Source organism: Schistocerca piceifrons, chromosome 6 (genome assembly GCF_021461385.2).
Source record: "Schistocerca piceifrons isolate TAMUIC-IGC-003096 chromosome 6, iqSchPice1.1, whole genome shotgun sequence".
In the NCBI taxonomy this organism is placed as follows: Eukaryota; Metazoa; Arthropoda; class Insecta; order Orthoptera; family Acrididae; genus Schistocerca; species Schistocerca piceifrons.
In genome coordinates this window covers 482205746-482349924 of record NC_060143.1, presented here as the reverse complement: position 1 = coordinate 482349924, position 144179 = coordinate 482205746, and positions in this window count along the sequence as shown.

Below are 144179 nucleotides of genomic sequence, written 5' to 3'. Positions count from 1 at the left end.
AATTTCTTGTAATAATTCTTGACAGTACGGCTCTCAAGCTCTTTGACAGTTACTAATAAGGCAACGCGGTTAGTGCAGTAAGCATTCCATATTCGTACTTGCGGTTGGCAAACTACAGGTGAGTCAGTACGGGAGACATTTGAGACGGAACTGTGAGAGTGTGATGGCCGTTCTTAGGAGCAGGTATCGATTACTACCAGTGTGTTACATGTACTGAAAGCGACAAGACGATCGGCAGTGTGGACATAAACCACTCACAGTAAGACGGCATCACTCAAAAGGAATGGTAGAGAAACTAACGAGGTACAAATAACGCCAAAATTCGTTCTTTCTGCAGTCATACTCCATCTTACGCAGACCAGTAGGGAAAACGCATGTACCGGGAGCTAACGGCTGTTTGCAGCGAATGATGCGGTCTCAAAGCTTTGAAAATTTCATTTTTTAGATAAGACGACAATGTGGGCCATAATATGACTTCTCTTTCTCTTCACTGAATCAGAGGGTATACTGTGGAAAGTGAGAAGGAGAACAGATAGTGTAAGAGAAGTAACAGACAATGATAATAGTTTTCCTTACCACGATGCCACCATAAAATGTAGCAATAATGTTTAAAGTCTTATAAGACACGCGAAACATTGACATTAATGTGTTGATTACGTTGCTTGGCCTACACTCGAACAAAGACAAGTACTATCTTAGGATAGCTTGCAGACAAATTTTGAGTACCCAATTTACAGTTAATATTGGAAAATACTCAGAAGCCATATAGCTGCCACACTGATAGGGCAAGTCAGCACATACATTTTAGTAACCAATCCAGCGTCGAACAGGGAGGCTACCACCACTTTTGTCATCCTGTTGTTGTTGTTGTTGTTGTTGTGGTCTTCAGTCCTGAGACTGGTTTGATGCAGCTCTCCATGCTACTCTATCCTGTGCAAGCTTCTTCATCTCTCAGTACCTACTGCAACCTACATCCTTCTGAATCTGCTTAGTGCATTCATCTCTTGATCTCCCTCTACGGTTTTTACCCTCCACGCTGCCCTCCAACACTAAATTGGTGATCCCTTGATGCCTCAAAACATGTCCTACCAACCGTTCCCTTCTTCTAGTCAAGTTGTGCCACAAACTCCTCTTCTCTCCAATTCTGTTCAATACCTCCTCATTAGTTATGTGATCTACCCATCTGATCTTCAGCATTCTTATGTAGCACCACATTTCGAAAGCTTCCATTCTCTTCTTGTCCAAACTATTTATCATCCATGTTTCACTTCCATACATCGCTACACTCCATACAAATACTTTCAGAAACGACTTCCTGACACTTAAATCTATACTCGATGTTAACAAATTTCTCTTCTTCAGAAACGCTTTCCTTGCAATTGTCAGTCTACATTTTATATTCTCTCTACTTCGACCATCATCAGTTATTTTGCTCTCCAAATAGCAAACCTTCTTTACTACTTTAAGTGTCTCATCTCCCAATCTAATTCCCTCAGCACCACCCGACTTAGTTCGACTACATTCCATTATCCTCGTTTTGCTTTTGTTGATGTTCATCTTATATCCTCCTTTCAAGACACTGTCCATTCCGTTCAACTGCGCTTCCAAGTCCTTTGCTGTCTCTGACAGAATTACAATGTCATCGGCGAACCTCAGAGTTTTTATTTCTTCTCCGTGGATTTGAATACCTACCCCATTTTTTTATTTTGTTTCCTTTGCTGCTTGCTCAATATACAGATTGAATAACATCGGGGAGAGGCTACAACCCTGCCTAACTCCCTTCCCAACCACTGCTTCCCTTTCACGTCCCTCGACTCATAACTGTCATCTGGTTTCTGTACAAATTGTAAATAGTATTTCACTCCCTGCATTTGACCCGTGCCACCTTTGGAATTTGAAAGAGAGTATTCCAGTCAACATTGTCAAAAGCTTTCTCTAAGTCCACAAATGCTAGAAACGTGGGTTTGCCTTTTCTTAATCTATCTTCTAAGATAAGTGGTAGGGTCAGTATTGCCTCACGTGTTCCAATATTTCTACGGAATCCAAATTGATCTACCCCGAGGTCGGCTTCTACCAGTTTTCCCATTCATCTGTAAAGAATTGGCGTTAGTATTTTGCAGCCGTGACTTATTAAACTGATAGTTTGGTAATTTTCACATCTGTCAACACCTGCTTTCTTTGGGATTGGAATTATTATATTCTTCTTGAAGTCTGAGGGTATTTTGCCTGTCTCTTAATTTTGCTCACCAGATGGTAGAGCTTTGTCAGGACTGGCTCTCCCAGGGCTATCAGTAGCTCTAATGGAATGTTGTCTACGCCGGGGGTCTTGTTTCGACTTAGGTCTTTCAGTGCTCTGTCAAACTCTTCACGCAGTATCATATCTCCCATTTCATCTTCATCTACATCCTCTTCCAATTCCATAATATTGTCCTCAAGTACATCGCCCTAGTATAGATCCTCTATATACTCATTCCACCTTTCTGCTTTCCCTTCTTTGCTTAGAACTGGGTTTCCATCTGAGCCCTTGATATTCATACAAGTGGTTCTCTTTTCTCCAAAGGTCTCTTTAATTTTCCTGTAGGCAATATATATCTTACCCCTAGTGAGATAAGCCTCTACATCCTTACATTTGTCCTCTAGTCATCGCTGCTTAACCTTTTCGCACTTCCTGTCGATTTCATTTTTGAGACGTTTGTCATCCTAGTAATAGAAAAAGTAGTCCGGAAGAACAGACATCGAACCGACAGCACATCATTTAAAATTAGTGGTGACACCATAGCTTTTTCGGGAGATAATGAAAGGGAGGTTTTAACTAAATGGTAATAATATCTCGCCGGCCGGGGTGACCGAGTGGTTCTAGGCGCTACAGTTTGGAATCGCACGACCGCTACGGTCGCAGATTCGAATCCAGCCTCGGGCATGGATGTGTGTGATGTGCATAGGTTAGTTAGGTTTAAGTAGCTCTAAGTTCTATGGGACTGATGACCTTCGAAGTTAAGTCCCATAGTGCTCAGAGCCATTTGAATCATTTTTAATAATATTTCAACGAACCAGCATACTTCATGTTCACCTCTGTTGCCAAGGACAATGGTAACTTAAAAGTCTAAATTGAAACGTTTTAAGAATTTAAATACCTGGTAACTTTCTTCACTAAAGTAAATGTTGTAGAAAATGAGTTAAATTAGAATTAGGAAACTTCCTGGCAGATTAAAACTGTGTGCCCGACCGAGATTCGAACTCGGGACATTTGCCTTTGCGGGCAAGTGCTCTACCATCTGAAGGACGACTCACGGTCGGTACTCACAGCTTTACTTCTGACAGTATCTCGTCTCCTACCTTCCTAACTTTACAGAAGCTCTCCTGGTTCGCAGGAGAGCTTCTGTAAAGTTTGGAAGGTAGGAGACGAGATACTGGCAGAAGTAAAGCTGTGAGTACCGGGCTTGAGTCGTGCTTCGGTAGCTCAGATGGTAGAGCACTTGCCCGCGAAAGGCAAAGGTCCCGAGTTCGAGTCTCGGTCGGGCACACAGTTTTAATCTGCCAGGAAGTTTCATATCAGCGCACACGCCGCTGCAGAGTGAAAAACTCATTCTAGAATTAGGAAGCCAAATAAAATGTACTGTAACCTGTCAAAGATTTCAGAGAGCAAAAATACCTCCAATATAAGTATCTATAAGCCACTTACACGGATAACATTAAAACTGCGGCAACCACAGATAAAACAGTTATGCATGATTGCTTGTACCTCCAATATAAGTATCTATAAGCCACTTATACGGATAACTCTAAAACTGCGGCAACCACAGATAAAATAGTTATACATGATTGCTTGACATTTCATACAGTGAACCGTTTTTTTAAAATACAGGTGTTAAAACTATTAAAAAGAAACTGAATGAAATTTCCAATGGTCGGCTGTAGCTGTCTTTGTTCAGGTCACTTATAAACACACACAACGTGTTTCACAACTATTGAGTTGCATCTTCTAGTGCAAATACAGTATAAATGCTTTGTCATGGGTTACAGAATGCAGCAGTGTAACAATTGGCATGACTATGTAGGGATTTCAGCTCTCCTCAACTGATAAAAAATCATCGTCAATGATGAAAGTCATGCCAGTGTTAAGTCTCGAATTTCCCTCAGCGCCTCATTACCTGGACGGTAGCCACAGCACGCGCTTTGGCAACACGGGGCGCTCATAGCTTAAGCAGTCAGCTGCTGTGTCGGTGGCAAATACACACGAGAGTGTCAGTTTCTGTCACTACAGGGCCCAGTACTTCCCTGAATAACATCTATGAGGGGTATCTTCTTTCTTGACATTTGCTGGCAAGAGTGTAATTTAATCGGGATGTGTGCAGTTCGCGACTGACAGAGAAATGACTTTCATTATTGAAGATGTTCTTTTTATCATTTGATGACAGTTTTTATCAGCTGAGGAGTGCTGAAATCTGTACCTAATTACGCCAATTGTTACAGTGCAGCATTGTGTAACCTACGACATAGCATTTACATCTGCACCAGAAGAGGCAACTCAAAAGTTGAGAAACCGCTTGTGTGGGTTTATAAGTGACCTGAACAAAAACAGCTACAGCGGACCATTGGACATTTCATTCAGTTTCGTTTTAATAGTTTTAACACCTGTATCAAAAAAAAAAAAAATCTTTCCACTTATACGACCAGTTCTAATATATACATGCATGGGAGATGGGAGTCCGTAGAAATGCCATAAGAACTAAATTTTATAAATGACTGAAAACTTATTACATACCAGGGAGTTGATGGTTATTCAGTCAGTGCACGAGTAAAATCTCTGTACTCCATTTTACAAGGAGGGGGGGGGGGGGTGGCCCTCCTTGGACGCCTTCACATATGAGCAACAAAACAGAATACATAATGTCTAAACATATTTACAAAGTAAATAACAAATTATCAGAAAATTCTACACTGTAACTCTCATCAGATAAACACATAAAGACAGGAAGAACACAAATATACAAGAGTACACAAACACATAGCGGAATAACAGAAAGGGAAAGGACAGGGTTTGTATTACTGCAGTATCTTGCAAACAAAACTTTCTTTACTTCTTGGAGAGCTCCCTTTGTTCTTCATTATTTTAAAAAGTGCTATCTATACCTGCTTTCTGTACTTTTTTCGTAAAACTACTCAATGCATTTCTTCCAATTCATCGCAACTCATTCTCTTATATAGTCTACCCCTCTTAAGCTAACTTAAATCTACTGAGAACAGATGCTAAACTAAGGGACGAGGCAATGCAGCAGCACAAAACAATTAACGCAAACAGCAATGACAAAAAAAAATGGAAATTGGCAAAGCAAGCAGCAGCAAATGCAATAACTTATATCTAAACATGAGAAAGCTCAAGCAGAAAAAATATTACAGTAAAAATGGGCATTTTTAATACCTATGTCACATCTTAACACTAGAGTGATGCATCATGAGAACTTACACTAGCAGATAAGTTACCATATCGTAAAAAAATTATTTATGCAATTCCTGTGAAGGGAAATGTCTATTTATGTGCCCTCGTTTTCTTGGAAGTAAATCATAAATTTCTTATTGACTGGATCTGTAGGCATAAAATAACTATATTAGTACATCTATTAAATTTTATTTTAACCAATGCTGCAGTGCAGCTAGAAACTAGATATTAAACAAAATGAGTAAATAAACACATAAAGCAAGCCATAAGGCATTTCTCTCAACTAGCAAGACAATAGCCGTGAAATGTTTGTCTTCGTTTCATTAGGCATTTTAGTAAATATCATAAATTAAGAGCTCCACAGTATAATCATATGTTTTCAAGTTTGAGCGTGTCGTATTTGCGATGCTTTCTACAGAGGATTGCCAATAGCGAGGATAATGGCCTCCTTTTTTTTTCTACCTGTGCCTCTGAAAGGCACACACTAATGGCTTTTTTTCCAGGCGACTGTCGCGCAACTGGGTGCCCACGACTCATTACGTGAAGGTGGTCACTTAACTTTCTTACTGAAATATTTACGACACCAGTTTGCATTACAGTGAGAGTCTCATATAAAAAATTTCACAGGTCGATAATTTGCATTGCAAATGTGTAGAAACAAAATCCTATGAGTATAACAGTGTCCAAAAAATTTTCAGCGGCATTGTAATACATTCGCGCATTTACACACATTTCATAACTCTTAAAGTACGATTCTTGGTTTCCAACATCCTTTTTCACAAGTCAGAGTCCCTAACCACTACACATTATTCCTTACCTTATTACACATACACATACTCGTCGACACTTCTTCAATATTTCATCATAATAAATACGTAGCATAATCAAATTCCTCATATAGCATCAGCTTATTGATCATAAACATCCGCAACAGCGTAATACACATCGTCATCAAAACATCATCAAACCTCAGCCAAATCTCAAAATCGTTGTAGCTTCCTTCAATAATTTCAAAACCTAAAAAATTCTTTGCTCATGTCAAAAGTGTCATCTACCTCAAACGTACTTAAAAAATCATGATCTCATACCAAATACATCATTCAAAGCTCTCAGTCACAATGGTTCCAAAAAAAATATGAACAGTTCACAAAGTACAGACAAAATACAATTTCGCAAGTGTGAAGTTATCCAACTGTGTAATTGCGTAAACATGTCACTGATGTAGTAAAATAAATGTTTGTCTCTCTCATTTAAATGATCAGATAGCTGTGTAATTTGTGTGTTAGAGAAATATGGTACCGATGTGTAAAGTTGTATAAGCAAATACCATATTAGCTAGGGCTCCTTGTGCTTGTCAGACACATGGTACACAAAGTAGGTGTGTACCCCCCTGAGGATTAATGTAATTATACCCTCAGGTGTTACAGATTACAGCAATGGAATGAAATGTATCACGGAAAGCCTTTGTATCATTGCACTTCAAATATCTTTAAAAATAAATGATTTAAGTACAAAATTAATCACTCAAATACGTGTCCTGTAGCGCTAAATGTGCGTCTTGCTGTAAGATAATCTCTGTGGAAGTGTCGTAGTTATTGTCCTCCGAAAACTAAGCGCTGCAGAAGTCAATGTACTTACCTCATGATAAACAAAAGTGAAATGCTATGCGTATAGATATCATAGTTATTACGTACATTACCATGATGAAGAAAGTACTATACTGTAATGTATTGTTGTGCTACGAAAAAGGCTGTCACATTGTAGCTATACCACAAAAGTTACTACTAAAACATGTTTTACTTTCCAGAGTAATTCAGAAAAACTGTGCAGATATAAAACAGATACACCGCAAAAGCAACATTGTAAATTGTCACTCATTAGTAGCGTCATGATAAAATCGTGTAGCTGTCACATAAACTAACCACTGTGTCATCTGGTATCTCACAGAAAGTACTTTAAATCCAGAATGTATTTTCAAGTAAACCAAAATGTTGCATTAAAATCTCATTGGCATTATATGTTCTAAGTATGTAAGCCTTATAGTCGTTATGTAGTTGTGCAACTAACAAGCAAGAATGTACAAATAACAACACTGTGTCATCTGTTCACTATCACAATGCATTCGTAATTTCTGTTTCAATAAGTTCTCTTGGTTCTTGACTGAATATTTAACTTCAAACATTGTTGCATGTTAACAGATTCTAAGTCTGACAAAGCATACTAGTAATGTAAAGTGAAAAATTTTATAGCAAAGACTAAGTTAAAAATCAGATTATCTTTCAATAAACGGTTTTACATGTGAAGTGTTGTGCTATCCTTTACTCTTCATAGTACTCACAGTTTGATTTGAATGCAATTATCATGTTGTATACGTCAGTAAGGAATGCCAAAATTTTTCTCAAGGTTAGCATGTATGCTATTTTTCCCTGAGCTAGCCGGCGCAGGTGGCTGCCTGCGGCGCGTGTCATTGTCTGTTTCTTTGTTGGCATGCGTCGTTATTGGGATTTAGAGACCTAACTTCTACAAATTCACCTTGTCGACAGGGCCCTGCTCTGTTTGAATCCCACTAGTACTGATGCAATTCAGCTCTGTCGTTACGATCATATCGTCTGTCGTCATGTCGGTAGATTCCATAGTTTCTTTCTTGTCGGTCACGTGGTGGAGAATTTCTCCTGAATCGTAACTGCGTGCTGGACCGTTGCGTCTACAGTTATTCTGTCTCCCTTGATAATAATTGTTTTTGTTCCCATATTGTCTGTTTCTATGGTAATCTCTGTCATATTCATTACTACGGAAATGCGATCTTTCTCTGTAACTATTATTACTCTGCCAGTGGTTGTCATATGGGTGGTGTCTGTTTTGATTACGATTTGTGTTGTAAGAATAGACTTGTCGTGTCCAGTTATTGTTTCTGTCGTCACGGAATTGTGACGGATGTGACCTGTAGTGATTGTTTTCCTGTTTTCGCATCCCGCGACTGTCTGTGTCAATTTCTAATTCTTGTAAGAGTCCCTGAAAAGCTTCAATGTCGTCTTTTCAACGTCCTGCCAAAATAATATTTCTTAAATGTTCAGGCAATTTCATTAAGCAAATGCGGATGAGTTCTGAAGGGCTGTATGGGTTTGAAAGACTGGAAAATTCAGATTGTTCAAAGTGTTTCATCATCATGATGCTATGTTTTACTCGGTCTTGTGTAGCTTGAGACCAATATGCTGAGAGGAACGCATGATAAAATTCTCCTTCACTGTGACAATCGTGAATGACTGATCGCATTCTTACAGCAGGTTCATTCTCTAAGTAGCCACACATAAATTCTAACCTGTGCTCCAGTGACCAGTCGGGAGGAAAACAATGAGAGAATTGATGAAGCCACGCTTATGGATGAATGTCGTTGCCAGAATTCTTAAATGTTTTGAATTTACGTGTAGTAATCAACAGCTTATAGTCAAAATCGTCGTGTCGGCGAGTAGCATATCGGTCATTGTTACGTCGTGTCAGCGGTTCCATCTCAAAATTCGGTGCACTTTGCCAATTTCTCTCATAATTTCCGAAATGCCCTGTGTTATTATTTTGTGGCTGTTCCGTATTTCTATGTCCCTCTTCCCGTATTGGAGCGCGAGTGTCCTCTGAAATACGTAATTCTTGTATTACCTGTGTCAGCTGATCTTGTACTTCCCGGATTTCTCTTTGGTGTTGCGTATTAATTTGATTCTGATTTTGTTTGAATTTCCTAATTTGTTCACACTCTTCTGTGTCATTAAAGACTACCGGTTTTATGTCATTCGGATTATCATCTACCTTCGTAGATAAATTATTTAGCTGATCCGAAAGGTCAACTACTTTCTCTGATAATGAACTAATTTCCTCCATGTGTCTTTCTGAACCAATTTTCAGAGTATCTACTGTGTCCTTTAAGTTCTCTTGAGTTTTTGCAAGTTGCGTAACTGAATCGGTAGATGCAACTGAGTCAATTTTAGCTTGCAAGGTCTCATGACTTTCATGAACAATAGTTTGCAGTTCTTTTATGGTTGCTTCGTGATTCTGTAATGCATTTTCATGCCGCGAAAAAATACGTTGAAAATGCTCACAAATCTGTGATTTTACGTCATTACAGACTTTTTGACATTTCGATTCAATGTTATGTAACTCAGTAGTTAAATCTTCACGTGTTTGTTCAAGTGTGGTGTCTAGCTTTTGAAGCTTCTGCTGTGTTTGTCTCTGATTTTGTTCCATTGTGTCTAACTGTTGCTGTGTTTGTCTCTGATTTTGTTCCATTGTGTCTAACTTTTGAAGCTTTTGCTGTGTTTGTCTCTGATTTTGTTCCATTGTGTCTAATTTTTGAAGATTTTGTTCCACTGTGTCTAACTTTTGAAGCTTTTGTCCCATTTGTTGCATTAATTGCTATAACAATGCACTGGTTTCTGAAACATGTTCCTCAGTGCTATTCGGCAATGCATTTGAACCGGCAATATTCGCAGTTTGAAAAGCAGAAAATGTGTTTTGACTTATTTGAGAAAACGGTGAGGACCCAAAACCTGAATCTACAGTATTTGTAAGATTGTATCCTGTCATTTCGGATTCCTGAGGCAAGCTGTTGCCGACCGATCGATCGATACTGCTTCCCTGTTCACTAATTGTTTCACTGTCTACACCATTGTTTGCAGCCCGCTCCATTTCCCTATGCACAATTACCAAATTACTACTTTGAACATTAGCTAACACACTGCTTTCGTCTTCACTGTCATTTCTCAGTTTACTTTGGAGCCTAGCATTACGTTTTTCACGCGCCATTATTGTCACAATATTTCACACGATAACACAGAAAAGCACAATTTGAAGAGCAAAAATAAGAGAACACATTAACGTAGCACTGAAAATAATATCTCGTTACTTGCAAGAGCAGCTACGAAATACTTGCTGCAAATCTACATGCATGCCACAACTGTTTAACTGTACAACAACGAAAAACTACAACTACAAAGGAAATTCTCTCTATAATTACTCGCTAGCAATAAACAAAAGCTACACTAATTACACAAACTACAAGAAAAAATCAAAATATTCCAGTGAGGTATCCTCGGCTAAGGGTCGACATATGAAACGTCCCCTTAGAAAAATTATACACGACTGTGCTTAAACTGACACACAATATTTTTAAGCGCAACGCAATCTGCCTTTCAATAATTCCTACAAAAGAATGGCCCTGACTAACATTAACCTATACCTTTCACAAATCACTTACCTCACAAAAATATTCGTTATTCGAACTACTGCCATACAGCGAGCGCCATTACTGCCAGCTAAATAAAAGATTCGAACTACGGAAGGCACTAACTACTGATAGGCACAGTTAGCAAATGGAAGATTTTAATAGAGGACAAACAATGTATTTACCTTAATAGTCATAATATATATAGCAGTTCATGACATCCAGTCTTGCAAATTTCAAAACCCCGTCATCTCTCTCCCCACATCCACCACTGCTGGGGGCTCACCTCCAACTGCGCAACGCTACGCGCTATTAACATCCAGCTGCCGCTGCCCAACACTACAATAGCAGACAACAATGCAAACTAGCCACAGACTGCACACAGCATAGCCAATGATTTCCATACAGAGCGCTACGTAACGATGCCAGTAAGAAAACATAAACAGCCTACTTACATATGTACTAACTATTGGATGCACACTTTGTTTACATCGGGTTTTCTTGCTCACTTTGTTTACACTGGGGATTCTAGTACTCTCTGTTTACATTTGTGACGAATCTAGGGCCCCTTAATGTATGACGTCATCATCATCACGTGACAAGTTCTCCCCCTCCCCCTTCCCTCCCTCTGTCCTCCAATCAAAGCATAAGATTATGCCCACCATAAAACGAAACAGCCAGTAGTGCCATAGTATTAAAGTGAGACAACCAGTCTCATCAAACCGTTTTCAAATTCAAAGACTTTGTACAAGAAAAAGAAAAGATTTTGTACACGAGGTCAAAGATGTTTACGTAAAACAGTATCATTTTCAAACATACTTGCAAGTGAATGCGTGCGTGCGCGCACACACACACACACACACACACACACACACACACACAGATATACACACACACACACACACACACACACACACACACAGCAGGCCGATGTGGCCGAGCGGCTCTAGGCGCTTCAGTCCGAAATCGCGCTGCTGCTACGGTCGCAGGTTCGAATCCTCCCTCGGGCATGGATATGTGTGATGTCCTTAGGTTAGTTAGGTTTAAGTAGTTCTAAGTCTAGGGGACTGATGACCTCAGATGCTAAGTCCCATAGTGCTTAGAGCCGTTTGAACCATACACACACACACAGAAAATGGGAATAATGCTTTTGCTTTAGCTTTTTATAAATGATCCCTACAACTTTTGCTTCCATATATGATTCGTATCAGAATTATTGTCTACTTTTTCAGTTTACATGATAATTACGTTACGAACATTTTGGTGTGTGTCTGTGTGTGTGTGTGTGTGTGTGTGTGTGTGTGTGTGTGTGTACAGCAGCTATCCTTCCAGACTTACAAGATTTGCAACATGTCAATTCATTCGAAAGAATTGTGTGCAGGGAAATATTCAAACATGTTTACCCTTAATAGTTCTATTGAATCGCTCCACAACTGAGACTTCCGACTGCTATTACCTCAACGATGGTGACTGCCATTATCCCAATCAAGCTGGCTGTCATTACCCTAACCATGGTGATTGTCATTACTTTGATCATGGTGACTGCCAATACCAGTCATGGCGACTGCCATTATCACATTTATACTGACCATCATTACCCCATATCAGAGATACTTAACAGACTCGTCGCCCAAAGTCGATTGACTTCAGCCGATATTCAGAACTATAGAGCCCTCATTCTGGTCGCTGTAGACAGATAGTAGATAATTTTTGTGCAACAGTCTTACTCTGATATTGTCAACACCATGACTGGGAATTAAATGTAAAATCACACACTCTTGCACCTCACGAAACTGTGCTGTAAATCCATATTATCTATCTCAAAATAATGAAAACTTGTTGAGGAACACTATTGCTGCCTGAAACAGCGATGTAAACCAAGAAAACGTATTGAGAAATATCTTGCGAATTATTGAAAAACTGCGTATTTTGTAGCCTATTCGAATAGATGTCATCATGATCCTCATGGGCTGTAGTTACACTTTAGATAATCCGATAAACGCGTTCATTCTGCTTATGATCTAATCTGGCAGATTCTGTGTCGCTGACAATGTGTATGTAATCAAGTTACAAGTTCCACCATTTAAAATCTAGACTTCCTTGCGCGTCGGTGACATCAGCAGCATTTACAAACAACCAGCACGTTTTGCTGGTTGATATTTGTGTATGGACTCGATTTAGCTGCTAGCATTTGAAAGAATCCGATGGAGCTTCCTCCATTTTGCTACTCAAGCGTATTTCTGTCATGCTGATATTTATCCACATATGGTACACATAAAATTTTTTGTCTACAGTTTCACGTCACATACGGTTAGTAATTTCTCATTTCACAATCATCAGGACCGACCTCAAGCTCAACAACCGACGACTAACCCAGATTCTCTCTCGCATACACAGAGTCTAATAATTTGTCGCGCTATAATGAAAATTATTCCGCGGTCACTCGACAAAATTTGACAAAAGAATCAACATTTATATCCCATGATCACAATACAGAATATTTACACAAAACAATTAATCAACGTTCACCTTGGATAATATTTGGTTACATACGGAACAAGAGCTGTCGTCTTTAACCCAATAACAATAAGAGATCACGTCTATCTGTTAACTCGTTTGACACAGTAGCGAAAACAAAACGTTGAAGAAATTATTACTATATTACGTTGTGTCACGAAGTCCTAAAGTTTTAAGGTATTGTACGAAATGAAACTAAGACAATATGGGAAAAACTGCCGATGAAACACCAAAGACAACTTGAATTTTTATTAAATGGTCTTCATCAATACCATCAAATTACTCTCTGTTGGTGCTGCAAGGACATTGTAAGCAGACATTGTGGGCCCGCTGCTGTGGTTTTAACAAATTCTCAACAGGAACTTACACACTTTTCCGTAGGAAGTGCGAGAACCTGTGTATTATGTTGTTTTTAAGTATTTGTAACACTGTTGGTTCTCACGTACCGGTTCCAGAGTGTTGTATTTTTTCATCTTTGAAGCTGTCGTTCGTGGCTCTTTTAAGTGGCAACGAGGAAAATTTACTGCGAAATTGTAAAACACAGAAATCTGATAGTTTTTTCTCTTTACAGTACCCTCTAGTTCCATGGAAGTTGCCTCGGTACAAGTCCTGTAATCGTGCCTCTTTTTCTTTTCTGTGTTTTCCGTATATCCCTTTCATCGCCTTTCAATGCCATTTTGATTCAAGGTCAGAGGCATTAGTTTGCTTACTGCAGTGTTATACGACAGTAATTATGTTTGTAAGAGATGATTAGATCTTGTGTGCATGCACAGGGAGTATCATAATTAATTGGGAAAAAAATTTCCATTAAACAGGCGTCTATAAACAAGCAATTTGCGAGGTGACTGCAATCAGAGTAACCACTGAATAAGTGCGCGCCCGTCAACAGCTTTCAAGTGAGAGAATGTAAGACGCTGAAGAGAAATTTTGGCAGCATAAGCCCTGTCACTCTAGACACAACTAACTTATTCTGTATTGGGGAGAAGGTTGTACCCAATAAGAACTTAAAAACTACACGAAATAAGCAGTCTAGTTTGCTATTGTCTCTGACTACCGTAAAATTAATAAAATATCCAAGTACGTTGTTTAATAAGACATAAGTCTTACAATGTACCGTTTCATACATTGCTACTAAGCTGTAGGCCCTTAGTTGTAACTGATGTACAGTGTATACAAAAGGTGTATACAGTATATTCCGGTGGTATTGTTGTCTGCACCATTACTTAACGACAGTGCACTATGTAAACAAAAAAGCTCATAAAATTAGATTTGATACGTTTCGGACTTTTGTAATAAATTGCGTCCGTCTATTCAGGCTAATTGTTTCTGTGCTGTTAATAACTAATATTCATACCTTTGACATGTCAACAAGTTGAGTGCTCCTTTATATGTTATTTATAGGGTTTTACGTAGCATCGATAGCTTTACTTTTCAGATGCGTTATAACTACAAGCAAATACTAAATTCATGTATAAAACCGAATAATTTAATGATACTGGATTTTCGAAAGCGTAGTGCATCAGCTTTTAGGCTTACGCTTTTGAGTAAACTGGCACATAATCATCCCGTATATTATATATAGTTGCATCAGTTTTCATACATGAGTACACTGAATTGGAATTGCAGATTTTACATTACTTGGGGTTGCAAGGTTACACAAATTTTGTACGTCATTTAGTGTAAAACAGCTTTATGGTCACTGCAGAAAATATTTGTATTATTGCTGCGTTTATTAGTGGTGTATTTTACTATGATATCTCGTCAAGATAGATGGAGTCCGGAAAATACTTTGTAGACTTCCCGGGACTGCACGTGTCTTTGCTCCCCCATTTTGGTTACGGGACTGTGGAAAATCCAGGATTATACCCACGCCGGATCCTTCACACTATATCACCCGACTTATGCGCCTAGAACCGCTCGGCCACTCCGTCCGGCTCCGTTGCATGACAAAAATCGTTAGACATGTTGGGGGTCTTAGAATGTCAGAATTTACAATTTTATCAGAGCCATTTTTATACACATTCCTCCATCAAAGCACATTCTTCTTCAGACGATTCAGTAGTGTCTCACTATTGAGTGACAGCGTGGGGACGAAGCGTCTAAGGAATGAAAGAAGTCCCATAAAGGCTTAGAGTTTCTTGAGTATGCGAGATGTTCTATTGCATTCATTATTCCTCATTCAGTTACCATACCTTGAGGAGAAATTATTTGGCACAGGAATTTTCAAAAAATGACTCCAAGCACTATGGGACTTAACATCTGAGGCCATCAGTCCCCTAGACTTGGAACTACTTAAGCCGAAGGACATCACACACATCCATGCCCGAGGCAGGATTCGAACCTGCGACCGTAGCAGTCGCGCGGTTCCGGGCTGAAGCGCCTAGAACCACTCTGCCACAGCGGCCGGCCACACAGGAATTTTACTTCATACCGTCTGAACTTGGATTTGTTTAAGATGGTGGTTACGCCTGCGGCCGCAAATTTAGGCAACACTTTGCCAATCAGTTCTAAGTGTTCCTGCCAAGTGGCAGTCGCAATAAGGAGACCATCGACATAAACTGCCACATGAACTAACAGCTTATCTCCGTGCACTGTATCAAACACGGCGATAAACACACCTGCGCTTACGTTCAGACCAAAGGGCAGAACTCTAAACTGGCAACTTCTACCAGTGAATAGGGACGCAGGGTATTTCTTCAATCGTTCGAACAGCTCGATTTGCCAGTGTAATGATCGCAAATCGATCGAGGTAAGGTACCCGGTTCTGTTCTACCAGGTTGTTGGATCTTGTCCCAGAAGGCTCAAAGATTTTGTTGAAGTCGCATGCATCCAGCACCAAGCTACTGTCAGGCTTAGCCACAGCTGACAGCATGCTGCTATAATGTGGGAAAGAACTCTCGATCACACCCCAGTCTAGCATTTTTCATAACTCCTTCATTACGGCCTGTTTCTGAGACCACGGCACAGAATATGCTGCACAATAATATGTCAGACGCTCATACACTTGCGTGTCGTACGTGTGTCCTCGTATCACCCCTGGTTTTTCCAAGAATACTTCCTTGTAATGGTGGGGTAAGCTTACTAGCTCACTCTGTTGTTTGGCGCTTAAGCAATCTGATTCTGCTATTTTAGCCCGCGCTAAATTATTCACATTATGTGCTTCTTCGTTATGGGCAACGTTTATATCACAGTAACCTTCCTCTGGTCAGTTATGTAAAAACCGAATATTCGGTTGTATGCATTTCACCTTGACACTATGGCAGTACTTACCATGAATGTCAACTGTTTTTACAAGATCCAGTGCAATCTTCTTTCCAAGGTCATTATGCAAGTTAGCCCGCGTGAGAGGTCGACCTGTGCGACCCTCTCACACATAAAGTTTGTAACCTCCCAACAGATAAAAATAATTATAATAACCTCCCAACAGTAAAAAATATATAATTATATAATTCACATTCAGTGTAACTACCCAACAGTTTATTATTCCGTAACCTCGCAATAACAAAATGTGACTAACCTCCTAATTAAAAAATCTGACTCACATCCAACCTTTCAATAATTGACTGACTGTGAATCTAAACTGGTAAATTTGGACGTCAGCAGTGCTGCGTCATGGCCCTGAAAATCATACTAAATAAATTGAAAATTCTTACCTCAATAAGGTCGCCGGATAACGCATATATATCTGCTCCTATAAGAAATTTGTCTGGCGCAGCCCAGTGCAATGCTGGCCGATAGATTTGTCATGTATAAAAAGAACAACGGATTTTTCTTTACAATAATTGGGATGACCATGGATTGGAGAATTAGTAAATTCTTTAAACTGAGATGAATGATTGTCAAAATTTAATTTTTATAGGAAAGATTATTATTAAGTGATTTTTTAAAAACTATTACATGGGACTTGATATAACAATAGTACATATGCGCGAGGCTGCTTTTACCTTATACTACAACGCTCAGGCACCGCGATGGCTCGCCACGACCGGCCCAGCCAACTCGGTGCACACGACTTCTAGCAACTACTTACTCCTACTACCACACAGTTACTACCGCCGCCAACACTGCTCTCTGGTCTGAGATTCTCTTACAGCTTACATATCGCAGGCAGCGCGTGAGCAATCCATCGAAATTACAACTGCTCGAGTGCGCTAGCAACAAATGGACCTCTTACAAGTTCCATCCCAGGTTCACAGGAACCGACAAATTATTTACTAATAGAAAAGTGCAACAAATGGCTCCTTTTCCGACAATGACGTCAGCCTCGACCTGATGTTTAATCACTTGGCTTTTAGCACTAATACCCCCCTCAACCTTATAATTTTTATAGGCAAACGCTGCATTTGAAGAAGCTGTAATCCATAACTTAAATACGTTCCTGTATCAGTTACTAACTGCACATAAACACCGTTGATGGATCGGTTAACAGCGGCTTGCACCACTTCCATTTGGACTTTCGTACAATTACGGATTTCCTGGATCAACTTGTGCTTCAGGTCATCCTCGTCATTATATAGCAACATGGCTAAGTGTCGTTGTTTTAGCCTTCATTCTGTTTGCCACGACTGACTGATAAAGGCTTACAGGAGTCGCCCACAGTTTGACACCTGCGAATGTAAACTTTGCTCAGCTTCCGTCACAGTGTGACTGCGTCTGATTCAATGATGCAAATTATTGCGGCGGCTGTCAGTGTTGCTGTTGACTACAGTCTGGCATCGGTATCGCTGACATCTGATTAATGTGAATATATTGTGGCTGTTGTGGTGGCAGCGCTATATTTTGCGTGCAACCACTGGTTCCGGGATTCTGCCACGACCCGTTTGCAGTCCTCATATTCTTATTACGCTTGTTGTTATCAAAACCGCTATTATTTCGTCTTTCTCTATTGTAGCTGTTGTTGTTACCGTTCTGGTAGTTTCTACTGGTGTTATTGGCAGCTTGGTAATTATTACCATTGCGCTAGATTGTGGCCTACCGTTATTGTTCTGACCATTGTTTCCGGTGTTATTTTGCCTGAAACCGTATTTTCTGTTGTTATCAACATTATTGTTATTGTTCCACTTATTGTCATACGATTTCTTGGCATCCTCCTGTATGAGGTCCAAGGAATCGATTACTGACAGAAAATTCTCCAGGTCAGTATCAGGAACATTGACTAATTTCTCTCGTATATTTATGGGAAGACGAGCTTTTAATATTCTGAGACCGTATCTGAGAGACGTTCATCCCAGTATCAAGTCGCGTTGGTATATTTCTCGAAGTAGTTTCTGAGATTTCCCATTTTGGGAATGAATAATTCCGTGCTGTATACAAGCTTCCTAAGACGTTCCTGCACACATGTAGACCAGAACCGTCCTAAAAAGCATTTCTCGAAATCCAGAAATGTGTTGAATGTCTCTGCAACTTGTAGTCCCCATAGTGATGCATCTCCAGTTATATGTGAGATGTCAAGCTGAATTTTCTGCCTCTCTGTCCATGATCTTGACAGAACATTTCGGGAATTCTTTATGAATATCACAGGGTTGATATTCTTTTTGTCATCATTGGAAGCTTGGAGCTGGCGACGTTTGATCGAACATTCCTTTTGCATTAAATTCGTCATGGTTGGTGTGCCTGGTTCCGTGTAAGCCATACTTAAGTATACTTATACCCGGTGTTAATACACGGCATTCTTTCATACCGAGTCACGGGTTCATACAAAGTCGGTGGCATTGGTGTATCACCATACTGAGCAACAGGGTATCGTACACCATTTGCTCTGCCTTGTTTTCATTACGAATTTGCCTTCCAGGTTCTCCGACCTGTGTTGGTCGGTTACCTCGTCACATGGATAAGGTACACTGTATGATTTCCCTAATACTAGTTAACTCCCCACGTAAGCCTTCGCCAGTTTCACTTCTGCCGAAGGTTATCTCTGTTGTGGCACTTTCTACCTCTTTCTTTACCTCCCTCTGGATAGTCTCCCTCATTTTGTCCAGAGTTGAAGTGACTTTTTTCACTTGACCTTCTAAAATGTCATGAGATACTTTTATTCCTGTCAGATTTGCCGTCAGTTTTTTCACACCATCCGGCAGGTCTTTGCAGTTAGTCTGCAAAGTAGTGATGTCTTCGCGAACACTGTCCTCCTTAATATTCTTCACGATAGCTTTCTCACGAGCATCTGAGACTACATTTAGTCTTGATACTAACTCCTCATCTCGAGCAGTTAGTGCTTGATTTAGTTGTAGTATCATTTCCTTCTCCCTAAGCTCCTGCTCAGCATCTCGCTCTTTTTCTAATGCAGCCTGTTTGGCTTCACGTTCTTTTTCTAATGCAGGTCTTTTTATAATAAAGACTGTTTTCTATCTTTTTCCTTTTCAGACTCGATCAGGAGTTGTTTTTCCCCAATAGCCTGTCTTTTTCACACTGTTTTTCTTGCCTAGCTTGTTTGTCTTCGCGTTCTTTTTCTCTTACACCCAGTTTTGTAACAGGATGATAATTAAATCTGTTCCTGGTACAATCTGTGTTAGAAGATCAGCTGATGCTGCCCCCTCACAGAAATATCGATAACATTTTCACCACTGGACTTATTAAACACATTTCCTTTGTCTACGTCCTGTACCGTATCCGAGATAGTTTTATCTATACTTTGGGTTCCTGCATCCCATGTGGAGATTGCAGCTGTCGGTAAAGTCTGAATCATTGTCGCATCTGTTTCCCGCACACGGTCATTCTCTCAGGGTCAGGTATTTCTTTTCGCTTTGGCCTAACGCTTGTACTAAGATATTATCAAACAATACACTTAAGATACACAAAATGCAAAAAAGCTTATAACTAAACGCACAAACATTTGCACAAAATTGTCGCTGCAACAGCTGAAGAATGTCTCGCAGCTGACATTTCGCACGTAACTCGTGCTGCGTTTATCTATAGCCAGTTCAAAAAATATGCTCTGCGCATATAGAGTAAGCTTAACTGGTAAACGATCTGAAAGTGAACACATCGATCCCTACCAATGATACATTCTCTGAATAATACTCTGATACAGTTTACTATAAGTGGCCAACTCCAGTTTATTAGATAATTTGATTTTGTTTGCTTTACTTTTCTTGCTCTTAGTTCATTTAAATGTCGATGTACATGAAAAGAAAATCCATTTTCGTTAGTATAACACAACTTATGACTACATACACAAAACTGAGATGAAATTTGTTTATCTGGCCCCACGTTTGACTCCAGTGTAGTGTAATCTGTATGTGTAAATATGAATGAATGATCTGTGTGTAATGTACTGTAATTGCAAAGTGTTGTTTAAACTGTATTTTAAACAGATCATGGTTAATTATTTTTATCACAGATCTTCTTACAATCTTTTAAACTGTAAAAATGTTAACACAGATTCATTGCACCCAAAACTTCGGTGTGCTAATTGATTACAATTATTTCCTTTTTTTGTAGTTATGTTACCTTGCAGATTCGTGTTATGCACATCAAAGAAAAAAAAACTTATGAGCATGATCTCATTTGGTCTCAGCATTGAAACTCTACTGTTTGTTTGTATGCATATTTATTACCAGTACACTAGTTTGTTGATTTTAATTCCATGAAGCAAATTTAGTTATAGTCTTTTCTGTAATTGCGTCTACGTGAAGCATAACGTACTCGACATTTGTGGCCCAGAAGGAGAAAAGTTGCATCAGAAAATAAAAACAGCGACATACTTTAATACTTTCATAAATGCAAAAACTGATTAAGTTGCCTCAATAATAATATCTGGGCTAGAAGAGCCGTAATTACGAAAAATAGTTGTACCGACCGTAATGGCAGACAACAAGACGGTAAAGACCGTAACTAATAAAACTGTTGATAAGTGCAGGAAAGGACGCAAATCTGCTGTAAATAAAAGATTGTTTCAATAGTAACATATAATATTCTATATTATGAAAACTATTTAAATAATTTAACAATTATTACACTTATTACAGAGCTCTTAGTATGGAACATACGAAGAGAGTGTCTTGCTAGGTCATCGGTACTACTCGAAAACGTTCAAAGTCTTGATCAGATAAATGAAAATTAGCAGAGAGTATATTGTCTTTTTTAATCATTGCCCACAGAGATAATACATCGCGTTTAATTTTTTTCTCTCCTTTTCACTCGTTGCACTTTCTTCAAGTGTATTCACAGGGGAAAATACCCCAGGAGACGGTACACAGTGTACCAAAATGAACAAAATACGTTTTCCTGTAACTACAAACCATTGCCACTGACACTTTGACACTATCCTTAAAAAAAAGTCAAGTAGAACTCCTCCTCTTCTGACTTTGAAGCCTAACTTAGCACCTTCCTGAAATGTGTTACAGAGGAATTGATCAATCGCTACAGATTTCCCTTAAGTGTGATATAACGCTGAACAAGATATACGTCAAATTGCAACGGAATATTATCGGAGAAGGGGGAAAACGTATGGCAGAAGAAAGAAAATAGTGTGAAAATTGATCAATAGATGGCGCTGTATGTGTCAGAATACATAAATGAAGACACGTGTCAGCGCACGACCCATTGAAGTTGGTATAAACATGCCGGGTACACGGCTTTTCCTCCTTTCGCATGTGCGACGTTCGCCATGACTGTTTGAATGCAGGATCGCGCTCTGCTTGTACAGCTGTATTACAAGAATGATGACTGTGCACGCGTCGCTCTACAGAGGTTCCGAACACTGATAGTTTTGAAAAAAGGCGTTGGTTCGATGACTACCGTGAGTCTGGAGAAAATGATTCGGAAATTCGAAAATACGGGTTTTTTTGTGTGCAACCTGATAGAGGGAGCAAACGAATTGATCCGGCACCAATGGATGTAGTGGCCACAGCAATGCAGGAGGGGACGATTGGTGGTGTGAAAACGTGTAGTGCACGGAGAATCGCCCGAACATTGGACATACCCGTGAGCACGGTGCGTTAAATCCTACGAAACATCCTTCTTTCTTATCCATTCAAAACTACGCGTAGGCACGCGTTGCTTCCTGTTGACCTCCCAGCAAGAGAGACCTCTTTGCTTTAGAATTTCTTGCTCGCATGGAAGTGGAAAATGATTGGCCGTGGAAAATTTTGTGGTTCAATTGGTTCAAATGGCTCTGAGCACTATGGGACTTAACAGCTGAGGTCATTAGTCCCCTAGAACTTAGACCTCCTTATACCTAACTAACCTAAGGACATCACACACATCCATGCCAGAGGTAGGATTCGAACCTACGACCGTAGCAGTCGCGCGGTTCCGGACTGAAGCGCCTAGAACCGCTCGGCCACAGTGGCCGGCGAACATTTTGTGGACAGACGAAGCCACCCGCTTCCATCTGACAGGATATGTTAATATACAGAATTGTCAAATATGGGCAACGGAAAATCCACACGGAAATCAACCAGTACTACTTCATCCTGAAAAGGCCCCTGTGTGGTGCGGGTTTGCGGTATCATTTATCATAGGGCCATATTTTTTCGAAGAGACAAGTGCTTCTGGTCCTGTTAGCTGTAGCGTCATTGGTATGCGCTATGAATGTCTTTTGCGCAACCACGTCATTCGAGCTCTCCAACAGCGTGTATGTGTGGATGGGACAGTTTTTATGCAAGATGGCGCCCCTCCGCAAATTTCAAATTCAGATAAGCAGCTACTAAAGCGCTATTTCAGAAATGCTAGAATTATCAGCCGTCATTTCCCTACAGCCAGGCCGCACCGATCACCTGATCTTAATCCGTGTTACTTCAGGCTGTGAGGCTATCTGAAAGATGTTGTGTTTAGTGTTACGATAGCAAACTTAGCTGCATTGAAGGCACGTATTGTGTTACACATCCTGACCGTGACCCCGGAAACACTTTGATCAGTTGTGGAACATGCTGTTTCTCGATTTCAACTTGTAGAAAACGGTGGACAGCATGTTGAACATGCTTTGCGCCAGTCACACGGAAATTAGGAATCCGATTTGTTTTGATTGGTGCTTTTTATGCGATTTTGCCTCAGGACAATTAAAACCGATGTGAATGATGATTTTTATGCAGTTTTTCGCCTCAGAACAATTAAAAACTCACTTTTCCCATCGGATGTAATATGACCTTGCCGTGATCGATGGGCTTACGTAGCTAACAGTATCACACCTGTACACCCATGCACACTGAATAGTACAGTTTTTTAAAGTCAAACGAACACCTTAGGCATTGTTGTATGATTCATTTGTCATTTGTAGTCGATCACTATTAAATTATGATGCTTACCGTGCCATCTATTGCTACATTTTGTAACTATTTATTTTTCTTCTGCCATATGTTGTCCCCCCTTCTCAGATGATATTTCGTTGCAATTTGACACAATTCTGACCCGTGGTGTTATTTCTACAGCGGTTTGAACGTTTAACTTTAATTATAATCATCCTGTACAGAACAAATTCATAAACAGTTTGGATATCTTGTCAATTTTAGGGCTACTATGGCTGCATTTCAAACAATGAGCTATAGAATTAATTATTTGGGGCCTGAAAAACAATATCCGCACGTAAGCCGCCCCAACACACATACAACAACCACAGTTAGAAACCACTATTCCTCACGAGAGTGTTCTGTAGAGGATCATTAGTACGTCTAACTTCAACACAATCGGAGCCACTACCTATTTCCAATAACAAACACACCATTTATCCTCAAACTATTGTAGATGCTATTTTTCTTGACTTCCGGAAGGCGTTCGATACAGTTCCGCACTGTCGCCTGATAAACAAAGTAAGAGCCTATGGAATATCAGACCAGCTGTGTGGCTGGATTGAAGAGTTTTTAGCAAACAGAACACAGCATGTTGTTATCAATGGAGAGACGTCTACAGACGTTAAAGTAACCTCTGGCGTGCCACAGGGGAGTGTTGTGGGACCATTGCTTTTCACAATATATATAAATGACCTAGTAGATAGTGTCGGAAGTTCCATGCGGCTTTTCGCGGATGATGCTGTAGTATACAGAGAAGTTGCAGCATTAGAAAATTGTAGCGAAATGCAGGAAGATCTGCAGCGGATAGGCACTTGGTGCAGGGAGTGGCAACTGACCCTTAACATAGACAAATGTAATGTATTGCGAATACATAGAAAGAAGGATCCTTTATTGTATGATTATATGATAGCGGAACAAACACTGGTAGCAGTTACTACCGTAAAATATCTGGGAGTATGCGTGCGGAACGAATTGAAGTGGAAAGATCATATAAAATTAATTGTTGGTAAGGCGGGTACCAGGTTGAGATTCATTGGGAGAGTGCTTAGAAAATGTAGTCCATCAACAAAGGAGGTGGCTTACAAAACACTCGTTCGACCTATACTTGAGTATTGCTCATCAGTGAGGGATCCGTACCAGATCGGTCTGACGAAGGAGATAGAGAAGATCCAAAGAAGAGCGGCGCGTTTCGTCACAGGGTTATTTGGTAACCGTGATAGCGTTACGGAGATGTTTAATAAACTCAAATGGCAGACTCTGCAAGAGAGGCGCTCTGCATCGCGGTGTAGCTTGCTCGCCAGGTTTCGAGAGGGTGCGTTTCTGGATGAGGTATCGAATATATTGCTTCCCCCTACTTATACCTCCCGAGGAGATCACGAATGTAAAATTAGAGAGATTAGAGCGCGCACGGAGGCTTTCAGACAGTCGTTCTTCCCGCGAACCATACGCGACTGGAACAGGAAAGGGAGGTAATGACAGTGGCACGTAAAGTGCCCTCCGCCACACACCGTTGGGTGGCTTGCGGAGTATCAATGTAGATGTAGATGTAGATGTAGATTTGAAAAATCACAGCCAACTTGTTCACCATCCATTGTGGATTGTGGCAACTTATTTTGGCTCAGACAGTACCTTAATATTGAACAAGATCCCAAATTACGTTCAGTTGTGTATCGTAACTGAACACCAACTCATGTGTATCCTGTGGAACCTGAACTAATCTCTCCGAAAATCGCTAATACCAAAGAATGAATCACAACGTTCACCAGTAGTCAAGCATTTACGTTGACTTACCCACTCTCGAATAATCAAACCCGACTATGTCTGGAATCATAAAGACCCTTAGTGATATAACCGTTCTCACTTCTGACCGGAAAGATACTACTACTATTACCACTACTACTAAAGGCGATGTTGAAACATTTCAGAATCATTAAGATGAGTAAGAGAACAGCGCTACCACAACTTTTGACAATGGTTTCATTGTGTTCCACGGCCGTCTGGATGCTGTTGGCAGCCATTTGTGGTGCGACGTACGATCTTAGGCGCTCCGTAGGCTGCTGACGAGAAACGCTTGCCACATCATCGTCCGCAGGTACAATTTCTCCGCCCTATCACTCTCTGCCTCCTTCTCTCTATAACAGCTTGCGTAACACATTAAACATCTCACAATTATCATATTTTATCCATGTCCGGCCGCAGATTATTCCGTAATGAGATTCGACACCTTAGTGCATGACATACAACACGACACAATTTGGCACGTTACAAGAGCTTATGCGGTAGCTACAACTCAGATGATTCTGGATACGCACGCCACCCAACCCTTGAAGCACTGCTGGCAAGCGGTATCGTCGCTTGTCGTGTTCAAAAGTATCTGCGCTGCTGGCCATTAAAATTGCTGCACCTAGAAGAAATGCAGATGATAAACCGGTATTCATTGGACAAATACATTATACTAAAACTGACATGTGATTACATTTTCACGCAATTTGGGTGGATAGATCCTGAGAAATCAGTACCCAGAACAACCAACTCTGGCCGTAATAACGGCCTTGATACGCCTGGGCATTGAGTCAAACAGAGCTTGGATGGCGTGTACAGGTACAGCTGCCCATGCTGCTTTAGCACGATACCACAGTTCATCGAGAGTAGTGACTGGCGTATTGTGACGAGCCAGTTGCTCGGCCACCATTGACCAGACGTTTTCAATTGGTCATACATGTGGAGAATGTGCTGGTCAGGGCAGCAGTCGAACATTTTCTGTATCCAGAAAGGCCGTACAGGACCTGCAACATGCAGTCGTGCATTATCCTGCTGAAATGTAGGGTTTCGCAGGGATCGAATGAAAGGCAGAGCCACGGGTCATAACACATCGAAATGTAACGTCCACTGTTCATAGTGCCGTCAATGCGAACAAGAGGTGACCGAGAGGTGTAACCAATGGCACCCCATACCATCACGCCGGGTGATACGCCAGTATGGCGACGACGAATACACGCTTCCTATGTGCGTTCACCGCGATGTCGCCAAACACGGATGCGACCATCATGATGCTGTAAACAGAACCTGGATTCATCCGAAAAAATGACGTTTTGCCATTCGTGCAACCAGGTTCGTCATTGAGTACACCATCGCAGGCGCTCCTGTCTGTGATGCAGCGTCAAGGGTAACCGCAGCTATTGTCTCCGAGCAGATAGTCCCTGCTGCTGCAACCGTCGTCGAACTGTTCGTTCTGATGGTTGTTGTCTTGCAAACGTCCCCATCTGTTGACTCATGGATCGAGACGTGGCTGCACGATCCGTTACAGCCATGACGATAAGATGCCTGTCATCTCAACTGCTAGTGATACGAGGCCGTTGGGATCCAGCACGGCGTTCCGTATTACCCTCATGAAACCACCGATTCCATATACTGCTAACAGTGATTGGATCTGGACCAACTCGAGCAGCAATGTCGCGATACGATAAACCGCAATCGCGATAGGCTACAATTCGACCTTTATCAAAGTCGGGAACGTGGTGGTATGCATTTCTCCTTCTTACATGAGGCATCACAACAACGTTTCACCAAGCAAGCCGGACAACTGCTGTTTGTGTATGAGAAATCGGTTGGAAACTTTCCTCATGTCAGCACGTTGTATGTGTCGCCACCGGCGCCAACGTTGTGTGAATGCTCTGAAAAGCTAATCATCTTCTTTCTGTCGGTTAAATTTCGCGTCTGTAGCACGTCATCTTCGTGGTGTAGCAATTTTAATGGCCAGTAGTGTAATTTTGCACCATGTTCAGAAGTATCCAAACGATGTGAATTTTGTTAAATTAGCACTACGTTCAAAACTTTTCTGAATGATTTGTTGGGTGTTTTATTAAAACGCCCCATTATGTATCGTGATCATAATCTAACTATGGATGTAAGTTAAGTAAATAGCTGATGCTTAACAAAATAATGTTGGATATTTCTATAACTTATTTTACAAATTATTTGGCGGATCAGTTTTTTTTTTTTTTTTTTTTTTTTTTTTTTTTTTTTTTTTTTTTTTTTTTTAATTGCATTTGACTCTCGAATTGGTGTACTGTGACGTACATGTCGATTAGGCACTGGAAAAACTGATCCACTGACTGTACGTTATGCAAGTCCTAACTTGTCATGACTTGTCTCATCAGTAAAGTACTACATTACATCAATGTGCATACGAAGACATCAGAATCAGTTGGAAGGGAATTATAAAATTGGGAGCAGACTCTTGTGGCGAATTACTGATGCTGAACCATCATAGCTGTAATTCAACGCTTTCTTCTTTTTGCAGTCCCTAGCAACTCTTCAAAAGAATGTACATATAGCACACATTGTTATCAAGAGTTTCGTATTTTTTCAACTACTAGTTACTTGCTATAACTCAGGCATGCGTTTTTATTCAGTGGTGCATAGTCTGCACTGGCCGTCAAGAATAGCGAACAAGCAGATAAACGCCTGAAGAACTGCAGCGACTGTCTTCAAAATGCCCAATCTTAAGGAACTCTAGCACGACACAACTCTCCAAAATTTCAAGTCTGACATTTATATTACTACTAACAATCTTTTCTATTCCAACTACTGATTATTCATCCTGGAACGATTCTACTTACGCAGATCTTTCACATAGTTTCTCTAGTTTGCATTTGTTATACACGTTGCCTTTCCTGAGGCATGCGTAATCTCATTCAGAGTTGTAGAATTTGCACACAGCTGGAAACTGAGCAGTGACTGTCGAAAATAAGGTCAACTGATCGTCGAACAGTCTGCAGTGGTTGAAGGAATGCACGTGATTGACAAAGAAGGCGAAGAAGATCATCGATTTAGACGTCGTTCCGTGGGCTGAACATCGTGAACATCGTCATTGCCATCTTTGAGGCTGGTAACACAATTATATTTCTGTCAATAATGGGTGAGCTGTTGGCAGCAGCTGTTGACTCTGTATTTAGAAGTCAAATATGTACAGGTGTGATGGATAATAGAACTTGGCTTAAGGAGGCTAGACATTTCTTGGGTGCTTTTTTTCAAGTTTTATGAACAGAGTTCGTCTTAAAATTAAATTTTCGCAAGCCTACAAGTTTCTCTTGCCAAAGTCAGTAGAAGAGAAACATATTTACCGCAGTACAATGAATACGAGTCTAATGCCATCCAAAACTAATGATGACTGCTACTCGACTAATGTTATTGACAAGTGTTAAAGAAACTTTTCAAGAGAGACATTCCGGTTTGGTTTTGGAAGAAATAGTTCAGCTGAATGTTAATGTGAATTAAAGTAAAGGGTTTTAAGAATGACTATAAACAAAACAAAATCTAGCAGATAAATCTGCTGTAATAAACTTTAAGTCAAAGGGCAATTCGTGTTTCAAGCGATCAATTTCAGCAGTTTTATATCATGAAATCGAGAATGTGCTGAAACGTCCCCTTTAAACAATTTATATATGAGACTGTGCTTATACTGACACACAATATTTTTAGCACAACGCAATCTGACTATCAAAGATCCCTGCAAAAGAATGGCCCTGACTAACATTAAACTATACCTTTCACAAATCACTTACCTCACAAAAATCTTCGCTGCTCAAGCTACTGCAATACAGCGAGCGCCACTACTGCCAGCTAAATAAAAGATTCAAACTATGGAAGGCACTAACTACTGATAGGGATAGTTAGCAAATGAAAGATATTAATAGAGAACAAACAATGTATTTACCTTAATATCATCACAAGTCATAATATATATATCAGTTCATGACAAATTACAAATCTCCGCCATCTCTCTCCCCACATCCACCACTGCTGGCGGCTCACCTCCAACTGTGCAACGCTACGCGCTGTTCACAGCCAGCTGCCTAACACTACAATGGCGAGTATTACAACAATGCAAAGCAGCCACAGACTGCACACAGCACAGCCAGTGATTTTCATATTGAGCGCTACGTAACGTTGCCAATAAGAAAACATAAACAGCCTACTTACATAGAGAAAACATAAACAGCTTACTTACATAGAGAAAACATAAACAGCTTACTTACATAGAGAAAACATAAACAGCCTACTTACATAGCCCCCATGCGCCCCACAAAAATTTTATACAAATTTTTTTTGGGCAGTGGCCAATAATGATTTGATAAAATTTTTCATAATTACAATAACAAAGAAATTAAATGCACACACTTATTGATACAATGTTGGTCAAAAGCTAAAATTTTGTCACAGTCCATAAAGACAGTCCTGATCATTCATTACGGTGAAATATAGTGTTTTTCTCAAAGTCTGAGCAGTAGAAGAAAATGCACACGGAAGTAGTGGATTTCCATGCAGTCTTGAAGAAGTACTGTTGTCCTTCCAACTGAAAGACAGTGCTGACTCTTGACATGCAGACAGGTAATGCTCCACAACAGAGCAAACCCACAGCAGAGTCATTCGACGTTTTGAAGAATATTGGTAGGTAGGTCATCACAGAACAGACCCACTGTAGTCCTGGTAGAGATTACGGTATTGGTGGGCCACCAGAGGCGCAGACTCACTGCAGTCCTTGTAGAAATAATGGCATGGTGGGTCATCAAAGATGTAGACCCACTGTAGTCCTTGTAGAGATAATGGTATTGGTGGGCCACCAGAGGTGCAGACCCACTGCAGTCCTTGTAGAGATGGCCAGCAGCCATCTGTTGCGATTGTGCAGGTGCACATTCACCATCGAAGAGTCTTGCGGAGAATATAGCAAGTCCATAAACCACCACTTGTGCACTCACAAAGTGTTTGGAATTGTCCTTAGAACCAGCAATGCTGTTATCCAGTCCCTTGCTGAATTACCAACACACGTGCAAACACTATCAGTCCCTACTTCTCACATATTGTCCATATACTATGACCAACAGAAACGTGTGCAGTGAAATGTAACTAACAAGTTAATAATATCATGAACTGGTGACAATTACAATTTTATAACATAAGAATACAATAACAAAGGTACAAAATACATCATTAAAAACATAACAATATAGATAACATTTGTAGTACAGGCTTTACAAAAGAATAGAAATAGACATATACATCAGTGTTACAGGAATTATGACATGAGTACATACATAGAAGATCAGAATAACTTGCGAAACATCAACTTCACACATGAGCATTTAAACAGAATGAATAATGTCTAATATCTTTACAAAGTAAATAACATATTATTAATGCCAATTATATTTGAGGATACCAGTATTCCTCATCATAGTGAATGTAGCTTAATATTAAAAGAAGAAAAAATTCTATGAAACTACACAGAGACAGGAAGAAAACAAATACTCAAGGGTACACAAACACATAGTGGGATAACACCAATAGGAAAGGACAGGGTTCGTTTTCAGTGTAACATTTGGTAATGCAGTCCAACCCAAAACTTCATATATCTTTCCTCTTATTTCATCCTTTGTTTCCACCAAAAAAATTCTATCTAAGCATGCTTTCTGTGTTTATATGTTCACACATTTCTTACCTCAACATTTATTTCCAAGAAAATCCTACCTAAACCCGTTTTCTCAATGCATTTCTTCCAATTCATCGCAACTCATTCTCTTAGACGCTACCCCCTCTTAAGCTAACTTAAATCTACTGAGCTCAGATGCTAAACTAAGGGACGAGGCAATGCAGCATCACATAACAAATCAACACAAACAGCAATGCAAAAAATGCAAATTGGCAAAGCTAGCAGCATAAATGAGCAAAAGTCAAATTCAATAACACTATGCCTGGCAAACAGCAGCAACTTATACCTAAACATGACATAGCGCAAGCAGAAAAAATATTACACTAAAATGGCCATGTCTAATACCTATGTCACATCTTAACATTAGAGTGATGCATCACAAAAACTTACGCTAGTAGATAAGTTACCAAATCGTAAAAAAATTATTTATGCAATTCCTGTGAAGGGAAATTTCTTTTTGTGCTCCCTCATTTGTTTTGGATGGATCATAAAATTATTTACTGGATCTGTAGGCATAAAATATTTATATTAGTACATATATTAAATTTTATTTTAACCATTGCTGCAGTGCAGCTAGAAACTTGATATTAAACAAAATGTGTAAATAAATACATAAAGCAAGCCATATGGCATTTTTCTTAACTAGCAAGACAATAGCTGTGAAATGTTTCTCATCGTTTCATTAGGCATTTCAGTAAATATCATAAATTACGAGCTCCACAGTATGCTTTCAACAAGGAGATGTCAGTAGCGCATACAATGGCCTTCCCTTTCTTTTTTTTTTTCTACCTGTGCCGCTGAAAAGGGCTCGCAATAATGGCTTTTTCTCCAGGCGTCTGACACAGCTGGGTGCCCGCGACGCATTACGTGCAGGTGGTCACTTAACTTTCTTACGGAAATATTTACCGCTAAAGTGACAGTCTGATATAAAAATATTTCACAGGTCAAGAATTTGCGTTACAAATCTGTAGAAACAAAATGCTATTGATATAACAGTGTCCAAAAAAATTTTCGTCTGCATTGTAATACATTCACGCATATACACACACATTTCATAACTCTTAAAGTACGTTTCTTGGTTTCCAACATCCTTTTCATAAATCAGAGTCCCTAACCACTATTCATTATTCCTTACCTTATTATACATATACATATTCGTCGACACTTCTTCAATATTTCATCCTGAGAAACATGTAGCATAATCAAATTCCTCATATACGGTATCATCATCTTATTGATCATAAACATACCTCAACAGCATAATACACATCGTCGTCGTAATAATAACATCATAACACCTCAGTCAAATCTCAAAAACGTCGTAGCTTTCTGCAATAATATCAAAACCTAAAAAAATTCTCTGCTCATGTCAAAAGTGTCAGCTGCCTCAAACGTACTTTAAAAATCATGATCTCATACCAAATACATCATTCAAAGCTCTCATAGTATCACAATGGTTCCGAAAAAATATGAAGAGTTCACACAGTACAGACAAAATACAATTTCGTAAGTGTGAAGTTATCCAACGGTGTAATTACGTAAACATCTGTCACTGATATAGTAAAATAAATGTTTGTCTCTCTCAGTTACATGACCAGATAGCTGTGTAATTTGTGTGTTAGAGAAATATGGTACCGATGTGTAAAGTTGTATAAGCGAATACCATATTAGCTAGGGTTCCTTGTGGTTGCCACACACATGGTACACAAAGTAAGCATGTACCCCCCTGAGGATGAATGTAATTATACCCTCAGGTGTTACAGATTACAGGAATAGAATGAAATATATCACGGAAAACTTTCTTTGTAATTCAAAAATCTTGAAAAATAAATGGCTTAAGTACAAAATCTCTCAAATGCGTGTCCTGTAGCGCTAAATGTGCGTCTTGCTGTAAGATAATTCTGTGGAAGTGTCGTACTTATCGTCCTCCGAAAGCCAAGTTCTGCAGAAGTCAATGTACTTACCTCATGATAAACAAAAGTGAAATGCTTTATGTATAGATATCTTAGTTATTACGCTTATTGCCGTGATGAAGAAAGTACTGTGCTGTAACGTATTGTTGTGCTACGGAAAAGACAATCTCATTGTTGCTGTACCACAAAAGTTACTACTAAAACATGTTTTACTTTCCAGAAGAATTCAGAAAAACTGTGCAGATATAAAACAGATACACTGCAAAAGCAACATTGTAAATTGTCACTCATTAGTAGCGTCGTAATAAAACCGTGTAGCTGTCACATAAACTAACCTCTGTGTCATCTGGTATCTCTCAGAAAGCACATTAATTCAGAATGTATTTTCAAATAAACCAAAATGTTGCATTAAAATCTCATTAGCAGTACTGGTAAATGTTCTAAGTATGTGAGCCTTATAGTCGTTACGTAATTGTGCAACAAACAAGCAAGAATGTACACACACAATAACACTGTGACGTCTGTTCACTATAACAATGCATTCGTCATTTCTGTTTAAATAAGTTCTCTTGGTTCTTGATTGGATATTGTACTTCAAACATTGTTGTATGTTAACAGTTTCTTAAGCATACTAGTAACGTGAAGTGAAACGTTTTATGGCAAAGACAAAGTTAAAAGGCAGATTATCTGTCAATAAATGGTTTTACATGAGAAATGTGGTGTAAACCTTTACTCTTCCTAGTACACAGAGTTTCAACTTCAACGCAATTATCATGTGGTATACGTCGGATTCTGTAAGGTCCATTGTAAACTAGAAAGAATTTGTGACTCAAGTGTTTCTTCTTATGTGACAATGAATGAGCTTTAATGAGAACTTTCTGACCAATATACAATTTCTTTGCATTTGCTTTACCGTGTAGTTTTCTCCTTTTGTCTGCTGCAGATTTTATATTTTTAAGAGCCAAATCAATTATGTCTTTGTGTCGAAGTTTACGTGTAGTCGGGAAAGGTACAAGCTCTCTGATTCTGTTCGGTGGTTCTTCATTCTTCAGTACAAGAGTAGGTGGTAAAGCAGTGGAGTCGTGAGGCATTTCATTCAGCACGTTTTGAAATAAGTGTAAATATCTGTCCCAATGCTGATGCTTTCTGTGACAATAAAGTCTGCAAAGCTTATTGATTTCTTTTATAATCCGTTCAGACAGGTTGCAATGTGGTGAGTACAATGAAATAAAAACAGGTTTGATTTTATGGTTGCGAAGCATGCGTGACCAAACAGCAGATCTGAATTGCGGTCCGTTATCTGAAATGACTTTACTAACGTGTCCAACTTCACGTAAGAAATTTTTAACAAAGGCGTTGGATACAGACCGTCCAGTGGCTTTACGTAACGGAGTGAAAGAAACAAATTTTGAAGTAAGTTCAACAGCGACTAGAACGTACGAAAATCCATTGGATGTTCTGACAAGCGGTCCCAAGAGATCAACAGCAGCAAATTCTTTTAATTTAGCAGGAATAATAGGAAACAACGGAGCACGATGTGAGACAGTAGATGGTTTCGCCTTTTGACAAAGTTTACAAATAGACAAGACTCTTCGAATTCGCTTTTCCATATTGTTAAAATAACAAGTCGTTCGAAGAATATGATAACATTTTCGTGGGCCAAAATGTGCGTAGCTGAAATGAATGTACCAAATGAGCTTATTAAAAAAATCGTCTGGAATGCAAAGTACCCATAGCTTGTCATCAACAGTGCAGCGTTTGAAGAGTATGTTGTTTCTAACCAGGTAATAATGCCGAATCTGTGTGTGTGTCTTTTCATGCCATTTGCTCTTGATGTCTTTCCAAATCGGATCTTTATCTTGTTCATGAGCAATGTCCTTTAAAGATGTGGTGATGAAGTTTTCAAAGGCGACTTTCTGAATGTAAAGAATACTGAAATTTTTCTCGAGGTTGCCTTCTGTGGTACTTTTCTCAAGCCCAGCCGGTGCGCGTGACAGTGCGTCCGCAACAATGTTCTCCTTGCCGGGAATGTAGACTATTGTGAAGCGGAATTCTTGCAGAAACAATGTCCAACGTTTTAACCTGTCATGATTTAATTTTGAAGACATAAGAAATTGTAATGCACGATGATCACTGTATACTTTTACGTGCTTACCAGAAAGAAAGAAACGGAATTTGTTAAATGCCCAAACGATAGCTAAAGCTTCTAATTCAGTAACGGAATAATTTTTTTCAGATTTTGTTAGCACTCGGCTAGCAAAAGCAATGGTTTTCTGAACGGTAGTGTCATTTTCTATGGCTTCTTGAAATAAATGGGCAACAAGACCGACTTTAGAAGAATCCGTGCTAAGGCAGAAATCTTGTGACAGATCTGGATGTGCTAGTATTGGCGCGTTAAGTAGCGATTCTTTCAAAGAATTGAATTCCAACTGTGCTTGTTCGTCCCAGTTCCAAATAGTATTTTTTCCAGTGAGAGAACAAAGTTTTGGTGTAACTAGAATTTGTATATTCAGAAAACGACGGTAAAAATTTACGAGACCTAGAAAACTGCGGACTTGTCTTTTTGTGGATGGAACTGGAATGGCTCTGATTGCTTCTAACTTTTCAGGATCCGGCTGAATGCCTTCAGAAGAAATAATATGTCCCAAAAACCTCACCTTTGACCTACCGAATTCAGACTTTTCCAAGTTAACTGTAATTCCAGATTCTGCAAAAATACGTAACAGACTGTTGAGGATGCGATTATGTTGTTCCCATGAAGCTTCCGCTGTTAGAATATCGTCCACATATAAGGTGATGTGACGTTTTAAGAACTCAGGTAATATGGAATTTAGCCCGCGAATAAATGCTGCTGAAGAAATGTTCAAACCAAAGGGAAGTTTCCGAAACTGATAACAAACGCCGAAACAAAGGAAAGCTGTGTATTTTCTGCATTCTGGATGAAGTTCGATCTGATAAAAGCTGGATCTGAGATCAATGGAAGACAACACTTTTACACCATTAAAATTTTGAAGAAGTTCTTCCATCGTCTGCGGCCTGTCTGTTTCAGGAATAATGATAGTATTGATTTGTCTCGAATCTAAGACAAGTCTGATCGATCCATTTTTCTTTTCAACAACATGTAATGGATTGTTGTATGAGCTTACTGCAGGCTCAATAATGCCCTCGTCAAGCATAGATTGTATTTCTGTTCTAACACGGTCCCTATAATGTGCTGGAATTACATATGGTCTAACACAAAATTTAGTATGCTCACGAACACGAAATTGGTATTGAAATCCCTTGATTGTTCCTGTTTTATGAGTAAAAACTGTGGAATGTGCTTGTAAAATCTCAAAAAGGTCCTGCCTATCAGTGTCATTACAATTCTCAATTGTTTGAATTTTATTCTGAATTAACTTATTAATGTCAAATGCGCCGTCGATATCATCCCTGTCAGTACTTGCAGAGTGATTGTTAGTGTCTAGTTCCGTAGAAAAGTCCGAACTGTTGTCTAACAGAAGGTAAAGCCGATTAATTTCCTCGTCATGGTTTGAGAGCCAGTCTTCAAATTTCAAAGCTATTGACTTACCTTCTTTCTCTAAACCTATTTCAGCATCGTGAAAGTTTAAGATTGCTTTGTATTCATTCAAAAAGTCTACTCCCAATATAATTTCCGTCGACAATAATGGAACAATGAGAAAGTTCATAGAGAAGCTGTGGCTTTGACAAAAGAATTCTAAATTGGTTTGTTGGCGTACATCTACACTTTTTCCAAAGATTGCACCTTGTAATTTAATCTTACGTAACGGAAGTGTGGGGCAATCGTTCGATTTGTTGCATTTGCTAAAGGCTGTTTCACTGATTACTGAAATGGGACTGCCAGAGTCAAGTACTGCCGTAAATTTTACGTCATTTACTGTAATGTGAATCACAGGATATGCAATGTTGTTATGTTTTACGTCGTGTTCTTGGAGTAAGATGTCCCTAATGTCTTCCATTTTTACGTAATTACTAGCTACGGCAGCTGCGTCGTTAGTTTCATACGTGCGTTTTGTGGCTGCCTGCGGTATGAGTCATTGCCTATTGTCTCTTTGTTGGCGCGCGTCGTTATTGGGATTTGGAGACCTAACTTCTACAAATTCACCGTGACGAGAGGGCCCTGCCCTGTTTAAATCCCGCCAGTTCTGATGCAATTCAGGTCTGTCGTTACGATCATATCGTCTGTCGTCATGTCGGTAGATGCCATAGTTTCTTTCTTGTCGGTCACGTGGTGGAGAATTTCTCCCTGAATCGAAACTGCGCGCTGGACCGTTGCGTCTAAAGTTATTCTGTCTCCCCTGATAATATTTATTTTGGTTCCCATATTGTCTGTTTCTCTGATTGTCTCTGTGATAGTCATTACCACGGAGAGGTGATCTTTCCCTGTAGTTATTACTACTCTGCCAACGGTTGTCATACGGGTGGTGTCTATTTTGGTCACGATTTGTGTTGTGAGAATAGCCTTGTCGTGTCCAGTTATTACTTCTTTCATTGCGGATTTGCGACGGATGTGACCTGTAATTGTTGTGTTCCTGGTTTCGCGTTCCGCGATTGTCAGTGTCAATTTCTAATTCTTGTAACAGTCCCTGAAAAGCTTCAATGTCGTCTTTGCAACGTCCTGCTAAAATAATATGTCGTAAATGTTTAGGCATTTTGATTAAGCAAATGCGGATGAGTTCTGAGGGGCTGTATGGGTTTGACAGGTATTGATTCTTGTGCAACATGTCTTCAAAATATTTCACAAGACTGGAAAATTCAGATTGTTCGAAGTGTTTCATCATTATGATGTTATGTTTTACACGGTCTTGTGTAGCTTGAGACCAATATGCTGAGAGGAAGGCATGGTAAAATTCTCCTTCACTGTGGCAATCGTGAATGACCGATCGCATTCTTACAGCTGGTTCATTCTCTAAATAGCCACACATGAATTCTAATCTGTGTTCTATCGACCAGTTGGGAGGAAAACAATGAGAGAATTGATGGAGCCATGCTTGTGGATGAATGTCGTTGCCAGAATTCTTAAATGTTTTGAATTTACGTGTAGTAATGAACAGCTTATAGTCAAAATCATCATGTCGGCAAGTCGCATGTCGGTCATTGTTACGTCGTTTCGGCGGTTCCATCTCAAAATTCGGCGTACCTTGCCAACTTCTTTCACAATTTCCGAAGTGCCCTGTGTTGTTATTTTGTGTCTGTTCCGTATTTGTATGTCCCTCTTCCCGTATTGGGGCGCGAGTGTCCTCTGAAATACGTAATTCTTGTACTACTTGTGCCAACTGATCTTGCACTTCCCGGATTTCTCTTTTGTACTGTGTATTGATTTGATTTTGATTTTGTTTGAATTTTCTAATTTGTTCATACTCTTCAGTGTCCATGAAGGCTACAGGTGTTGTGTCATTCAGATCATCATCTACCTTTGTAGATAAGTTAGTGAATTGATCCGAAAGTTCAGCTACTTTATCCGATAGTGAAATCATTTCCTCTCTATGTTTTTCTGAACCAAGTTTCAGAGTGTCCATTTGTGTTGCAATCGTGTCTACTGTGACCTTTAAGTTTTCCTGAGTTTTTGCAAGTTGCATAACCGTATAGGTAGATGCAACTGAGTCAAATTTTGCTTGCAAGGTCTCATGATTTTCATGAACAATAGTTTGCAGTTCTTTTATGGCTGCTTCGTGATTCTGTAGTGCATTTTCATGACGCGAAAAAATAGGTTGGAAATGCTCACAAATTTGTGTTTTTACGTCATTACAGACTTTTTGACATTTCGATTCAATGTGATGTAACTCAGCAGTTAAATCCTCACGTGTTCGTTCAAGAGTTTGCTCCAATGAGTCTAACTTTTTAAGATTTTGTTCCATTGTGTCTAACTTTTCAAGCTTTTGTCCCATTTGTTGCATTAATTGTAATAACAATGCACTGGTGTCTGAAACATGTTCCTCAGTGCTTTTCGGCAGTGAATTTACACCGGAAACATTCACATTTTGACAAGCAGAAAATGTGTCTTGACTTATTTGAGAAAACGGTGAGGATCCAAAACCTGAATCTACAGTATTTGCGAGATCGTGTCGTGTCATTTCGGCTTCCTGAGGCGAGCTATTGCCGACCGATCGATCGATAATGCTTCCCTCTTCACTAATTGTTTCACTGTCCACGCCATTGTTTGACGCCCGCTCCATTTCCCTGTGCACAGTTACCAAATTACTACTTTGAACATTACTAAATTCATTACTCGGTGGCGCTAACACACTACTTTCATTTTCACTGTCATTTCTCAGTTTACTTTGGAGCCTAGTATTACGTTTTTCACACGCCATTATTGTCACAGTATTTCACACGACAACACAGAAAAACACAATTTGAAGAGCAAAAATAAGAGAACACATTAACATAACACTGAAAATAATATCTAGTTAATTACAGCTGCGAAATACTTGGTGCAAATCTATATGCATGCCACAACTGTTTTACTGTACAACAATGAAAGACTGCAACTACAAAGGAGATTTTCTCTACAATTACGCGCTAGCAATAAACAAAATCTACACTAATTACACAAACTACAAGAAAAAATCAGAAGATTCCAGTGAGGTATCCTAGGCTAAGGGTCGACATATGAAACGTCCCCTTTAAACAATTTATATATGAGACTGTGCTTATACTGACACACAATATTTTTAGCACAACGCAATCTGACTATCAAAGATCCCTGCAAAAGAATGGCCCTGACTAACATTAAACTATACCTTTCACAAATCACTTACCTCACAAAAATCTTCGCTGCTCAAGCTACTGCAATACAGCGAGCGCCACTACTGCCAGCTAAATAAAAGATTCAAACTATGGAAGGCACTAACTACTGATAGGGATAGTTAGCAAATGAAAGATATTAATAGAGAACAAACAATGTATTTACCTTAATATCATCACAAGTCATAATATATATATCAGTTCATGACAAATTACAAATCTCCGCCATCTCTCTCCCCACATCCACCACTGCTGGCGGCTCACCTCCAACTGCGCAACGCTACGCGCTGTTCACAGCCAGCTGCCTAACACTACAATGGCGAGTATTACAACAATGCAAAGCAGCCACAGACTGCACACAGCACAGCCAGTGATTTTCATATTGAGCGCTACGTAACGTTGCCAATAAGAAAACATAAACAGCCTACTTACATAGAGAAAACATAAACAGCTTACTTACATAGAGAAAACATAAACAGCTTACTTACATAGAGAAAACATAAACAGCCTACTTACAGTGCAACGTGAGTCTAAGAATTGTCCACATATAAAGAAAATTAAGCTTTGACAACATACCATTTCCCGAAGAGCTAAAACGTGTTTACATTTTCGAGAAACAGAATGAAGACATCTCTGTTAATACCTGCGGCATTCAGTATTCTGATTAAGAATGGATGGCCATGGAAGGCAAGGAGCATAAGAAAAAATTCTCGGTTGTATCGCTACATATCACGTAGCACCATCGCAAGGATCATGTTGCCGGTTGCTAATACAGATATCAGTCATTTCTGTTACGTTATAAACTTTTGAATAGTAGCGCTCTGTAACGGCCCCCCGCCCCCCCCCCCCCCCCCCCCCCCGATCAGTATATTATAATACGTGAGTGATGTGGGTGTTATTATTGTTCCAAAGAGAAGTTAAATGCTCACAAAGTGCAATGCGCACAGTTTAAACCAGTCAACATGGGTAATGCTGAACAATGCAGGTAATGTGCACAGTCAACAAAGTGTGTACATAATTTTTCTTTATTATATCTACAGTATTTTTGAACTGCGGAAAAGACATTTAATGTACGAAAAATGTAAAAGTATTAAATACAAAAAACGTTGTACAATTTAAACTCTGAATGCTATGGTCATATGTAAATGTGTATAGTCCAAACTAACTCATTTCCACATTATATAATAAGAAAAATTATATGATTTATATTCCAAAGATAGGGATTAAATTTACTGATGGTTGGGCAGTAAAGCATGTGACTTTAATAAAGTGACATGAAGTATACTGATGATGAGGTACTGTAGTATTTTGACATAAACATTAGTAGAGTATGAAAGCAGAGAGAGATGGAATTTATTGACAATGCAGCACAGTATTTGACATAAACATTAAGCATGAAAACGAGCAAAGCACACTGAAATCTGCTGCTGAGATTACAGTATTTGATTACAGTATCTGATACAACCGCTCTCTCTCTCTCTCTCTTTGTGTGTGTGTGTGTGTGTGTGTGTGTGTGTGTGCGTGAGAAAGAGAGAGAGAGAGAGAGAGAGAGAAAGGCGGGTGGGAGGGAGAAAGAAAGATTGTGCATATGATAGAGACTAAGAAAGGCAATACGGCCCTCCATACAATTACTGGATTACTTCGTAATGCTGTACTCCTTGCCATGTTGTCTCACGTGGCAAGAAGTACAGAATTTGACGTGTGAAATACAGAAATATGTGTGCGTGAGTGTATGGATGTGTTCAGAGGCAAATATCTTCGACAGTCATATCATTTTACGTAAATATTTTAAACTTTGGTAGCCATGAAGGTTACGTAATTGTGTTCTACATATCTTTGAACTTTAGGCCATTTTTACGCAATTGGTTGCCACATTTTAGTATGTAATACGCTGTGATTGGTCTATTTCATTGAAATAGTGGGTGGAAAGGGGGTGGGGAGGGAGAAATAATGGTATAAGGCTTATCGTGTGAGGATAGCGACGACATAGATAAATGAGGTGTGGCTTCGAGAAAATGTAAACAATGTTAGCCAGAACGGCTAACGTAAACAAAGTGTGCCATATAGGTGGTATTTGCACTACGCTTGTGAAAGCTGGATCACATATTGAAGGCAGATTGGAATGATAAGATATGCAAATTATTGATTAGCATGGAAGGGTACAGTACCCGTATTTATAATGCTTATGTACGGGATATGAATGCGACATATCCTGCAACATAAGGGTTATCGCTGACTCCGATAACGCCTTTCAGAAATCACAGCAAACAAAGAGGGAAACTCGCCACTTTTGTATGAGCCGCGGCCTAATCGGGTAGTAAACGTAGTTTCTCGTTGCTTTAACAATTTCAGTGTGTAATTATGGCACACGATGATATTCAGGATGTATGTAATAACAGAAGTTGCATTCTTCATTGATAGAGAGTGTTTCAACCAAAACTGTATTTCATCAACCTGAACCAGTCATTATCCGATCCCAAAGCAGATCATCGAAAGGAAATATATGGAGTCACGGTACGAGATGTAAGTTTGACGAAGCTACTTTCTACCTCTTTCTCGCTCTCTCTCTCTCTCTCTCTCTCTCTGATAGTATAGTCGATTCCAACTCTCCGTGATCCCATGAAGTAAAGTATACCAGTTTCTTGTCTTCGCCATTATCTACCGAAAACTTTCCAGATTGGATCCATTACTTCTTTGATGTCACCACCCGTCTCATCCTTTGCCGTCTTCCTCTGCTAGTGCTTGCGATCTTCCCCAGCATTAAGGCTTTTCCCAGTGATTCATGTCTTCCTATGATGGGCGCAACCAGTTTTTATTTCAGTATAAACCTTCCAAGCAGAAATCTGGTTTTATTTGCTGTAATGCCTATCTGTTCGTTCTCTTCACATCTATACATCACAACTGGAAAGGCCATAGTCTTTACTGTACGGATCTTTATTGTTAAAATTACGTCTCTACTCCTTCAGATAGTGTGATGGTTGGAAATTGCTTTCTTACCAAGTAACAAGCTTCTCTTCATTTCGGGGCTGCAGTCACCATCAGCAAAATCTGGGAGCCGAGATAACTGAACAGAGAATCTATCCCCTCTGTTTGTCCTCGCACGTGCCATAAGTAATAGATGCAATAGTCATAATTTTCATTTTCTTTACAAGCAACATTTGTCCAGCCCTTAAATTTTCTTCTTTCACCTTCAGTAAGAGGATCTCCAACTGTTCTTCTCTTTCTGGAATCAGGATAGTCTCATCCGCATTTATAAGGTTATCCATATTTATTCCAGCTATTCAGCTATTTTAATTCCGGTCCCATCTTCATCCAACCCAGCAGTCATCATAATATGTTCTGCGTACAGACTGAATAAATGTGACAATATGCGGCCTTAGCGCCCTCTTTTCCGAAACGTGACCCATTTAGTTGCACCTTTTATGGTTCTCACTGTGGCTTCGTGGCCAGAGTACAAATTCAGTATGAGGTAACTGAGGTGATCCGATACTTCCAAGTTGTTGAGTACCTCTCATAATTTATTGTGGTCGACACAGTCAAAGGCTTTAGCATAATCAATAAAGCAGTGATATACGTCTTTTTGGAATTCTCTTGCCTTCTCCATAATCCATCGGATGTTGGCAACTGTGTATCTGCTACTTTTTGCTTTACAAAATCCAGCTTGTTCTTCAAATATCTCTCGCCCTATATATTGGCGAAGTGTATTCTGTAAGATTTTAGGCTTTACTTTGCCAGATAAGTGCGATTGTTCGGTGGTTTGAACATACTTTAAAAATTTTCTTCTTTGGAATGGGGGTGCATATTAAACTCCTCTAGTCTGTTTTCACAGTTAGATCTCCATATTCACTGACAAATTGAACGCAACACTTACATCGCATTCTCTTCAATGGTTCTGAACAATTCTGTTGGAATTGCATCATGTCCACTAACCTAGTGTTTAACAAGATTTTCTAGGGCCCATTTCGTTTGACTTCACTTCCAAAAATATATGGTTCTTGGTTCTAAGCTCACTTGAACTTCATTATCACCAGTACGCAGTTCTTTCTTATATGGATCTTACACGTATTCTGCCCATCTTCCTTAATGTCCTCTGCTTCTGTTAGATCGTCATCATTTCTGCCTATTATTATTCCAATTTTCGTTTGAAATTTTTTTATATTTTTAATTTCCTTGTCTTCCCCACTCAGTTATTGTCTTACGCTTCTTTGCACTGTTCATTTAAGAAGATATTCTTGTCTCTTCTAGCTAATTTCCGAAACTCTGCATTCAGTTTAAAACATTGCTGATACACCCACTATGATTTTTGCTTTCTTTCGTTCTTCTGCAGTTTGAAACGCTTTAGCCAATGAGCATTTGGTCTTCTTCTGATTCTTTTTCTTGTGAATGTATTTTTCTGCTAGCTCCTTGCCAACAGTCCACAACTCTTTTCTATGTTATAACTTCTAAGGCGTTAAATTTGTTCCTGCCGTCTGCTGTATAACCAGAAGGTATGCTTTTAAGGTCATATCTGTAAGATGTAACAGCTTTAGCTGTTTTTCTCAGCTTCAGCTGGAATTTTAAATTAAGAGCAATCAGTTCCAGGGCTTGTTCTAGTTGATACAGTCTTCTACTTCTGATTACAAAGTACGTAATCAGTTTGGCTGTCTGGATAAGTTCGGATGTATAGGCGTCGTCGGAGTAGCTGGAACACTGTGTTGATAATAACCAACAAACTACCTTGGCAGAATTCTATGAGTCTCTGTCCTACTTTATTTCTTGTACCGAGACCATATTATCCCACCACAACATCTACAATTTGATTTCTTACTTTGGCGTTTCAAGCTCCAACTATGAAACAATTTCCTTTTCAGGTATCAATAGCAGTAGTTCTTGCAAATCCCTGTACAACTAGTCTGTAACATCCTCTTCAGCAAAGCTGGTTGGTGTGTAAATTTGAGTGACTGTGATATTAAGATATTGACGTGGAAATCAAATGGACATCATTCTATCATTTTTATAGTTGCACCCCAATACAGTTTTTCTTACTCTGTTACTATCCATGAAGGCTACTCCATTATTTCTGTTGTTCTCTTGTTTGTCCAGAATAATATGCTATATAGTCATCCAAAGTAAATGCTCACCTCCTAGTCAATGTCATTTCACTGATCCCAACATCTCGATGCCATTTCTTTCCGTTTCCCTTTTGAGTACGACCAGTTTTCCTTGATACACGGACCTCACATTCAGCGTTTGTCAATAGTACTTCTTCCTGCAGCATCATACTCTTTATGACACTTCTCTGAGCCTGATTCCCTCTGTAAATACGAATGGAGAACTTGAAGCTCTGGTACACTTTGAATTGAGTAATGCCATGTAATTTCCTTGGGATAATTTCAGTGGTGGATCCCCATCGCCTGCCACTGACCTCCAAAGCCTATCCACTCACTGTCTCAGTTTCCTACTGCAGTTGGTTACCCAATGCTGCACTGAGCTGCTCGTTTTAACTGGGGCACCACTTGTGGGTTGGGAGCTGGAGAGCTGAGGTGACAGAAGCTAAAAGAACACTCTTCTTGAGCTGTTGTAATCGCGTACCACTCCCATTTATTTGCCAGAGTCTCAAGGTATTTGCAGAGATTCCCTCATATATATATATTGTTGTATAAACAGTGTCAAGTAAGTTAATTTCTTTTCAAATGATAAATTTCAAAAGATCATTAAGCATTATGTGATACTATGAGAGTCTTCTGGGATTTTGGAACGTATATTGACATAACTAAACCTCCCAGTGCAACTTTTGTAGTGGTCACACAATACTGAAATTACATTTACATATGTGTCTGTTCGGTATATCTAGGCACTTCAGTCTGGAGCCGCGCGACCGCTACGGTCGCAGGTTCGAATCCTACCTCGGGCCTGGATGTGTGTGATGTCCTTAGGTTAGTTAGGTTCAAGTAGTTCTGAGTTCTAGGGTACTGATGACCTCAGACGTTAAGTCCCATAGTGCTCAGAGCCATTTGAACCATTTGTTCGGGATATTTGCGTTTTCCACACAAACACGGCAGCCATTGCTTTTACTTATATAATTAAGAAATTTATGTATATTTACCACACTGTCTGACGTTTTTCTTATCTTACGTTGATGCTTGACTTAATGTTAGCTCAGTGTACACATGTCACTTTTATTGTATCTAAACATTACCCTACTTTGAGTCGTCTGCTTAATTCTTAACATGATTGTTCCTGAGTTGGTTCATACGTACCTAGTCTCATTTGTGTGAATATTTTTATATGGTTTCTTGCTTCTCTTACGTTCATTTTCATGATTACGTTTTGTAGACTTTTAATTAGTCAGTGCAACGTAGTGGCAGTAGTTCTCTATTTACGTAATGCTACCCTCCAGTAGGCTGCACACATACAGTTTGCTACTTCTATTTTTTTGAGTACTTCACTAGTAGTCTACAAGTTTAGTATACAATTTTTACTACTGTTATTATGCAACTTATCTCGTTTTACACACATGCTTATGCTCACAGTTGCTTGAACTTAACATCACTAAGACAAACTGTCAGGTCTTAAATGGCTACACAGGATAATTGAAATGGCCTGGGAGTCGGGACAGGTTCCATCAGACTGGACAAAAGCAGTAATCACACCAATCTTTAAACATGGAAACAGAAAAGATTGTAACAACTACAGAGGTATCTCTTTAATCAGCGTTGTGGGTAAAATCATCGCAGGTATTGTTGAAAGGAAAGTGCGAGTATTAGTTGAGGACCAACTGGATGAAAATCAGTGTGGGTTTAGGCCTCTTAGAGGTTGTCAGGACCAGATCTTTAGCTTACGGCAAATAATGGAGAAGTGTTATGAGTGGAACAGGGAATTGTATCTATGCTTTATGGGTCTAGAAAAGGCTTATGACCGGGTTCCTAGGAGGAAGTTATTGTCTGTTCTACAAGATTATGGAATAGGAGGCAAACTTTTGCAAGCAATTAAAGGTCTTTACATGGATAGTCAAGCAGCAGTTAGAGTTGACGGTAAATTGAGTTCATGGTTCAGAGTAGTTTCAGGGGTAAGACAAGGCTGCAACCTGTCTCCACTGTTGTTCATATTATTTATGGAGCATAAGTTGACAACAATAGACTGGCTGGGTGAGATTAAGATATGTGAACACAAAATAAGCAGTCTTGCATATGCGGATGACTTAGTTGTGATGGCAGATTCGATTGAAAGTTTGCAAAGTAATATTTCAGAGCTAGATCAGAAATGTAAGGACTATGGTATGAAGATTAGCATCTCCAAAACGAAAGTAATGTCAGTGGGAAAGAAATATAAACGGATTGAGTGCCAAATAGGAGGAACAAAGTTAGAACAGGTGGACGGTTTCAAGTACTTAGGATGCATATTCTCACAGGATGGCAACATAGTGAAAGAACTGGTAGCGAGGTGTAGCAAAGCTAATGCAGTGAGCGCTCAGCTACGATCTACTCTCTTCTGCAAGAAGGAAGTCAGTACCAAGACTAAGTTATCTGTGCACCGATCAATCTTTCGACCAACTTTGTTGTATGGGAGCGAAAGCTGGGTGGATTCAGGTTACCTTATCAACAAGGTTGAGGTTACGGATATGAAAGTAGCTAGGATGATTGCAGGTACTAGTAGATGGGAACAATGGCAGGAGGGTGTCCACAATGGGGAAATCAAAGAAAAACTGGGAATGAACTCTATAGATGTAGCAGTCAGGGCGAACAGGCTTAGATGGTGGGGTCATGTTACACGCATGAGAGAAGCAAGGTTACCCAAGAGACTCATGGATTCAGCAGTAGAGGGTAGGAGGAGTCGGGGCAGACCGAGGAGAAGGTACCTGGATTCGGTTAAGAATGATTTTGAAGTAATAGGTTTAACATCAGAAGAGGCACCAATGTTAGCACTGAATAGGTCGATCATGGAGGAACTGTATAAGGGGGGCTATGCTCCAGACTGAACGCTGAAAGGCATAATCAGTCTTAAATGATGATGATGATGATGGAGACAAACTGTGATATAGGATGTACAGCAGTAATGTGATACATAATAAGTTTTGCGAATTTAAAATAATGGTTGTCTTGATGTAACTTGTACAATTGTTTTTAACTGATGTTTACTGTTTTGTTTCACGAAGTTAAAAAATATTTCTTGTACAAGTACGTGTTGTCGTAGTTTTTATGCTTGTACATTGTATTTTGGTGCATCCAGTATATAATCATTCAATGGTTGGAACAGTTATGATATCTTATATGTGAATAGTTAACAGTTTGTAACTCACTTACGGTTCTTGCTCTTGGATTATTGGTGTAGATAATAATCAATTAATTCTAGAGTTCATTAATAGTCAATGATTAATTAGTATAATTACTGGGCTTCAATTATCCATTTTAATTGTATTACTTCCAATCCACATTTCATTTTTATGCTTGATTGTTATGAAGAATTTTAATTTCGGTGACGATATATGAGGATACAACACCCTTACATATAATGATTATTGCACAGGATATGAATGCAACGTATATAACTACACTAAGTTTAGCGCTGTATGTAAGAAAAGATTACACAGAGGGTTTCTCATTCTTACACCTTGTGTAAAAAGAGAAAAGTCCACTACAGCTATAGTACTCTATAGCATGTATCGGAATTCAGCAGGGGTGGTATCACGACCTATGTTGACAGCACTTTTTTGTTCTGCAATACCTTTGCTCGCATTGATCATGATTCCCTGTCTGTCAAGTGAATATGGAACCGATGGGTTCAGGAGGGCCATACATCATGCCGTGCATGACCTCTACATTAACAGTTAAACTCCAAAAGCTACGTTACGATATATGGTGGAGGGTGCTTTGCATTCCACTTTCACTTCCCTATTCCCCCCCCCCCCTCCCCCCACAAACACTCCCCCACCGCCCGCCCTACCATTTCTGTTTTAGTTGCCAGTGGTTCACGGGAAGAACGATTGTTGCTAAGCCGCCGTGTTAGCTCCATTCTGTATAATTTTACCTTCGTAAATTATAGGCGTGATGCAGTACCCCTCTCTTTCAGTGTCTGCCAGTGGAGGCGGCTGAGCATCTCCGTGACGCTTTCTTACACAATAAATGAACCTGTAACGAACTGCGCTGCTCTTCTTTGGATCTTCTCTGTTTCCTCTATCAGCCATAATGTGTTACGGATCCCAGACTGACGCGCTGTTTTCAAGCATAGGCCGAACGAGCGTTTTCCAAGCTTTCTGCTTTGCGGATGGACTACATTTCCTGAGGATTCCTCAGGTGAATCTATCTGGATTTGAATTACCCCCGATGGTTGTTCCACTTGAAATGACTCCGTTTGCGTACTCCTACATATCTGATGGATTTGATTACTTCCGTTGATTGTTCTGCAACTGCGTACTCATACGAAAATAGATATTTTTTTCTTATTTATGTGTAATATGTAACCTTTTATTTATGTTAAGTCTACGCCAATTACAATAAGTATCGATCAGCTGCAGGTCTTCTTGCATTTCTCTGAAATTTTCTAGCGTTACCAGTTCCCTTTATAGAACAGCATCATTATCGAAAAGCCTCATAGAGCTTACAGTGTTCTCTACTAGACCGTTTATGTATATTGTGAGAAGTAACTGTCCTATTACACTCCCTTGGGGTACGGTCGAAGTTAGTTTTACGTCTGAAGACGTTCGGAATGACATTCTGTGTTCTGTTTGCTAGAAACTATGAATTCAGTTACGCAACTGGTCTGATATTCGATACGCTCGTATTGTGTTCCTTAGGCGGCAGTGCGGAACTGTACCGAACGGCTTGTGGAGGTCAAGGAACGCAGCTTCAATTGCGGTGACTATCTACTGCTTCCTGAGTCTCGTGGATGAACAAAACGAGCTGGGTTTCACACAGTCGGCCTTTTCGCAATCCACGTTGATTACTACAGAGGAGATTTCGGTCACCAGAATGAGCGAAAAACTTGTTCCGAAGTTCTACAACAGATTTACGTCAGAGATATAATACTTTAGCTTTGTCCATCTGTTCGCGACTCTTCTTGAAAACAGGAGTAACCTGTTCTTTCTTCCAGTCATCAGTAACGTTTCGCTTTTTTCACCGTCGTAGAGTGGGACACACAGGTGTCAGAAGAGGAGTAAGTTTGTTTTGGTATCGCGTCATGCCCAGTGACCTTTCCACTACTGTCCCAACCCGCGGTCTCTTACATCAATACCTGCCATTTTGACGTTGACGATTTCCAATTGTAACCACAGTAAGTCCTTCCTTGGTGTAACCGTTTTGGAAAGAAGATGTTTAGTATTTCCATCTCCTCTCTGCCATCCTTCGTCCGATGCCATTACAGTCACAGATTGTCTGGACGGACGGCTTCAATCGGTTTATTGATTTAACATGAGACTAAAACTTCTTAGGATTTTCTGTTGACTCGGTAGATAGAATTATGCATTCGAATTCGTTGAACGCTTCACGCATGGTTGTCCTTACGTTAATTTTGCTTTCGATCAGTTTTTGTTTGTCTGCAGGGCTTTGGCTATGTTTATTTTTGCCGTGAAGCTGTCTTTGCTGCACTGATTCCCTAATCGACGTTGAGTCTGGGCCTGCTGGTGTCCAGGGGGTGTACGTTATTTTCACGAGTCGATTCTCTGATTAACTGGTCAAAGTAATTTTCGAATAAGACATTTAGAACTATTTCAAATGAGTCCCTGTCCCTGCTACCCGCTTAACAACTTGGAGTTCCCCGCCTTAGCTAGTCAGCTACTTCTGAGAACAATTATCATTAGATATATATGATCTATTTTGAGACGAAATTGGTGATGCTAACACTGTAGATGACAGTATTGTGTCAGAGCTTCAAATGATTGATTGTTATAGTTTTTTGGAGTCGAATCCTTATTTTTTGAAAAAAGAAAAAAAAAACACACACACACACACACAGATCGAAAAATGTACTTGGAAGAAAACATCCTGAGCAGTCAACAGGTAAGAAACTCTTTTCTACTTCTTTGTATACAAACTTCAAACTTCGTTGAGAAAATGTTAACTGCAGTTTATTTGGGAGTGATTGTATGTTGAAATGGTTCAAATGGCTCTGAGCACTATGGGACTTAACATCTATGGTCATCAGTCCCCTAGATCTTAGAACTACTTAAACCTAACTAACCTAAGGACATCACACACATCCATGCCCGAGGCAGGATTCGAACCTGCGACCGGAGCGGTCACGCGGTTCCAGACTGTAGCGCCTAGAACCGCACAGCCACACCGGCCGGCGATTGTATGTTGAAGTGGGTGGGAAGTTACAAACAGTGCAGTCTAAATCTTATGCTGTTTCGATGCCCATGTCTCAGCATCCACTGTTATTACCAAAAGTTTCAACACTGAGCAGACACAGTGTCTACAAAGTTAACAAAAGCAAAACTGTACTTAGCGTCTTGTGTTAGTCTAACGCATTTTATACATTTTAATTATTTTTGCTGCCATAAAAGGAGATAAACAGAATTTTGTATGACTGTCTTTAGACAAATGGTGTCAGAGCAGGAGGGGTGAGCAAGGTGGAGCGAAGGGGTGAAAGGAGAATAATAATGAGGGTAAAACAGATGATGGTGTAGGAAAAGGGAGGACGCAGATGCACGTGCATCAGGGAATTTCCGGTCTCTACAGGGTGTCCCAAAAAACCATCGGCAAGCTTTAGGGAAACGTTCCTTACACCAAAACAACAAAAAAATCTAGTAAACATGGACGCTTAAAACACATACCTCAAGAGGTACTAGCGCTTGTTGAGTAGAAGATATGTGTTTCATACTAGCGAAGATGAAAAGTGCCCCTGCCTCTTAAAGTATGCATTTTAGACCCAATGTTTGCTGGACTTTTTTTTCTAGGTTTAGTCCATACTACCTCGTCCCAAAATATGGAAAGTGAAGTCGTTGCAGCAGAAGAGATCTGTTTGACAGAACCTAAGATGAGCAAGTGCTCATAGCTCTTGAGGTATGCATTTTAGAACCTGTATTTACTAGACATTTATTATTGTTTTGGTGTAAGGAAGCTGTCCCTAATGCGTGTCGATGTTTCTTGGGACACCCAGAATAGAGTGTTCGCCGCATTTGTAACAGAAAAATCTCTTGAAGTATTTTGTCGCTCATCATTTTAGGACTAATGCTGTGCCTCAAGAACACCGACCTGCCTGCCTGAACCAAAGAGTAGAATATAATAGAGAGGAGAGTACGTGACGACGGTGAAGCAAACTGAATAATCCTCCGTTGTGATTTATGCCGTCAGAACGAAATGGCGCGGTAGAAGATAGTGGTAGATAGTGTATCAAATAATTACAAAATAATGTTCGTCAGCTACAGCCAGAATGAAAATCATACCAGATGATGACAGTCGAACACTTGATACATGTCGCCTTTCAGCAATGACTGCATCACATACACGCAAATAATCGAGTCCAACGAAGTCTAATGCGAGACATTCAGAATAGGGCGACATGATCTGGAAAATTCAGTTTGGTATCAGTCTTCGTGTGGTTTATTAAACTCTTTACGATATGTAGGATACATCCAACTCAGAAAAATTCAACAATTAGTTGGAGAAATATGAAACTCTCAAGTTTCGACAACAGAACGCAGAGAAAAACATTGTAGAAAAATTTTATTATTATGTAAATTGTATGGCGCTTACGGTTAAACTTGTATCTGAATTTGAAATAAGTTAAATAAACTGTGTCTTACAAGTATCAAATGCAGAAGCTCTGTCTCATGGATCAGGCGTATGACGACCTAACCTAGCGTGCCAATTTTTTATATTATTTTTATTTTATGTGTCATATTCCATAGGACCAAACTAAGGATCAAGTCTCTACGCTCATGGAACTAGTCAATACATGGACTTATAACAGAAGAGTGTAATAAGTAGAATCCCATGCAGAGGACAAGCTATAATTTTAAATAAACATAATCGACAATATGACCCAGGAATTAGGTTATTTTTTTTAATTTTTGCAGTTCATCAGCAGAAGAGGAGGAGTGAGCCATGATGAAACTCTTCAGTTTAGACTTGACTTCTAAGATTTTTAATTCTTGTTACAGTTTATTGAAAATGGATTGAACGTAATACTGCAATTCATTATACAACTAAGTTGTAGATAAAGGATACCTAGGTAAACTAGATTTCTTTTGAATTAGTTTACTATCTGCTCGTTATATAGAATCAAACTTCGTAAAACGATCAACCACGTACAAAAGGATACCAAGAGTTTTTTATTAGAGTAATTTGCAACTTTTACTTTCCGTGCATAAGAATCCTACCTCGTCGCAGGAAACTAGAGGCCTTTCTGCCTGTAATCCATGTTTTCTAATGTGAAAGCATACTTAACTTAAAATTTACAGAAAGCACCGAACAATTATTGGAGTAATGTCTATTGTAACTTTCAGAAACTGAATCACTTACTTTATAATTTTCATACAGTTCACCATATCTTCCATCCAACAACTGAGTTTTCAGTCACTACAAAAACGAGCGTATTATTCTCATGATGTTTCGAAAATGTTACAAAGTATAATGCAAGCCCTTGCCTAGGTTCTCCATATCACAAAATTCTCGGAATATCATATGGCTTAAGGTATATGGCGAGGAGAACTTCGATGAAACGAGTTATATTACACAAGTAAACAAATATATCAATGTATAGAAAATGCAGCATACTTACGGAGCATATTATGTAAAAAATATATGTACCCTACATCAGTCTTCAATCGTTTTTAGATTTATATTCTGAACATACGGCAGGCACTATCCTGAAAAGAAATTCAGCAGCTATGAGGTTACAAAAACCTACACCATCTCTCTCGCTCACAGAACGACTGCACAACGATCGCACAAAATATAGCGACTGGCAGTCCGCCTCGCATTGGAGGGGTCGCAGAATGACGTGCCACAGCTTCACTGCGTGTTCTCTGCCCCCCTGGCTTGCACAGAGCCTAGGGTGAGTGTGGCAGCCCTGTGTCTGCCCCGTCCCACTACCTCCAGGAGAACAGTCGTGACGTACCGGCGGTCGTGTTGCTCGGGTCGCGTGCCTGGACGCCCTTTTTCTCCTTTTTGGTCCCCAGAACCGGTGCCGGCCCGCGGTCTGACGAGGCTGCTCAAACTTTCGCGTGACCCGTCTACCTACGGACCGATCCAACAGGCAGATTTTATTCACGAATAGCAACGCGACTTCCAGAGCAACCTCCCGTTGTTCACCACCGATAATTATTTTATTTTTACTACGATTTATGTTCTTAAAGCCAGTCATACTCGACGAGATCGCAGCAGTAGTAACATACCCCTTTCGTGTTTAAGAATCACTTGTCTCAGGCTGTATATACAGGTAATGCTGTCAAGTTGGCACTGTAAAATAAGAGTCTGGAGGAACAATAAAACGTTGAATCATGTACGAGAGTAACATGCAAACATGGCTACCAACATTCTTTTCACTATTTGAAACAGAACTGAAAGTACTTTTAAAATTACTTTCTACGATTTTCTATTATTTAACATCCCTTTTTATAACAATTATCTTTTTCTGTAACCTTTATGATAACACACTCTCCATTCCATCACTTTCCTTAAGTCTCTTGCCATTAACCATTTTCACAATTTTTCTTTCCTCTTGTGTGCACATCCATTCCACACAGAAGCACTTTGATGCTAAAAATATTTCTGTTGGCTCTATCGTCTCGCCTGAAATCAAAATTTCCCGTGCGACTGTATGTCTCTTTGTTCCATGAGACTAATGCCGTCCTCTTACCTAAGATATCAAACGTGAATCTGTTACCCTTTCCTACTGATTTTCATACCGAAATATTCTGCCATTTTTACTTTCATACAGATCTATTGGGATCACGTAACAGCTTTAGTTCCTCTTCTTCCTTTATTTGCTTTTTTATCTGGTATTCCTTCATCAATCCTCTGTGCTGTTCTTTCCTTTCTCATGACCATGTTGCTTCATGTTTCTTATTGTTTCTGTCTTTCAGGTCGTTTAAATTTTGTGCATTGTTCTTTGATATAGTTTATTTCCAGTTTATTTAGTGATGACTTCTTGTCCTAGCAATTACAGAAAATTTGTTTTGTTAGACTGTTCTCATTATTTCTATAGAGGTGTCTTCATTTTGCCATTACTTCTAATATTTTCTGTATATTTCGGTGGATCTCATTCCTTGTCATTCTCCAACCCTCTGTTGTTTGTTTTGCGCACTTTATTATTCTTATAATCCACCTTTTAAGATCTCTGTTCTGTGCAACTAATAGTTCTTTGCATATAAGCATTCTAGCCTTCCCACTCTGGTGCAGAGTTTTAAGTTTCTATTTCTGGAGTTGCATTTGATATTGTAGACATTTTTAATTAAACTGTATGTTCTTTTCATTTTACTAATTCCTACATATACTGTAAATTTTTCTATTTCTGCTGCATGGTTTCTCCAAGATATCCAAAATTACTAACTCATTACACTTTCTTTCAGTGTATTTTCACTTGTTTTCATATTTGTCATGAATTTATTTTTGCAGTTGAATATATGAGAGCAGATCTGTTCTTGCCAGATGGTTTATTTGTGTACCTGCTTCTGTCAAATTTTCTGAAAGTATTGTAGAATCAACTATAAAAGGTAAGCAGTTAAACTAAATTCCATTCAGATTCCCTCCTAGAAATACTGGTCTCTATCCTTAAATTTTTTCTATACCAGAGCTAAAGAAGAAAGATTATAAGCTGTCTACTCAAACCAGGTTTTATTTCAAATGTCTGACAGATTTCTTTCATAAATTTCGTTTTGGGTACCATATTATTAGAATTTCACAAATTACATTTGCTAATTTTACTTTAACATCAAATTATCTAGTGGTTTTATCTATTCTTTCTCTTCTACTGAATTAATTGCTTTTGAAATCAATAAATGTCACTGTTGTAAGTTTCCTTGTTACCATTCTGTTGCAAATTAATGGTATTAAATTAAAAATCTTATTTGTGTAAGATGTTCCCTTTCAGATATTGCTGTGATTTTCTTTTCCTAAAATTTCTCCAGTTCTCTTCAGGAGAATTTTAGATAAAATTTTGTCTGCCAGTGGTAGAGGTAACATTTCCAGTAATTCTTACTAATTGTTGGCATGTTGTTTGTCTCCATTTTATGTTGTCAGTGAATTAATACTATCTTCTATACTTCTGATGTTTTCTGTTGTGTAATATCTCTCAAAAAGTAAGTGTATATTTCTTATAATATTTCCTCTCAACGTTTCAATAATCCTGCTGTAATTGAGTTTCACCTCTTGCTTTGTCGTTTTTGAGTGTTTTCAGCACTTCACGTACTCCTTTCTCAAGGTATTCTGTCTTTGCTGATAATTTTATTTTAACTGTTGGACTTCAACAGTTCAAGTGCCTGACAAAAAATGGCTAGCATTCTACAGTAACCCTTTTTTATCATTTATGCCTTTGAAACAAACACTTGATGCCCTTTAAAGAGATATGATTAAAAGTTAGTTGAAACTTTCTAGTACCAAAATAAATTTGCTAAATTTTCTTTTTAAAGTGTTCTTTCAATTTTGTTGAATGCTTTTGATGATTTTCTTTGCTACCTGAAATTTTATAATTATTTTTTGTCATTATTTCTATTTTCTCAATTTTTTAATTTTTGTTCTAGTGATTCTTCACTTTCTGTGTTCTACCATGTCTACATGTTTCTTTTATTTTCTTTTGTTAATGTACAGCTTTTTCACATGTCCAAAAAATTACATAGTATGTAGAGCATAATATATACAATATAAAACTGTATAAACAAACGTCTTTGGCATTTATGTGATCCATCAACATTGGAGTCACCAGCAGAAAATTTTCTGAAATATCAGCAAAAGATCTTTTGGGGCGTTCTTCTTGGATGTATTTGATGGTCTATTATTCTCTGCAGTCACAATAGGGGGATGGCTCCTTACCGCATATGTGTAAAAAAATTGCACATCTGCCATGCTGGGTTCTAATTCTGTTTGTGTTGACCATGTTTTGCATGACAAGTCAAATCCCAGAGGTTTTTGGGTGGCACAGAGCATATTAATATCTTTTTGTCCATTCCATTCTTTAGTACATGCATTTGTAAGGCTGAACTCAACTTCCACAGCAACCCCTGCTGTTGTTGTCTAGAGCAAAGTTGGTTATGGTTTACATCATCGACATTTTGATGGACTGGTAGATCTGTATGATCCATAATCTTTTTGTACTGGTTTGTGAGTTGTAGTTGTAGTTGAAGGGGTTGAATGTGGCTTAGTGTTGGCAACCATTCCACAGGTGTTGATTTGATAACACCAGTAATCACTCTCATAATTTTACTTAGTCAGATATCTATCTTTTGTGGATATGGCTGTTTAGCCACGCTGCAGCATGTCAGTTTGTGATTAAGGAGAGAAGACGCATGGCTGAACAGTGTAGAGTTGATGCTGATCCTCACCAGTTTATACTTATAGCTTTTGAATGATGATGTTTCCAAGTTTTCAGGTGTTTTGTTAGATGCTCTCTGAAAGTATTCTGTCAAGGGTTACTTCCAGGTACTTTTGATGTTTAGTTGTGAGCAAACTGTATGTTAAGGTTTCTTCCATCGAGTTTATTATTTATGTGGAAACGGAAAACCTCCATTTTGGTGGAGTCTCCATTAGCGAAAGTACTTTCCAACTATACTTAGGCCCTCCTTGAATTGTTTTTGGCATGTGTGCAATGTACAAGCTGAACAAAAGGGGAACCAGAACTGAGCCCTGTGGTAAGCAATTTTTTAATTTTCCTGGGGAGCTGATGTTCTATCCAATGACTACTTTGAAGAGTCAGTCATTTAGCATATTTCGATTTAAGTGAATGATTGCTTTGCAAGGAATTATGAGAAGAAGAAGCTTGTATATCATGCCTCTTTTACACATTTTCATTTCTTTTATTGATTTTACTCATGTTGTACCTGTCGTGCTTGTAGTTTTTCTTTCTCACCTTATTTGATAGAAATCGAATTTTAACCTTAGAGAGTTTATAAAAGGAATCACATGCCCCACTTCTGATCACTTTAACCTTCTTAATTCCCTTGACAATAATTTGGCTAGCTAAAATTCTGTTAAGTTCTCCACCTTTTGCTTGACCAGCATCGATGTTCCTTTATAGCTTCAACTTATTGAAATATTACGCTTTTTTCCCCATGGCTTCATCCACAGAAGCATTCAACACACATATTGAACACATGTCCTCCTCCTCTATGTGTCCACCTCAACTTCCCTCTGTCTGTCCACCTCATCCTCCCATCTCTATCCATGTATCTTCTCCTCCCCACTCTTCTCTTCATCTCCCACTCTCCCTCTCTTTGTCCATCTCTGCCCCCTCTCTTCCTTTCCAAATTACCATCAGCTTTCTACACCTTCCACTTGTTTCTTGTACATCCCCCTCCTCTTCCTTCCCTTTTCATTTCCTCCTCCCCCTCACTCTGTTCATCCCCCCCCCCTCCATCCATTTCCACCTTTCCCCCAGCCATGTTCACTGGCACATGTAGCCCCTGCAGTAAAGTTCAATAAAGCTGCTCAGTACTATTCCCACAATGCACCTATCATGTGGGGTAGGCTACACATCAGAGATTGAAAATCATTTTTTTACCCCTGACATACAGACCATCATGCAAAGCAGGTCATTATAGCAGACCAACACCACTGCAGCACAACACCTGTCATGCAGGGCACTCTACATGTCAAGGCCTGGAAAACCTTTTCTTGCCATTGACTTGCAGGCTGCTCTGCAGTGCAAATTGGTTTGGTAGGCCAATACTCTTCCCACTCAACGTGCTTATCACGCCGGGCAGTCTATACGCCAGAGGCTAAAAAACACGTTTTTGTCAATATTTGGGATCCTATTGGGACTATGAAGTTATAAACCCTGTAGGGGGCTGAAATCGGTCCAGGGCTTTGGGAGGAGATCCTGGAGAAACACACATACATACACTCTGCCTCATATATGTGACAGACAGTGGCAGTCTTTCTGGATCTGCCTCTACAAGTGTTCATTCACCTTCTTTGTTATTTAATCTACATGAAGTTCTTTTCCTCTCTGGTATGCCCCAGAATAGCATCCCACACCAAAAATTCATCCAAGTTCTACCTTGGTAGCTCTCAGAAGGTAAACTGTCTACGTCAGTGACCAATAGACTGCCAGCTAGGGGGAAATGCTGAGTCATTTGCAGCACACTTGGAAGCTATCGCAGCACGGAGGAACGACTGAGTACCCAAGTATGCAAATGAAGAATGATGACATTATGGAAGCTGAGGGATACCGTCATTCTATTGACAAAGCAGAATTTTACACGGAAGGCTAGGTACAATGCAACGGCAAGTATTCATGTGTCGAGCCAGCAGAAAAGAGACTCTGAAAGGTGAAGTTGTGAAAGTCTGAAGTCACTAGGAGAGCTGAGAACGAGGGAAAACCAGGACACATGATGCCATAACCATCCCTACTGTCGCAGAGCGTATGGGAAGCCCCAACATTAATACCGCATCCTCCTTAGCAAATATCTGATTGCTGAGTGCTGATTGCCAACTATGTGCAGCTTCAGTCATTGTATCAGTGAGAGGGGAGGCTGTGGAGGTCGACACTCGGCACACCTAGCTGTCTTTGATCATCTATAGAACCACGAGTCTGGCTGGAAGGACACTGATGGTACTGTTGCCAGCTGCACTGCCAACTTTCGAGGCAATGCTGATGGGTTGTAGAGGCTGCCATCATCTACGGGTCTCCAGGAGGCTTGACCTGGGTGACCTGGATGCTCTCTGTCATCCTTCTTTCAGAGGGGGAGCATTGCTGTTGCTTATCCCATTCCTGTGGCAGCCACAGCAGACCCCTATGAGACAGCAAGTGTTTCAGGTGGATGGGGAGTGAGATTCCTGAGTGAAAAACTTCGATGTCAACGAGAGCACTTAGCAGATCGATACGTAAAGCTGAAGGTCACCGGAGTTCATAAGCTGATGACCATCCTGTGACGCAAAAGCTGCCACGTGATGCTCTGCTGTGCTGGCGGTACTACAAGTCGAGCACATGCCAGCTTTCTGCTACTGATGAGGCGCTGCTCCGCTGGCCCAGCTGAGACACGGAGATTTGGAAGAAAATCACGTATTACTGCCTAATAAATGTGTTATTGCCAATGATGTTTTCTTGGCGTTCTTAAGTGTAACTAGGTTCCCACCACTTCAACCTGCCCAGCTCTCTCATGACGATTGTAGGTGTCTGAGACGAGACCACTATAGTTCTCTAAAATGCTCATTCTCCTGGTGTGTTGTTCAATCTATAGGAAGTTTTTTTTCTAATGTTCTCCTTTATGGGCTTACCTGTCCTTTTATAGCCTTTAGTGGCATTTATTTTCAAGCCCATGGCTCACTTCGATAGAGCAATGTTTGACGAGCAACAACCTTCTACGATTTTAATCCTGTTTCTTTCAGTATTTTAGTTTATAAGTGCCTTTTCATTTTACCATCTCTCAAACCAAGCTTCTTCAATTTATTTTATATGTCTTTATCTGAGTCACAACTATCGTAGCTTACATGGCCTACAAATACACACGTACATGTACTCTGCTTTGTATATATGACAGATAGTGGCAGTCTTTCTGGATTTCTGGATTTATTCTAAATCAATTTTTAGTACATACGACAGAGCCATATGTTGACAAATATTGCGCTTAACTCTTATTCTTGGATAGGTCAGAAGGAGATAGGTTGCATTGTACAGCTGATTTCTGCTTTTCTTCAAAATGTCACTCAGGTTGCTAGGTCCCAGGTAGCTTCCTTAGTATTATCCTATCCATTTTTCTCATATCCTCTGTTTCCTTCTGTAGATCAAACATTCGGATGCTCACAGCTTCTCGCCTTATCACCATGTCGCACTGCCTCAGTTTATTTTGTGTACGTTTTTTATTATAGCGCTTTTGTTTTCTCTGCTAGATACCGAGCGAGATGACGCAGTGGTTAGCACACTGGACTCGCATCCGGAAGGAGGATGGTTCAAACCGCGTCCGTGATTTCCCTAAATCGCTTCAGGCAAATGCCGAGGTGGTTCCTTTGAAAGGGCACGGCAGATTTTCTTCCCCGTCCTTCCCTATTCCGATGGGACCGATGACCTCGTGTTTGGTCCCCTCCCTCCAATTGAACCAACCAACCTACCTACCAACCAATAACTTTTTGGAGTCTGACAAAGTGCAAATGCACAATTTACGAGGAAAGTTCGGAAAGTAAGGCACAATAACTTTATTACCAAAAATTTTAACAGGCAACAAAAGAAAAAAATCACGAACGAACTTACATCTTTTACCTACTTTTCTGCATAGTTACCAACCTTGTCAACACATTTCTCCCATCATGGCAACAGTTTCGATATGGTCTGTTGGTAGAAATCCGTTTGGTTGGACTACAGCCATCTGCGGACTGCTGAATTCACACCCGCACCTGTCGCAAAGCATTGGCCAGCCAGGAAGTTCTTCATGGGACCAAGCAGAAAGTCCGACGGTGCAAGGCCCGGACTGAATGGTGGATGCTGGAACACCTCCCACCCAAATCTGGCGACTTTCTCACTAAAAGAAGCAGCAACGTGGGGCGAACTGTTTCACGAAGACGTTTGATACCGTCAGCATTAATGTTGTGGCGTTTGTCACGAAGGACACGACGTAATTTAACCGAAGTTTTAACGTAGGCGGCAGTATTAACAGTCGTTCTGTGTTCAGCAAAGTCCCCCAATAACACACCATGCACATCCAAGAACGCTGTCGCAGACACTTTCCTATCACATTGAGTCATATTGATTTTTTCCCCTACTGCGGCACCAGCATGTTTCCACTCCAAAGAGGCCTTCCTGGATTCGGGCTTGTAGTAGTATCACCAGGGACGATTCATGGCTTAAGTGATTCAAGCTTGTCATCATTCGCTGGTCCTTGTGATTGTCTGTCATGTTCTTAGGCACCCAGCGGCCACTAACTTCACGAAATTTCAACGTGTCATGAACAATATCATACACTGCACCATAGGGAATGCTGAAATGCGGCAGTAAGGTTCGCAGTTACGCTGGTCGTTCAAAATTGCTGCCTCAATGGCTTAGACATTCTGCGGGGTTGCAGCTGTTACCGGCCGCCCGGAGCGTGGCGGATCACGAAGGTTCATACGGCCCTCTTGGAAGAATGCTCGCCACCAGGAGATATTGCCATGGTCCTTACAGTAGTGCCCATATATGCCACACATGTCCCCGTGAATTTCACTCGATTTATGACCTTTGGCCCAAAAAATATCGAACTACACTTCGCTGCTCGTCACTAGTTGATGAGAGAAAATGCGCGCCATGTTTGTTTCGTAGTTCAGGCTTCTCTCGCTAGAGCTGCACATGCAAACAAAATACGTAGTAGTAGTAGTTTTAACATCCGTAGATCTCTTTTTACAAGGATATAGGACATATCATATCAAAGTGTTTACAAATTTAGATCAATTTAAAATAAGTTAATTCGTATACACATATATTTACAGACTTCTAGTTAGAGACAATCATTAGATTTACTCCTGGTGTACAATACCTTTTTTACAGATAGCTTATTAAATAATGTAATGCCACATTGTTCACTCATATCTCACTATCAGTCAATCCACACACTATACACACATTGCTTCACAGCACTTCACTCACTACACACACACACACACACACACACACACACACACACTGGTGATCTCTGGGCCATTTCCTGTACCGCAGCTTCCCATTTGCTGTCCTGAAAAACTGAGTCAGCATCCCTCCATAATGAGTGAGACGTTGAGTTCAGAAAGAGGAAGAGGTGTTAGTATTGTGCTATGGATAGCTTGGGGGTAAGTATTTCTAGAAAGGAAAAAAAAAGAAGTGAAAAAACGTAAAGTGAAGGTGTTATGTGGAATGTTGGATATTTTATAATCATTATTATAATTGTTTATTTGTATAACATTTTTTTATCATACCCCTACTCTGTTTTAGCTAAGTAATCCTTGAACGCGGTACTTTTCAGCTGCCTTTTTAAATAATCGTATTTTTGCAATTCCTTTAATCTCCTTTGGTAATTTATTGTACAGTTTTATTCCTTGGTAGAAAATGCTGTTTTGAGTTTTATGTTTATTTTTTCTTGGTAAATGTAAGTTTAGTCTATCTCTTGTTGCATGGTCATGGACAGAGCTGTTTGTGCAGTAATTACCAATGTTATTTTTGATGTGTATAACTGACTGATAAATGTATTCACATGGAGCAGTTAAAATCCCCAGTGTTCTGAACAGATCTTTACAATAAGCTCGACTAGTATTTTTGGTTATTATTCTTGTGGCTCTTTTCTGGAGTTTGAAAATTGTGTTCATATTTTGTGCGTTTGTTCAAAAAAAAAAAAATGCCAAAGCTAAGAACTGAGTGTACATATGAATAATATGTAACTAAAAGACACTGTATGTTACACACTGATGATGGGATTCTAAGGGCATAACATGCTGATGACATTCTGTTTGCAAGTACCTTCGTGTGTTCACACCACTTCAACTGAGAATCAATGTTCATTCACAGAAATTTTGCATTTGTTATAGTGTCTATACAGGTGCCATCCGCATTTAATTTAACATTATCATTTTTCCTCTTCAAACTGAAATTGATGGCATTAGTTTTCTTTATGTTCAATGTCACTTTATTGCTTATTGACCAATACGCTCTGTAGGTTAAACTTCGAACTACATAGTCGTGAGATTTCAACATTCCATCTGCAGTACCGTGGGGGGAAAGGGGGGTGGGGGGGTGGGGAGGGGGTGGGTGGGTGGGGGGAATAATTCTGTGCTACTTTCCCTATCCTCCGTCGTGTGTTAGAAATAACTCTCAAAACACAGTTTCAGCTCCTTTTCGAGGCATCGTTAGGTGGATGCCTGCATGCCGCCGGTGGTACGACCTTTTGAGCTGCAAACCCACGCGCATCGGCTGCTGTAGAATGGTTAATGCGAGGTTCATTAGGCGGACACCGCGTGTTGTGGGCCGTGGTAGGTTCGGCCGCCGCTGCGTGGGCGGCACGCGTGCCTGGGGCAGCGCGTGACGTCATCTGGCCGGTCCCTCATTAGTCGGCCGCCGCTGCCCCAGCGGATACGCGCCGAGGTCGCGCAGAGGTCTGGCTGAGGTTTGCCAGGAAGCGGAGCTGGAGGAGGCGGCCGGCGGCAGAGGTGACGGGCCTCTGCTTGCCAGGGCGCAGCTCCCGCACGCCCCGCGCGAGGTCATTTGTCGCTGCCTTCTCCCAGCCTGTTACGAAGTACCAAGAGTGTGTCTATATCATGTGGATACCTGCGATTAATGCTAGTACAGTGTAGCGTTGTTATTGAACATTATGGGCTCACATGGAGACGGTAGAACATGTTGCCAACATACAGCCTCTGTTCTCTTTGCTTATTACTATTGTTATTATTGTTATAATAATCTTTCGACTAGTTGGATGCTTTGCTTATTGCTATTGTTATTATTATTATTTTCGATTATTCCCATTTAAAGAGAGCGTTTGAACTTGAATTCCTTTATGATGATTGTTTATGTTTTTTCTGAGCCCAAATTTTCTTCATGTGTTCACTGTGTTGTTTCTTTCGTTCCTCTGTCCATTTGCATCCTGGTCTCTTCTGTGTTGTGGTGTCAAATTTATGTTTTTTGATGATGTTCCTGAATTCAGTTTTATTTTCTGCATCGTTTACTGTTATGTGTACTTGTCTGAGGTCCTTTTCAACTTCTTTTATCCATTTTGTTTTTCCCCTGCCTGAGTTGATGACTTTAAGAATTCGCTTTGAAATTCTGTTTTCATTCATCCTGTGGATATGTCCGTAGAACTACATTCTTCTTTTCCTTATTGTATCCGTTATCATGTCTGTGTATTTATATAATTCTGATGTTGGTCTCTTCTTCCAGATTCCTAGCTCTTGTATGGGGCCAAAAATTTTCCTGAGAATTTTCCTTTCTTGTTTCTCTATTTCTTTGATTTTAGTTTGCCCACCTATTTGTGTTGTTTCAGATGCATACAGTGCCTCCAGAAGTACGACGGTGTTGTAGTGCCTCAGTTTTGCGTTAATGGATATGGACTTTTTGTTATAATAGTTCCACATGAGTTTATATGCTTTCTGTCGATTTTTTATTCTTTCCTCATTGGCCTTTAGGTTGATCCCTGATGGCTGGATGATTTCTCCCAGGTACTTAAAATGTGGTACTTGTACGATTTTCCCATGGGTTGTCACAATAGGCAATTTGTCTTGTGGCACTCTTTCTATGTACTGGGTTTTCTCATACGAAATTGGCAGGCCAGTTCTTTGCGCAATTTCGTGTAACTTCTCTATGGCGTTAGTGGGTTCTTTTTTATTATTTGTGAGGATTGCAAGGTCATCTGCAAAAGCTAAACACTTCACATTGAATCTATTATCTTTTCTAATGCCAATTTGGATTCCCATGTCCTGATAATTTTTTTCAAGAATGATATTGAAGAGTAATGGTGAAAGTCCGTCACCCTGTCGCACTCCAGTTTGGATTTCAAATGGTTCAGAGATATCCCCCATAAATTTGACCTTGGAGACTGTGTCAGTTAATGTTTGCCGAATGATTGCTCTTGTCTTTCTGTCAATGCTGAATTCTTCCAGCGTGTTGTAGAGCGCTACTCTGTCTATTGAGTCGTAGGCCTTTTTAAAATCTACGAAAGTGACCACTGTGTTTCGGGTGTTTCTCATCTGGAGAATCATTTTCAGATTGCAGATCTGTTCTATGCATGATCGTCCCTTGCGAAAACCAGCCTGGTATTCTCTTTATATGTGACCGGCACGAGTGAGATACCCCTGTAATTATTTGGTACAGTTTTGTCCCCTTTTTGTGGAGTGGATGGATGAGTGCGCATTTCCAATCAGAAGGGATCTGTTCTGTTTCCCAAATGTTTAATATGATTTTGTAGATTTTTCCTGTTAATCTTTCATCATTTAGTTACCATAGTTCTGCAATAATTCCATCTTCTCCTGGGGCTCTGTTGTTTTTCAGTGTCTTGATAATTTCTACTATTTCGTTGATGGTTGGTGGTTTAGCGTCGGGATTTGGTGTAGACGTCTGGTAATGAATATTCTCTGTAGGTCTTTCACAGTTGAGAAGTTTGTTGAAATAGTCTGCGAGGATTTGGCAGTTATTCTTCGTGTTAGTTTCTAGTGAACCATCCGGTTTCTTGAAGCAGAGATTGGGTGGCTGGTATCCTGCAATATGTTCTTTAAACGTCTTATAAAAATTCCTGGTGTTGTTCTTCTTAAAGTCTTGTTCTATCTCGTCTAGTCGCCGTTTGTCATAATTTCTTTTTTCCCTCCGAATTGTTTTTGATGTTTGTTTTCGAATTACTAGAAATTGTTGCCATGTTTCTGATGTTTTGTGACTATTGAAGTTCTTTCAGGCATTGGTCCATTCTTCTACTGCTTGGTCACATATTATATTCCAGCACCTGTGTTTCCTCCTTCTCAGGGGTTGGCCCAATTTCATCGTGGATTTGAGGACGTCCACAAGTTCTGTCCAGTTTGTGGTGTTTGTCCGACTGATTTCCTGTAAGATGTTTTCTTTTTTGAGTTTTATGTATTCGGGGTTTGGTCTCAGCACAGTTTTGGCTTTTTTCTATTGGGTTGTAATCTGGTCTTTATCTGTAGAAGATGGTGGTCTGATTCAAAAAATCCTCTTCTCGTTTTCACATTCAGAATTTCTGCTGTGTTGCTTTTGGAGATGGCCACGTGGTCTATCTGGAATTCACCCAACACTGTGTTGGGCGACTTCCAAGTATACAGTTTCTTGTTGGGTTTTTTGAATTGCGTTGACATAATTACGAGGCCGAAATTTTCGCAAAAGCTTATCAATCTTTCCCCATTCTTGTTAGTTCTCTTGTGAGCTGTATGGATTCCGGTGATTTTCCTGTATTTTTTTCTCTTTGCCTAATTGTGCGTTAAAGTCACCTAACAAGATTATTACATGATGTTTGGTAATTTTGTTTGTTGTCTCTTCAAGGTCATTCCAGAAGTCTTCCACTTTCTGGGGGTTGTTCTTGTTACAGTTACTTGTGGGTGCGTGTGCGTTGATCAAGGTATTTGCTTTTTTGGCCGAATTGACGGAGAGCGTTGATATACATTCTGAGGCAGACTGGAAGTCAATGACAGAGTCGCTGATAGATTTGTGGACTACAAATGCTGTACCAAACTGTTTGAGTCCTTTCTCATTAGTTTTGACTGCTGGTTTTCCTTTGTAGATCCTGTAGTTGTCTGTGTCAAAATGGTTTTCGTCCGTAAATCGTGTTTCCTGGATTGCAAGGATTTTGATCTGGAATTTTTGCAGCACATCTGTAAGTTGTTTGATCTTGCCCAGTTTAAAGAGAGTATTAGTATTAAGTGTACCGATGAAGTGTCTTTGTTTTGTGTGTAATAATTTGGACGTCGTCTGGTTCTCAACCTTAGGCGTAACATGATGCTCCTGGTCCCCCGGAATCCGATGACCATGTAAAGCCAGCCTTGCGACTGGTGCCCGGAGTAGTGGATTCATTCCTTATTACTATTGTTGTTATTATTATTATTATTATAATCTTTCGCCTAGTTGGATGCTATCACCCAAATTTCTTGATCCAGCTCTCCATACTAGTTTGTCTAGTGCCAGCCCTTTCACACCTGCACATCTACTTTAGATTAGATTAGATTTACTTTCATTCCAATTGATCCGTAGTGAGGAGGTCCTCCAGGATGTAGAACATGTCAGAAAAACAACAATACATGACAAATATTTACAACTCAAACAAATAAGCTAATGTACCATTCCGTAGGTCCCAAGTGGAATGATCTTCATCTTTTAATGAACACTATATGAAAGAATCATTTTACAAATACTAATGCACTGAATTTAAAATAAAAAAAGTTTTATTTATTTATTTACTAGGTAACAAACGTGTAATACAACTACTATAATACTTATTTACAATGAACACATTACTGCACTGAAACGGTGCAGAAGTTAGATTGTACTTACACACACACACACACACACACACACACACACACACACACACACACACACACACACTTATTTACAATTAACAAATTACTGCACTGAAATTGTGCAGAAGTTATATTGTACTTTCATATATACACACACAAATCAGTTGGTTTTACTGAGAAATTCATCAATGGAGTAGAAGGAGTTGGCCACCAATAAATCCTTTAGGCCTCTCTTAAACTGAATTTCATTGGTTGTTAAGCTTTTTATGGCTGCTGGCAAGTTATTGAAAAAGTGTGTTCCTGAATAATGCACACCTTTTTGTACAAGATAAGAGACTTCAAATCCTCATGAAGATTATTCTTATTTCTAGTATTGATTTCATGAATTGAGCTGTTGGTTTGAAGAAGTGATATGTTTTTAATGACAAATTTCATTAAAGAATAAATATATTGGGAAGCAGTAGTTAGTATCCCTAGTTCCATAAACAGGCTTCTGCAGGATGTTCTTGAGTTCACACCACATGTAACTCCTACTGCACGTTTTTGTGCCCGGAAAACTTTAGCTTGGCTTGATGAATTACCCCAAAAAATAATCCCATATGACATTATGGAATGAAAGTAAGTATAGTATGTCACCTTTTTCATTTTTATATCCCCTATGTCTGACACAATTGGCATTGCAAATAGAGATTTGTTAAGACGCTTCAGCAGTTCTGTGGTGTGCTTTTCCCAGTTGAATTTATTATCAAGCTGTAATCCCAAGAATTTAACACTGTCCACTTCTATCTCCTTGTTATCATATGTTAGGCATACTGCCGTCTACAACCACTGGAATTTGCATACTGTAGTCGGGCCTTGGCCTCCCTCTAAAATTTTTACTGTTCACAATTCCACCCCCCCCCCTTTAAAAAAACTGATATTCCTCGGTACCACAGGATGTATCCAATAAACGTATCCCTTCTTTCAGTCAAATCGTACCATAGAACCTCTTAAACGATAGTCTTTTTAGCCATCTAAAGATTACTGCAAGCTGTGTTGATAACTCGTGTTGTCATGCGTCTTTTACCGCTGACACTGTATCGCAAACAACAAAGACTTTGAATGGTGTAGCGCCAGAGTCAAATGGTATACTGACTGGTAGTCTGTGGTGTTCATCTGTAAGTCTCACTTCTGCTTGTGGTGGTCACATTGACACCAACGTGCCCATAGACTACGTGATGAAAGATCACAGGAAACAGCGATTCTCAAGACCCATACCATTCTGACTCCAGAAATCATGGTTAGAGAGCTATTGGATATGATGACAACACTGATCTGATAATCACTGGAAGGAAGCTGGATGCTTGTTAATATATTTTGAGAATGGTGAACAATGTTGCTTTCCCCTTCACGACCAGGGTGTCAAATGCCATATTTCAGCAGAATAATTCAGCTCACACAATTAACGTCGTGAGAAATTTAAGGATTCTTCACTGGAGTGACTAGCCCCCTCATTTTTCACCCAAAGAGCATATTCAGCTTGCGATGCGAATACGTATACTTTTACGGGAACCTCTAGCCGGCGACATTCATGAAGTGACATAGTTTGAGTTTCAGACAGGCAATAAATTATCCAAGATGACATTCAGAAGTTGTTTCCTTGCATGCGCCATCAAATACATTCATGCCAGTGACCATTTCACCTCACACAGAAGTTGATGATGAACATCGGTTCTGAAGGAAATGAAAGTTCATTATTTGATATTCAGTTATGTGATGAACATCGCCATGAAGTTTGATAAACATTTGACAGGTTGCTCGTGGAGTAACACTTTCATTACTGCCAGCGTAGTTTGCCTGGGGAGCGAGAGGCGCTTGTGGAGGGGAAGAGGACTTTCTCAGGAGAACGCTACAACTGTTGTAAGGGATGACTAATAGTCAACTCTCATCTAGCAGTGCGGTGCAGTGTTGCAGTGATTATCTGGATTCTGTTATGAGACGTTGTTTGTTACATTAATTACTCATTACACTCAAGACCCAAAGAAACTGGTATAGCCATGGGTATTCAAACACGGAGATGTGTAAACAGGCAGAATACGACGCTGCAGTCGTCAAGCCTATATAAGACAACAAGTATCTGGCGCAGTTATTAGATCGGTCACTGCTGCTACAACGGCAGGTAATCAAGATTTAAGCGAGCTTGAGCGTGGTGTAATCGGCGGACGAGCGATGGGACAGCGTCTGCGAGGAAGCGATGAAGTGGGGACTTTCCCGTCCGACCATTTCAAGAGTGTACCATGAATATCAGGAATACGGTAAAACATCAAATCTCCGACATCGCTGCGGCCGGAAAAAGATCCTGCACGAGCAGGACCAAAGACCACTGAAGAGAATCGTTCAGAGTGACAGAAGGGCAAACCTTCTGCACATTGCCGCAGATTTCAAAGCTGGGCCATCAACAAGTGAGAGCGTGCGAACTGTTCAACGAAACATCATCGATATGGACTTTCGGAGCCGAAGGCCCACTCGTGTACCCTTGATGACTGCACAACACAAAGGTTTACGCCTCGCCTAGGACCGTCAATACTTACATTGAACTGTTAATGACTGGAAACATGTTGCCTGGTCGGACGAGTCTCGTTTCAAATTGTATCGAGTGGATGGACGTGTATGGATATGGAAACAACCTCATGAATCCATGGACCCTGCATGTCAGCAGGGGACTGTTCAAGCTGGTGGAGGCTTTGTAATGGAGTGGAGTGTGTGCAGTTGGAGTGATATGGGACCCCTGATACGTCTAGATACGTCCGTTGTGCATTCCGACGGACTTGGGCAATTCCAGCAGGACAATGCAACACCCGACACGTCCAGAATTCCTACAGAGTGGCTCCAGGAACTCTCTTTTCTGAGTTAAAACACTTCCGCTGGGCACCAAACTCCCCAGACATAAACATTATTGAACACATCTGGGATGACTTGCAAACTGTCCCCCCCCCCCCCCCCCCCCCGTAGTCTTACGGATTTATGGATAGCCCTGCAAGATTCATGGTGCCAGTTCTCTCCAGCACTATTTAAGACATTAGTTCTAGAAGACGCTCAGTAGATTGACCTGTAAAACCTTGTGGAACAGCCTGTACGTGTTACTTGTGATGCAGCTAGATAGAGAAAGTCGGGAGCAGATTGATCGCTCTTGAGTTTCCCGTGATACTGTACCTCATGAGTGTTATTGTTGTCGCTTCAGTCTGGAACCGCGCGACCGCTACGGTCGCAGGTTCTAATCTTGCCTCGGGCATGGATGTGTGTGACGTCCTTAGTTAGTTAGGTTTAAGTAGTTCTAAGTTCTAGGGGAATGATGACCTCAGATGAGTCCCATAGTGCTCAGAGACATTTTTGTTATTGTAGTCGTTTGTGTTACTTTAAATCGTGTTGGTGTGAGTGTTTGAAATTTCCTGATACTCTTATCTTTTAAGAAACTCAAAACAACAAAATTCCCTGGATATAAGAACTGGTGATGAGCATAGCAGGTCAATTCGTATCCACCCCTTACGACCCATCGACCATCGCAATTGCGTTCTAAGAACTTCCGTTCTTTGCGTAATGCAGTGGGCAGCTACCACTCTGGAATCACATAATCCGATATTCTCATCGAGTGTGGTGGCGCAGCGGTTAGCACACTGGAGTCATAGTCTGGATACAACGGTTTGCCTCCCTGTTCGGACATCCATATTTAGGTTTTCCGTAATTTCCCTAAACTGTATAAGAGAAATGCGGGGATGGTTCCCTTGAAGGGGAGGTTCTCTAGTTTTTCGTATGTAGATTTAGTTATTGATCGTGATGGCAAAAGGTGGAAGCGCGAGGAGCGCATTGAAAACGGCCTGGCTGCTGTAAAGATGGGATTTGTAACTGCTATTACCAGTAACGAGAGCGTAGCGTACAAACAACGTGACTCAAGGTTCTTGTTGAAGGCGGAGATTGTTCTACCCCGTCGGTAATGACCTAGTTGTCGTCGGGACGTTAAACACTAATCTCCTGCAGTTTTCTACGTGCAGTGGTGCGCCGTCGCCGTTGCTGGTGACTTTTAGTGAACTCATTCATCGTCATTTGGCGGCACTGAAGGTCTTTCTCAAGTGGTGCTAATGATGTACTTAGCAAACGGACACGCTGTAGCTGCTTCCGCTGACTGTGCTGGCGCCAAGTGCGAAGCGAAAAATGCCTTACGCCGCAGGACAACAAAAGGAGCTACTGAAAGACCTAGTTGATGGGGCACCTGACAATGGAAAATAACGAGCTGCAAACTGCGGTCGACCGGGTGACCTGCCACAGCCGAGGGCCTTTAACTCGTCACCGGCGTAACTGGGTAGGAGGGGTCACGACCGACTGGTAGCAAAGATTTACTGTGTACCAGTCGGAGTAAGGCTAAAATCATTACAAATCTGTTTTAGAAAATAACTGATGTCAAAAGTCATAACAGTGGAACCGTTTGATACAGTGCGGAATCGTTAGAACAGTCGAAACGAGGGAAATTTGCTTACACATAACACAATAAACGTATTCTGAGCAGATAGGCAAGAACATTACGTCAACATTCGTAGGCACATACGCTGGCCACTGTTCGTGTCCTTTTGCACAATAAAACTTATTTAACGTAATTATACATAAATGTAACGATAGCATTAATTCTCGTGCCAAAGAGTAAAAAATAATGCAATATGTGTGACTGCGACTCACAGGCACTGTGTTGACTGTGGTTGAGTGCGTGCCCTGCAGCTCGTTTTTCTGATGTTTCCTTGCCGAACGACTTCAAACCTAAAAAGAAAAAAGTCACGATTAAGATTCTCTGTGAAGTAAATGTCTTCTGCGAAAGTAATCTTCTTTTGGGATGCAGGATCTTGCTGTAAATCAAATCACTCTCGACGTTTCGAAGTCTTTCATTTCTATCATATTCGTTGCAATCTTTGGAATTTGCCATCCACTTGGGAAATAAAATTTCTGGTATACTAAAATCCGCTGGTAACCATAAAACCCCAAGGTAAACTGTGATATTCTAGTAAAAACTAAATTTTTGGTAAAAAAATCCTGTTTTATGCTAAAATCTGATAAAATAAATCTTTCAACTGAAACGTCCACTTAGAAAAATTTATCATTTACTGTACTGGTTAAGCCCTTATGTTATTTGATTTTCAAACAGCTGAGCAGAACTGAACGTACTCAGACATTTCTCTCTTTACTTATTCTGATCAACACTAAACTGACACAATATTTTTACGGCAACACAATCTGACTTTCAATAATCCCTACAAAAGAATGGCCCTGACTGACAATAACCTATACCTTTCACAAATCACTTACCTCACAAAAATCTTCGTTACTCGAACTACTGCAATACAGTGAGCGCCAATACTGCTAGTTAAATAAAAGATTCTAACTACTGAAGGCACTAACTACTGATAGGCATAGTTAGCAAATGAAAGATTTTGATAGAGAACAAACAATGTATTTACCTTAATAATATTCAAAAGTCATCACATATATATAAGAGCATGATATACAGTATTACAAATTTACTCTTTTTGATGGACACACGTCCAGATCGTCCGCTCTCAAAATTCTGCCATATCTGTCCCCACATCCACCACTGCTGGCGGCTCACCTCCAACTGCGCAGCGCTACGCGCTGTTCACATCCAACTGCCCAACACTACAACAGCAAATATTCCAACAATGCAAAAGCAAATTTTCAAACAATGCAAACCGGCCACAGACTTCACTGAGCACAGTCGGTGGTTTTCATATAGAGCGCTACGTGGCGCTACCAACTTAAAAACCTAAACAGCCTACTTACACAACTAATACGTTTAAGAAGGTCACATTCTAAAATCCACTTGGCCACACCTCGAGTTGCCAATCCCTTTCCTCTTGAAGTAATCTGCAACTGATCTAAATAATTTTTTTTATTCGATTTGTTGGAAACTATTAGGCTGAGTGCTTAATATGTATAAATTAAGTTTCCCTATTTCTGAGAGGTTTAACGATTCCACGTAGTTAGGATATTTGACTCGAATAACCGCCTGCTTCAAGTTTACTCCGAACATTTGCAGAGTGAATACCACCAATTGAGAATGTTCAGTTCCGTCACCCACAGTGTTCAACCTATAGATCCACAACATGGCCGAAACAACATCTGGTAAATTGATACACGGCGATGAAATATCTCTGGTGGCGTTAAAGACCACTCTCTCAGAGGCGGAGGAAATAGCGTCAGAAGATTGGATAAGTATTTCACGAGCTAGAAGCTAAAAGCAAACCCACTGAAGACACAGCATCTGAGCAGCACGTACGGCGGCTACTGTCCGCATTTAATGTTAGTTGACAGTATATTAAAATGTAACAGCAGTCTAAATGGTAATGAGATGGGGAGCTATTAATATAAATGGGGGCTACTCTGGGAAGAAGGTAGAGCTGGCAGAGGCTGCAAGTAAGATGGGGCTGGACGTTTTAGCTGTTAGTGACATTCAGGTAAGGGGTGAGAAAGAAGAGGAAGTGGAAGAATAGAAGGTCTACCTGTCAGGAGTCAAAGCAGGAATAACACAATGGGGTGTAGGGCTTTACATCAGGAAAGAAATGGAACCCAGCGTAGTTGCAGGTATGTAAACGAACGACTGATGTGGATAGATTTGACAGTGTCTAGCAAGAAAATTAGGATTGTGTCAGTATATTCGCATTGTGAAGGGACAGATCAAGATAAGATGGATAGTTTTTATGAGGCACTCTGTGATGTAGTTGTTAGAGTAAAGGACAAGGACAGTGTACTGCTCATGGGTGATTTTAACGCCAGGATTGGAAACCGAACAGAAGGGTTTGAAAAGGTTATGGGTAAATTTGGAGAGGATATAGAGGCCAACAGGAACTGGAAATAACTCTTGGATTTCTATGCCAGTATGGGCTTAGTAATCACAGACTCCTTTTTTAAACATAAGAACATTCACCGGTATACTTGGGAAGGCAGGGGAACCAAATCTGTCATTGACTACATAATGACAGATCAGGAACTCAGGAAGGCTGTTAGGGACACACGAGTATTCAGGGGATTCTTTGATGACACTGATCATTATTTAATCTGCAGTGAAATTGGTATTGTGAGGCCGAAAGTGCAGGAGGTCAGGTCCATATGTAGGAGGATAAGAGTAGAGAAACTTCAGGATAAGGAAATCAGGCACAAGTACATAACAGCGATCTCAAAAAGGTACCAGTTAGTTCAATGTAGCCAATTACAGTCATTGGAAAAGGAATGAACAAGGTACAGGGACACAGTACTAGAAGTGGCTAAAGAATGTCTTGGAACAGTAGTGTGTAAAAGTAGGATGAAGCAAACAGCTTGGTGGAATGACACAGTCAAGGCAGCCTGTAAAAGAAAAAAGAAGGCTTATCAAAAATGGCTACATACTAGAACTCAGGTAGACAGAGAAAGTTATATTGAAGAAAGAAACAAAGCCAAACAGATAATTGCAGCATCCAAGAAGAAATCTTGGAGACTATGGGTCAAGCTGCTGGAAAACCATTCTGGAGTGTAATTAGCAATCTTTGAAAGGGAGGTAAGAAGGAAATGACAAGAATTTTGGACAGGTCAGGAAAACTGCTGGTGAATCCTGTGGATGCCTTGGCCAGATAAAGGGAATATTTTGAAGAGTTGCTCAATGTAGGTGAAAATACGATCAGTAATGTTTCAGATTTCAAGGTAGAATGGGATAGGAATGATGATGGAAATAGGATCACATTTGAGGAAGTGGAGAAAATGGTCAATAGATTGCAGTGCAATAAAGCAGCTGGGGTGGATGAAATTAAGTCGGAACTCATCAAATACAGTGGAATGTCAGGTCTTAAATGGCTACACAGGATAATTGAAATAGCCTGGGAGTCGGGACAGGTTCCATCAGACTGGACAAAAGCAGTAATCACACCAATCTTTAAACATGGAAACAGAAAAGATTGTAACAATTACAGAGGTATCTCTTTAACCAGCGTTGTGGGTAAAATCTTCTCAGGTATTGTTGAAAGGAAAGTGCGAGTATTAGTTGAGGAGCAATTGGATGAAAATCAGTGTGGGTTTAGGCCTCTTAGAGGTTGTAAGGACCAGATCTTTAGCTTACGGCAAATAATGGAGAAGTGTTATGAGTGGAACAGGGAATTGTATCTGTGCTTTATAGATCTAGAAAAGGCATATGACCGGGTTCCCAGGAGGAAGTTATTGTCTGTTCTACGAGATTATGGAATAGGAGGCAAACTTTTACAAGCAATTAAAGGTCTTTACATGGATAGTCAGGCAGCAGTTAGAGTTGACGGTAAATTGAGTTCATGGTTCAGAGTAGTTTCAGGGGTAAGACAAGGCTGCAACCTGTCTCCACTGTTGTTCATATTATTTATGGATCATATGTTGAAAACAATAGACTGGCTGGGTGAGATTAAGATATGTGAACACAGAATAGGCGGTCTTGCATATGCGGATGACTTAGTTGTGATGGCAGATTCGATTGGAAGTTTGCAAAGTAATATTTCAGAGCTAGATCAGAAATGTAAGGACTATGGTATGAAGATTAGCATCTCCAAAACGAAAGTAATGTCAGTGGGAAAGAAATATAAACGGATTGACTCCCAAATAGGAGGAACAAAGTTAGAACAGGTGGACGGTTTCAAGTACTTAGGATGCATATTCTCACAGGTTGGGAACATAGTGAAAGAACTGGAAGCGAGGTGTAGCAAAGCTAATGCAGTCAGCGCTCAGCTACGATCTACTCTCTTCTGCAAGAAGGAAGTCAGTACCAAGACTAAGTTATCTGTGCATCGTTCAATCTTTCGACCAACTTTGTTGTATGAGAGCGAAAGCTGGGTGGGTTCAGGTTACCTTATCAACAAGGCTGAGGTTACGGATATGAAAGTAGCTAGGATGATTGCAGGTACTAGTAGATGGGAACAATGGCAGGAGGGTGTCCACAATGAGGAAATCAAAGAAAAACTGGGAATGAACTCTATAGATGTAACAGTCAGGGCGAACAGGCTTAGATGGTGGGGTCATGTTACACGCATGGGAGAAGAAAGGTTACCCAAGAGACTCATGGATTCAGCAGTAGAGGGTAGGAGGAGTCGGGACAGACCAAGGAGAAGGTACCTGGATTCGGTTAAGAATGATTTTGAAGTAATAGGTTTAACATCAGAAGAGGCACCAATGTTAGCACTGAATAGGGGATCATGGAGGAATTTTATAAGGGGGCTATGCTCCAGACTGAACGCTGAAAGGCATAATCAGTCTTAAATCATGATGATGATGATGATGAGCAGTCTACAGTACTTACTTTGGACAGGTCACTTATCTTCAGCATCAACTTTGGGAAACGTCTGCTAAAGTGACGAGCCACAATAATTTATTGCAAAAGCGAACTAAAGCTCATATACTCTGACAACAGCACTGGCTTTAATTCATTTGTGGCTCAGTCAAAATCTAGAGAACCAACCTGCGTAAACAATAGTTAATTCGCCCCATAATGTTGTAATCTACGAGATTAATGGAGAAAGCAGTGGATGACGTCCATCCATGGTCATAAGAAGTTATGTTACGTTATGTTAACCAGGGATCTAGAAATGACGGAGAGGCTCCGTCCTCGCCGTAGCCACAGTGGTTCGCAACCCCACGACGACTATCGCAGTCCACTTCAACCCTCCGCCGCCCCACACCGAATCCAGGGTTATTGTGCGGTTCGGCCCCCAGTTACGCGACGTGGAAGGAAGACTGGTCCCAAAATACGGTTGCCAATCATCCCGGACCACACATTCCGGCTGCACCGATGCTGATGATTTAGTGTCACCATTCAATGAGGGTTCTGCATACTATCTCATAGATGTCCGTTAAGAGAGTTGAAGATATCACTCCGCGTAAAGGTGGCTCATTGTGAATAGGATGAGTGACACAAATCCCGGAAGCGTGGTTGCCTGGTGAATAAACCAGAGATAAAACTGCTCCCGATGCGAAAAGTCTGTCACCAGGAAGCCCTGCATACGCTGTAACTGATAAGGTTAGTAAGAAATGCCATGGAGAATGTTCGACAAGATCTTCTGGCTCACCCTGTACTGGCGGGCCAACTGCCTGTTACCGACAAGGCGGTCGTTCTGCGCAGTTTTAATCACATTTTCCTCCAAGTCTGGTGATCGAAAATATCGGGTATGCCCTTCATGAATTCCTGCTTCCTGAAACGACTCTGCCTCAGACAAACGGCAAAACACTGTTGCAAACACTGAATACTGTGGTCGTTTCCGGCGGGGATAGGTTTCCTGATACAACCTTGCTCCTCGCCGCCGGTTGCCATTTGCCTTTCCGCAAGTAAACACCATAACGGCAAGCTCTCGATTCGATTACGGAACCGTTGTGTACAACGGTGTATCATATCCACTACAAGGTGAGTCAGCAAGAGAAGTGAATCGGACACAACATTACCCATTACTGTGGCAGGAGAGGGAGCTAGGGCATGACGTATGAAGAACACTACCACCCTCTAGGAGGAAAACATACATACTGTAACTGTGACTACATGGTGAAACCTTCCCGTCTCCTCTATATCTCTTTTGTTACGCAACCTTCAATTCTACAATAACCTACGAAACCTTCCCTTAGGATTTCTATCTCTTGCTTAGTGAAATCTTCCCTTTGAAATTAATTCTCTTTCTCAATCTTCACAAACAAATTTAAATGCTACTTATTAAAACTGATTTTCTGCTTATTTCGACGAAACATAGAATGTGTCGTCGTCGTGGCCCTCAGTCGTTACCTGCGATAACCCAAAACTGTTCCTTAACTTTTTTACAGTTACTGGATCGCCATCTGACTGCTACATCGAACTGCGACATGAATGTACTTACTCTGTTTTACTATACTCCATTAGCTGCTGGAGGGTTGTCATAATAAGTGGCTGTATTTATTACCAAAGCTGACGTTATTCTTTAATAGCAAAGCTGACGTTATTCTTTAATTAATTTGACTGAAGTTACATAATTCATAGTTAAACTTTTTCCTGACAACAATAAAATTTTGCGAAGTTTTACGTTGATGGTTTTTGCGATGGATTACAATCAGTAATTCAATATTGCTGGCAAAAATTAATTATATTCTGAATGAAATGATTTTACAAACGTTCAAATGGGACTTACTTTTTACAATAATCTTACAAATAGCATTGCGCAAACATACCTCCAGTAGTCTTGAGTTTCTCAAGAAAATAATTCAATTATATTATTTCCTCTTATGATAACAGTTAGCTGATGTCTCTATACATCCGTTTATAATCTCCTGTAAATCATAGCTGGTGGCTGGCAGGCACACCGCTTCTCTCAACCTCTCGCTTCAGACCTGCTACCGACTCGCTTCACATCTCGCTTACTTCTGACTTCCTACGAACGCTAAAGTGCGGCCTCTCCCGCCAACTATACTTTCTGGTGCAAACAATCCCTGCTACCATTTCAAAATGTATCAATGGACTCTCCTGCCAACAATACTTTGGTGCAGACATTCCCTTCTACCACAATTATTTCCAACATGACAAATATTAATCATTTCTACTTAATCCTATAAATAAAATATAAACATCTTTCATAAATTGTGGTTTGACAATAGACAATAGGAATATATACGTCTTACAATGGTACAACGCCAATTTTACTTACTGACGAACCCACCCAAATGAAAGTGGGCTTTCTCGCTAAACCAAACCATACTAGCTCCCACCATGCCCCGCGGCCAACCGTTCAGTTTGAACGTCCTAACTCAAACCGTTCCGAAGTTATGACGATTTCATTTCATGTAGTTCAATAATTGTCACCCTGTATGTACTTTTGAAATCTAAATATGTAAGCCATACGCTAAATAAATAAAGTAACCTACTCAATGCACTTTGACGGGCCACTCTGGTACGCTTGTGACTACACCTCCGCAGTGGCTCTTGTGCTAAGCAACACCATCTCACTAAGGACGTAGTGGGCTCTCGCCTGATATGGACAAGAACACATATCAATCAATCTCTTCTCATACACGATTCATTGAACAAGGTTCTGCAACCTGCTTATTTTATGCACTACCCTGGAGAACCGCCATGGCCTTTTCAATCCTGTGGCTGCCTTTAAATCGGAGTAGTCGTCTTCTTGTGTCCAGAGAAAGCGATAATCAAACTCCCGGGGTTCAACCTTCCTCGCGCCACGTGGCGCAACTCAACCAACCCAAACGTGGGACAGGGAGGAGGGATACTCTCTCTATGACTGGGGATAGTGAGAATCTTCGAGCTGTGGCTGCAGTGAGATCGGGCAGCGGTGCCACACAGCATTCAGCATCGATTCTACAGTTCCTAAGCAGGTTTCCGGAAGTACGTAGTACCAGATGTCTATGCCAGGTCACGCAAATCCCTTAAATTTACGGGTCGCTGGTTTGTAGGAGCAGGGCTGGTTCCATCGGATTCAATTCCGGAGAATTTGGTGCCCAAAACATTAACCTGAATTCACTGTCATGCTCCTCAAACAACTGCAGAACGATTCTGGCCTCGTGACACGGACTGTTATCTTACTGGAAGATGGCATCGATGTCGGGAGAGAAGTCAGTCATGAAGGGATTTAGGTGGTCCGCAATACTGTTCACGTCGCTCTCAGCTGTAATTGTGCGTACGGTTACTACCACAGATCCCATGGAAGCCCTGAGCCTGTGAGCTTGGTGTGGTGGATGTTTCTAACAGTCCTCCTCCTAGATCAGTGATTCCCAACCTTTCTGAGATTATTATCCCGAGTGCAGTTAGATAGTAGGTAGCACCCCTTCCCCCAACAATGACATCATTAGCGCTTAAACTTTAGGTTGAAAAATAATGTTTTGAATATTTTTATTTTTTAAATGATGAACGATAAATGATAGATACTTGTTGTAAGTGTTTTATTAAAACAAGAGCTAATTGGTACTGATTCTCCGTAATAACATTCGTTTTATAGAATTAAGAAGCAGAACTGTCAGTACTTGGAAGACCTCAAGGTCCCAATGCTTTCTGTCTGACCTCTGCCACCAAAAAGAATAATAACAATGCGGAAGTCTATTAGCCATTTCATAATTACTGCTGTCTTGTGGTGTCAGATAGTTCAATTTCTTGACGCGCAGTGAACAATGAAGCAATTTTTGGTCTCGCAGCCATTTCCCGAGATATTCAGGCATATGTGATGTATATGTCTCAATTTTACTCTCATGTAGCCATGGTACTAAGTACAAAATACTTGTGTATTGGGTGGACCGTCTGAAGGAAATGTTAATACAGGAGAGTCAAAAGTCCTTGGACACCTTCATAAATTGGAAGATTATAGGGAAAATTGAAACGTGATGTTGGGAACATAGGTTTGATGTAGGGCCGCAACTTTTGGAGTGAATGTCATTCATGGCCGCCATCTTGAAATCCGCCATTTTGGATTCGAGTCATTTTTTTTTTTTAAATGGGAAGGGGGTGTACGCACATCAAATAACACTCGCTTGAGCTCTGGAATTTAGTGGTGTAATTTGTTTTTGTCTGTCTTGTACAGTGTAATGGTTGTTAATGTTCAAATTTGGTAAATTACCTACACACCGACTGCTAAACACATGTTCTACGCATTTGTCCATCCCGTGCAATGCACAATTGTAGTTGCCACAAGCACTGTGACTGCACACGAAGAACATTAATAACTCCTAAACTGTACAAGATAGACAAAAACAAATTACACCACTCAATTCCAGAGCTCAAGCGAGTGTTACTTGATGTGTCATACACCCCCCTTCCCATTAGCCGGCCTCTGGTGGCCGAGCGGTTCTAGGCGCTTCAGTCTGGAACCGCGCGACCGCAACGGTCGCAGGTTCGAATCCTGCCTGGGGCATGGGTGTGTGTGATGTCCTTAGGTTAGTTAGGTTTAAGTAGTTCTAAGTTCTAGGGGCTGATGACCTTAGAAGTTAAGTCCCATTGTGCTCAGAGCCATTTGAACTATTTTGAACCTTCCCATTAAAAAAAAAAAATTACTTGAATACAAAATGGCGGATTTCAAGATGGCGGCCATGAATGACATTCACTCCAAAAGTTGCGACCCCACATCAAACCTATGTTCCCATCACCAGATTTCAATTTTCCCTTTAATCTTCCAACTTATGAAGGTGTCCAAGGACTTTTGACTCACTCGCCCTGTACATTCGTTTCGCAAACTGTAAGTTCCACCACATTTTTTCACATTTTAATGCTAGTGCTTGGAAAAATGTAATTGTTGGTAACTTATCTAATAAATATTGCTTTCTTACAAAATAGTCATAATAGTAATGATCTTTTAAAAATGATTTATTTTCATGACTGAAACAATTGAAACATTTTGTTTTTATCCGGCAGGAAATTTTATTTTACCCATCAGGGCGTAATTACTCCCAGACTGCGAACCAGTAGCCTAGTTATGGCTTATACAGACAAGAACGTCGATTTAGCGTAACAAGAAACGTCATTGATCCGACCGGGCGACATGTTTTGATAGTCCACGGTCCTATACCGATGGTCCCGTCCCCACCGAAATTGTAGTTAGTAGTGTCGTTGGACCAACACGGGATCACGTAGGAGTTGTCTGCTGCGGAGAGCCATCTTCAATATGTGCACTGAACGGCGTGCTCCGAAAAACTTGCGCCGTCACCAACGTTGTACTGTACGATATTGCAGTGCCCGTGTTATTCCGAATTACGATGCGAAGTTCGACTGAATTTTCTCGTTATGAGAATACTGAAGGGCGATCTGATTTAATTGTTTAAAACCATTCCAATGCCAAGATCGCCAAAATATTTGTTATTCAAGACAACCGGTTTCAACCGTCTTAGCAGTCATCTTCAGGTCTTAAACATGTTTTTCTACAAAAAAAAAAAAAAAATTTAAGACGTCAAGATGACAGCTAAGACTGCTGTAGCTGGTTGTATTGAATAAAAATAGTTTGAGCGAGCTTGAGTTTTGAATGGTTTTTAACAATGCGAAGTTCCTTCGAGTGCGCATGCTTGTCCGAATTTGTTAATTGCGTTCTATGTTTACGTTCCAGGTTACAAACGTTGCTCAGACTGACTATCATCTGCATCCACGGCAGTCTGGAACCGCAATAGAGACTGCACTATTGCCGGCCCGAAATATCTCAGGTGGGATGTTGGTTACGCCCTTTTCCATGCTCATCCTCGGCCTTCGGCGGTCGGTCATTACTCCGTTGATAATGCCCGTCCTTCAGGTAACCCTACAGCCAGAATTCACACGGGTTGAAATCTGGTAATGTTGGCGGCCTCGCAGTTTGAAACGGTCGGCCAATGATTCAGTTTTCTCCAAATGTTTTACGGAGTAACCGAGTGACCTCATGAGTAATGGGTCGATACTCGCGAATAGCAGCAGCACTATTGGCGTTGTTTTAATAAAACAGCTTTACGAGTAAAACCCCGCTCACCTTGTCTGGGCCCACATTGGCTGTCTGCTGCTGTAACGCATACTGATGCTTGTGTTTAAAGCCTACTTCGCCCTGACAGTAGCGGCAACTAACTGCATGTCATGACACTACCCTTACTAACAACGCAAATCCTACAGCGGACAGTCTGATCATCATTCCTATAATGTTGTATACTGTAACACCTCAATTACAGAAACCCTATAAACAACCCTTTGTTGTAAAATAAGTAGGAAAAATAGTCATCCTGACAGTGACGGCAGCTACTGGCGACAAAATTTACTCTTGTGATAACTTGATCAAAAGGAATGTCATGTGAATAATAATATTTATCATGAAATAGAGACTGAATGAACGAATATGATATGATACGCAACATCAAAGAAAGAATTGCAATATAATTAATAACGAAGGTTAAAGCCCAGATGGTAAATTGGCCAAAGATAACATTTACCATAGAAGAGAGTTGTAGCCGCATCGAAAAGGAAGTTCGATGTGACTACAAGGTAACTCGGAAATGGAAATGTTAGCTTCAGTTGCTATCTAGTCGCTCTTTAGTACTATTGCGATAGTAGTATGCATATAAGCGCTACTAGCTTGTTTTACGCTAATCGGAAGTTTGAAAGTTTTGCGATATAGACTGAAGTATTATTCAGAAGTCATACTATGCAAAGTCTTCTTTACCGTTAGCAAGGTAACAGGATACGGAGCTTCGCGACGAAATTAAATCGTGTGAGATTTGTGATGGGACTTAGCCTTCGTGATACTGAATAAGCACGAACCTTCGACGACATTGAAAAAGAAAGATCGTCAACAGAAAAACAGTTATTAGTCTCCAGTAGGTAACAGACAAACGCAAACACGTAGAACGTACAATTACGCCGAGCTGTCAGAAGTTGTCGTCAACGACAGGATTACTGATGCAAACGAAAGAAATTCCCTGAGTGAGAAATCGGTGTGCGTGCTCAACGTAGGGACAATTAATTACAAGGAAATATAAGACTGGATTCAAACTTTAATTCTTCGTGTCGCCTACATAATTGAGTAGATAGTATCATGTGTATTGGTGACAATTAATTGACTATTAGAATATTATGAAGTGAAAAGTGAATTCATAGTTATTTAACAATGAACAGTCATCGATTTGTCCCAAGATTACGATGCATTCTGAACATTGCTTAAGTATATGTTATCTCTGGAATTACGTCGTGTAGTTATTGAACACGCGACGTAGCGACGTCTTGTCGACGGAATAACAATTTATCAACTTAACATCTTCGCAATTCCATAATGTGGCCACGACTTGGGTGATGGTTGAAGATTCAAGACTTTATACACTCCTGGAAATTGAAATAAGAACACCGTGAATTCATTGTCCCAGGAAGGGGAAACTTTATTGACACATTCCTGGGGTCAGATACATCACATGATCACACTGACAGAACCACAGGCACATAGACACAGGCAACAGAGCATGCACAATGTCGGCACTAGTACAGTGTATATCCACCTTTCGCAGCAACGCAGGTTGCTATTCTCCCATGGAGACGATCGTAGAGATGCTGGATGTAGTTCTGTGGAACGGCTTGCCATGCCATTTCCACCTGGCGCCTCAGTTGGACCAGCGTTCGTGATGGACGTGCAGACCGCGTGAGACGACGCTTCATCCAGTCCCAAACATGCTCAATGGAGGACAGATCCGGAGATCTTGCTGGCCAGGGTAGTTGACTTAAACCTTCTAGAGCACGTTGGGTGGCACGGGATACATGTGGACGTGCATTGTCCTGTTGGAACAGCAAGTTCCCTTGCCGGTCTAGGAATGGTCGAACGATGGGTTCGATGACGGTTTGGATGTACCGTGCACTATTCAGTGTCCCCTCGACGATCACCAGTGGTGTACGGCCAGTGTAGGAGATCGCTCCCCACACCATGATGCCAGGTGTTGGCCCTGTGTGCCTCGGTCGTATGCAGTCCTGACTGTGGCGCTCACCTGCACGGCGCCAAACACGCATACGACCATCATTGGCACCAAGGCAGAAGCGACTCTCATCGCTGAAGACGACACGTCTCCATTCGTCCCTCCATTCACGCCTGTCGCGACACCACTGGAAGCGGGCTGCACGATGTTGGGGCGTGAGCGGAAGACGGCCTAACGGTGTGCGGGACCGTAGCCCAGCTTCATGGAGACGGTTGCGAATGGTCCTCGCCGATAACCCCAGGAGCAACAGTGTCCCTAATTTGCTGGGAAGTGGCGGTGCGGTCCCCTACGGCACTGCGTAGGATCCTACGGTCTTGGCGTGCATCCGCGCGTCGCTGCGGTCCGGTCCCAGGTCGACGGGCACGTGCACCTTCCGCCGACCACTGGCGACAACATCGATGTACTGTGGAGACCTCACGCCCCACGTGTTGAGCAATTCGGCGGTACGTCCACCCGGCCTCCCGCATGCCCACTATACGCCCTCGCTCAAAGTCCGTCAACTGCACATACGGTTCACGTCCACACTGTCGCGGCATGCTACCAGTGTTAAAGACTGCGATGGAGCTCCGTATGCCACGGCAAACTGGCTGGCACTGACGGCGGCGGTGCACAAATGCTGCGCAGCTAGCGCCATTCGACGGCCAACACCGCGGTTCCTGGTGTGTCCGCTGTGCCGTGCGTGTGATCATTGCTTGTACAGCCCTCTCGCAGTGTCCGGAGAAAGTATGGTGGGTCTGACACACCGGTGTCAATGTGTTCTTTTTTCCATTTCCAGGAGTGTATTATTAATATTCAACACCCATTATCTAACCGGGCATAACAAGAAGAAGAACTACAGTTAGCCAGCTCGCGCAAGCTGAAAAGTCCGTCGCGGACTCACAACAAAAGAAAATTGGTGGTCATCATTTCATGTCGACGGAGTCATCGCGTCATCGAGTGGTGCAATTGCCGCGTTTATCAGTGAAGAAGCAAGAGCGGCTTACACACTCTGACGCGCTGCTCTATCGAAATATTGACATTAATCACGAAAGACGGTATCTGAAATGTGACCAAACCACGCGAGAAGTTTGTGTTTTTCTACTAGTTACAGGGTGGCGTTGTCGTGAGTGACGGACGCCGTTCCACGTCATACCGACTGGGGCAACCATCAACGCCGAGTCGTGCCAAGTCTAAGGAGACGCAGACGCCGCAATACCCCTACGGTCATTAGTTTACTGTTCACACTGGCTCAAGTAGCGAAAGTTACATTATAACCACTGTTTACTTGATGAGACTGTCAGTTAAATATCGACTCTTTCGAAAAGGGGAGCCTAGTGACTCCAATCCTTTAACAGGGGTTATTTTAGAGCGTTCTCATACGAGAATGCTGAAGCTCGTCTAAATGTATGGGTCGCAAGTCTGGCTTTCCTGTTTTTAGACTTTTGTCACTCAGTGTCGATACAAGGCTACGTCCGATTCTGCTCCAGTGAACCTGCAATACCGTGAGTAAATCCATTTCTGAAGATTAAGCCATGGAATCTACTGCTCGAAAGCCCGTCGATTTATTCACATAGAACACGTGTTATACTCTTTTCTTATCCCCTTACTCAAGTTTACACAGAGTACGCGAAGGAACTTGCCCCCCCCCCCCCCCCCTTCTTGCAGCGGTGTACCGTAGGTCTCTAGAAGAGCGTAGCGTTTCAAAAGATTGGAGAAGGGCACAGGTCATCCCCGTTTTCAAGAAGGGACGTCGAACAGATGTGCAGAACTATAGACCTATACCTCTAACGTCGATCAGTTGTAGAATTTTGGTACATGTTCGAGTAAAATTACTTTTCTGGAGACTAGAATCTACTCTGTAGGAATCAGCATGGGTTTCGAAAAAGGCGATCGTGTGAAACCCAGGTCGCGCTATTCGTCCACGAGACTGAGAGGGCCATAGACACGGGTTCCCAGGTAGGTGCCGTGTTTCTTGACTTCCGCAAGGCGTTTGATACAGTTCCCCACAGTCGTTTAACGAACAAAGTAAGAGCATATGGACTATCAGACCAATTGTGTATTGGATTGAAGAGTTCCTAGATAACAGAACGCAGTATGTCATTCTCAATGGAGAGAAGCCTTCCGAAGTAAGAGTGATTTCAGGTGTGCCGCAGGGGAGTGTCGTAGGACCGTTGCTATTCACAATATACATAAATGACCTTGTGGATAACACCGAAAGATCACTGAGGCTTTTTGCGGATGATGCTGTGGTATATCGAGAGGTTGCAACAATGGAAAATTGTACTGAAATGCAGAAGGATCTGCAACGAATCGACGCATGGTGCAAAATGGTTCAAATGGCTCTGAGCACTATGGGACTTAACATCTTAGGTCATCAGTCCTCTAGAACTTAGAACTACTTAAACCTAACTAACCTAAAGACATCACACACATCCATGCCCGAGGCAGGATTCGAACCTGCGCCCGTAGCAGCGCCTAGAACCGCTAGACCACCGCGGCCGGCCGCATGGTGCAGGGAATGGGAATTGAATCTCAATGTAGACAAGTGTAATGTGCTGCGAATACATAGAAAGAAAGATCCTTTATCATTTAGCTACAGTATAGCAGGTCAGCAACTGGAAGCAGGTAATTCCATAAATTATCTGGGACTAGGCATTAAGAGTGATTTAAAATGGAATGACCATATAAAATTAATCGTCGGTAAAGCAGATGCCAAACTGAGATTCATTGGAAGAATCCTAAGGAAATGCAGTCCGAAAACAAAGGAACTATGTTACAGTACACTTTTTCGCCCACTGCTTGAATACTGCTCACCAGTGTGGGATCCGTATCAGATAGGGTTCACAGAAGAGATAAAGAAGATCCAACGGAGAGCAGCGCGATTCGTTACAGGATCATTTAGTAATCGCGTTACGGAGATGATAGATAAACTCCAGTGGAAGACTCTGCAAGAGAGACGCTCAGTAGCTCGGTACGGGCTTTTGTTGAAGTTTCGAGAACATGCCTTCACCGAGGAGTCAAGCAGTATATTGCTCCCTCCTACGTATATCTCGCGAAGAGACCATGAGGATAAAATCAGAGAGATTAGAGCCCACACGGAGGCATACCGACAATCTTTCTTTCCGCGAACAATACGAGACTGGAATAGCAGGGAGAACCGACAGACGTACTCAAGGTACCCTCCGCCACACACCGTCGGGTGGCTTGCGGAGTGTGGATGTAGATGTAGATGTATTCTCTTATAAGACGACTGTGTCAGATTGCGAAGGTAATGACTAGAATGGAGTCAGTAACACCACACACTCACCTGGAAGGAACAGTGGGTACGGAAATCAAGTGAAATTGCTTCGTAAGTTCAGTGGAGGACAGAACAAATGGCAGGTTTGTTCAGTTTTGTGAGCATGAGGAACTGCAGCTTGTTAACGGTAGGGACTGCTTAAAAATACCTTGCGCAGCACTAGAATACTACTAGATCGTGTTGATCTCGTGTCATGTTGGGCATAAGAGAGACTACAGCAAAGTACAAACATGGACAGAGCAGTAGATACTGCTGCAACATAAAAAGGCACAAACGTACAGAAACGGTGTACAACTGTTTGTGTTATTAACATTCTTGAAGAGTGCGTAAATAAATGTTTGTTTCCAGTGAAAATTAACTGATCTCTCAAATTACTTTTTCTAGTAAATGTATCATATTAAGACAGACTGCATACCTTTGCAGACGACGCGGCGTTACTGCATCACGAAATTAAAACAGCAGAAAAACAAGTAGGAATTCTTAAAGAAACAGTATAAAGAATAAATCTCCAAATATAATTTGAAAAAAGTACATATCTAGCAACAAAACAGCACCCACAATTCTAAAAACTAAGTACAGAATAATCAAGTTTCTCAGTTCAAATATTTATGCGAATCTATTCAGGAGACTTAGCACGGAAAGCTTAGTTACGAAATTCTCTCTCGCAAAAAGGAAGCATCCTTCAGTTCTACGAAAGATATTCATCTCGGAATACACAAAACTGAGACACGACAACACAGTCATCAAACCAAGCTGTCCTTGTGGGACTGAGAAAATGGTTCAAATGGCTCTGAACACTATGGGACTCAACATCTGAGGTCATCAGTCCCCTAGAATTTAGAACTACTTAAACCTAACTAACTTAAGGACATCACACACATCCATGCCCGTGGCAGGATTCGAACCTGCGACCGTAGCGGCCGCGCGGTTCCAGACTGAAGCGCCTAGAACCGCTCGGCCACATCGGCCGGCTGGTACTGAGAGACTCGTTTTAAACAGAACGAGAGACTTTGAAGAAATCAAAAAAAGGGAACGAAAAATAATCAGAAAAACATTAGGTACACATTATGCTAATGAAGAAACACATAGAATTTGTAAGAGCGAATAAAGAATCTGAAGAGTATGCCTTTATTTGGATACGAAAACCCAGGCCAAAATTTTGTGAGCATATTAAAAGAATGGAATCAACCAGATTAACTATACAGGTTGCGTAGTTCTTGGAATGTCGCACTAAAGTTAAAGAAACGATGAAATTCATTGGTGCAGTAAAAGATGATCTGAAGGAAGCAGGAGGAAAAAAACTTGATACACTAGACAGAAAAATTTTTAGGCAGAGAATTCACGGCTGGAACAACTTCGCCTGACGAGCGGAAAAGTGCCCATTCTAAGAGAAAGAAAGTAATACGGCCACAAAGCGAAGATAAAATTCTGAAAATGCCCTTAGTTATACATCACGCGGTGCACTAGGGCCCTAACGTGAATAATGATAAAGGTAACATTTAGCGCAGCATTTTGTTTCCAACAAGTAATTATTAATGCTAGTTATTAGCGTGTGCAAAGTGAAACTGCAACAGTTAATACCCTGGTGATAGTATGTTCTAATTCTGTACTTTCGTTACAAAAACATAACTATATGAGTAGATTTTCTACTGGTCTTCTAACCCAAAGTATGTCACTGATAACGTCATCGTAATGATCTTGACCCTAGACTCTGATAACAACGTCTGGTAACTGACTCAATGGCGCTTTGTGATTTTCGGTCAACTGACAGTGTGTCTGGGGGCTCCACGTGGAGTGACGGTTGACACTATCAATTGTCCGATCAGTGCCAGGGGCACTCGTCCACCGGAATCACTTGCAGATACAATACAGAAAACCTACAACTACTGATCCGTACCAGATAGGGTTGATAGAAGGGATAGGGAAGATCCAACGGAGAGCAGCGCGCTTCGTTTCAGGATCATTTAGTAATCGCGAAAGCGTTACGGAGATGATAGATAAACTCCAGTGGAAGACTCTGCAAGAGAGACGCCCAGTAGCTCGGTACGGGCTTTTGTTGAAGTTTCGAGAACATACCTTCACCGAAGAGTCAAGCAGTATATTGCTCCCTCCTACGTATATCTCGCGAAGAGACCATGGGGATAAAATCAGAGAGATTAGAGCCCACACGGAGGCATACCGACAATCCTTCTTTCCACGAACAATACGAGACTGGAATAGAAGGGAGAACCGATAGAGGTACTCAAGGTACTCTCCGCCACACACCGTCAGATAGCTTGCGGAGTATGGATGTAGATGTAGATGTAGATGTTATTGTTAATGCTAGGTCGTGTCATCCTGACAAATATAAAAAAGCATTTTTTAAGTCAATGATCCACCGTATGCTAAAATTACCCCTTGAAGAAAATGAAATTAAAAAAGAAACAACTATTCTAAAACAGATTGCGAAGACCAATTCTTTTGATATGTGTCAAGTTGACATTATGTTTAATAAAATGCAATAAAGTACACCACCAATAGGAGCTCATAAATACACAAACATGACGTACATGCGGAACATATCAGATAGGATCAGTAATTTATCTAAGAATTCTGAAATAAAAATAGCATTTGAAACTAACAATACTTTGCAAAATAAATTAAGACATACTGTAGGTAATGATAACGATAGATTTCTCAGATCAGGGGTTTACAAGATCCATTGTGGTGCTTGTAGAAGAATATACGTTGGCCAAACAGGCCGGAGCTTTACTACACGATACAAAGAAAATACATCAGGTACTGCACGAGCAAAATCAGTCTTCGGCCATCACATAACTTTTAATAAGCAGGTCGAAGGGACGGTACTACAGAATTTGCAACTCCTTCATCACGCTAATAAAGACTTATTATTAAATATTTTGGAGGAGATCGAGATTTATGCCCATTATAGAGATGAAGTCAGTGCTTCTCAATGAACAGTTGAATTTTCGTGAAAAACTATTTTATCGTCTCTTTGACGAAATTCTATGAACACATATGTACTCTTTTGTTCAGAAAATCATAGGTCCCACTTGTATCCATTGCAGAAATGTATCTTAGAACAGTACGTAAATATTTATATCACAATCTTAAACTTCCAATTAGAAATATTACAAAATATGACTCCATTTTTAATAAATTAGTTTTATGACAATTAAAAAATGTATGTAATATCATACCACTCTGAAGCTGATCATTCCATTATTACATAATTTTCAGTCCCAATATTAATATAAGACAGACAGACTGAAGCTAGCATAGGTGTATACTTGCAGTCGAGTCACAACCCACCTTTCGATATGATACCGCAATGCCAAAGACCTTCACTACACTGTTGACTTTGAAACCATTGTGGTAGTACCACCTTAGCCCATAGAGGGCACAATGAGTATACAGCGTCTGTACAGTTATTTTAAAACTTTTAATTGAGACTGGTTTGATGCAGCTCTCCGTCCTACTCTATCCTGTGCAAGATTCTTCATCTCCCAGTACTTACTGCAACCTACATCCTTCTGAATCTACTTAGTGTATTCATCCCTTGGTTTCCCTCCACGATTTTTACCCTCCACGCTGCCCTCCAATACTAAACTGATGATCCCTTGATGCCTCGGGAACATGTTCTACCAGCCGATCCCTTCTTCTAGTCAAGTTGTGCTACAAACGTCTCTTCTCCACAATCCTATTCAATACCTCCTCATTAGTTATATGATCTACCCATCTAATCTTCAGCATTCTTCTGTGGCACCACATTTCGAATGCTTCTATTCTCTTCTTGTCCAAACTAGTTATCGTCCATGTTTCAATTCCATACGTGGCTACACTCCACACAAATACTTTCAGAAACGACTTCCTGACACTTCAATCTATACTCGATGTTAACAAATTTCTCTTCTTCAGAAACGCTTTCCTTGCCATTTGTAACACTCCGGTTTAATCTTACTGACTTACCCCGCTCGATCGGGATCTGATAGCAGCCCAAATAGATAATAACTAATGTGACCGTGTACCTAATGGGGCTGGCAATCGGATTGGACTGCTACGGAGTTGTTACATTCCATTTTGTCCTTCTCGAACGCTGCAATAATAAAATGTCTGGTGGCAAGAAGAACAACAACACAGCTTCATTAATCAACGACCTATATTCATCACCAAAACACAAAAGTAAGGAGACAGCCACTGCCTTCGTCGTACAGAATTAATAACGACTAATCTCAGCACAGGCCCTTTCGTTAATCGCTATCGTCACACGCAATTTCACTCATTGTAATCCAACTCTATAATCCAACACTGCAATCCAAATAATGCCGGCGCGGTAGACGCGTAATTACTAATATCGGCACAAAAAATATCACTGAATCACACTAGTAATTATACTTTTCACTTTCCCGTATATTTCTAACACAGGGGGGTTAAACCACGGCGATGGCCACTCCCTTTGTCGGTACGGTCTTGCATTCCAGCAACAGACCTCCACCCGGCTCGGCCCACAGCGCGTACCACACTCCTCTGTCTCAACACTCGCTCTCGCTCTCGCAACCCGACACACACTATCGATTGTTTGTCCTGTCGACCTGTGCTGTCGCAAAACTTATAGTAAGGGCCTACGGACCCCTTATACATTGCCAGTCTACATTTTATATCCTCTCTACTTTGACCATCATCAGTTATTTTGCTCCCCAAATAGCAAAACTCCTTTACTACTTTAAGTGTCTCATTTCCTAATCTAATTCCCTCAGCATCACCCGACATAATTTGACTACGTTCCATTATCCTCGTTTTGCTATTGTTGATGTTCATCTTATATCCTCCTTTCAAGACACTGTCCATTCCGTTCAGCTGCTCTTCCAAGTCCTTTGCTGTCTCTGACAGAATTGCAATGTCATCGGCGAACCTCAAAGTTTTTATTTCTTCTCCATGGATTTTAATACCTACTCCGAATTTTTCTTTTGCTTCCTTTACTGCTTGCTCAATATACATATTGAATAACATCCGGGAGAGGCTACAACCCTGTCTCACTCCCTTCCCAACCACTGCTTCCCTTTCATGCACCTCGATTCTTATAACTGCCATCTGGTTTCTGTACCAATTGTAAATAGCCTTTCGCTCCCTGTATTTTATCCCTGCCACCTTTAGAATTTGAAAGAGTGTATTCCAGTCAACATTGCCAAAAGCTTTCTCTAAGTCTACAAATGCTAGAAACGTAGGTTTGCCTTTCCTTAATTTTTCTTCTAAGATAAGTCGTAAGGTCAGTATTGCCTCACGTGTTCCATATTTCTACAGAATCCGAACAGATCTTCCCCAAGGTTGGCTTCTACTAGTTTTTCCATTCGTCTGTAAAGAATTCGCGTTAGTATTTTGCAGCTGTGGCTTATTAGACTGATAGTTCGGTAAGTTTCACATCTGTCAACACCTGCTTTCTTTGGGATTGGAATTATTATATTCTTCTTGAAGTCTGAGGGTATTTCGCCTGTCTCATATATCTTGTCAGGACTGGCTCTCCCAAGGCTGTCAGTATTTCCAATGAAATGTTGCCTACTCCCAAGGCCTTGTTTCGACTCAGGTCTTTCAGTGCTCTGTCAAACTCGTCACGCAGTATCGTATCTCCCATTTCATCTTCATCTACATTCTCTTCCATTTCCATAATATTGTCCTGAAGTACATCGCCCTTGTATAGACCCTCTATATACTCCTTCCACCTTTCTGCTTTCCCTTCTTTGCTTAGAACTGTGTTTCCATCTGAGCTCTTGATATTCATGTAAGTGGTTCTCTTTTCTCCAAAGGACTCTTTAATTTTCCTGTAAGCGGTATCTATCTTACCCCTACTGAGATAAGCCTCTACATCCTTACATTTGTCCTCTATCCATCCCTGCTTAGCCATTTTGCACTTCATGTCGATCTCATTTTTGAGACGTTTGTATTCCTTCTTGCCTGCTTCATTTACTGCATTTTTGTATTTTCTCCTTTCATCAATTAAATTTAATATTTTTTCTGTTACCCAAGGATTTCTACTGGCCCTCGTCTTTTTACATACTAGATCCTCTGCTGCCTTCACTTCTTCATCCCTCAGAGCTACCCATTCTTCTTCTACTGTATTTCTTTCCCCCATTCCTGTTAATCGTTGCCTTATGCTCTCCCTGAAACTCTGTACAACCTCTGGTTTAGTCAGTTTATCCAGGTTCCATCCCCTTAAATTCCCACCTTTTTGCAGTTTCTTCAGTTTTAATCTACAGTTCATAACCAATAGATTGTGGTCAGAGTCCACATCTGCCCCTGGAAATGTCTTACATTTTAAAACCTGGTTCCTGAATCTCTGTCTTACCATTATATAATCTATCTGATACGTTCTAGTATCTCCAGGATTCTTCCATGTATACAACCTCCTTTTATCATTCTTGAACCAAGTGTTAACTATGATTAAGTTATACTCTGTGCAAAATTCTACGAGACGGCTTCCTCTTTCATTTCTTACCCCCAATCCATATTCACCTACTATGTTTCCTACTCTCCCTTTGCCTACTCTCGAATTCCAGTCACCCATGACTATTAAATTACGTCTCCCTTCACTACCTGAATAATTTCTTTTATCTCATCATACATTTCATCAATCTCTTCGTCATCTGCGGAGCTGGTTGACATATAAACTTGTACTACTGTGGTAGGCGTGGGCTTCATATCTAACTTGGCCACAATAATGCGTTCACTATGCTGTTTGCAGTAGCTTACCCGTACTCCTATTTTTTTATTCATTATTAAACCTACTCCTGCATTACCCTTTTCTGATTTTGTATTTATAACTCTGTATTCACCTGACCAGAAGTCTTGTTCCTCCTGCCACCGAACTTCGCTAATTCCCACTATATCTAACTTTAACCTATCCATTTTCGTTTTTAAATGTTCTAACCTACCTGCTCGATTAAGGGATCTGACATTCCACGCTCCGATCCGTATAACGCCAGTTTTCTTTCTCCTGATAACGACGTCCTCTTGAGTAGTCCCCGCCCGGAGATCCGAATGGGGGGACTATTTTACCTCCGGAATATTTTACCCAAGAGGACGCCATCATCATTTAATCATACAGTAAAGCCCTAGGGAAAAATTACGGCTGTAGTTTCCCCTTGCTTTCAGCCGTTCGCAGTACCAGCACAGCAAGGCCGTTTTGGTTAATGTTACAAGGCCAGGTCTGTCAATCATCCAGACTGGCAACTACTGAAAAGGCTGCTGCCCCTCTTCTGGAACCACACGTTTGTCTGGCCTCTCAACAGATACCCCTCCGTTGCGGTTGCACTTACGGTACGGCGATCTGTATCGCTGAGGCACACAAGCCTTCCCACCAACGGCATGGTCCATGGTTCATGGGGGTTCAAAAATGGCTCTGAGCACTATGGGACTCAAATTCTGAGGTCATTTGTCCCCTAGAACGTAGAACTAGCGGTCTCGCGGTTCCAGACTACAGCGCCTAGAACCGCACGGCCACTTCGACCGGCGTTCACGGGGGTTCATGATATTTTGTACAATATTTAAGTAGTCCCATCGTTGTAAAGATATATTTTATACATAACTATTTTTATGTTATTACTGTACATTTTTTTAGTCTTGACGATTATGTGAACCTGTTTTACACTGATTAGTTGACGTGAGTTAGAGGGAGAAGAGGTAGGCGGAGCATCTTCGTATTTAAGCGTATGCCCGTCACTTGCTGGCACCAGCTGAGAACACAGCAGCTGAGAAGAGTGCTCCACCTAGCATCTTCGAAGGATGCTATGTGTATAGCAAGTCTTATTGTATTTCATCCTTATAAGCATTTTGTGATATATTGTCAATATAGTAAGGTTTCTATTATTTTTTAAATTAAATTACAGGTCTGGTGATGGTCATGTGATATGACCGAAACCGGTCATCTAAGTTCTTGTAGCATACGTGGTGTGGTCAAGACTGAATTTTAAAAAGAAAATTGTTTTAAAATTTTTGGTCACTGTTCCAAAAATGTTTATTAAAAGTGTTCAGAATATTAAGCGCTCATATGATAGCAAATTAAGTTTTCATTTTCAACCGGAAGGGACTAAAGTTGGCGACTGTGAAGGCCCTCGTTTGCACTGTAGTACACTTCCCAGATCACACTTCTGAGTTCGTTTCTCCATACGAACTCTCTCTGCTAGTGAGAGTCTGAGCTACTCCGTAGTTCTCTGCTCGTATTTTTCAGCGAGCTCATTTCATATTCCTCCGGCCAGTCACGCACGTTGCTCGGAGCCGACTGCTTCCACATGTCCATCACGTGATTCCTTCGTTCAGACTTCCCGAGCGGCTGACTTCTTCGACATACTAAAAGAAGGAAGTTCAAAACACCGCCATGAATAACAAGTAAACTTCGAAGGATGGGGAAATCCTTCAGCGCCTGAGAATTCACGATACTGATGGCACAAGGGATCACAAGGGTACACTACAATAGCCTATAATACAAGCATTGTTCTCTTATGCAACACTCGCGAAGCATATTTAAGATTTATTAACGTTTATAACATACTGTAAAATGACAAAAACCCTTTAAATGTGAAATATCAATTCCGATTCTGAAGTCCCTTCAGTAAATAAGTCTAAACACGTTACGGCCCTTCATTGTTTGTGAATGAAAAACTGCGAGAAGTGTCAGATTCTATGTGGAAATTACTGGCGCATGACTGTGTAGGATGTGAGAGAAAAATGTTTACAAAGTTTGAGTGTTGAATATTCACATCACAACAAGAAAACAATACGAATTGTTGATGAAAGGATCAGAAAGAAAATGCCTCCGCTTGTTTCCACTCACGTACTCGTCGAATCATAGATCGTTGTGCTCCTGGCCCGTGCGTAATGGTTACGCTAGTTTCTATAGTAAGCTGATGAAGCGACTCTGCATTAAGAATTAACCAACTGTTTAAGCTGACACCACAGATAATAGTCCAAACGATCGCGCCCTGGGGAGAATTCAAGACATGGAAGTCTGGAAGAGGAATCCTGAACAATGCCCATATATATATATATATATATATATATATATATATATATATATATATATATATATAGGGTGAGTCACCTAACATTACCGCTGGATATATTTCGTAAACCACATCAAATACTGACGAACCGATTCCACAGACCGAACGTGAGGAGAGGGGCTAGTGTAATTGTTTAATCCAAACCATACAAAAATGCACGGAAGTATGTTTTTTAACACAAACCTACGTTTTTTTTAAATGGAACCCCATTAGTTTTGTTAGCACATCTGAACATACAAACAAATACGTAATCAGTGCAGTTTGTTGCATTGTAAAATGTTAATTACATCCGGAGATATTGTAACCTAAAGTTGACGCTTGAGTACCACTCCTCCGCTGTTCGATCGTGTGTATCGGAGAGCACCGAATTACGTAGGGATCCAAAGGGAACGGTGATGGACCTTAGGTACGGAAGAGACTGGAACAGCACATTACGTCCACATGCTAAACACCTTTTTATTGGTCTTTTTCACTGACGCACATGTACATTACCATGAGGGGTGAGGTACACGTACACAGGTGGTTTCCGTTTTCGATTACGGAGTGGAATAGAGTGTGTCCCGACATGTCAGGCCAATAGATGTTCAATGTGGTGGCCATCATTTCCTGCACACAATTGCAATCTCTGGCGTAATGAATGTCGTACACGTCGCAGTACATCTGGTGTAATGTCGCCGCAGGCTGCCACAATACGTTGTTTCATATCCTCTGGGGTTGTAGGCACATCACGGTACACATTCTGCTTTAACATACCCCACAGAAAGAAGTACGGAGGTGTAAGATCAGGAGAACGGGCTGGCCAATTTATGCGTCCTCCACGTCCTATGAAACGCCCGTCGAACATCCTGACAAGGGTCAGCCTAGTGTTAATTGCGGAATGTGCAGCTGCACCATCATGCTGATACCACATATGTTGACGCGTTTCCAGCGGGACATTTTCGAGCAACGTTGGCAGATCATTCTGTAGAAACGCGATGTATGTTGCAGTGCTCTTCGATTCACACGATCGAACAGCGGAGGAGTGGTACTGAAGTGTCAACTTTAGGTTACAATATCTCCGGATGTAATTAACATTTTACAATGCAACAAACTGCACTGATTACGTATTTGTTTATATGTTCAGATGTGCTAACAAACCCAAAGGGGTTCCATTTAAAAAAAACGTAGGTTTGTGTTAAAAAACATACTTCCGTGCATTTTTGTATGGTTTGTTTTAAACAATTACACTAGCCCCTCTCCTCACGTTCGGTCTGTGGAATCGGTTCGTCAGTATTTGATGTGGTTTACGAAATATATCCAGCGGTAACGTTAGGTGACTCACCCTATATATATATATATATATATTTGCCGCTACACCTCGCTGGGTGACTACTTTATCGATTGTGAATACGTTACTAATGGAGACGTAATAAAGGTCTAAATTGATAATTACATTCCACAACATGGATTTAAATATAGAAGAGACTGTGTAACATTTACACAGTTGTGTTAAATGTGTCACTTTTACCCAGAGACGCATTTAAAAAGTTAATTCATACTTGCACCCAGATTGTTACAGACAGGTTTAGCTGAAAAAAGGTTTACATGAGGCATACAGTGATTTTTGTGGTACATATTTATAAACGAGTTAACAAATAACCTGGTACACTTTTTTTTTCAAGCTGCATCATTAGCCACTGCCGACTACGTGCACACACTTTCCCCACACCTCCCACAGAAAAAAAACTTCGAACACGCATCGTTCTGCGCCATTCAGGTGTATCAATTCATTATCAGTCTGGAGGGAGCCAGAGCGTGTAACGGATATTGACTAGCAGCAAGTGAATGCAGAGACATCTGTCGTGAATTATAAAAGCTACTCGTTATTCACCGCGAAACGAACATGAGTTGCCACCGCCCACCCTCCCAAATGATGTGCTGTGTATGTGGTCTCTCTCTCTCTCTCTCTCTCTCTCTCTCTCTCTCTCTCCCTCTCTCTCGCACACACACATAGATACACAGTTCATGTACATCGTGCATTACACACATACCACACTGTACGTTTTACACACATTCAGCTGACAGCAGGATCATGGCGACACTTCTGCCATTGTATGATGTTCTGTGTGCTTACCAAGGCCACAGGAAAAGAAAAAAAACTTTAAAAACGAAACGAACAGAAAATACGAAAAGGAAATTGTCACTCTTAAATAGAGCAGAGATGTTCTAAAACTCCTTACCGGTGACTGAAAGAAGCTTTCCAACTGCGTCAACGAATTCTTCCGTTCGGTTTCATACTTAAAGGTGAAAAGCTCACAAACTGCGTGTGTACAACTAGTATTTGTGTATTATGATCTGGTTTTCGGCTCATTAGGTCATCATCACCTGGACTAACTCAACCGTATTCGAGGATACCCCAACGGGAAAAAAAATCGATGTGCAATAGAATAAGTACAGTACTAAGTGAACAAATAAAGTTTGTGCGTTTTCACCCTTACATTTGGTATCGAACTTTGAAAGTCGTCCAGTATCAGTTAATTCAGCAGTTAACGAAACTGGCAGGGCATCACAAGGATAAAACCAAAAAAATATTGAGACGCATAATACTGAGTATGTTCTCTTGGAGGAATAAAGAGGTATGGAGGAATAAAGAGACAAGGGCACACAATAAAAGTTAACACGCTATGGACCCAGCATGGCTGGTGAAGATGTGTATGATGCTTTCTACTCCTGAAAACTCTTACCCGTATAACTACTTCAACCGTCTAAATGTGGCAAAATGAGCCTGAAATTCGCAAATAAATTCGGAAAACTAACTACAATCGGCTGAAATCATCAGAAAATATGTGCCAAGAGCCAAATATACCCGTAATCATTTTCTTTGGAACTTTAACACATCAAGTTACAATTAATTTTTCTTGAAAAAGGATTTTCAATGACATAAATAGGATTCGGTTACTGTGAACAGTATCTACATTCTGCATTCGGGTTTGTTTTATTACACGTTGACGTTAGCAGGGAGATGGTATGTTAGTTTCGTATTGGAAAAATCTCCAATCTGTTTAGTGCCCGATAAATGAGGAAGTAACAGCATTTTGATTTGGCTTTCTTGTGTTGCTACAGGCTACCTATTTGAGCGCTAGGACCGCTACAGCTTTTAAAACGCTGCATTTCTTTGCCCTGAATACACTGACTCGACAAAAGTCATGGAATAGCGACGTGCACATGTACAGATGGCGGTAGCGTAGCGTACACAATGTGTAAAAGGGCAGCGCATTAGCGGAACAGTCATTTGTACTTAGGTCATTCATGTGAAATATTCCCGACATGATTATGGCCGCACGACGGGACTAACAGACTTTCTATATCTACATCTACATCTACATTGTTTCTCTGTAATTCACACTTAAGTGCATGGCAGAGGGTTCATCGAACCTGCTACTTCTCTACCACTCTACTCTCGAATGGCGCCTGGGAAAAAGGATCACCTAAATCTTTCCGTTCGAGCTCTGATTTCTCTCATTTTATTGTGATGATTATTTCTCCCTACGTAGGTGGGTGTCAACAAAATATTTTCGCATTCGGTAGAGGAAGTTGGCAATTGAAATTTCGTAAATAGATCTCGCCGCAAAGAAAACCACCTTTGTTTCAGTGACTGCCACCACAACTCGCGTATCGTATCAGTGACACTCTAACCCCTATTGCGCGATAACACGAAACGAGCCGCCCTCCTTTGTACTTTTTCGATGTCCTCTGTCAGTCCTACCTGATAAGGTTTCCACAACGCCACGTGGTAAGGATCCCATACTGCGCAGCAATATTCCAGCAGAGGACGGACAAGTGTAATGTATGCTGTCTCTTTAGTGGGTTTGTCGCACCTTCTAAGTGTTCTGCCAACAAAGCGCAGTCTTTGTTTCGACTTCCCCACAATATTATCTATGTGGTCTTTCCCATTTAAGTTCATCGTAATTGTAATTCTTAGGTATTTTTAGTCGAATTGACAGCCCTTAGATTTGTGCGATTCATTGTATACCCAAAATTTATCGGGTTTCTTTTAGTACCCATGTGGATGACCGTACATTTTTCTTTGTTTAGTGCCAATTGCCACTTTTCGCACCATACAGAAATTCTCTCTAGATCATTTTGTAATTGGAATTGATCGTCTGATGATTTTACTAGACGGTAAATTACAGCGTCATCTGCAAACAATCTAAGGGTACTGCTCAGGTTATCACCTAGATCATTTATGTAAATCAGGAACAGCAGAGGGCCTATGACACTACCATATGGAACGCCAGATATCACTTCTGTTCTACTCGATGATTTACCGTCTATCACTACGAATTGTGACCTCTCTGAGAGGAAATCACGAATCCAGTCACACAACTGAGACGATTCTCCATATGCACGCAAAATCTAGGAATATGGAATCGATCTGAGATCCCTTGCCGACAGCACTCATTACTTCATGGAAATAAAGAGCTAGCTGTGTTGCGGAATAGTAGTAGGAGCTAGATGCAAGGGAGATTCCATTTCGGAAAACGTTAGGGAAAGAATATTCCGAGATCCTCAGTGTCAAGAGTATACCAAGATACGAGATTTCAGGCATTACCTCTCACCATAGGCAACGTAGTGCCCGACGGCCTTCACTTAACGACCGAGAGCAACTGTGTTGGGTAGAGTTGTCGATGATAACAGACAAACAGACAGCTTAAAATAACTGCAGAACCTAACGTGGGACGTACGACGAACGTAAGCGTTAGGGCAGTGCCGCAAAATTTGGCGATAGTGCTTTTGCTAATAGTACGACATCGTCTGCAGTACCTCTCCTGGGCTCAGCTGGACCCTAGACTACCGGAAAATCGAGGCCTAGTCAGATGAGTCACGTTTTCAGGTAGTAAGAGCTGATGGAGAGTTCGAGTGTGGTGCAGACCCCAGGAAGACATGGATTTGCCGCAGACCCCACGAAGCCATCGACCCAAGTTGTCAGCAAGACACTGTGCAAGCTGGTGGCGGCTCCATAATGGTGTGAGCTGTGTTTAAGTGGAATGCACTGGATTCTCTGGTTATGTTCGGCTACTTGGTGACCACTTGCAGCATTCGTGAACCTCATGTTCCCAAACAACGATGGAATTTTAATGGATCACAGTGCGCCCTATCACTGGGACACGATTGTTCGCGATTGGTTTGAAGAACATTCTGGACAGTTCGAGCGAATGGTTTGGCCACCCAGATCACCCGGCGTGACTTCCATCGAACATTTACGGAACATAATCGAGGAGCGAGTTCGTGCACAAAATTCTGCACCGACAACACTTCAGCAATTTGAACCGCTATAGTGGCAGCAACGCCGGTGAAAACTGTTTCCTGCACGACACCCCATGGCTTTTGTCACGTCAGTGTAGTTTCGAGAATGTTTGTCGTAGTGTGTGACGTCACATAGAAACACTCCCAGATGGCAAGGGAAACGACAGCCGCCTTCACTATGCTATTTTTTTCCGGACTCATAGGTGTTTCGGTCAGAACTATGAATCATGTTTTCCTTGTATGTCGCAGGTGCCTACATACAAATCCGACGGATTGATTTCCAGTCTAAAGATCGTCACAGTAAAGTCTGAAGTTGTTAACCTTTCGATTTCTGGTCACGATATCGTAGGGCAAATTGTTCGATCATTTTCTAAGAAGCTCTAGATCATGCTGCAATTGTTTCCTGACCATTACCAATTGCGAAACATGATAAACTGCGCTATTTTTAAAGATCATGCATTCAATAGGAAATATGTTTCTGTTTATTTAATCCTCCGTTAATAGGGCAAAAATTCGTGACGTGGTCACTCGCGCGGATGACAAGTGTCATCCACAAAGCAAGTGGTCTATTTGTATACTTTGAACGGTCTTTATGGCTGATTTTATGATTTTTTTATGAAATCTAAATATAATACATTTAATATTCATACACAGTATAATATATTCTAACGTTTGAAACAGTTCGACCACTCGAAGAACAATATCTTCAGTTGAATTACTGGCATTACATGGTCGCTCTGGTTGCTTACCGACGTACGGTTCTAAATTCAAAGTGTAAGCTGTTTTTACATCAACCAAAGCAAACACTTTTAACCCATACTTTTCTGGTTTGCTAGGGATATATTGCCTGAATGGAAAGGGCAGTTTCCTCTAAATGCGAAAAGTTGTTCGTCAACAGTAAGACATTCAATAGGTGAAAAATATTTTTGGCAATTGTTCGTGAATAGTTCCAAGTACCTCTCTGACAGGAGCCAACTTGTCAGTCTCTCTGCGAATACCTCTATCAAGGATATTACCAAACCTAAGACATCTCAAGAGAAACCTGAATCGGTTTTCACTTATGCATAAATAACATGATCCAAGTCCGTTTCCCTTTGAGTTATCCCACAATTTCGATATACTCTTCCTAGAACATTTCAAAGAGCCACACAGATATAACAAACCAATGAAAGCTCTGATATCTATCGCACCTGTTCTTTTAGCATCCCTTTCCCTGGAGAAGTTACCACCAACTTTACTGACGGATATATTAGTGCATCTTCCGATAATGCTTATTACGTTTTCATCCAAGAAAAAATTCAGAATTTCTATTTCTGTCTTTTTTATGTGAGCTTGTTTGTTTGGTCCAGGCAAATGCGTAATAATTTTACAATATCTGCTTCTAACAAAGGTAGGATATTTATTTTTTCTCCGTTTAGTTATTCCATCTTTCCCTAAAAGAAATGCATCCTCAGGAGTTACTTCTTCCTGTGACTCATATTTATCATTCTCTGGCACTTCTTGTTCTGTTCCTGAATCATGACCGCTTTCATGAACAGAATCCACAGTTTCTGAGTCAGCGCTATCACTGTGAGCATCTTCATCACTCAGGTCATTGAACTATTCCAACCATACATTAGGATCTCTACTAAACTCTGTCCAAGGCTTTTTTTGCTTTTGTCATTTCTTCCACAATCTAAAAGTAAAGAGAATACTAGGTAACACAGCCAATAACTGCAGTCACTTTCAATAAGTCCAAATTTACGCACATTAAAGCTCGATTGAATCTAGGAACTTTGTTCAGATTGTGGCAGCATAGCTCGCGCGGATGACTGGTGTCCAGTGTTGCCATCTCTAAATAACCCGAGTCGCTAGATTCAATATCAAAAGTCGCTAGAAAGTCGCTAAAACTGATTTTACTAGGGGTGTACTGAAAATTTCGTGCTGTGAATGGTGCAATAAGCCAGTGTGTGTGTGTGTGTGGGGGGGGGGGGGGGGGGGTAATAAAATATTAAAAAAATTGTTTCATACCTAATTGCTATATTGTCTTAATTAAATGACGCATCGCTTGCAACAACGTACATATAAAATACGCTAACGTTTAATTAAACATGTTATCATAACTGACGCAACACATAGATTATTGTTTCAATCACAGTAGTCAAATATACTAGTAATATACAACTATATTTGTAACAAAAGAAAGCAAGAACTCAAATTAGGTTACAAAATATATACATACCGGTATGTGAGCTATTCATCGTCGTCACTTAGAAGATCGAATAACTCTTCTGTTTCATGCTCTGACAGAACTGTAATTGATGTAGAGGGTTGAATGTCGCTCAAGAGATGATGTTGCAGTTCGACTGGTTTTGTCGCAAAAGAGTAACTTTTGTACGTTCCAATAAGCTCCAATACGTCTGACGGTATGACAAAAGATGTACAATCTTTATTTTTTTTCTTCAGGTGGTCTCTCAATATGATCAAAGCATTAATTGTCTTTAACGATAATTGTTACGTTGTTTAGTTTTTATAATGTTCATAGAACTTAACACTCTTTCCACTTCTGCATTTGAATGCTGTAGGCATAGAACAGTCATTGCTAGCTGTGAAATCAAAGAAAAAGGATTCTCCCTTGCGGCATTTTTATATTGCAAAACCTCACTGCAAAATCGAACAGTGTTAGTAGTGTTATTCCACCTAATGAAGTTGATATTATGCCATTCTTGCAGCACACCGTCTATGAAATCGCCACTAAAACCCAATTCTTTGGCTACATCCGCTACAGCATTATTTTTATTCACTTTTAGTGTTTCTTCAACATTCAGCATTGACATTTTTTTCGGGATCGTAACGTTACTTGGCAGTCTTTGTTGAATTTCTTTTATGAGTTTCAGACTAAGCTGAATGCATCTCTTCTTCAAATAAACTTTATTTTCTTCAGACAAACTTGACTCAGACAATTTCTGTTCAAACATAAAGCCAAGGTTCGGATTTGCGAACATACAGTCGCTTGGAACTGGTGTTGTCAACAAATCAACAGTTGGAAAAACTATGTTTTGTCCGAGTGACTGCATGAGAAATACAAGTGTATCTAGTAATTTAGTGGGGTCATTGTCTTCTCCTTCAAAAGCTTTTATTGCTATTTGTACGTCTTTTAAAGCATGTTTAAGGTAAAACATGTAAAGATGATTTAAGTCGTCACAATACATCTTGTACAAAAGATCGGCAGTGTAACAATTGTCTTGAACCATGGCAAGCGAAAAATGTAGCTTTAGGACTTCCCACTGCTCCAGAATTCTTCGTATTGCTGGTTCGATTGAAAGCCAACGTGTTGCACAGACCTTCAAAATTTTTAGTGGCTGTTTTCCACAATTTATTGTCTCATAAACCTTTTTATATTCCTCTTGTCTTTTGGGTGAAATGGAGAACCAATTGTAGGTTTCCCGTACAAGAAACTCTATGTTTCTAGGTATGGTATTCATTGAGGCGTGCGAAACTGCAAGCTGAAGAGAGTGACAAATGCAACGGATCAATACCAAATGCTTCAAACCACATTCTCTCTTGAGTTGTTCGAAAAGCCCATTGTTTATTCCAACCATTGGAGAAGCATTATCTGTGCCAATTCCTACCATATTAGCGATTGGAAGTTTGAGACCTTTCAAAGAATTCACAAGAACAGCAGCCAGATTTCTTGCATCTGCAGTTTTTACTACAGCGAGTTTGAGAAATGCTGATCTAATGGTTTGGTTGTGTACACAATAGTACCGTGTAACGGTACTTAGCATTTTAGATATTGATACATCTGTGGATTCATCTATTAGTACACTGTATTTTTGGTTACCTGCATCTTCAACCAATGGTTGTGTAAAATATGGAGCCAAAACTTCAGTTATAATGTTAGTGCCCTCGTACGCTGTAATTGCATGTTTTTAGCGCCCTCATCACCGGAAAACACCTTCTTGCAGAGTATTCCTAAATGATCTACAGCTAAAATAGAACAATGTTCAGCAATAAATAAAGAAAAGGCACCTTCCGCTCTGCTTGCTATTCTAACTGTAGTTTTCGGAACAATTTTCACAGGTAAGGTGGTTTGTGTTTTTTTTTTTAAATCAATTTTTTGTTTATGCTTAATAGTTTTCAAATACTTTCTAATATCACACAATTTAGCATAAGACTCTGCTGGACATACTTGACATCTTGCCTTGGATAAGTCTCCAACGACTGGTTTCAGCCACCCATTGAATTCAGGTTCTGCTTCCCACGCATCCCGATATTTTTGAGCGTACTGCTTCTTCTTCTGCGGTAAATCCATTATGTAAGCCACCACAACATAAGTTTAACCAATTTATAATCACTGAAAATACATTAAAACTCAGGCGAACTAGAGGTCATGAAACAATCTACTCACTCGGTAACTCGATATCAGTCCTGTTGTTCAATGTTTAAAACGTAATAATGTCTGAGATACCCCCACCGAGTTGTTCTTGCGTTACCACTGTACATGTGGTAATAATTTGATTGCGAGTTTAACATTTCGAAAAATTAGAGGTTGCTGGGCAGAAATATATTTTATTATACTTAATATTACGTATGTTTTTTGTCAATTCGAAAAATAAAGGGAGTTCAAAAGTTGAAGAATTATAGATCGATACGCTATCGACGATAACAGGCTAGTGGGTAATGAATAATGAATTGTTCTATAGTCAAGGTTTTCTTACTCTGTAGGCAGTTCCCACATTCAGGTTTACTAAATGCTGAACGATGCTACATGATCTGCTAAGAACATAATTTAACTTACTAAATCTAGAACAAAGTCAGTGTAGCACCCATTCTGTAGTTAAAATCTTAGTTTTATTAATGAAAATACAGGCCCAAAATAGTTATTGATATTTGTACTTCAAAAGTCGTCAGTACTCCAAAAGTCGCCAGATAAGTCGCTAAATAATTTTTGTCGCTAAAAAGTTTTTTTTTGTCGCTAAGACGAAGGCAAAAGTCGCCATTTCTAGCGACAAAGTCGCTAAATTGGCAACACTACTGGTGTCCTCCAGACTATAATAATGTTTCATAAACAATGTATCTTTCGTAACTGAAAGACAACAATGATTCGAGCTAACTGCTGTAGAGTTAACAGAAAGGTATTGAAAATGGCGCGCTCTCAATCCCGCCCTACCAGACAAAATTTAGGGGGAAAGTAATGTGGATGACGAGTGTCATCCGCGAGAGTGACGGCGGGTTAAATCGCCGTCCTGTTGCAGTGAAACAAATTGTTTTCTTTCCTTTCTCTATTCCCCGTTCGTCCGTTGCCGTCGTACGCGTATCAGAAATACTGCCGCGAAATGTGACAGGAATCAACTGAAGAAACGGCACGTTAGCATCTATCGTTTCATGTGACTTTGTCGTGAGTCCGCCAACAGTTAGTTGAGCAGTGAACCACGCTATCGAGAAATATGTTTGCTTGCTGTAGAATTAAACACAATGCTTTTCTGCGATCAGGACGGTGCAGGCAATTGCGGGTGCATTGTGCTTTGATAACAATGGAACGGCATTGTTTGTGAGCAGAACAATTGCACTCTTCAGAAAAGGCGGGACGCTGGAGAACACAGCTGCGGCACACAGATGCTGGTATTCATTCAGTGCGATAGCAGCGCCTACGGTTGGCCGTATGAAGAATTGCAGAGCATTCTGTACGGCACTCGCGGCAGTCATACAAGAGGCTTAACTTGTTGGTTTATACTCTTTGGCAAGCAGGGTCTCATGTGAAATGCATTGCGATTCAGTGTTATTTTCGATTCTAATGTTGTTAATGGTCGTACTCTACATTTTTTATCCTGATTATCCTGCGTAAATCTCGGTATACCACATTTTTTCAAGTAAAATAACTTATAGGCAAATGTTTCTTTTAAACGATTGCCTTAGGCATATTCAGGGTGAGTCACTAGCTATTGCCACCAAGAATGACTCCGGAAGTATGATAGGAGCTGAAAAGTTTGTGGGACAAAAGCTACATGGGACAATGGGGGCCATAATGTGACGTTGGTCTTTGTTGCTAGATAGGTTGGTCGCTTCAGACATATGAAGGTCAACTTTGTTTTTTAAAATGGGATGCTATAGTTTGGTACTTATTTTCTGATAGCGAATATCAAGACGTATCCATTGATGTGTAACAGTAAGATCTTTGAAAGTCAACGAAGGTCCCAAAGGTGTCATTAAGGTTTTCGAAGTGACGACCATTGGTACCAATGCAGTGCTGCAATCTTCTTACCATCACATCCTTATCACATCGGCACTTATCGAAGCACATGCTCTGACAATTCTCTCTCGCATATCGTCAGATGTATTTGGAACATCTGTATAAACAATGTTTCTTACGAATCCCCACAAGAAAAAATCCATAGGCTTCAAGTCTGGCGAACGAGCCGGTCACGACACATCTCCTCCGCGTCCAATCCAACAATTTGGGAATTGTCACTGCAACTCATTTCTAGCTATCAGCGAAAAATGAGCCGACACCCATCGTGTTGATACCGCATTCTGTTCCTTGTTCCTAAACGTATTTCTTCCAATACCTGACCTAATGTTTCTTACAGGGATGTATGTACTTCCTACCATTAAGACTTCCTTCATAAAATAGGGGCCTATAATTCTGTCCTCCAGAATCCCACACCATACATTCACCGACCACGGTTTTTGGTGTGCAAGTTGCCGCAGCCAACGTGGATTTTCAGTTGCCCAATGATGCATGTTAAGCATATTAACATTTCCATTTTTCGTGAATGTAGCCTAGTCAGTAAATTTTGGAATTTTGTGGTAAGTTCCTACGGGACCAAACTGCTGAGGTCATCGGTCCCTAGGCTTACACACTACTTAATCTAACTTAAATTAACTTACGCTAAGGACAACACACACACCCACGCCCGAGGGAAGACTCGAACCTCCGACGGGGGGAACATTGCGAACCGTAGCAAGGCGCCTGAGACGGCGCGGCTACCCTGCACGGCGTCAATAAATAAAATCAAATTAATAAATGTGTCATCCCTCTGAATATGAAGTTGAGCCCATTGGCAGAATTCAGTGCGACGCATACAATCCGTACCAGTTAATTCTTGGTGGAGACTGATATGGTAAGGATGATATTTATGGCGATGCAGAACACAAACAACACTACTGTGGCTCATGCCAGATTCCGTTGCAATTTGACGCTAACTAACACAAGGATCTCGAGCCACAGTGGCAAGAGTACCAATTTCCGTTTCCTCATTAGTAACTCTCCCTTGCTGAATATGTTTCCGATACGTTAAATATTCAGTTCTTCTCAATTTATCATACACATATTTAAATATACGACGTGTAGGGTGAGTACGTTGAGGACATCTTTCAGCGTTTAAGTCTCTAGCTCTCACTGAATTTCGTTGACATTCTCCATAAATGAGAAGCATATCGACTTGTTCTTCGAAGGAATACATCATTCACATTCGCTTGAGTCGACGATAGTAGTCTTACCGTTCCTATTAGTGTTGTATTGCGAAACCGTCGAATGGAGTTTACATGTCAACGGCACGTTAGACGGATACGCCGTATTCGGCGAACATTTACTATTTGCACGATATAAGAAAGAGAACTGTCAGAGCATGTGCTTCGATAAGTGCCGATGTGATAAGGAATACCACTCAGTCCATGATAAGAAGATCGCAGCACTGCATTGATAACAATGGTCATCACTTCTAACACCTGTAAATGAACGTTAATGCTCCTTTTTGACCTCACTGACTTTCAAAGACCTTACTGTTACACATCATTGAATTCGTCTCGATAGCCGCTATCAGAAAATAAGTACCAAACTATAGCATCCCATTTAAAAAAACTAATTTCACCTTCAATCTATGACGCGACCCCACCTAGCAACAAAAAGACCAACGTCATACTCGTATTACGGGCCCCGTTGTCCCATGCAACTTTTGTCCTACAAACTCTTCAGCTCCTATCATACTTTCGGAGTTATTCTAGGTGGCAGTAGTTAGTGAGTCACCCTGTATATACATTCTTCAGAAGAGACGATGAATCTCTCACGTTCTTAAAACGCTTAACTGGTGAAGTCTGACTGTATGTGACATAATGGTTTTAAACTCTTTTTTTCACTGTAAAATAAATACCAGCTATTGGACAGCGGAAGACGTCAACTTTTTAAGCTGACACGTGTACTTCACATGTTATTTCACAAACTGCTTAGACGTCTAAGGCGCTTTCGTGGCTATAATGGCACAACTCCACTGGCCGCTATCGGGGACAGTCACGCGATATGACGGGCAGGCTTCGTTACTGGCGCATGCGAGTCCTGTAGGTAGATCTAACTGCCACAATTTATACGTGACCCCATTAACATCAATTTGCGGAGTAACAGAAGACGACGGGTCTTCCACGTATGAAACGGCCAGAGGAGAAGTAGACGGCCAGCTTACATTTTATTTACGTGATAAAGAAGATAAGTCTTGTAGAACAACACAAATGGCACTCAAATCTACATCTACATCTACATTTATACTCCGCAAGCCACCCAACGGTGTGTGGCGGAGGGCACTTTACGTGCCACTGTCATTACCTCCCTTTCCTGTTCCAGTCGCGTATGGTTCGCGGGAATAACGACTTTCTGAAAGCCTCCGTGCGCGCTCTAATCTCTCTAATTTTACATTCGTGATCTCCTCGGGAGGTATAAGTAGGGGGAAGCAATATATTCGATACCTCATCCAGAAACGCACCCTCTCGAAACCTGACGAGCAAGCTACACCGCGATGCAGAGCGCCTCTCTTGCAGAGTCTGCCACTTGAGTTTATCAAACATCTCCGTAACGCTATCACGGTTACCAAATAACCCTGTGACGAAACGCGCCGCTCTTCTTTGGATCTTCTCTATCTCCTCCTCAACCCGATCTGGTACGGATCTCACACTGATGAGCAATGACGGGTGTCTTATCTCTGGCAGTGCAGCAAAAACATTATACTTAAAATTTCCATGATGTATAGAACTAATTGAAGACTGCGACAGGATTGTGAGATTTACACAATAATTCTTTTTCAACTGCAGTTACTATCATATTGCCTTTTCGGCTGCATGCCGCCAACAACAAATGTTTAAGCATTGTTTATATATTAGTTATTATATAACACATTCCTGTGAAGGGTGAACATATTTTTTGCTGGGCTTGCAAGTGAGGGTATGTTTCGGAATATTGTGGAACTTGTCCAGAAAGGCTAATTTACGTTAGTGTGCACCATTGTGTGTATCACGTAACTAACCTCAAAGATACGTATTTTTGCTTAAATGCGGAAGGAACATATAATTTGCCACCCAGAACACAGACACATCACCACCACTTGACACTTTCCCAAACAGCTGTTTACAGTGGAGAGGCTGGGCCATGCTAATACTCGTATAATACGTACACTGTCGGTACTGATGCTTCTTTTTTGTAGAAGAAAGCTTATGTCATGGCTCATTACTGTGTGATTTTCAACATTTAATTAATGCAGGAGTTTTTTAATGGGGCACAAGGACTCTATAGATATCTCTGCTAGTACAGGACAAGCATTCCCTGTAGATCTGGACTATGACTGGAAACAAGTATTCGTCACTGGAGTAGTTTTTAAAGAAATGTACCTTGCTACTTTCTAATTTGTCACTGAGAAGCATGTCTCGTTGTGCCGTGACATCGATGTGAAAATTTATGGCTTTTCTTTTTTTGCTGCTGTCTGCAAGTGTGCAAGGACAGCAATTTTGTTGTAACTATTTCTTTGACAATATTGAATTTTTGTCACGTGGTATATATTATGCAAAGAATGTTATAGCTACTGCAAAATGTAAGACCACAGTGAGAATTATAGGTTTTTAAACTAATTTGTTTCCCTCAGAATTCCTTTATAGACTGAACGGTAAAAGAGAAGCAGTAATTAGGTTTTCTTTCGTCGCTTGTCTCTTCTTCTTTTTCTTCTTCTTCATCTTCATCTTCCTTCGCCTCCTGCAGACTGATCATGGGCATTTGCTTATCCGCTTGCGAGTCTACAAGTGGACAATGCATTATAGCATAGCTCTTGAGTCCGAATAGTTCGGCACCATCCCCTCTTCGATGTGTCTGACCTCATTGCTACTGAGTACGCCCAGGACTCCGTCGAGTGTGATGTACCGTCTTTGCGCCCAGATGTAACCAAGCTCCGTGTTCGACGGCCTGTGTCACAGCGCTCGTGGGTCATGATGGTTACGCAACGCCTTCTGTATCGCGAATTCCAAATCATGATGCGTCAGTTCCGACATTAGATGGTGCCGCCGTGGTAGCTAAATGTCAGTACTCTCCCCCCTGCCCGCATCTCGTGGTCGTGCGGTAGCGTTCTCGCTTCCCACGCCCTGGTTCCCGGGTTCGATTCCCGGCGGGGTCAGGGATTTCCTCTGCCTCGTGGTGGCTGGGTGTTGTGTGATGTCCTTAGGTTAGTTAGGTTTAAGTAGTTCTAAGTTCTAGGGGACTGATGACCATAGATGTTAAGTCCCATAGTGCTCAGAGCCATTTGAACCATTTGAACTCTCCCCTGTGGTGTCAGCTCATTTTAAACAGGGTAGGTGCCTGGTAGCTTTTCTGGGCTGACCGTGACCTATACATCAGCTATCGTTTCCTATTGGCAGATGTAATTAACCCTGCACCTTGGCTAACCGTAATTAACGTGCATATAGCTACCAGCTATACACTTAACTAAATTGATGTCCTTACCTGCCCTCTCTCTCTCTCTCTCTCTCTCTCTCTTTTTTTTTTTTTTTTTTTTTTTTTTACGAAGTGTAATCTCAGCTCAGGAACCACTGTAGGATTTTTTTTAGGGTTTCCACTTGTAGACAGATTGATTCCCTAGGAAGGTTTGTTCATATAATTTATAATTACAGTAACGATGAGCGTTTAGAATATTTATTGTTATCTGTTTCATATTCAATTGGCCTTTTGCAATGACGTAATGCCATCACGTGGCACTGATGGGAGCTACATACTGATGAGCTACAGGTTAGGTGTTATATGGTGGAAGAAGCAATAAAGTAAACAGCCGCCGCAAACTCCAGAGAGGAGCGAAGTTTGACCAGAATCTGTACATATTATAAATTATAGTTCCCCGCCCCGTCTTTCTGGCTGTACGTGAAGCCAGGAACTGCTGTAGGGATTTTGTTACGATTTTCAGCAACAGGTAGACTGCTTCACGAGGAAGATTTGTGTATGTAATTTGTTACCACCATCTTGGCGACAATGTACTCACTGACGGTCTCCATTTATTATCGACTCGCAAAGCATATGGGGAAAAATACTCCCACAACTGTGAAACATCACTACTTTGTTATCATCTTTCGGTCGCCCTCGAAACACACTTAGAAGAGAGTGCCGAAAAGTAACCCCTCCGAATTTTTTATGTGAAAACACTTAAAGCTTTTTAACCAAAACAAAGTTATTAACATTCCACACCTGCGTTCTTCACGTCTATACAGTTGCGGCCCTCTGCCAATGTTCGTCGCTAGGGTGACTATGTTGAGAAATAAATATGTAGACAGGAAAAATAAAGATGTAGAATATTAATACCGTTTGATTAATTTCAAAAGAGTAGAGTTTTCACATAAAAAATTCAGAGGCATTACTTTTCAACACACCCTCTTAAAATTAATGGCCGATTTTTCACATTGATTAAGTAAGAAAGATTTTTCATTAACATTTAGCTTGAATAACTCATCTTAACTGCTGTACCTCGTATGGTCACAACAGCTCTGCGCACCCTTCGGCAGTCTTTTAATTTCCCGGGCACTTTGCCTTTGATTTTATGCGACGATGCCTCCATGGCTGACAATGTTTTACATTTTATCCGTGCTAGTCCTTTTTATGGATCCATTTAGGAGGGTCCTGCACTTTTCCGTTTCTGTGTCTTTTGTCCTCGCGTCTCTCCATATTTGTTGCTGGTTGGTTGACTCTTTCCCTTTTTTGTTGTCGTGGTCAGTCAACCAGTCTCCGGCCATCTTCTTTTCTTCTATTTCTTTCTGTCTGGTGTTCGTCTGTACTCTTCTTTTCTGTAGTGTTCGTTGCCTAATTTGTGTTCTATAGCACCTGGGGGGGGGGGGGGCAGTCTCCTTCCCCTTGGGGTTTTATCTGCTCTGCGACTTTGTCTCGCTTGTTTTTGGAATGGGGGACTGATGACCTTAGCTGTTTAGTCCCCCTTGAACATCCCAACAACCACCACCACCACCACAACAGCTACTCGTAGACTAGGAAGCATGAGACAGACCAGGGTAGTTGGGCATACTGCAGAATATCAGTAGACAGTGCTATAATTAAATAATGCATTTACTTATCTTCTGAGAAGCAGTCATTGAATAAAGTCTTTTGTTAACTCAACAGTAAACTATCTTTCTGAATAACAGTAACAGCACCAAACATTCAATAGCGCTTGTAATTATAGCAATTAAAAAGTCAAGAATGATGGGGTGTTTCGAAAAGCCACATAGCTGTATGAAGGTGCTTTATTCGCAACTGCCGATTTCACATCAGTATCGACGCATCTTCAGGTTTATAACGGTCATATTTCCATACTGTAGATGGGCACTTATGGAGTCTTGGTTTTCGGGAAGCTATTCACGTTAAGAACCGAACCACAATGGTGGGTCGTCATAATAAAATTGAGTGCACCCAAAAAATGCTTGTCAAAATGTATGAAGCATGATCGCTGAATGAGCCAGGCCGGATAATCCCTCGTAGGATATAAAACCCGAGAGACACCATCTGTACTAAACCAGTGAAGTAAAACTGAAAAGGTCCCGGCGGTGGTTCGAGTCCTCCCTCGGGATGGGTGTGTGTGTTTGTCCTTAGGATAATTTAGGTTACGTAGTGTGTAAGCTTAGGGATTGATGACCTTAGTTCACACACATTTGAACAGTTTTTGAAAACTCAAAATCTCGCATAATATGAATGCTTCCGCCGTATTGCCAGCAGGCCGATGTGAACTGCTGGTCTCCACGGGCTGTTTACATCACATCGGCCTGTGAGCAATGCGAGATACAGTGTACTATAGCAGTGCCTACAATTGGACGAGGCATTACTAGAAGACGTGGATAATCTTTAAGTGCATGATGAAATCAGTAGCTCTCGTTAAAATATTCCTCACTTACAGACAGCAAGACCCGAACAGTAATATGTACATATGTGGGAAGACATGAGCTGCACACAATAATTTCATCCAGCTAATGCAGCCACCTCACTGAGCGAACCTGGATTCTTGGAACCGATGTCCTGCTATGTGAGCAGTGATTCGCAAATGAGTAAGTTGTAAATAGTAAAGTCACACAGAAAAGTGTTTCTTTTTTTTTTTTTATTTTCGGTCTTTACTCACCACATCCACAGCGGATAGCGAACTGCAACCGTGATTTAAATTGGGGATTTATTTCGGTGTGACATACAACCAGTCTTTTTTTTTTAATTTTTGAGCGATTTACTTTGATGGTGATCCCGCAGTGTCTTGAAAACTAGTTAATGGTACAGAAAAATAAAGCGTATCAAAAATTCGTAAAAATAAATGGTTGCAGAAACGGACATAACTGCAACTTTTGTCGTGATTACAGACACTATTCTAGCCTTATTATCTGCTGAAGTCAGTGATCGTCTTCAGACAGAGCGTATACGTACTGGTGTTCTAACAGTGGTTCGATTTGGCGTCATACATTCTATGAAATAAGAGACACAATCCTACAATGTGGGGTGCTAAGACGGAAGTTTGCTTCAGTTAAAACTTCCGGCCCTAGAGGGCCTATTCGCTGCACATGATAGTCAGGAACAGTCTGAAAACCTTGTAAGGGTATTGCGGGATAGGTTGGGCTGAGAAATAATTATTAAGAAAAACATTCGATACGTTGTGCCTCTTCCGAGTTAATCAGCTTTGAAGTTAGCCAATCAGGTGGTTGCGCGAGCAGATCCAAGCTACCAGTTGTTTTCGTAACGTAGATGATGGCGCACTAGACTGCTCAGCCCTTGCCTCGGGTTCGATCCTTGCTACCGCTCCATGCGCAATTTTTGTATCGCTCTCTTGTTCGGTTTTAGGTAACCAAACGACGAACACGTTTGACAACACCAACTCTGCCCGGCCCCTCGAATTTGAGTTGCAAAGGCCTGGACTTCAATGCTAATTAACTCGGAAACGGCGCAACGAACCGAATGTTTTTCTTGACAATTGTTTCTCAGCCCAACCTACCCTACAACACCCTTACCAGCTTTTCATATTGCTTCCGCTCACCGTACATAAAACTGTTCCTTAGCTTCATGTATGGCACACGTCGAGCCTGGAGGGTTTAACAAATTTGTTTGCGTGGCCATCCCTCGCACCAAGCACAGAAATATTTGTTTTGTAAAGAAAACCCCTTTTCTTGCTATACTGTAAAATTTGTTTCTCCCGGACGCGTTTCGCCTTTTTTTACTTTAAGGCATCTTCAATGTGATTTAGAGTGATACAGTTCTGTTTTGATGTGTGATATTTTTAGATTATGAAACAGTTCACGCCGGTCTTTTTTTGTAAATAAGTAATTACTTGCAGTTTGATGCTGGCATCTGCGTTTCCCCTCATCTGGTCTGGAGGTCGTGGTACAACTTCATTTCCGAAACATAAGCATATTTTTGTATTCTGAACTTTTTCTTCTCATTTTTCACCATACTTACCTTTATTTTTGTGGTACACTATTACGCTTTTGCCACTAGTTGTAGGAATTTGTTCGAAAATTGTGTTTTTAAATACTTAAACTATGCGAGTTCAGAATGTGTTTCCTACTGTTTGGTTTGCTTACCTACATGTTGCCAACCTAACGAAGTATATGTTAAAAACTAACATCTATTCATGACGTATCTCGTTTGTGTGTGTATGTGAAAGGGGAGCAGGGAAGTTGCTGCTTTGAATTGTAGAATGTTGAATATTAATGTAATAACTATTAGAGAGTGGATAAAGCTTTTGTTTCAGTGTTCTGTGGAGGGGTTCATGGACAATTGAGTGAAAAGGCGGTGCTACTAATAGTATGATAATAATTCTTTTTGGAGAGTTATTCTAATACATTAATAGATGAAATACTGAATAACGCTACAAAAAGGATTATTATCATATTAATAATAATACTACCCAACACCTTTTCACTCACTTGTCCATGAACTCCTCTACAGAACATTGAAACCAAAACTCAAATCATCTGATTACCAAACATTTCAACCACCCTCTAATAGCTATTAGATTCATATTCAACACTGTACAACTCAAACCACCAACACTCCCACCCTCACTCCACACACACACACACACACACATACACAGAGAGGGAGGGAGAGAGAGAGAGAGAGAGAGAGAGAGAGAGACGTCATGGATAGACTTTATTTCTGAACATATACTTCGTTAATTAAACAAACCAAACAGGAAGGGCCGCGCGGAGTGGCCGCGCGGTTTGAGGCGTCATGTAACGGATTGCGCGGCCCCTCCCGCCGGAGGTTCGAGTCCTCCCTCGGGCATGGGTGTGTGTTGTTCTTAACAAAAGTTAGTTTAAGTAGTGTGTAAGTCTAGGGACCTATGGCCTCAGCAGTTTGGTCCCTTAGGAATTTCACACACACACAAACAGGAGGAAACACGTAATGAACTCACAATACACCACAAAAATAAAGGTCAACATGATGAACAGTGTAAAGGAAAAGTTCGGAGCATTAAAACATGCTTACTTTTCGGAAATGAAGCTGCAGTGCGACCCCCAGACCAGATGAGAGGAAACGCAGATTCCAACAAACTGCAAGTAATTTCTTATTTACATAAAAAACGTGATGTGAACTGTTTGATAATCTAAAAATGACACATATCAAAACAAATCTGTACTGAAAATACCCTAGAGTTAAAAAAAGGCGAAACGCGTCTGGGAGAAATAAATTAGAGTACAACAAAAAGGGTCGTTTTATTTACAAAAAAAAAGAATATTACTGGAAGTTTTAACTTGAAGTAAGAGAGACTGTATTTTAATTCAGAAATAAATCTATTTGTGCACAACAAATAGAATAACAAATAACACTAACAATAAAATTGTTACATGAACGGTTGTTAGGGCAGACTGTCCCATTTTTTTATGTTGGTATTGAGGAAATTAGATTGGGAGAAGTATCTCAGTGAACTTCCCAAATGTTCAGCAGCTTTCGTTCATCGAATCACTGCTAGTATCTGAACCACTCAAAATAATATTTCAACGTAGTTTGATTCTTCCACTCAGCAAGTCATCTGATGTAGAATTCTGCTATAACTCACCGTTTAGTAAGAAAGTTCTCTCACAGGTATCCTGTCGTGGACTCTTCAAGAAGTTCGGCTTTCTAACCGCACCTGTGTGTGCGTGTATGTGTATATAATGAAATTACCAAATAATACAGAATAAGTACGACAAACGAGCGGTATTCAGCGAGGTCAAAATCAGGCACTGCACTTTAGTTATAAAACCGGAAGCTGGAACAGATTTAGAATTTTTTTCTGGAGGGAGGAGGGGGGGGGGACACAAGCTATCACTTCGACAATTATCCATGTTATAGCAGAGAATAGTGTATTAGTGTGTGGTAGGGTACCTACATGTTATGGTCAAGCTGGTCCTCAGAAGGACTTTGTAATAAATTTAAATCGACTGAACTGTTTTATTCAAATTTTACTGTTTTAATTACAGCAAGGCAAGTTAAACAAACATTTTATGTAGGTATAACTTAATATACACCCCGAAAAATACTGCACTCCCAAAAATAGTCCAAGTTCAGTCTTCTCTTAAATTTTCGACAAAAGACTTCTAGCTCTTCTTCTGTCGTAAATTTGCTGTTCCTGTTGACGAACATCATATCTAAGCCATTCAGTATGTCTTCTGCCTCAGTGATACGAAGAATAGGCTTTTATACGTAGCAGCGCAGAAAATGATCTTTATGCTGTGCTAATAGTTATGGGCAGAATTGATAGGAGCTAAAAGAGGACTTTGATGTTTGGAACACAAGACCTTTTATGAGTTTCTGCTGGAGAGGCTCGCTAGGATCTTGTTTTTTTTTTTCCAAAACTGATTCGAGATCATCATTTCCCCTCAAAAAATCATTTTTTTATATTTCAGCGCTCTTCAAGACTTCCCTAGTGGATCTGTCAGAAATGTATTTTGGTATTAACTTCTTTAAATGACCAACGATTTCACGGTGTACTTTGGGGTAATCTGTAGGCCAGTTGATTGAACAGAAAAGGAATCCAGATTGTGACTCTAAGCATTTATCGTTTGACTCAGCTGGGGCATTCGTTCGATTATCATGTGGGGCAGTTGTTCTAGGAGTTTTTATCTCAGTGTCAAATTTCTCAGCAAGTTCTTCAGCTGCCTTAAAGACCGGATGGATGTGTAAAATACTGTCCTGGTGTTCTTTCAAGCTGTCGCAAGCTGCTTCAACGAGTTACGTTGCTTGGAATAGACCGATTTCCTTGTCTTGCAGTTGTCGAGCAAGTGGCATTGTTATACCAAGCACTTTGGCAAGTATCCATAAACTTACAATAAATGATAATGATTACTGCATAAAGTAATGAAAATTCAGTCGTTACAGTAGTCCTTCCACAGCGTATGTTACATAGTTCCCGCCGGCAATAGTCAGGCTAGAAAATACAGAGCAGCATCACGCCTCTCTACCCATCGTCTTTCACACACTCTTTTTATTGTGTGAGTTTTGCTGCTGGTAGAGGTGACTATTTCTTCCTAGACTAAGTGTCGTCGTTGAGCGGATTCCGTGATGAAATTTGCTGCTGAACCAGTTATACCGACAGCATTTTGTACGCTGCTCAGAGTACAGGCTTTGTTTGCTTGGTGCAAGACTGAAACTGTGACTAGCACAGTTGCTGTAAATTTCTAATGGCTGTTCCTGTGATGTAATTGCTTGAACTCCCTAAAATTTACCACTCATATTCCCTCTTCCGTCATAGGATTCCGACAGCAAATTACTCAGTCCCATTTGCTTTAATCTACTGCAGGATGGTGTTTGCTAAGTTTTCACCTGTCAGATCAGTAACAGCAGTGAATTTTAGAAATTCGTGTCTTACAACAGTTCTCTCAACATCAAAGAAACGTATTAATAGCGATAATTGTTCAGAGATGTCACACACATTTAAAAATTTTTTTGAATGGTGACCGAGTAACTGGCTCGTCACAATACGCCAGTCATTACTCTTGATGAACTGTGGTATCGTGTTGAAGCTGCATGGGCAGCTGTACCCGTACACGCCATACAAGCTCTGTTTGACTCAATGCCCAGGCGTATCAAGGCCGTTACTACGGCCAGAGATGGTTGTTCTGGGTACTGATTTCTCAGGATCTAAGCATCCAAATTGCGTGAAAATGTAATCACATGTCAGTTGTAGTATAATATATTCGTCCAATGAATACCCGTTTATCATCTGCATTTCTGCTTGGTGTAGCAATTTTAATGGCGAGTAGTGTATTAGAGGCATGCGCTGCGCCAGCAATTGACAAAAGCTGTTGAACACAAGGCCAGCGGGACGTAACTTTTTCATTGCGATGAGCACTTGCGCCGACGGCAGCTGGTCGATCACGCCCGGGGGCGGAAGTGGCGGCAGAGGTCATAAAACAGAGAGAATGTGCTGCGCGCCGTAGGTCTCGCCAGCCACCTGCTAGAGCACACACTAGAAGGCAGCCACCTGTTCGCGGCACTCTTGCCTCGCTCCCGACTCGCGGTAACATCTGGTCTCCACAAGAGCTGACACTTCTGAACAAAACAACTGAAACATAACCCGGTAATCTCTAGGAAGCCAATAAGTGTGTCACCTTTGAGTTTTAGTGACCCAATTAAAATTTCAGAGAGATCCACGTATTCTCATATGAACAGCGAAAAAGAAAAACCTAAGAGCCAAATGTGACATTTGTCAGGAGAGTGAGAAGACAATTTATCTCTGTTTGTACATAACTGATCTGAATACTAAACACCTTTTTCCAAAGCTGTTTCAGCCGGTCGGAGTGGCCGAGCGGTTAAAGGCGCAACAGTCTGGAACCGCACGACCGCTACGGTCGCAGGTTCGAAGTTCTAAGTTCTAGCGGACTTATGACCACAGCAGTTGAGTCCCATAGTGCTCAGAGCCATTTGAACCAAAGCTGTTTCACAGAGGAAGACCGCACTGCAGTTCCTTCTCTAACTCCTCACACAAACGAAAAGATGGCTGACATCGAAATAAGTGTCCAAGGAATAGAAAAGCAACTGAAATCACTCAACAGAGGAAAGTCCACTGGACCTGACGGGATACTAATTCGATTCTACACAGAGTACGCGAAAGAACTTGCCCCCCTTCTAACAGCCGTGTACCGCAAGTCTCTAGAGGAACGGAAGGTACCAAATGATTGGAAAAGAGCACATGTAGTTCCAGATTTCAAGAAGGGTCGTTGAGCAGATGCACAAAACTATAGGCCTATATCTCTGTCATCGATCTGTTGTAGAATTTTAGAACATGTTTTTGGCTCGCGTCTCATGTCATTTCTGGAAACCCAGAATCTACTCTGTAGGAATCAACATGGATTCCGGAAACAGCGATCGTGTGAGACCCAACTCGCTTTATTTGTTCATGAGACCCAGAAAATATTAGATACGGTCTCCCAGGTAGATGCCATTTTCCTTGACTTCCAGAAGGCGTTCGATACAGTTCCGCACTGTCGCGTGATAAACAAAGTAAGAGCCTGCGGAATATCAGACCAGCTGTGTGGGTGGATTGAAGAGTTTTTAGCAAACAGAACACAGCATGTTGTTATCAATGGAGAGACGTCTACAGACGTTAAAGTAACCTCTGGCGTGCCACAGGGGAGTGTTATGGGACCATTGATTTTCACAATATATATAAATGACCTAGTAGATAGTGTCGGAAGTACCATGCGGCTTTTCGCGGATGATGCTGTAGTATACTGAGTAGTTGCAGCATTAGAAAATTGCAGCGAAATTTAGGAAGATCTACAGTGGATAGGCACTTGGTGCAGGAAGTGGCAACTGACACTTAACATTGACAAATGTAATGTATTGCGAGTACATAGAAAGAAGGACCCTTTATTGTATGATTATATGATAGTGGAACAAACACTGGTGGCAGTTACTTCTATAAAATACCTGAGAGTATGCGTACTGAACGATTTGAAGTGGAATGAAAATATAAAATTAATTGTTGGCAAGGCGAGTGCCAGGTTGAGATTCATTGGGAGAGTCCTTAGAAAATGTAGTCCATCAACAAAGGAGGTGGCTTACAAAACACTCGTTTGACCTATACTTGAGTATTGCTCATCAGTGTGGGATCCGTACCAGGTCGGGTTGACAGAGGAGATAGAGAAGATGCAGGATGTATGGCTCCTGCTATCGATATATAATTTTTTTGCTGAATTGTATGTACATATTTGTAATTTAAATGCTTTCTTTTAATAAGTAAGGACATTTCTTCACTGTATGTGTAAATTTAGGTAGATGTCTGTTGACGTTTCATTGAATTCGTTTGTGTCTTACTGCGAAACTTATAAGCTCTGGGAAAAAGCCAAAGGAACTGTTATTTGCATCAGCTAGCAACGATAATAGTAGTGCTTGTGCACTGTAAAATCGTTGGGTAGGGAGTTTTTGCACAGAGCGCGCGGAGAGAAGGGGATGGATTCCAGCGCTTGTAGTGTGCGGAAGTGTGGTGTTAACGCTCTCACAGTAGAGAGCACCATTTCGGCAGCATCATGTACACACGTCGGCCAGATGTCTAGAGCAGGAGTACAGACAGTGGACGGGCGGAAGAGGTTGTATTAATTACGATTGCCCGTTCCTGTAATTAGCCATGCTCCACAAGATGCTACCATCTTCAACAACAGCAGCAGTTCCAGCAATAGAGATTCGTCGTCAGCTCCAAGTTTCGTCGTATGCACAGCGCTGAAGTAAGACTGTTCATTGGTAGAAAGTATTAACAGCTAGCCCAGAACCACAACTGAATGTGATTTGATTGATAAAATTTATTTAAATAATAATCAGTTAAGCTCAGGGCCAGTGTGTCCTCATTGTCCTCAGACATTGTTACCAAGCAGGGTCCTTGTTCCTTTTTTTTTTTTTCCTTATATACTAACTGAGTGTCATAACAAACAAACTGAATATTACAGCTAGTTTATTAATGAATAATTTCACTTTTAAGAATTTTAGCCTCAGTCTACTTTCAATTAACTGTTGTACAACAGAGGTTTCAGTATATGAGTAAAGTAAAGCAATTTCATTTTTCAAGTTTGAGAATCAATCACTGGAAAAAATCCAAATCTAAAGAAATGCACAAATTAAGAGTGCGGAAGTTTTATTTATTTTACATAAAGGTTGGAGCACATGGCTGTTTGGTTTGGTATGTATTCTATTATTTATTTCTGTTCAAGTCAGTAAAAAAGCTCAGTTGTTCAGACAATAATATGAAATACAATTTGCAAAATAAGTAACTGCAAAGTAAAAAGTCCTTGCTTTTTTTCTAAATTTCTATGATGACCTTACATTGAGGTCACTGAAAGTCATTGTTCATTGTTCACGAACGAAGTTCAATACTAACATACCGTTTAATTACATACTTTCAAATCATTACTCGATTGTTTTTTCTTTAAAATGTAATGAAAACGTAATGTAAGAGTGACTTCTCAGTTTTCTTTATCATTACATACTCACTTACAATTAGTGTCAAAAAACGTGACAACCTTCATTTGCCACATTAGTGTTTAATAATACATGTTTCTCTTTCCCATCATCTTGTACAGGATTCTGGATGTAAATCGCCCTATTGGGCTGGCGACCATTAATTATTTCCTTCTCGCTCATTAGTGTAACTTTTGGATTCATGATCAGTGGTACCCCTTTTCTGTCCACTGTTGTTCGTGAATGAATGCACAAAATAACTTTCTTTTTTCCAAATTATAACCCTGTTCGATTTAATTACTTTTTATTTTTAGTAGACTTTTCCATCAGAAGGGTTTGTTGTACACTTTCCTCCTACTTATCGGTATTATTTCTTCGGGAAAGACAGCCTTATCCAATTAGTAAAAATCCATTAGGCATACACGCGATCCACGGTCATATTTTATATCGCAAGCAAGACAGGCCGATTAGTAAGGGGGAGGTTACAAATGCACGATGTCACACCTGAACCCAGTATAGGATCTCCTGCATACTGGGGGTGGGAGATGGTGGAACATCCACGACCTTAACCCGATGTATGACCTGTTCCTAAAAAGAAGGAAACTCTTTGTGACACGCGCTACGGCTCAAGAAAAGATATCATCCGTGCCACTGGCCGGTCCTTTCGAGACATCGTCAGAGATGGACGCGCTGACGGTGTGTGAAGCCTTCCAGCTCTGTGGGAGAAGAGGACTGAGACGGGGGGCGATTGTATTGACGGCATGTAATACAGTGAACATCCGTCAATAACCGTGTTTTCACTATTTCTTATCCAACCCATGTATTATCTGTGTTGTAGTAACTGCTTGACCATCTCCAGAAGCAAATCTAGGCTTGCTAGGACATACATCAAAAGGGGACGAGTTTCACGTGATTTTGTTCGTGCTCCCCATTGTCTGCTACACAAAGAGTGGCAACAATGACGATCCTACGTTTGTCCGGTTTGAACAGCCTTGCAGCCAGCCTTGCTTAAGTGGACGTGCCTAGCATCCCACTAGTGACAGTGGGATAAAGTTTTTCACCATGTCTGAACCCCCACGTGAACTACATCTAAACGAAGTTGTTTAGGTTGAGACACAGAGACTGAACGACTACTGCTCAGTGAGCTTACTGTCGCAACAATCAGCATCACAGCCATTTGCTGCATCCAAATTTCGCCAATTTAACACCGAAGAAGAGGACTCGTCGGAACTCCGCGCTCTGGTAGCTCACTTCACTGCATACAGCATTAACACTAGGACCGCGGCTGGGTCACTCGTGACCCACTTGACAATTCCTTTGTTTGTCACTCTTTTGTGTTATTGCCTAGAGTGTTACATTCCTGTGACTTTTTCTGAAATAAGGCAATTAGTGATTATACTTCATTTCACATTTTATGGCGAAAACATAAAAGAGAAATATGAAGATTCACCTAGAACTGCGGAAGGGTCAGTTCTTACCCGCCCAGCGCAGTTGCTATAACAATCTCATTTTTCATGTGGCTTCATGCCGATTGTTAGTGAGTGTGTGTGGTCAACAATCGCAAAACTCGTTTTACTTCACTTCCGGCTGACGTTCCTGTTTTCAGCAGGGGACGAGAGGGAGAGAGGTTCAAACAAGCCTGACCTTCTATGTAGATATTGCGCACCCAGGGTTTTGTACCACGAAAACGGATTTAGTAGTGCATTCTGTCTGTGTGGATAGTGCTTGTAACTTACGAATATACTATGGCCAAATTTCTACGCACAGAAGAGGACATTATAAATGCTCTAAATGAGATTTTAGATAATGAAACTGAGGGCGAACCGCTGGAGTCTTTATCTGAGGAGGAATTTCCATCGCCAATAGTTCCGGATTCTTCATCAGAAGACAATGTTACTCCTGAGAAGGTTCTACTGAATGCTGATGAGAAAGGTATGCTTGTTTATGTCTTTGTTTTATAATAATTTTTGTTTATGTAATGTTGCATAGACACTAATTTCAACACTTGTGTTTATACTTTATTTCGTGTTGAATTTTTACAAGTTATATATTACATTTATGAAGGTGTTTTTTTGTTCTAATTTTACACAATATATTCAGTATTGAATCGCGTTCTAATACGTATAACTACTATTACAGGAACAACTGCCACAAAGACTAAGTCAACTCGACGAAGTGGAGGTCCTCAAGGTCGGCGTGGACAACAAAATGCCCAGGGTTCTGGACTACTTCAATTTCCTTCAGGTAGCGATATTGTAGCACCCGATGGAACAACCTGGAAAGTTGGAGTAATACGTGACTCTTCAGCTGAAGATATGGACAACAGAATGTTTTCACAGATAGGACAGGACCTTCTCCGCACGCAAAATGAAATGTGAATGAGACCTGTTACAGTGCATGGCATCTAATGATAACGCACAAAATTTTGAAACATATTGTAAAATGTACAGAAACTGAAGCACGTCGTGTACTTAGCTCAGATGAGTGGACTATAAAAATTGAAGAACTGGAAGCTTTTATAGCTATATTGTACGTCCGTGGTGCTATTGGAGCTAAGAGCTTAGAACTAGATACATTGTGGTCAGTGAAGTGGGGAAATAATTTTGTGAAATCAACAATGGTTCGTGACAGATTCAGAGAGATAATGCGTTATCTCAGATTTGACATTAGATCCACAAGATCAGAACGACTAAGAGAAGACAAGTTTGCTTTGGTATCAGAAATCTGGAATGAGTTCACTGCGAATGCACAGTCTAGCTACATACCGGGTCCATATATAACAATCGATGAACAGCTTTTTCCTTCAAAGTGCCGTTGCAGATTCACGCAGTTTATAGCCTCAAAACCGGACAAATACGGGCAAAAGTATTGGCTGGCGGTAGACAAAGACTTAAAATGTTTTGTGAATGCTATCCCTTATCTAGGAAAGGATGACACTAGGCGGAGTGATGAGCGTCTTGGTGACTTTGTTGTAAAAAAAATTGATGCAACCTTACCTCAACAAAGGAATAAATGTCACATGTGACAATTTTTTCACCTCCTTAGCGCTCTCTGAGACACTGAAAGCTAATTCTACGAGTCTTGTGGGCACAATAAATCGATCTCGCAGGGAAGTACCAGTCTGTATCAAGAAGGCAAGAGAACAGTTATACAGCACAGTATTGTTGATAAAAGATGATACCACACTGACTGTTTATCAGGGTAAGGGCAACAAGAACGTCTTGATTCTGAGCACTATGCATCCTTATATGACGATTGAGGATGGTATAAAAAAGAAGCCAGATACAGTTATGTTTTATAACTGCTCTAAATATGGAGTGGACGTGGTCGAGCAAATGGCTCGCAAAAAGTCTGTCAAAGCACCATCGAGACGTTGACCTGTTCACACATTTTACAACTTGCTGGATTTGGCTGGTATAAATGCGTGGGTATTGATCAATTCTCTAAATGATAAAAAATTGAAACGCAGGGATTTCATCCTGCAGCTGGGGGAGGAGCTTGCTGAGAAGTACACAGTGACCAGAAAGACTGGCGTCCCTGTCTGACCTGAAGATATTCCTGACAGACAAAAAAAGCGAACACGTTGCCTTGTAAAGTCTGACTGTGAAGGAAACAAATCATTTGTTAAGTGTCACATCTGCAAGAAAACTGTGTGCAACAAATGTACATCAAAAGACTATTATTTGTGTTCTTTATGTAACAGCAGCCATTAAAAACACTCAGCAAATACATGTAAGTTTTAAAATATAAAATTATAATTTATGTAAACCTTGTTTATTTTTGTTAATTTCATTCTAAATTTCCTAGTGCTTCTAACAATAGATTCATTGGCAGTAACAATAACCCATTGGCATAGGGGAAATAAAGGAAAAGATCGCGGGGAATTAGTGACCCAGCCGCGGTTCTAGGTACGTCCAAATATCAGCGGTTCTAGTGTTAAAGGTAAGGTGCGCATTGCATTCTTTCTGTCCGCTGTTCGAGCCGACGTTTATTGTCTCTGTTTCAAGCTGTTCCCCAACTCTTGTGTGGAAGATGTTGATTATGAAGAACTCGTTCCGAAACTCGATGAGTAATACAAGGCACAGCTGCATGTCGCTGGGATGAGATTTCAATTTTTTTCGCCTTAAGTACCCTGAAAAGTCATTCAAACAGTGCATTGCTGAACGTAAAGGTTCTAGTGTTCTTGTGGATAAAGTTATACTGACGTAATTTTACGTTATGCAATAATGCAAAACCTGTCAGACGCACGCATATGTTCTGTTATCGTAAAACTGTCAGATCAGGGTAGGAAAACATCTCTCTCAACTGTAGAGACTCAAAGCATTCTGGAAGTTGATTTTGAGACTCCATCTGTTTCCTTTGTTCGTAGTGTTCAGGGCACTCACTGTAAAGTTAATGATAAAGTGAATGAGAACAGGGTTCAGATTAAAAGTAGAACTTTTCAGTCACGTTGTACACGAGGTGTTTTTTTTAATCAGTTGTCCTTGTCCTGAAGGAAGGTGTTTCGAGTGTGGTACACAAGGTCTGTTCGCAATGCAGCCAGGACAGGCACCAGTCTACCATACAGCTACGGTGTAGCTCTCAGGAAGTGAATGTGGCCATGGCCCAGCCAGAGTGGCCAATATCAAAAAAGTCTCTCAATTCCACCTCGCAGAAACTTTCTTCTGTAGTTCACCGACAGTGGAAAAACCTTTTGTCCAATTAAGAGTGGCTCAAAACACAAATTTCAATTATACACACGTGTTTCGGTTTCCTTCATCAATAAAGACACCTATGAAATGATCGGTAGCCCACGGCTACAGAAACCTACTTCTCCTATGGATGCATATAATTGACATACAATACAGCACTTTTTGGGTTCAGTTTGCAGCAACTTTTCGTGCGTTACAAACCGTGTTTCATTCCATGCACTATGCTCTAGAAACAGTGCAAACAGTTCTTGTTTGATTTGCTCAACCTGCGCACACAAGATAATGTATTACACATCAGTATATACTAATGCTTCTGACGTGGGTAGTAAGTACAGTGAACTTTCTGAACCAGGATTAGTTACTGTAGGCGTAAAGATTTTGAGGCGCACATTAGTGTTAAAGACAATGTGAAAGAGCGATTTTATCATACTAGGCCTGTTCCCTACGCCATACGTGAGAAGGTCGCTCAGGACATGTAACAATGGAAAGACATTTTGGTCATACAATCAATTTCTGCAAGCCAGTTAGTGTCTCCCTTGGTCATACTTAAACAACTAAGAGGAATATTATGTCTGTGTACTGATTTCAAAGCAACGGTAAATCCACTCATTGTCAAGGATTCATCTCCTCTCCCAAGATCAGAGGACTTTAATAGACAGATTGGGAAAGAATAGATTGTTTTATAAGATGGATTTATGTGAGGGCTGTCCGCATCTCGTGGTCGTGCGGTAGCGCTCTCGCTTCCCACGCCCGGGTTCCCGGGTTCGATTCCCGGCGGCGTCAGGGATTTTCTCTGCCTCGTGATGACTGGGTGTTGTGTGCTGTCCTTAGGTTAGTTAGGTTTAAGTAGTTCTAAGTTCTAGGGGACTGATGACCATAGATGTTTAGTCCCATAGTGCTCAGAGCCGTTTATGTGAGGGCTATTTGCAGTTACCCATGGGCGAGCAGTACAAGCAATATTTTGTGATCAATACTCACCTGGGATTGTTCCAGTTTCAAAGACTACCATTCGGAAATGCTTAGCTCCTAATATTTTTCACTATTTCCTGGAGCAATAAAGAGCCAAATAGTCTAGATGATATTGTTATACAAGTCGTACATCTGCTGAACAGTTGACTAGTTCTGATCGTTTGTTTAAAGCCTCTTGTGTTAGCTGTGGATGCATCTTCATACGGCATTGGTGCTGCGCTCTCCCATAGAATTGTTTCATCTGATAGGCCCATTACTTTTGCCTCGAAAACTCTCAACAGAGCGTAGTGCAATAATAGTCAACTTAAAAAAGAGGCGCTCGCATTATCTACAGCGCTACCAAGATCCACCAGTACGTTTATGGTTGAAAGTTCTGTTTCATTAAGATCATCGGCCTTCAATGCTTTTGTTCAATCCTCTGAAGCCTGTTCCTCGAGGAACAGCGCAAAAATTGCAGTTGTGGGTTCTGTTATTGTCTAATTATCAATACAAGTCGTTGTACAGGCCAACTGCACAACAACAAAACACTGTCTTGTTATCTCGGTTACCAGTCAGTGCCGACATAGCATGTGATTCGTCTGAGGGATCGTGTTATCAAACCAATACTTCAAAATTTTCCTCTTGACTTTCCGCATATTGCTGGAGCAACAGCTCCTGAGCAAGCTTTTCGGATAGATTTGCAAAATTTTTACCTTTGGGGATGCATGCATCGTAATCAGAATAACATAGGCACTGCAATATCGTATCTACAGGGTTTTTAAAAAATGACCAGTATATTTGAAACAGCAATAAAAACTAAACGAGCAGCGATAGAAATACACCATTTGTTGCAATATGCTTGGGACAACAGTACATTTTCAGGCAGACAAACTTTCGAAATTACAGTAGTTACAATTTTCAACAACAGATGGCGCTGCAAGTGATGTGAAAGATATAGAAGACAACGCAGTCTGTGGGTGCGCCATTCTGTACGTCGTCTTTCTGCTGTAAGCGTGTGCTGTTCACAACGTGCAAGTGTGCTGTAGACAACATGGTTTATTCCTTAGAACAGAGGATTTTTCTGGTGTTGGAATTCCACCGCCTAGAACACAGTGTTGTTGCAACAAGACGAAGTTTTCAACGGAGGTTTAATGTAACCAAAGGACCGAAAAGCGATACAATAAAGGATCTGTTTGAAAAATTTCAACGGACTGGGAACGTGACGGATGAACGTGCTGGAAAGGTAGGGCGACCGCGTACGGCGACCACAGAGGGCAACGCGCAGCTAGTGCAGCAGGTGATCCAACAGCGGCCTCGGGTTTCCATTCGCCATGTTGCAGCTGCGGTCCAAATGACGCCAACGTCCACGTATCGTCTCATGCGCCAGAGTTTACACCTCTATCCATACAAAATTCAAACGCGGCAACCCCTCAGCGCCGCTACCATTGCTGCACGAGAGACATTCGCTAACGATATAGTGCACAGGTTTGATGACGGCGATATGCATGTGGGCAGCATTTGGTTTACTGACGAAGCTTATTTTTACCTGGACGGCTTCGTCAATAAACAGAACTGGCGCATATGGGGAACCGAAAAGCCCCATGTTGCAGTCCCACCGTCCCTACATCCTCAAAAAGTACTGGTCTGGGCCGCCATTTCTTCCAAAGGAGTCATTGGCTCATTTTTCAGATCCGAAACGATTACTGCATCACGCTATCTGGACATTCTTCGTGAATTTGTGGCGGTACAAACTGCCTTAGACGACACTGCGAACACCTCGTGGTTTATGCAAGATGGTGCCCGGCCACATCGCACGGCCGACGTCTTTAATTTCCTGAATGAATATTTCGATGATCGTGTGATTGCTTTGGGCTATCCGAAACATACAGGAGGCGGCGTGGATTGGCCTCCCTATTCGCCAGACATGAACCCCTGTGACTTCTTTCTGTGGGGACACTTGAAAGACCAGGTGTACCGCCAGAATCCAGAAACAATTGAACAGCTGAAGCAGTACATCTCATCTGCATGTGAAGCCATTCCGCCAGACACGTTGTCAAAGGTTTCGGGTAATTTCATTCAGAGACTACGCCATATTATTGCTACGCATGGTGGATATGTGGAAAATATCGTACTATAGAGTTTCCCAGACCGCAGCGCCATCTGTTGTTGAAAATTGTAACTACTGTAATTTCGAAAGTTTGTCTGCCTGAAAATGTACTGTTGTCCCAAGCATATTGCAACAAACGGTGTATTTCTATCGTTGCTCGTTTAGTTTTCATTGCCGTTTCAAATATACCGGGCATTTTTGAAACACCCTGTACTGGCATGCAACTTTCAAGTACAACGTCTGACTTGCGCGTAATTATACATAATTGATGTACGAGTACAGGCCGTAGACGCAGGGTTGACGACATATGAAGGTTTGGGGGTGGCCATCAGTCGTGCATGGATAGCCCAAGTGGTATAGGCACAACACGACGATCAATACCAAAAAAAAAAAAAAAAGGGCGGGAAATCCGGGTTACAGTCCCGGCCCGGCACAAATTTGCGAATACATTTGATATATATCATAAAGTCATAAAGCTACTGTTGTCATCTGCTTAGGGTGACCCCTTCGTTTTCATTATCCCTAGTCGGAATCTTGGAGATAGATTTCAGTACCAGATCTTAAGAAACTGGAACGTAGGTTTTTATTACAACGTACAACGTAAAAAAATCTGCGGTGTGGTGACATATTCTGATAGGCAGTTATTTCTGACTTGTTCGTCCGGCTGAATACGCAGCAGACGACTTCCTCTTCCGTGTCAGTCTCCCTATCTCAGAAGAGCAGAATTATGTTTTGTGTAGATTCCAATCTATTATCTTCCACAATAGCTCCCTGTAGCACGATCGAAGTTAAGCTCTGATGTCTTACAGATGTCCTATCATTCTGTCCCTTCTTCTAGTCAGTGGTTTCAACGTGCTCCTTTCATTGTAGGGTCTGAGGAGAATCTCCTCATTTCGTGTCTTATACGTCAATACAATTTTAAGCACCTTGCTACAGCACATCATGTCACTCGCTTTCTTCTTTTCTGGTTTTCCCACGGTCCAGGATCCACTTCCACACACTCCTGAGCTCCAAACGTACATCCTCAGAAATATCTTCCTCAAATTAAGATCAATGTTTAACGCAAGTAGGCTTCCTTTAGCTGGGAAAACCTTCTTTGTCTCTCCTAGTCTGCTTTTTATATTATTCTTGCTTCATCCGTTATGCATTATTTTGCGTCCAAGCTAGCAGAACACCTTCACTTCGTTTACTTTGCAGTCATCAGTCTTGATATTAAATTAATGACTTATTTCATTTCCACTCCTCATTTCCCTTTCTTCCTTTGGTCTACTATCAGTCCCTTATTCTGTGCTGATTAGACCGTTCATTCCATTTAACAAGTCCTGTAATTCTTCCTTACTTTCACTGATAGCAATGTCGTCACAAAATCTTATCATTGAAGTTCTTTCACCCTGAATTTTCATCCCTGAACCTTTCTTACTGACGTCTTTGCTTCTTGAGCGTACGTCTAGAAAAACCGCAACCTTGCACTACGCCGTATTTAATCCGAAGACCTCTCTAGTGCTCTTCCATTCTTATTGTTCTCTGTTGGTTTTCGTACGTATTTCATACTACCAGCATCTTCCTATAGCTTGCAGAAATCCAAACGTCTTTCAGCATTTTAAGTTATATTAACATGAATTCACTGTCATGCTCCTCAAACAACTGTAGAACGATTCTGGCCTTGTGACACGGACTGTTATCTTGCTGGAAGATGCCATCGATGTCGGGAAAGAAGTCAATCATGAAGGTTCAAATAGTTCAAATGGCTCTGAGCACTATGGGACTTAACATCTGAGGTCACCAGTGCCCTAGATTTAGAACTACTTAAAGCAAACTAACCTAAGGACACCACACACATCCATGCCCAAGGCGGGAAACGAACCTGCGACTGTAGCAGCAGCGCGGTGCCAGACTGAAGCGCCTAGATCCGCTCGGCCACAGCGGCTGGCAAAATCGTTCTGATACCTCTGATATTGGAGCCCATACAGCGGTACTGTTGTTGCTAAGATTTTGGTGTAGACAACTTTCAGAGGTAGTAGTATGGACCAAAACAAAAAAAAAAAAAAAAAGTATATCAAATAAGGGCTCTAAAACTTCGCTACTTTGAAACATCCCTTCTACTTACTTTTGAATACATTATGGGAGTGACAGCGATCAATGTGGCACAAAAAACAGTCTTGATCACAATTTATGTACTACGGTGACCAGTTTCGACCACTAAGATAGCAAAAAATCCCTTCTACTGTCAAAGTGCCCATAGCTCTTAATGTATCATTTTAGAGCCATATTTACCGGACAGTTCTTTCTTGTTTTGGTCCATACTACCTCCTCCAAAAAAAGGAAACCAAAGAGCTTGCAAGAGGAGAGGTGTGTTTCGCAGTATCGAAAATGAACAAGTGCTCGTAGCTCATAAGTTTTGCATTTTAGAATCCGTTTTTACTGGACTTTTTTGTTTTGGTTCATATTACCACCTCTTAAAGTTACCCACCCTAAAGTCTTAGCAACAACAGCATCGGTATATGAATGTCACAGGTATGGGAATGATATTCGCTTGTAACTTTCGATTCGGTCGTTTTCGGACCAGGCTCCCTTACCTTAAGCTGATGCATTTACCGTTCTCCACCAACCCTGAAAGTTCGTAAATTCGTATTGGATTCACCCTGTGTAACATTAGATGGTTAATGAGTAGCATGCCACGTCAGCGATCTTCTAATCAAAGGATGCTGGATCCTAGCATCGCTGAGAGCGAGGGTGTTGCTTTAAAACTCTGTATCATATACAGCGTTATTTTCTGTGTTGCCTTATTACGACGGTACCTAAGAAGATGCTAACCATACTGCTATAAGGACTGAGCTGTGACTCATCGTCGAACATTACTCGAAGAAGGAACTAGCCACAGACTGCAAACGTAAACTGTAAAGAGGTAAAGAAAACAAAGACGGTTAGCAAGTATGTCTAGCCTTCCCATTTTTGTCATAACAGATCGGGTGTTAAGCAAGGCGAGTGCACCGACTTTTACGCCGTTAGGAACATGTGTGAATGGAAAGATGACTGAGGACTTGTTTGGGTTGCCGTGGTGAATGACAACGCACAGGGGCGAAGGCCGGTGAGCGACGTGGTCAGCGTTGTAAAGGATGTCGACGTCAGCGTGCCTGTGACGTCAGCTAATGTCCAAGACAGATTTCCCTGCACACTCGTCGGCGCTGCTGCTGGAATGATTGTAAAGAGAGGAGCGGAGAAGAGGCGGAAGGTGCGGGGAGTCGCTGCCGGCACATTGTAAACGCGAAGGAAGCATCGCTGACATCACCGGCCAACGTTGTGAAACCGAGTGACGTCACACTGCTGATCGGGGTCGCAGGTCGTCCTGCTCTCTCTCTCTCTTTCTGCGTCCATCCGTATCTAACCTCAGCCCACATCTAGTTACCAGCTGCCTAACTTTAGCTATTGCAGTTGTATCAATCTGGCTTTCTGCCAACTCAGTGCCGAAATTCTGTCACACTCTAATGAGGCGCTACAGTAGTGGACATGAACTTTTTTTAGCGGAGTGTAAAACGGAGAGATGAAATTTACTGGTAAGGGAGTATAGTGCTTGACATAAATATTTCTTTAGTCTATATATATATATATATATATATATATATATATATATATATATAGAGACAGAGAGAGAGAGAGAGAGAGAGAGAGAGAGAGAGAGAGAGAGACAGAGAGAGAGAGAGGGGGGGGGGGGGGGCGGGAGGGAGAGAGAGGGATGAAATGCAGTTGTGGAACGTTATTCAGTGTGTGTTGTGTGTAAGTGTGTGTGTTTGTGTGTGTGTGTGTGTGTGTGTGTGTGTGTGCTGTAACTAGCGAATCAGAAATAGTTACAAGAGAAATAGAAAATCGTCTAGGTATGAATATCTGGTAACTTAGATGGAGCCATTCAGAACCATTCACGTTCGCCAGTTCAGTATGGGGTCATGCGCTTCAAGAAAACGCTGATTTCACGCCCGCTGATTTCGAGTTGGACAGAGGACAACACAATCACGCACTGTCTGCAAAAAAGCGGACCCAAATGTAGCATACAGACGCCACCAGACATCAAACAGCAGGCCGGATTATCAACAACAGCCAACAGGAACTATGCGAATGATAATCACAAAACGGTTCAAATGGCTCTGAGCACTATGGGACTTAACTTCTGAGGTCATCAGTCCCCTAGAACTTACAAATACTTAAACCTAACTAACCTAAGGGCATCAAAAATGGTTCAAATGGCTCTGAGCACTATGGGACTTAACATCTATGGTCATCAGTCCCCTAGAACTTAAAACTACTTAAACCTAACTAACCTAAGGACAGCACACAACACCCAATCAACACGAGGCAGAGAAAATCCCTGACCCCGCCGGGAATCGAACCCGGGAACCCGGGCGCGGTAAGCGAGAACGCTACCGCACGACCACGAGCTCCGGACTTAAAGACATCACACACATCCATGCCCGAGACAGGATTCGAACCTGCGACCCTAGCAGCAGCGCGGTTCCGGACTGAAGCGCCTAGAACCGCTCGACCACCGTGGCCGACTGATAATTACATCGAGGTGACATAGGATACTGACATGCACGTATACAGATGGCTGTAGTATCTAATACACAAGGTACAAAAGGGCAGTGCATTGGCGGAGCTGTCATTTGCAGTCTGGTGATTCGTGTGAAAAGGTTGTTGTTGTTGTGGTCTTCAGTCCTGAGACTGGTTTGATGCAACTCTCCATGCTACTCTATCCTGTGCAAGCTCCTTCATCTCCCAGTACCTACTGCAACCTACATCCTTCTGAATCTGCTTAGTGTATTCATCTCTTGGTCTCCCTCTACGATTTTTATCCTCCACGCTGCCCTCCGATACTAAATTTGTGATCCCTTGATGCCTCAGATCATGTCCTACCAACCGGTCCCTTCTTCTTGTCAAGTTGTGGCACAAACTCCTCACCAATTCTATTCAATACCTCCTCATTAGTTGTGTGAGCTACCCATCTAATCTTAAGCATTCTTCTGTAGCACCGCATTTCGAAAGCTTCTATTCTATTCCTGTCCAAACTATTTATCGTCCATGTTTCACTTCCATACATGGCTACACTCCATACAAATACTTTCAGAAATGACTTCCTGACACCTAAATCCATACTCGATGTTAACAAATTTCTCTTCTTCAGAAAAGGTATCCAACGTGATAATGGCCGCACGACGGCAATTGACGCACTCTGAACGCGTAAAGCTAGATGGACGCATGGGACATTCCATTTTGTAAATCGTTAGGGAATTCGGTATTCCAGATCCACAGTGTCAAGAGTGTGCCGAGAATACCAAATTTCAGGCGTTACCTCCCACCACGGACGACGCAGTGTACGGCCCTCGCTTAACGACCGAGAGCAGGGGCGTTTTCAAAGAGTTGTCAGTGCTAACAGACAAGCAGTAGTGCTTGAAATAACTGCAGCAACCAAGGTGGGACGTACAATGAACGTATTCGTTAGGACAATGCAGCTACGACAGCAGACACCCGACGCAAGTGCCTTTCCTTACATCAGACATAGCCTCTCCTGGGCTCGTGACCATGTCGATGGGACCCTAGACGATTGGCCTGGTCAGACGAGTCCCGATTTCAGTTGGTAAGAACTGATGGCGGGATTCGAGTGTCTCGCGGACCTCACGATGTCTTGTACGCAGGTTGTCAACAAAGCATTGTGCAAGCTGGTGGTGGCTTCGTAATGATGCGGACGATGTTTACATGTAATGGACTGGGTCCTCTGTTCCAACTGAACTGATCATTGACTGGAAATATTTATGATCGGCTACGTGGAGAACATTTGCAACCATTCATGAACTTCATGTTCTCAAACATGGCACCGTTCTACAACTGTTCATGACTGGTGTGAAGAACGGTCAGGACAATTCGAGCGGATGGTTTGGCCATCTAGATCGCCGGTCGTGAATCCCACGGATCATTTAAGGGACATAATCGAGAGGTCAGTTCGTGCACAAAATCCTGCCCCTATAACTCTTTCGCGGTTATGGACGGCTATAGACAGAGCATGGCTCAGTTTTCTATAGGGAACTTCCAACGAATTGATGAGTTCATGCCAAGTCGGGCTGCCACACTACGCTGCATGAAAGAAGGCCCGCCACGAGATTGGAAGGTATCCCATGACTTTTGTCTCCTCAGTGTACACTCAGTTAAGCTTGGACGCTAAAAAAGATTTGTAAAACTTACCTGTACGTACCTGCATCTGTTGTCCATCGCGATGTGAAACTGAACGTAAGTGTTCGATTAGAATGATAGAAACTGGACCCTTTTCATGATTCGTGGTCTGAAAAACATTCTTTAGACTTTACTGTCTGTGATCTATTCCTAATAAAGTATTCGGCCATTGTGGCCATTGTTCTAGTAATTGCTTAATAATAGAGTGAGGGTACAAGCCTCGTCTGTGTTTTACACATGTTTTAAGTGGGTCTTAGGACTCAAATGATAGCCCAGTGTGTCAAACCTTCAATATGTTCATAAGTGTGCTGGTTTTTTGGAAAATATGAAAAGAACAATTTCCTACCAATTTTTTTTAACCTCAGAAGAGAAGAGGTTACCTGTGCTCCGCAGAAGTCTATTTCAGCTGATCAGTCGGCTGTTCAACGCTGGAAAACATTAACTTGTGAGCATCTATACGTTCCAGATTGACTAACTAGCTGTATCTCCCATACCTGAACCTCTGCTGACAGAACGTCACGTGTTTCAGTGGTTATCATGGGCGCAGGAGCACCGGCGTCGAGGACTCGACGGGTGTAAAAATAATCTATGAGTCTCAGAACGCTGGCCAATTATTCAAAATGACAGTCACAGTGAATTATTTATTTTGCCGCCAACCGGTTTCAACCCTCGATGGGGTTATCTTCAGGGCAATTTACACCATTTGGTCGCTCGCTGGAGCCGTCACCCTGACTGTGCACGATTGGTAGCTATGCATAGTAGCTGTGCATTATTACCAACCGTGTACAGTCAGGGTGACGACTCCAGCGAGCGACCAAATGGTGTAAATTGCTCTGAAGATGACCCCATCGCGGGTTGAAACCGGTTGGTGGCAAAATAAATAATGCGATTGTGACTGTCATTTTGAATAATTGGTTATAAGCAAACCAATCACTGTTATCTCCACACAACTATGTTGTCTAAAAATTCAGAACTCTGGTGGCTGGGCTCGTCTATGATCGAAAACCACTGACCCACATGCCAACAGGGCCGTTGCCTATGGTGGAGCTGTTCTCACGTCAGGTACATTTACATTCGATGAAATGGGTCCCCTTATACGTCTGCCATCGCCCATCGCTGGCAAACTCTTATTATAACGTTACTTTATTTACAAACAGCAACCCCAAAAACGACATTGACCTTTTATTTAATTATTTATGGTTAATTTGCCTGATCAGGTTATGCTCCTCGGGCTCTCTCCAACATCGGAGCAGGAACTGTAGACGTAAAAAACAGATTAAATAACATAATGTCAGAGACATTACTGGTCTCATAGAGATATGATTTTAGGTTTATGGACTGAGCTGGCGAGTGAAAATTTGTACCAAGGCCGGTAATCGAACCGAGTCTACTGCTTACTGGGCAGGCGCGTTAGCCACTAAGCCAACTTGGCAAAGCGGTTCAACAGCTGCACCGACTGCCCTGGCATGCCTCCCTTCTCGGCCCAAATTGGTTTCGATTCCCGGCCTTGGCAAAAATTTTTACTCGTCGCTTCCCTCTGTATACGTAAAATGTGAAAAACATATTCAGTATTTATGCATAATTGTGGCTCAGTTGTGAACGCCTGACACCCATTGTTATGAGAATGGTCATAACTATCAACGCAAATAATAGTAGCGACTAACAATAATAATAATAATAATAGCATACATTGACAATAATTATAATACAAGGCGAACAGAAAAGTCGAGCATACATTTTTCTTTGATTTCAAAAATTTATTTCTAAGAGACTACGCCAGATACAGCTACTCGGCTTGCTGCATTTGGTAGCTCAACTCATGAAGATGCTTATGTATACAGTTCCACATGTCCTGTGTTTGTTAGCCGTAGAACATCTAGGCGATAATCAATTTCTAGCCATGTCTTTGCCAACATCTCTACCGTCAACGCCTCTACTGCATCTCCTATTCGTGATACAAGAGTTTGCACATCAGGAACTCATGAACTCAATACTCTATGCTTAACGTAACTCCACAAAGAAGTCATCACCGGTTATTTCTGGTGAACGTGGTTATGGCGCTAGCCGTGTTCTCCTCGTAAGTCACGGCCTACCCACTTCCTGGTAGTCACCCGCCAGAAACGCCCGTATGTTCGTGGTGAAGCGCTGCGCCGGCCAAAGTGGCCGAGCGGTTCTAGGCGCCACAGTCTGGAACCGCACGACCGCTACGGTCGCAGGTTCGAATCCTGCCTCGGGCATGGATGCGTGTGATGTCCTTAGGCTAGTTAGGTTTAATTAGTTCTAAGTTCTAGGGGACTGATGACCTCAGCTGTTATGTCCCATTGTGCTCAGAGCCACTTTTTTTTTGAAGCGCTGCGCCGCCCTGTCCGAGCCGCTTTGACGCCGCCATTCAAGCGACCAGAAGCGTAAACGTCCTGCTGTCGTAAAAACACAGTGCCACCAAAGGTCGACATAACGTTCTACAATATGCCAGCTTACACACGCCTATTGCTCTGGTTCTGGTCGATTTAACGTTTAATTCTTGATTTCCGCACTTTGGTGATCCATTCTCTGTCCTAATATGAAAAAAACATATTATACTTTGTCACCTCAAACAATTTCGTATTTTTTCTCCCTTCGTCTCTTATTTTACAGTAAGGAACAAATGTAGAGCTCAAGTTTCGTGAGGTTAAATTAGTGTTTGGTTCTACTTACGATTTTTTGTCATTATTACATATGCTCGTCCTGGCGTATGTATTTAGTTGGTTACGCGCACCAGGAAGTGGCGTTTGCGAACGTATTTCAAACATAATGTTTTGAACATGGCTGTGATCAGCAACCGTAATTAACTACAATGTTAGGGGCGCCCTGTTCAGAAGAAACTGTTACCTTACCTAACAATATCACAGGAAGGTATATTAACAGCAGGTAGGCATTAGAACGAACACTTAATTTTTGCAAATTAAATTGTTTAAAAATACTCCCATGTGGTTAAAAGGACATTTGAGCGACATCACTCTAGTCAAAACATTAAAACCACAATTAAAACATTTTCCACCTGAGTACATAACAGATATAGTCAAAATTTTAGAACAAAATATAAATATGCCACTAACGGCACTACAGTGGTATAGGACAGACTGCACTACCGGCCATTAAAATTGCTACACCAAGAAGAAATGCAGATGATAAACGGGTATTCATTGGACAAACATATTGTACATTTTCACGCAATTTGGGTGCATAGATCCTGAGAAATCAGTATCCAGAACAACCACCTCTGGCCGTAATAACGGTCTTGGTACGCCTGGGCATTGAGTCAAACAGAGCTTGGATGGCGTGTACAGGTACAGCTGCCCATGCTGCTTTAACACGATACCACAGTTCATCAAGAGTAGTGCCTGGCGTATTGTGACGAGCCAGTAGCTCGGCCACCATTGACCAGACGTTTTCAATTGGTGAGACATGTGGAGAATGTGCTGGCCAGGGCAGCAGTCAAACATTTTCTGTATCCAGAAAGGCCCGTACCGGACCTGCAACATGCGGTCGTGCATTATCCTGCTGAAATGTAGGGTTTCGCAGGGATCGACTGAAGGGTAGAGTCACGGGTCGTAACACATCTGAAATGTAACGTCCACTGTTCATAGTGCCGTCAATGCGAACAAGAGGTGACCGAGAGGTGTAACCAATGGCACCCCATACCATCACGCCGGGTGATACGCCAGTATGGCGATGACGAGTACACACTTGCAATATGCGTTCACCGCGATGTCGCCAAACACGGATGCGACCATCATGATGCTGTAAATAGAACCTTGATTCATCCGAAAAAATGTTTTGCCATTCGTACACCAAGGTTCGTCGGTGAGTACACCATCATGGGCGCTCCTGTCTGTGATGCAGCGTCAAGGTTACCGCAGTCATGGTCTCCGAGCTGATAGTCCATGCGCCTACAAACGTTGTCGAACTGTTCGTGCAGATCGTTGTTGTCTTGCAAACGTCCCCATCTGTTGACTCAGGGATCGAGACGTGGCTCCACGATCCGTTACAGCCATGCGGATAAGGTGCCTGACATCTCGACTGCTAGTGACACGGAGCCGTTGGGGTCCAGCACGGCGTTCCGTATTACCCTCCTGAACCCACCGATTCCATATTCTGCTAACAGTCATTGGATATCGACCAACGCGAGCAGCAATGTCGCGACACGATGAACCGCAATCGCGATAGGCTACAATCCGACCTATATCAAAGTCGGAAACGTGATGGTACGCATTTCCCCTCCTTACACGAGGCATCGCAACAACTTCACCAGGCAACGCCGGTCAACTGCTGTTTGTGTATAAGAAATCGGGTGGAAACTTTCCTCATGTCAGCACGTTGTAGGTATCGCCAACGGCGTCAACCTTGTGTGAATGCTCTGAAAAACTAATCATTGGCATATCGCAGCATCTTCTTCCTGTCGGTTAAATTTCGCGTATGTAGAACGTCATCTTCGTGGTGAAGCAATTTTAATGGCCAGTAGTGTATATGTACCTGGCGCGCAAACGTCCGAGGGCTTCTCCGCGGTCATTTCCGGTGCGGTTCTCCTCTTGCTACCTCTGACGGTCGTTCGCTGCAGCAAAGGAAGCCAGGATCAGTTTACCTTGAGGTTTTCCTGTTTCTTGCTGAAGCTGTTCTCGTGTTCGTGTATTTCTATAGCTTCTCTGAACAAGCGGGTGTGATAGTTCTCTACAGCCAGAACTTCCGTGTCGGCGAATATTACTACGTGGTCGGTCTCACACAGCGCGTGCTCTGCCACAGCCGATTTCTCCACCTGACCCAACCTGCAATGTCATTTATGTTCTGTGATCCTGCTGTTGATCGATCGTCCAGTCATTCCAACATAAACTTTTCTGCATGTGCATGGTATGCGGTATATTCCTGGCATTGCAAGTGGGTCCCTTTTGTCTTTTGCCGATCTGAGACACTCTTTGATTTTCTTTGTCGGTATGTAAATAGTCTTTACACCGTGTTTGCGCAGTATACGGCCGATTCTGTCCGTCACTCTGGGAATGTATGGCAGAAAGGCCGTACCCGACATTCATTTTTCTGATTTCTCACTTCGCGAAGTGTTTGGCTCTGTTATACTTCTAATATCACTTGCGGAGTACCCATTGCTCCTCACACATTTTCCAAGTGTTGTATTACGCGTTTGAGGTGCTGTGGCTCACATATTCCTCTTGCCCGCGTTACGAGCATCTTAATCACGCCTCTTTTGTGGCGTGGGTGGTGATTTGATATTTTGTGCAGATATCGGTCCGTGTGTGTTGGTTTTCGATACATGCTGTGTCCCAGGTTTTCACCACCCCTTGTGACCAGCACATCTAGAAAAGGTAGTTTTTCGTCCTTCTCTACTTCCATAGTAAATTTTATGTTGGGATGGAGACTGTTCAAGTGTCTTAGGAAGTCAGCGGTGCAGTCGGCTGGTTCTGCTGGCAGCTCCTGCGCAGTGTCGGAGCATGTGCGGAGCTGTCCGATCGCCACGAGCGTCGTGGTTCACCGACCCAGGACGTCAAAGGTAGTGGTTTCAACTACCCAAGCCACGTCCATTCATGTTGTGGTGGTTCGTTTCGATGGTTTGTTGTTGAAATTTAGCCGCCATGCGCTGCAATTAACTACAGGGATATTACAAATGATTGAAGCGATTACATAAATTCACTGTAGCTCCATTCATTGACATTTGGTCACGACACACTACAGATACGTAGAAAAACTCATAAACTTTTGTTCGGCTGAAGCCGCACTTCAGGTTTCTGCCGCCAGAGCGCTCGAGAGCGCAGTGAGACAAAATGGCGACAGGAGCCGAGAAAGCGTATGTCGTGCTTGAAATGCACTCACATCAGTCAGTCATAACAAGGCAACGACACTTCAGGACGAAGTTCAACAAAGA